General features: G+C 31.9%; 7 protein-coding genes across 10 annotated transcripts; 6 read left to right on the top strand and 1 right to left on the bottom strand.

Moving 5' to 3' along the window:
• The first annotated feature begins 14,114 nt into the window (after nucleotides 1–14,114).
• LOC121131860 (uncharacterized) lies at nucleotides 14,115–15,375 on the top strand. The gene is made up of 2 exons (XM_040727251.2): nucleotides 14,115–14,268; nucleotides 14,337–15,375. Exons 1-2 carry the CDS (start codon nucleotides 14,254–14,256, stop codon nucleotides 14,982–14,984), a joined length of 663 nt encoding a protein of 220 aa, XP_040583185.1. The 5' UTR covers nucleotides 14,115–14,253; the 3' UTR covers nucleotides 14,985–15,375.
• A 36-nt stretch (nucleotides 15,376–15,411) lies between these two features.
• Nucleotides 15,412–63,039, bottom strand: LOC121131861 (mpv17-like protein). The gene is made up of 4 exons (XM_040727252.2): nucleotides 62,753–63,039; nucleotides 62,598–62,686; nucleotides 62,358–62,541; nucleotides 15,412–16,009 (listed from the first exon to the last, which is right to left on the bottom strand). Exons 1-4 carry the CDS (start codon nucleotides 62,870–62,872, stop codon nucleotides 15,878–15,880), a joined length of 525 nt encoding a protein of 174 aa, XP_040583186.1. The 5' UTR covers nucleotides 62,873–63,039; the 3' UTR covers nucleotides 15,412–15,877.
• LOC121131862 (neo-calmodulin) lies at nucleotides 57,772–62,361 on the top strand. Of its 3 annotated transcripts, none has more exons than XM_040727253.2 (4): nucleotides 57,772–57,985; nucleotides 60,498–60,764; nucleotides 61,571–61,750; nucleotides 62,046–62,361. In XM_040727253.2, exons 2-4 carry the CDS (start codon nucleotides 60,606–60,608, stop codon nucleotides 62,172–62,174), a joined length of 468 nt encoding a protein of 155 aa, XP_040583187.1. In that variant the 5' UTR covers nucleotides 57,772–57,985; nucleotides 60,498–60,605; the 3' UTR covers nucleotides 62,175–62,361. The 3 variants fall into 3 exon arrangements, with proteins under 3 accessions (XP_040583187.1, XP_040583188.1, XP_040583189.1); XM_040727254.2 differs by having other exon boundaries at nucleotides 57,840–57,966; XM_040727255.2 differs by having other exon boundaries at nucleotides 57,932–58,062.
• Nucleotides 63,040–75,022: 11,983 nt separating the features above from the next.
• LOC121131858 (uncharacterized) lies at nucleotides 75,023–80,463 on the top strand. Its single transcript, XM_040727250.2, has 13 exons — nucleotides 75,023–75,352; nucleotides 75,411–75,521; nucleotides 75,717–75,794; nucleotides 77,118–77,279; nucleotides 77,335–77,535; nucleotides 77,732–77,820; nucleotides 77,897–78,017; nucleotides 78,091–78,254; nucleotides 78,309–78,458; nucleotides 78,524–78,781; nucleotides 78,851–79,036; nucleotides 79,107–79,200; nucleotides 80,248–80,463. The coding sequence occupies exons 1-13, from the start codon at nucleotides 75,121–75,123 to the stop codon at nucleotides 80,340–80,342; spliced, it is 1,941 nt and encodes a 646-aa protein (XP_040583184.1). The 5' UTR covers nucleotides 75,023–75,120; the 3' UTR covers nucleotides 80,343–80,463.
• A 12,196-nt stretch (nucleotides 80,464–92,659) lies between these two features.
• Nucleotides 92,660–95,039, top strand: LOC139907600 (neprilysin-2-like). 2 transcript variants are annotated; one of them, XM_071894050.1, is made up of 5 exons: nucleotides 92,660–92,697; nucleotides 93,338–93,590; nucleotides 94,257–94,628; nucleotides 94,687–94,922; nucleotides 94,989–95,039. In XM_071894050.1, the coding sequence occupies exons 1-4, from the start codon at nucleotides 92,669–92,671 to the stop codon at nucleotides 94,786–94,788; spliced, it is 756 nt and encodes a 251-aa protein (XP_071750151.1). In that variant the 5' UTR covers nucleotides 92,660–92,668; the 3' UTR covers nucleotides 94,789–94,922; nucleotides 94,989–95,039. The 2 variants fall into 2 exon arrangements, with proteins under 2 accessions (XP_071750151.1, XP_071750152.1); XM_071894051.1 differs by having other exon boundaries at nucleotides 92,671–92,709.
• On the top strand, nucleotides 94,788–96,410 carry LOC121118385 (neprilysin-2-like). The gene is made up of 5 exons (XM_040712992.2): nucleotides 94,788–94,922; nucleotides 94,989–95,564; nucleotides 95,624–95,843; nucleotides 95,904–96,083; nucleotides 96,145–96,410. Exons 1-5 carry the CDS (start codon nucleotides 94,788–94,790, stop codon nucleotides 96,408–96,410), a joined length of 1,377 nt encoding a protein of 458 aa, XP_040568926.1.
• Nucleotides 96,411–112,503: 16,093 nt separating this feature from the next.
• Nucleotides 112,504–116,392, top strand: LOC121131857 (neprilysin-2). The gene is made up of 8 exons (XM_040727249.2): nucleotides 112,504–112,600; nucleotides 113,276–113,528; nucleotides 114,185–114,556; nucleotides 114,615–114,850; nucleotides 114,917–115,492; nucleotides 115,553–115,772; nucleotides 115,833–116,012; nucleotides 116,074–116,392. The coding sequence occupies exons 4-8, from the start codon at nucleotides 114,716–114,718 to the stop codon at nucleotides 116,337–116,339; spliced, it is 1,377 nt and encodes a 458-aa protein (XP_040583183.1). The 5' UTR covers nucleotides 112,504–112,600; nucleotides 113,276–113,528; nucleotides 114,185–114,556; nucleotides 114,615–114,715; the 3' UTR covers nucleotides 116,340–116,392.
• The last annotated feature ends 2,249 nt before the right edge of the window (nucleotides 116,393–118,641 follow it).

Genomic DNA, 118,641 nt, shown 5'->3' with positions numbered 1-118,641 from the left:
ATGAACTATCCAAACATATCAAAGATTGAGATAATAGATTTCATGGACTCTCTTCCGTAATGGCTTGGAAGTTACATTTGATTTTCCTAAAACAAACAGCATTAAAAATCCTTGGAAAAATAATGAAATTGCTGGGCAATGGCTCAAGATTTTATACCATCTCACTTTGAGGAAACCAATATTTTGAAATTGAATGTGAAAGGTCCATCTCTTCAGAAAATTCTTGTACAATTATGTCAACAATGAGTTTTAAAGTATTATTTATATGACCATCCAAAAATGACGTTGCTATCATGTTCTATTCTCACAAAAATACCACCAAAATGTGATTTGCTAAAAATATTTGTGTAGAAAGTTATGAATAAAATTAAACTGTTTTCTAAGTCTATAATGTTGGCTCGTGGTTGTCTTCAAGTGAGATATTTTTTGAAGGCTATTGTTTAAGACAAAAGTGAGGGTTTTTTTCTGTTTGATAGGTACAAATCGTAAGCTGACGGCAACATTTTTGTTCTGTATGATTTTGTATTCAAATTCTGTTTTATAAGTACAAATCGTAAGCTGACGGCAACATTTTTGTTCTGTATGATTTTGTATTCAAATTCACATTGTTTTTCAATCAAGACGGTTACAAGTCAATGATAGGTCAAAAACAGGATCTAATCAAACGTTGGTTGTTCCAAAGTGGGAGTTTCAAAATTACTTATTTACAAAACTTTTTAACTATTCTGATTTTTTTGATATTCTCTGATTACATTAGACTTTATAAGTAAAAGTAATTTTCAGATTCAGTCAATTTTTTTTTTTTTTTTTGTGATTGCAGCATTTTCCAATTATTTTTTCACGTCGCCAGGGTGATGTAGTTTTATTTGAATCAAACAGGAATTCAAAATTATTTTCGTAGAGAGCTCAAACTATTCTCTTTCATCGGATATTAGTGGTAAAATTGAATTTGGTTTCAACATAACCCCCCTGCCCCACCCAAACGATGTCATGCCCAATTTAAAAAAAATATATCTAGATGTAGGCCACATATATTTTAGCTTTGACTATACATACCCTATTGACAAGTTGAAGAGGAATGAATTGCATATTCACCTCCAAGAAAAGGAAATGGCGTGAATCCCTAGAGTACCTTCCATATACTTGAGGGTCACTATCATTTCTTCAAAAATATGTTATTGGGTATGTTATTATTAATTCTGAAGGGCGGCTGTGTCCTTGACATTTGCAAATTGTTTAATCAAGGTGCATTTCACAGAGAAAAAAAAAAAAAAAAAAATAAGCATATTTTGATTCTATGATAGTAATTGTTTTATGCACGTTGAGATATGCGGGTTTCTAACACATAAATTTAAGTTTTGGATATTATCTATATTTAGAGTGGGGAAGGAAGCTGAAATGTTTCAAAATGTTTTTTAAAATACAGTGTGGTGAACCCTAATTGTCACTTTATTTTACACAAGCGTAGAATGGCAAACCAATAATATTGTCAGTTGGCTTTTTAGAATAATGTGGTCGAAGGGAGGGGAAAACACTTTTATTAGTTGATATTTGCTATCTATGATCCTGCTTGTGCCCAAGTGCAATCCTCAACCATCGATAAGTTGTGGGCATGAGCCAAGGAAGTGTATCCTGGACTGTGTTCTGGTATGAAACCAAAGGAAGTATTGGACGACTTCCTAAGGGTCCTCTCACGAATAAGAAGATGCCACTCGATTTAAAAGGAGGATGAAGATCCTCACTGAAGTGAATCCGACGCAATCTGTGTGGTTACTGACAGGCGGCCTATTACATGTCGGACCACTATGTCTGATAGTAGGATGGAACACCAAGCAATACAGAAGGCACAAATTTGCTTTCTAAAAACTTGGCCGAGTTCTGGGAGAGTAATATAGAAGACACAAATTTGCTTTCTAAAAACTTGACCGACTTCTGGGAGAGCAAAATGTGGGGCCCATCCTTCCCTAATCTCAATCCTCTTGACTTTGGCATCTAGGTGTCATATAAGGACGGTTGGATGGGGTTCCTAAACATCTGTAAATGTCCTAAAGTCTGCCTTGGACCTGAAGTGGGAGACCATGGCTGAGGACTTCACCAGAAGATGTTTTTGTACCTGATCTAAACTCAACTTAGTTTCGAGTTTCAATTCCATAATAGATAATTCCGATAATAAGGCATACGTATTTTTATGAAAGTATGGAATAAGTTGACAAATACAGTCTCTTTTCTTTAAAATATCTTCATTTAATATAACATCAATTTATTTTTTTCATACTAGACCTATTATACAAATCATTGGCAATGCCATTGCTACGAATTGCTTACGAATCTTTTACTTGTACTAAAATGATTCATTGTAAAAGATACAAATTCAGTCACCTTTGACTCTGTGTAATGTCGGAATTGTGTTTTTCATGATGTTGTTTATAATACACATCAGACTCCCTGTTTTCGGGTAAATATTTTTCTCTCCCTCCACAAATACGTTTTCCGGTGGTCGCAATAAAAAAAACTGACTTTGACGAAGGTGAATAGAAATACAAGGTTATACCATAACGCGTGTACGACTGATTTTTGACTTCATCCACGCTTTTAAAAATAGATGTCATTGTGTATGAGTCGTTGTGTGTTTTCTCAAAATCTGTTTTTCTTCCCCAACAGGCGGTACGATGCATTAAATTGAAAATTCTAGGAATATTGACGTTATAGACTATGCGTGGTCTTGTGTTTTGTCAAAATCTGTCTGGCATTCGGTACGATACATCAAATTGAAAATTCTAACAAACCCATATTACATGATGGTCTAACCTTGTATTTCTATGAACCTTGACTTTGACAACGTTTGAGGCCTCTTACACAATTTTTGGCGTGGTACAGGCCATTTTAGTTTCTGAAAAAATTTGTATCGTCCCAAATATTATAGGATGTATAAAAATAGTACCGTTTATATTTTTTAGTGTTATATTTATCATTTAAAAATATTGTGCACCCTATTTTTAATAACTTAAGTGTGCAGAGATGTGATAAATAACTTCCGGTTTGCCTGTTTCATCAAATACAACTTGCATTCTCCGGAGTTATTAGGTATCGACTAAAAGACGAACTTTGCTTTAATAATATAGAAGATAACTCCCTAAGAATTACTCTCCTTTTTTTCTGTGCACAATCACACGTAATTACTCAAATCTTAGATGTTCCCTCCTAAAGAATAATAATAACAACTTAGTTAGTTTTTAATAGGACAAGATGATAAATAAGTGTAGGGGGGCATTTCTAGCTTTCATCATTTGCCCAAAAAATGGTCAATTTTGACCCAAAAATACCACTTTCTCGTAATAAAAAAAATGGCCTGGCAGGCCTCCAAGCTTCAAAGTTAGTTTTTTGATTGTCCCCCTCCCCCCAGAAGAGAAGGTCTAAGGAAAAATATTCACGCATAAAAACAAGAAAATGACATTTGACTCCAATTCCTTCTCATAATTATATTTTGCCTCTGTTTGTTTACTTGTGTATCACCAGGACCACAGATAAAGTTACAGATCGATTTTGATCAAACTTGGTACGAAGATTATGTATGATCACAGTAAGAGGCCATTAAATTTTGAGAAGCCAAGGTCAAGGTAACACAAAACATAAAAATGCAGAATCGACTATAAATTTTAAACAAATTGGGATACATAATTCAAATTGATTTGGGACCGAGGTTTTGTGCTCTACCATGTGATCCCTCTACTTTTGCATGTTCCGCATAATATCCTAATTTGAATAAATTATGTCTCTTTTTAATCACATCGATTATATAGGCTCCTTGAAGCGATGAGTTGGCTCAATTTAAACTGCACGTAAAGCTTACATTTTATAAAAATATACCCTTGACGCTTAATCATAACTTTATGTAAACAAAAATATTAAGTTTACTTTACAAAACGCCGTACAAAGATGCGGATGAGTGAGACAGATGTTACAAACTTGCATCTCCTTAAAGATGATTTATTGTTCTCATCAAGGACAAAATAACAAAAAGAAATTACTTGTGCAAGAATAATAAATTTGCCTTTTGAGTGTCGCTACTTATCACAACTTTATGAGTTTAGCTCATGGAATAACATAATCTAAGGGAGCTTTAATTTGAGTTATTTTATGACGTTTCAATTTATTTTTGAAACATATGAAGATTGAATCAATATATATATATATATATTCAAGCGCTTTATAGCCGACTGAAAGAAAAATATCTTGTCGTCATTATAATTTTAAATAATGAACAATAATATAATTTAATTTTCTAACTCCAAATATTTCACGAACAATTTTAAATATCATAATGACCTCTGCAAAGAAGTTGAACGGAGGTAATGTTTTTGAATCTGTTTGTTTGTTAGACACCAGTATTACGGCAAAAGTTGCAAATCAATTTTGATCAAACTACCAAGATTATATGTGGTCACAGAGAGGCCATTAAACTTTGAGGGTTCAAAGTAACACTAAACGTAAAAATGTATAATCGACCATAACTTTGGAACAAATTAAGGTACATAACTCAGTTTACAGAGTGCCCATTCTAGTTTTTCTAAATGGTTTAATGTAGTTAAATGGACAATCTTTGCGTAAGATAAATCAATTGATAAAGAGTGGCCCATGAAACTTTTTTTTGATATCGCTATAAAAAAAAAAGATGGATTGATATTTTTCAATAACTTTGCTTTTATTGGAAAGCCTCAACATTCCGATTAATAATGGAACACCATTTTGCTCATATGGCCGCCGTCACTGGCCTTACAGTAGCCCATTCTGTTGAACCAATTTTTTAATACATTTTCGATTGTGTGAGCTTCAACAGCTGCAATGGAGACTCCAATTTCGTATTTCAAGTCGTCAATTGTCTCTGGATGGTTGGCGTAACATTTATCCTTGACGGTTCCCCACAAAAAATAGTCCCACGGAGTCAAATCGCAGCTACGAGGTCGCAAGTTGACGTTGCCGTTTCGGCTTATCATGCGATTGTCGAAGACAGTGCGCAAAAGATCCACTGTAACGTTGGCTGTGTGGTACGTAGCGCCATCTCGTTGGAACAAAATGTCGTCGATGTCTTCCTTTTCCATTTGGGGAAACAAAAAATCTTCTAACATGGCCCGATAGCACTCACCATTGACCGTAACGGCAGCTCCTTCCTCGTTTTTTCGCTTTCGGCAACAGCAGCAATGTTTTCGATTGAGCGTACTCTACGAACACGGGAACGCGTTGTTTTATCCATTAACGAACCATTTTCGCGCACACGCTTCAAAAATTTATTATGACAATAATTATTATTTGTTATCCTTGTTAAAATTTGTTTATGGAAGCTTATCTGTAGCCTATAGTGCAGAATATCATTTTTGTAAAGAAAAAATGATCTTGAGGAGAAAGTTGGAGCAATAGTTATTGTATTAAGATTATTGTTAATATGAGCTGCATGTAATATGATTTTTGAGGAAGAAAATGAATTATACCTATAAAGAGGAGAACCCTTTACAATTAAAGTAGAATTGGTACAGAAAAACGTATAGTTTAAGTTATATTTAAATTCATAAATATTTATTTTATTATCCAATTTTAAAACAATTACTCTAAACACAGGCGATAATGCATACTTCAGACGGACAAGTTAACACCCCGACAACCGATTGTATAAAACAGGAGAAAAAGCCTACGCAACAACCGATTTTCCTTTTCTAATTCTTAAAGGTTTTTTTTACAAACTACTACATAATTTTACACTCTTAACAGGCGATCTATTAAAGGTTCCAGGTAACTTCGCATCGAAAATTTTTACCACCAGTAATTTTGTCTTGAGGAGCATTTGCCACATGACGTATTCGCTGCCTTTTTATGTTTTTATATTGTCAGTTCGAACTTTATTGTTGTATTTCGGTAAGATTAATTATATGGCTTGAAGAAGTAGCAAAATGAAAAAAAAAGGTTATCAATATGATTGACTTATCATTAGACAACCATTGATGAATTATTTTTATATTCACTTCCTTTCTTCTTTGATTTTGAATTGTATACATCAAATAAAAATCAAATCAGTCTAGAATATTCAGATCTAAACTTAAGACTATTAATAACTAAAAGGAAGGTCAAAATTGAAAAAAAAACCAAAAAAATGCTGTGCGGCAAGTTATTAAATACACCCAGACTATTTGTACGTTTCAAAATACACTATTTAATTACATTATCTTTGATTTTAATTACCAATTATTATTAATTGATATTATCATATATTAAGATATATCAGAATTACTAGGTGATTATATAATTACGAGTAATATAATCATAGGCATTTATAATCGGCCACATCATACTTAACAATTAGTAATATTTATTTAAAAAGTAACAAATTACATCATTAATGCATCAGTAATATATTTTATCAAGTATACATTAATTTCTTCATTTAAACTTGTTTAGTTCTTTATTTGATTCCGACTTGTATCATTTTCTAACACAAGTTTAAACTTTAACACAGCATATATATGTTTTGTACAAGTTGTAACTTGTATAAGCAAATTGTACAAGTTTCAATTTTTTCGTTTTAAAATAAATTATTTAATTACAACATTGTTCGTTCTAATTATCAAATATAAATTGATACTCTCACTCATATTTGAATAATTTGTACTAAAATAGTCAAAAGTTATACCACTAATATGTCGATGGAATATTTTATGATTGCATTATTCTCATCCTAAGGACTGTCAATCTTTCATTTAAATGAACAATGAATTGTTTAATAATCAAATTACTCACAATCATTTTGCCTGACCATGTAAATGAAGTTAAAATGACCAAACCACTCTATTGGAAATTTAAAAGATTACCCGGGTATTTTGCACATTACCCAATCATTTTGCACATAGCCCACTCTAACGGGAATTTTTGAATTTCCCAGTCATTTTGTACATTACCTGTTCATTTAGTACCTTACTTGGGCATTTAGAACCTTACCCAGGTATTTTGCACATTGACAGGGTATTTTGGGCATTGTTCACTCTAATTGTCATTTTGACATTTCCCCCTCTAATTGTCATTTTGGCATTTCTCCATCATTTTGTACATTAACCGGTCATTTTGCACCTTACCCCGGCATTTTTAACATTTCCAAGGCATTCTGCCCATGCCCACTCTAATGGACATTTTTTTACTTTACCCGGACATTTCGTACCTTGGTATTTTGCACATTGCCAGGGTATTTTGCCCATTGCCCACTCTAACGGGCATTTTGAAAAATCCCCGATTTTCCATATTGCCCGTTACATATATATGTATAATCCTGCTTGTAAAAATTTCAAAGTCTCACGTATATATGTTGTGCGTTGACACAAAAACAATCTTGAAGAAAAATGAAGAAAAGAAGGAAATTCTATTTAGTTTTTTACTTCATACATACACATACATACCACTAGTGCTGTGAGCATTCCACATTTCTTGCAAAAAATGTTTCTGGTTTGATTAAAATACAATATGTTATGAATATTATATATCTTTACTTAATTGTAAAATTTATTATATTATATACCAGAATAATTTGAAAATTGACAAACAACCTCAATGACGTCACGAGGGATCAATTTTAACTTGGGACTGCACTGGCCAGCATTCCAAAATAAGGACTCATATAACACTACATCTTACCCAATATTTCATAGAAATATTTGAATCAATTATGGCCCTACTATTCAAATTTGTGGGATAAGTTAACATACATAAGAATTTTAACTACAGTTTAGAGCCTTTTTTTCTCGGCTTTATATGGATGCATTCTGTATGTAATTAAAAATTATTCTGCAATATTAAGAACAAAAATCACTAAAAGGGCAAAAATCACATCAAATACATCATAATAAAACATCTCAGGTAGAAAGTTTAAAACAATATTAAATTTCAAATTAAATACAATTTAAAGTACTCGAGTACAAAGTAAAAATAGGAATTATTCCATTTAAATTACTATCTTTTATAGTCCTTAGCTTATATAAAACACACGGTGATCAATTTGAGTGTTTTTACTGGTTGTCAGAAAGTCGATCCTTCCAAGTTTCTTAGCATGTCACTCTTCAGTGAGTTATAAAATACCCACCCATAATGTAGTTTGACGCATTCCCAATTGATGTGATCTGTTATTTCAGGCATTTCTTTTCAGAAAAAGCAATAATTCCTTTCCTTTTTGAAAAATTTGTCAGCAACTTCAAGTGTGCCTCTTAGTCACACAATATTTAAACCATTTTTCAGGATAAGTTAGGAATTTAATTATTATAGAATTTATACAATCTGCTAGGCTTCGCTGGGATATATTTTGTCTTTTTAAATAATTTTGAAAGGGGAGAAGAGAAGGATTATTTAGAGATAATTTGATAGATCAAGGACTTAGATGATATGACATCCCCTGGGATATCGGAGCATATGGTTATTATATTCATTTTATTTAAACTAGATTTGATTTAAAAGACTTATATGAGTCCCAATATGGCCTTTTAAGTAACATATCTAAACTTCTCATTATTTTATAGTTATGGGGAATTTTGGCAAGTTTATGTACCTTTTGCGACGCACCAAAAGGGTAAATAAGAATCATTTGTAAATATAAATTGTTAAGAATTCGTATAATTATCCAAATATAATTACCTCTCAATTTAAAGAAAATATTAAGTTGAGATTGTTTTTGTGTTGGGGGGTCACATATTTAAACTTTACCTATGGGGATATGAACATCTACCCGTTTAATAGTTAAATTTGTTGTCCATGTTCGAGAAAATTATTTCCAATGAAAGACTAAATTTTGTCAATAGATTCCTCACGGTCTTATCACACTAGCAGAAAAATATATTTTCTCCTTATTTTTGTCTGTTCAGTTTTTTGAACGTTGATTAGTTGAGTTAGAATTAGCTCCTTTTAAGTTGTGAGCAATTTCCAACAATGATAGAAAAATTCTGAAGAATTGACTAACTATCAATTTGAGTTGTGAATTTATTTCTCTATCTTTTCTTTGGAAAGTTTCGTGATGAAATAAAGGTAACGACATGTTTTTTTATTGGTGCTTAAGAAACGAATATAAAATAATTTATGCATTTCATGCAGGGAGGGGAATAATCTTACAACTCGAAGATGTCATGCATATTATTATTATCATACCTAGTTTGATCATACTTAAACAAGGTAGGGTTCTATGCATTTCTTCGTTTTGCCACACACTTTTGACGTAGGCAGAACTATGTATATATGAAAACTCTGCACATACTACTGATTCATATTTTGTGATTGATATTCCGAGGATTCAATTTTTACAAATGTTTTACAAAGAATACAAAATAAACAATTTGAATATTTGGAATAAAAATTCTTAGAGAAATCAAGTATCGTTATTAGAGGGAAGCACTAGGGGGCTATGCCTGCCCAAACCAGCGCTTGTACTCCCCCTTTAATTGAAATATAAACATGACTTTATTTTATATATATTATCTTTTCTAAATTAAAAAAAAAGAAATAAAACTTAACAAAAAATCATACTCAAATTTTGGTTAAAGGTTAATGCAAAAATATCAGGATTTTATAGGCCTGGGTACGGGACTGGAAACATCGATAGGTAACAATAAAATAGGACTAGTTTTAGGGCAAGGGGGACTTGCTCTAAGCTCTGCTCTTGACTGGAGGCACGTCACTGATTATATGTAATTTAAAAAATAGATAAAAGACAATAAATAAAAAAAATGATATATATTTTGTTATTTTTGAAAAGGATTATATGTAACTAATATAAATTATTAAAAAAAGTTCATTTTAAAAAGAGAAGAAAACTTATTTAAAAAAAAAAAAAAGTCCTTCGATAAATATGATTAAAGTTTATCAGAAAAGACCGTTTGAATGTTTGTTTCGTCTAATAAGAAAACATTAATTTTTTCCCTAGACTTCGCTATCGTTAAAAACCACTCTGTTAGGAATAGAGTTTTGGAGACATAGAAGACATTTATCCTCCAATAATACTAATATACCCTTTTTTTAAAGTCAAAAGTTAACATCTTATTTTGTTTAAAATTTATGCAATTAACACCCTCTAAATATTTTGCCTCTCCGTCTCTCCTGCAAAAGGACTAATTATATGTAATCAAACGTTCTATTTCTACAATAAAAACGGAGGAAACAAATGTTACTACATATACATTTCTAAAATAACATCAAGATCCTCATTCTTTAAATGATGAGTTAAACCAAGGAGTGATTTACACAAGGATTGGAAAATAAATATCGGTAAAAAAATACAGACGTCTCATTATTTCTTTTATTCTAAATGACCTTTTTTAGATGTCCGTCAGTGCGGCAATTAATTAACAGAGTGGAGGAGATGGTACATAAACAGTGGAACTGCAGAATCCCAAAGGGTGATCGGCTAGTGATAACGGGGTCAAGTAACCTGGAAAAGTTCAAAACAGAATAGTTGTTAGCAAAAATACTGTCATTGGTTTGATGAGAATGGAATACTGATAAAATATATATAAAGAAGAGCGGGTCTGGATTAAGTGCCCATTATGCTCCACTATAACAGGCCTTGAGTATTACTTCTACCCTATTTGATCTTACAGGAAATTGCTGATGGTGGGGGAGGGGGTTCCAAATTATTTCTTGCTCAGGGGGCCAAAAATCCCAGATCTGTTAGTTTCAAAAAACTGATTATAATGTATTTATCTTGATTTAATTTGCAACTTTTTGAATAACGAATTGATTAACTCTAAATTGATCATTAAAAACTTTATTTTTTGAATAAAATCTATTATTTAAATCGATATTATTTTAAATGTAATTAGAGTCAAGACACATAAATTCCTAGAAAATAATTTAAAAAAGCGAAGAAAAAGATGTTCCTTACACCTTTACAAAGTATTTTATGTAGTAAAAAAATGTTATCCGGGCGAACATTGTTTATGGCTCTAATATTATTATAGCCGAATTTCGTATATCCAGATGTGACCATATATATAGTTATAACATGTCGTGTAAACGTTTAACTTGTATAAGCAAATTATACAAGTTGCAACCAAAAAATGAGATGAAAGGGATTAAATGAAGGATTTACAGTACTTGGGATAAGGATGTTGCAAAAATTAAATATCCCATGTATGATCGACATTTTAATGATGTAATTTTTGACTATTTTGATTCAAATTACCCATTGGAAAGGTTTCTGTGGAACACTATAACGTTCAAATACCCAGAATCATATATATTAATTGTTAATACATATCAAATATGTAATTAAAATAGATCAAAATGAAAGGAGGGAATCAATTAATGGTTGGTAATTAAAATGAGTTATAGTGTTAATTATATAAAGTATTATGAGATGTAGAAATCGTACAATCTTCTTATACAAGTTGTAATTTGTACATATAAAAATTACAAACTCTACACCACATACTTACATATATCCATACAGTTTAAATTATAAGAAACTGTTCAATTTTTAAAATGATAAAAAATTAGAGGCATAACCTAATCTTGCAGAATTCAAAGTGCTCACCACCTACTTAAAACTTGTTGAAATATAATAATACAGCTTCCTTAACTCCTTCAATAAACGAATCAGACCTGCACTTCATAATAGTACTTTATAATCAAGTGTATACTTGCAAATACGTCAAGTGGTCTTTGACTTCCTTGTGGCGAGAATACGTATTTGGAGTTGGAATATTAATCATTTTATGGTTCTTACTAATTTAATTTCATTTTGTATACTTAAAGTATGATTATATTTATTCTTGGTTTTGAATTTTTTTATTTTTAAACATCATTCTCAATATATACTTCAAGTCAGGGATTCTCAACCTTATTTTTTTTAATGTACCTATTATAAAATATATATTTAACATTGTCCAAAAACCTTTTGGAGTCCATCATGGCTATGGGGAGGGTGCTGAGTCAAGGATTAAGGTCTGATGTCACACCCAGGGCCTGTCTCCGGCCTGTCTCCGGCCTTCATGGACCTGGTAGGATCATCCTCAACCATCTTCTTCACCTTGTCGACAAAGTCGGTGTCCCTGACCTTCCCGTCGGCGCCCTCCTCCTTGGGTGCCCTCTTTATGGTGGCATCAACATCCCAGGTGTCCTCTAGCTTCTTACGGATACGCTGAACAGTCCGTAAATTCACTCCTAAGGTTGAAGCAATCGTTGAATTTGAGATTTCACCTCCATTATTAACCAATGCCATGACTACGGCGGACCTCGAAAGCTCCTCGTTCCACTTATAGCTCTTTATCTTCTCATATGATGACGGCATGATGCTAACTGAACTACGTATCGTCAGCTGACGAGAATAGCTTTCCTATTTGGTAACCGGTTATTTATTTGATAATGTCGTCTTCAAGTTATCAAGGTTTATAGTAGGCTAAAATTTGATCCTCGCTCCCTGTATATACATATATAAAACTACAGACGTCCCTGCCAGACTTTGGTTGTTTGATTGAATTGGAAGATGCTGAAAAGGGAAGACTTTTTAAGTGGTATTTTCGGAGCTCCCTTCTAAATAAGGAAAATTTGGCACTGTCTTCTGCTGTTCACGTGACAAAGTAAATAAAATATTATTTTGTTCAAATAATTACAATTACTATTTAAAATACATATTTCAGCGGAACTTTTCGGCTTCATATATGAGTCTCGGTTGTTTAGTATCGTTTATTAGGAAGAACGTCAATGTTTGGGATTAAACCTTGATATTTTTCTCTACTTTTGTCAGCTTTCTAATCGCAATTAAACTTATGAAAGAATAATGATCAAAGATTAAATAAGAAACAAAGCATGAAAAGCACTTGCCATGTCCCTGCTATTGACTTTAGGAGTAATACATACACAAATAAACTTTATTTTTGCTTCTGATTTAAATATCCTTCATATAGGGAAAAATTAATTGCAGAAAAATTGCCATATGCGGAGGTTTGCGCTCTACAGAGTGTCCAATGCCCATTCTATTTTTATTTTTTTAAATAGAATTTCAACTGTCTTGTCGTCTTTTCATTTTTCATGACGTCACTTGTATTGCTCTCCCTTAATTCAATGCAAGTGACTTATTTTTGCCATGACTAAGTCCATGAAAACTAGGATATGAATTAGTGTGAAATGGCTACTTTGACTGCTAAATGGGTGTATCTCTTCCTTTGTCAAGGAATAAAGATCGTCATTACTGTATTGAATGTCATGAGGAACAAGTCATGATCCTTGTTTTTGTTTTTCAAAAGGTTTTTGAATTCAGAGTGTGGCAAACTTTTAACTGTTATTAAATGCAAATTAAAAATGCAGTCATGGTGCCTTCAAAATACTTTGTGGTTTTAATACAAAAGTATTTGTACTAAATGCAATAATAATAATTTATTTTGAGGCGAAAATGATTATCTAAAGTGGAAATTCGGTAGATAATTGTTCAAAAGTAGTTAAATGTGAATTTATAAATGATTTTAGCTAAGAATTGGTATGATTAATTTTAATGTATTTTTGATTGAAAAAACAAATAAATGCAAAAATGACAAATCATACGCACATTTTGCATAATTAAGGAGAATAGGAATTTGCATTCAATTTTAACATACTGTAAGCAAGACATTTGTTTTTACTAAGAACTCAAATTAGGATGTAGTGTTATGAAGCTCATGTACATAATAAGAAAAAGTAATATTATGTATGTCTATATTTAGAAGAACATCTTTTAACATTATTTAATTAGGATAATTACGTACTTCCTTATCGTTCAACTTATGCTCTGTTGTTTTTAACATACATATTTATAAATGCACCTACAAAACAGACGATAGATTAAGGATTAATTATAACCTTTTTTGAATACGATATTTGTATTATTTATATTTATAAATTACATTTGTTCATTATTTTTGATATACAAAATGATAGTCATTAATTTGAGCACAAATGCGTCAGTAATAATAATAAAAAATATTTAAAGAAGTATCAGAGTGTGTACGTCAGGGTCGCCCTCATATCTACACCACGGAATACTGTTACATCATTACATACTTACCAGTACCACAGACACACACACACACACACACACGTTCGGAGAGGGCGTCTTTCCAACGCCCATCTTTAAGCCCCTTTTCGTAAGACTTCAAGGGCGATGGAATTCGAAATGGAAAATCATTTTGGATAGTCAAATCAGTTCACCATCGTTCTCCAAATATTAAAGAACTCTCAGCTAAATATATATACCTATCATCAAGTATGGCCCTCATCATTGTAAGTACAATATAGAGAGGATTCGTCACCGAATCAAAACCTAATAATGAATCTTCTTATTATTTTAGTCTTTACTTTTCGTCGCCGGTGCTGCTATTGCTAGCCACCCCCCTGCACCTTATCATGCTCCATCTTACGGACATCACTATTGCGATCCCAAGGCTCCTCCAGCATGTGCTAACTCTACTGGACTTGCCTATTGTCTTGAAGATTCCTATTATCCTGAATACGAACTCAAATCTGCCATCGCTGCTGACTACTTGTTTGCTAAGAAATACAGCGATATTGTTGATCAATCTGCCAACGATCTTGTTGATTTGATTGCCAAAGAGCAAGAAGAAGGATTCAACTATGAATACTATTCCGGAGCCTCTAAAGGACCAAGTCCTTATGATGCCAGTCACTGGATTGGACCTGAGGGTTATTTGTGCCCCTCTGATGTCAAGTATGCTATGCCCAGAAGAGCTCGTAATGTCAACGGAGAATGGAGAGTCATTGTCAACCACGTTCACTACTACACTCAAACTACCAGATTCGAAACTTGCTTGCACGCTGACTCTGCCTGCAGATTGTTGGCTCCTTGCTACAAGTCCAAATGTACCCAAAAATACGTTTACCAACGCATGGTCTCCTACGATCCCTGTGATCCCTACAAGGGTCTCTTCATTGACATCTACAAGTTCCCTTCTGCTTGCTCTTGTCACATCCCTCAATAAGTGCAAATAGATTATGATTTAACCCCAAAACAACCTCTTGTACTCAACATTCAAACAGCTTTGATTTCTTCATGTGATGCTTGAAAAAAAAAAAGAATTTAAATGATCAAAAAGTATCAAAACGAAGAAGAGAAAACGATTTAAAAATGGAACTGCAAACTTTGGATTACTTTAAGCTCCTAATTTTGATACATTAATATGAAGAGTCAAACAGTTGATCAAAGTCGTTGTTTTGTGCTATCCCTTAATATGTATGTAGTCATACATTTCTCCTTTTCTATACCTATTTATTCATTTCTCTATCTTATAATGTATATGTTTTGCCATTTTTGTGGTGCCAGTTTAGCTGAGAGTTCTTTATAAAGTTAAAATATAATTTGGTGAATTCAATCTCTAACGTTTTATTATTTTCTCAAAATGAGACTCATTTGATGAATGGAAGTTTATTCGTTTCTAATAACACTTAATTGGTTTGACATAATATGTATATACATTCAGCATATAAGCAATAATGGTGATAAGAATCTTCCAAAATGTTATAGTGTCGTCTACTATTTCTTTGCTAGCTCAAGGTAATGCCACTAAAATAATAATTATTATAATTAAGAGCAAACACATATAACATAATTACAAGGTCTCCAAATGGAGGAGGCTTCCTTAATCCAATGACGAAGCATTTACATATAAAGGCCTTAATTTTCATAAACAACAATACATAATCATAATATGCACATTCTATAATAAAAGAACCACACAAGCCCAGTTAGGGTGTGGCTAATCCTACAACAAAACTACTACTACACACTATATCAATATCATCCATAGTCATCTTATTATAATTTTGTGCAACATGAGTTCTCTCCACTTCCTGTTACATTTCAAACACTTCTTCATTATTCTCTTTTGATCAAACATAGAATATTAATCCATGCAAGTGAGCAGGTGGCTACCCATGCCACACGGAAAGACGATGGAATCAGGGCAAAGTTGATGGCTTGTGCGGGAAGCCAAAACATGCAGCTTTTCTGAAATGCAAAGAAAATGATAGATATATAAATATGTGAGTATACTTCAAATGACATAGTCGTACATTCAAGCATAAGCGTAGGAAAGAGGGCAATTGACCCCAATTCTGTGGAAACTATCAATATTCATGCAATACACAGGGTGGGATTTTAAATACGGAACATTTAAGGATAATGTACATATATTACAATTTATTTCCCAAAACTATTTCATTAATTAACAAATCTTTTGCTCCAACATATAGAATATAGAATATCTATAGTGAAGTCAATCACTGAAACCAAGCCCCTCCAGCACCAACCACGGACTCCAAACTTGATCATGCCTTGATGAAGAAGAACTCCTTATCCATGTTGATCACTGCTTCGAGAAAGGAAGTACACAATGAGTCAATACAGTTATGTGTTTCTCTTTTCAAGAAACTTCACACGTAGTAGTAGCAGGGGTTCAGATCTGGCGAGTTAGGGGGCTGCATTTTCATTGCTTTTAGGAAGTCTGGAGTGTGTTTTTTTGCTTTAGAACAACCATGAGTCTCCCTTGCAGATATTCTTGACCCATCAGGCTCCTTCAAAGCCTTGGCAATATTGCAAGCAGTTGATTTGGGGAGCTTCGTAAACTCAATCATCTCCTTGTGCTTGCGTTCTGAACGGAGGCACATCATAACGGAGATCTAAGCTTTTTCAAATCCTTACTCTGTACTTCCCAACGTCTATGCATTCAATCATTAATTAATTAATAGATACATGTGTATGTCCCTATAAGGGACAAATGGAATCATTTTATTTATTTATTGAAGGACATAAATTATTCAGAATTCATTAAAGATAATCTAATCAAATAGAAATATCAATTCATTCATTGACAATTATTAATAATAATATTTTCTGCAATTTGATGTCAAAACAATTAAATATGCAAAGAAAATACTTTATTTTGTAGTGTATACCCATTAAAGTGACATTGAATATAACCTTCCCAATCCCACAAAAGGGAAATCTGTGCACTCTATGGGGGTCTAAAAAGAACTTATTTACATACATTATATGACGCATGATATCCTTGAAAACTTTCTAACAAAATATATAATATGCACAATATACAAAGATATAATATTAACAAACGTCTTCAATAAATATTAATTTATAATTACTTGAGGCAACACAACCGGTGGTTGGAGCCCTAAGTAGATATTATGTATCCTTCGAAAATATATGGAGACAATAAAATATATGGACCCCCATAACCTTCATTGATTAAATTGTGGAAGAAAGAAAGGTCGTTAAAGTAGTGGATCCTAACCTTTTAAATATAGCAACACATTTTAAAATAAGCAATGAACCCCAAATCTTAAAATTACTTTCAATTACATTAAGTTTTATAAACAAGAAACTGCCATATATTGCGATTATGAATTATAGATTATTCATCGGAGAAGACAATCACACGGTGGCTGTGATTTTTGAGGTCATAAGGTAGACTCCTGCAATGCTCCGTATAGAATAGTTAACTCTTTTGAGTCAAGAGTGGTCTTATACAATTTTACATTTTTTTTATTTTTAAGGAAAACATATTAAGACAGTTATATAAATTTATATTATAAAACTAATCGTAACAGTTACCTAAGTCACTCAATACAAGATCTGAGCCATTATTGAACATGTTTGGCTTCTGATTTGCAAGTTTTATAATATAAATTTATATAACTGTCTTAATATGTTTTCCTTGGGTTTTATACAATGTACATTGTACATGGTGGGTTAGATATCAATGAATCACCCCATTCGGGTCGAGGCCCACATGTTTGGAATCCCTACTTTAATGGTTGATGTATGTAGACATGTGTAATGAGACATGGTGGATCAGTGGAAGCGTAATTCAATAGTAAGCAGTGTTTCTCATTTCCTGGGTAATTGTTTTTGAGCAGGATATAGGAAAAAACATTTATAAATTGTGATATTTCGGGAAAATACAAATATTCCTTTAATTTTTTTTGTACTGATTAAGTATAAGTATATTTGAGTAGTTTGTAATGAAAAAAAAGTACATGATGAAGGTGGGGTGAGACATATGGTACTCCCTAGTTAATATCAGCTGGCTGTTATATGATTATGACTTTTTTTTTGTGGGATGGGGGGGCGAGAAAATGAATTACTGCTATAAAGAGGAGAATCTTCTACATTAAAAATAGCAAAAGTGCATGGAATATATATTTTAATTATATTTAAATTCATATATATTATTATGCTACATAGCATTAAAATAATTTATATGTGTGCGTCTGATGTACTTTCCTCTTAGAAAATCAATGATAAAAACGCATTTATTTCAAAAACGGACTGATACAGACTTTAGACATTAAATTAAAGTCTTTCAGAATTTTGAGTTACGTACACAAAGCTATGTTTGATTCTGATTAGACTAGATTTCTGGGCTCTGGAGGACAATTTAGATTTTTTGCAAATAAGTTGATTATTTTCATAAAACCAGATCGATTCTCCGTGTCTACAAGTTTTTTTAAGGTATGGCTTGTCAATTTGAAAATGTACCAAAAAGATTTAAAAAACGAATTATCGTACTAACAGAAAAGGGAATGGAATATTCATTAAATACGAATTAAAAAAGTGGATTAGGAAGAAGATGAGCGAGTTAATCTTAGTATATGATTAAATCTACATTATGGTCGAAGACATGGCAAGGTAACAATGATAATAACAATAAATAAATCACAAGGTCAATCATTTGAAAAATTGCTTTAAATTTACCAAAATCAGTATTTTCACATAATGAAATAAGTTGGATTTTCAAGAGCGTCATAAGGGGGCGCAGGTTTGATTATATTTACATCATATGTATATACCGAAGACAACAAAAAATGTTGAATTCAAGGAGGTTTTAACTCTTTAAATTTAACTATTATATAATTGTAGTTTATAGTAAATCGTTTTAATTTAAAATTTATATTGTTTTATAAATATTTTTTTTATTATAGAAACTATAAAATGAAATTTACTTTATGTATACGGTCTATGTATATTTCAAAGATAGTTTCTCGGTCTGATGGAGTAATTGTAAGACTATTATGTCTACTTATACTTAATTGGTGTAACCCATCTGACCAATTGAATGAAGGATTGAAAAAAAATGGTATGCATATGTAGATAAATATAATTTTAAAGGTGTAAAAATCCGATAAAAATTCGCCCTTTTATTGTTTCTATAAATAAATTTGGGCTATCATATACAAATGTACGCTTTTAAAAAAATATTAATGAGAAATATATATAAATTATAGTAGAGTATCGAATCAAAAACTATATGTAAGATTTTAATATTGCGAAATATATTTATGTAATTCATTTTAAAAATGGTCAAAAAAATAAATATGACAAATACAGGACGAGAATACTTAAGAAATAAATAGCTTTGTTGTGATCGACATATTTGGATAGCTACCAGTTGATTTTGGTCTTTTTTTCTCTGTTTATTTATGAATGAAAGGTTGCGTCATACAATATAGGTACACATGCTTTTAAAAGTGAAAAATATGTTTGAAAATGAGCACACACATACTTGTGGTTACAATCAAATGAATATTATTTTAGATATCATAAATTACATATCTGTGAATTACCGGGTGGTCCATTGAAATCTAAACACTTACTAATTTAATAATTAATGAAGGTTGAGTGATTGAAATTAATTCATATCTATTAAAGCAAAATAAATAAATATTTACAAAACAAAACAAACCTGAGCTCTTTAGCTTCGTACAAGTTGAGAAAATAACACTTGAACGTGATCAACAATTTCCATTTACGCACTCCAAGCAGGACAACTGTTTAGGCCGTCAGAAAGTTCAAGACGGTGGAGAAGAAGGAGGGCTCTGTCAAAAATACTAAACTAAACCAGGAGGAGGTAAAGAAAACAGCCCAGGCCAATCTCCTCAAGTCTATGAGTGGCCACGCAAGAGATCTGAGGGTTTCACCCCAAAATATCCAAATATCTATCAAAAAAGTGGGTGGAAGGAGGCTTGTGGTGGTGGAGCGGCCACTTTTAAAGCCACTGCCAGCCAGCACTGGGACGCCATGGAAGAGGCTGTATCTGCAGCCACTTCTTCTGTCGACACCTGGAAGCGATCATTGCCACTAAGGATGGCTACATTAATGATTAAGAGAGCTAGTACCAACATCTACTTATAGCGTTAATTTTGTTGAAAGTATATTGTTAATTAATAAGTTATTTTTTGTTGAAGTTCAAAATTCAAAGTGTTCAGATTTCAATAGGCCACAAGGTATAATAATCATTTTGGATATTATTCACTCATGACCAATCATGTATAACATATATATGTAAATCAATTCTTACTTAAAGGATCGTAGGTTTTGAATATAATATATAATTATTAACTATATGAAGGACAGCAAAGGCTCTTAAAAAAGTAACACTCTTCAATCCCCCTGGACATTCAAGGTACACTTACTATTTATGCAATCATTGCAAATGTAAAGTCATGACTTTACTTCGTGAGTTTAGGTATTTTTTGAAGTTCGCTTTTTATTGCTTGCTTCTCTCTTTCATGTGTGGCGTAACCATACTGAATACGAGTATTCAGTCCGTGTGAGTACAATTATATAGTACATAATATTATAATTTCGTTTCCACTATTCCATTTTAGGAGTTAGCACTTATATGGACGGATTTACATAGTTGCATAATTTGTTTGATATTTGCTTATGTTCTCTTAATTCCACCCTTTTTGGAAATTAGACATAGGATATCATAATGTACATACATGGTATTAATATCAAATCGGCACCTTTTCCAAAATCTTTTAATTTCGCTGAGGCCACATTTTTCGATCTATTTACTTTCAAATTGCCTTGAATTGTACATAATATGAATGTTGAGAACGAGTTCATTTGATGTATCCGCCTTCAGCATCAATCACATCCTAGATATAGGACCGACATTGGAAGAGCAGGCGTTGACAAAGTAGTTCCTTTGCATGATGTTCCTTGTCTCCTATATGGAGTTAATACCAGATAATCTTTGATGGAAACAGATGTTCGATTAGTTTTAGATTAAACGTAACTCCGGACAAGAGAATCCTTTGGGATAAGATCAGAATTGCATGGGGACATATTTATTTCCCTAGATAGTTATAGCAGTGATCACGCACCTACTTCAGCAACGGAAATCTGGGATATTCAGTCTCCTGACGAGCCTTACAAATCTTTTGCATGGTCCAGATTGGAACACACGTCACATTGGAGACCTCTCGATTGGAAATCTTCATGTTTTTGTGGTCAAAAATTATAATCAGGTCGTTCCTCCTTTGTAAATTTAATCTTCTTTATATTTTTGTGTTAGTGAGGTACTGTCGTGATATATCTCTCACACAGTCTTATTCCATAAATAGAAAAAAACTCTATCAGCCGTCGATTTTCTACTGAATTTTCCAATTAATTGTTAAATGAAAAATAGTTCAACAATTAGAAGAAGAATTTGTTTCGTAAAAGTTAATTTCGAAAAGTTTGAGAAATACAAAAAATCAGATCGTGCATCATTATTGTTTTTTAGTACGCTCAACTCTGACGTCATTAGCAAATAAACAATGACGTATATCGAAGGATAAATAATATTTAAGGATAATATTTTCTTTCAAAATGAAGGAGAAAAATGGTTCAAAATTATTTGGCATTATCAAATTAAGTCAAGGGGCGTCCATTGGGTAAAGTATGGAGGTGCCATACTTTGACCTTCTGTCAACATTTTAATAAATGAAATTGATATGAAATTTATTTTTATATTTCAGTTACGTCCCTGGAATTTGATATATCCTAAATTGGCTGAATTGACGCCACTTATTTCACCACTTTCCTATCCCACAACTATTTGACTTAAAGTGTTAGTTGGACTATTTTTAATGAGTATTTCCACTGACGTCATAATTTACACCATAATTGAAAAAGACACATAAAGAATCAAAAACAAATATTTTTACAACATAAAATGAACAGATTTCCAATACATCTTCGATCATAAAACTTCATCAAATGACTTTTAGAATAAATAAGACTTAAAAACTGCTTTGAATACTACTTCATGCCACTGACAAACCGTCATAGTAAACAAAGTAATAGGTTTTGAAATACAATAGTTTACTATTTTCCTTCATATGAATGAAAAAATGTCTTCATTGTTATAAAATTTGAATGTCTAAGCCCTTAAAATAGCCATCAACAACAACAATACCAACCACACATTAAAACGCACTTTAGTTAAATTTACAACAATTTAAATACAACTATTATGAGCGCAGTTATTATTCTGGGAGGAAGACCATTGTTTGCGTTTAATGTATAAATCTTGCAACATAGAGCTCTGGTGAAAACAATATAAAGATTGCTTAACGGATCAGTTTTTATAAATGAAGAAATTTGTAGCCGCTAATAAATAATTGGACTATTTTTTATCCTCAAATTGTCGTCGACGTTTTGGGCCAAAAATGGCCCTTCTAATTAATAAAGAACTTTTTCTTTAAACGTAAGGAAGCTAGAACATTTTTCTATTCGTTTGTGAAAGAAATATAAAAATTGATAGACGGAATCAGTTTTTATGAGATGAAGAAGTTTGAAGGCGCTAATAAATTGTGAGAGCAGTGGCAAGTTTGTGCTATCCTCAAACTTTTCATGTAGCTGAACGGGTACAATTCACATCTAGGAAGTTTTATTTTCCGTGATTGATCAACGATCATCCTAAATGAAGAGAGCCATAATTTGAGTGTAATGATAAATATCAAACTTCGCGCGTCATATTTAATATCCCAGTCTTAAGAAACCAGTTCTTATTACATGCAATCCAAGGAGAAGACGTACTTAATTTCTGACCACGAATCTCCGGATATATTAGTGAATAGTCCATAAATATTAATAATTGAGATATTTATGGGAAGAGACACTCCATACACAACATTAGACCCAATTTTCAAATTCATATTTCGATTTTTTTCAGACTTTGTAACATACCTATATACTAAAGTGTGCGGAAACGAATCATGTAGTAGGATTTAAACTTGTTTAGAGGTCTTACCCCTTATTTTAAACTATTTTAAGTTACATTAACTAATTCAATAATTTAATTAGAACATTTATTTCTTTAAATAACATTCATATTAAGATCGAGGGCGACAATGAAGGCTCGCAGAAAAAGGATATCTGACTTGCCCATCTCAAGGTCGTAGAAATTGTCAGAATAATTGGCTTAGATAAAAATATGATATAGAGCAGGGATCACTTTATACAGTGCGCCCTCTATACATTTTCGATTTTATATTCACATGTCTGCAATAGTTTATTAATATGACTACATTGTTATTTCTAATACCAAAATATGTTTAGAATATACATCAGAGTCCACTATATACAGTAATCCTCGATCCACGTTCGATAATATGTGTAAACACCTGCAATAATCCATTAATACTAGTTCATTCGTACTTCTTAGATCAAAATATGTTTGGGATATACATCAGGGTGCACTATATACAGTGTTTCCCGTGACTATTATTCATTTATACAGATAAACTTTGTAATATTACTCTAGATAGGCATTACCATGCTTGAAACCGTACTATGTATGTATTGATATATTCCATGACATCTAAATATTTCATATCCCATTGCTTCACTTTATTTAATATGTTTTTTTATAAAAAATTAATTAAATTTATATATAATTGTATCATAATCAAAAGTTGTAATAGCCTTGAAGATCTTTCCTATTTATACATACAATTTATGTATACTGGTATATCACGTCGTGATTTTGATTGTATCATGCAACCTTTCCTACAAAAAGAAACAGAAAAAAGGCCTAAAATCATCTGGTAGTTAACCAAATTAGTCAATCATACCAACTGTCATTTATCTCAGATTATTTCTTCACCATTTTTAAAAATAAATTACTTATTATTAAAATATAGATAGAACTTTATTCGATATTGTATTATAATATTGCTTAGTACTATTTTACTACAAGAGTTATTAAATCATTTAAATGAAAAAATAGCCAAAATTTCTTTGAAAAAATGATAAAATGGCCACTATATATATTATGTATTAACGACGAGGGATCAACAAGTAATTGTATTTCTGTTCTTTTGGAAACGGAGCATATGTATAGAATAACTTATTACTTTGTGTATACATGAAAAAGAACAAATTATGAAATAGCCATGACGTATCAAGGGAGAAGAGGGAATCGACAGTTGACAAGAAAATGTATAGGGTATATTTGTGTTAGCGAGCTAATGCCGTAAATTGTAACAAACTTTAATATTTCCCTGTGAATGAAATCATTATATTAATATTTTCTAGACAGTTTAGAGTCTTCTCTAAATGAAAGCAAACGACTGTGTTGACAACGAAGGCCTTTAAATCCATCTAAATTTGAATACATTTATTCATGATAATGCAAATACAGACACACAAATTTCTTCCCAAAAAAAAAAAAAAAAAAAAAAAAAATTGTGGTTGTCTCGAATTGAATATTTCTTCTTTATACATTGAATTTTACAAAAGGAGCACATCCATAACCTCCTAGAAAAATGATCCTTCAACCTATTTTACCACCAGAGTAAATTGCTTTAGTTCTAATTTACTTTTGACCTTGACCTCCTAGCGTTTTAAGACTCACTCTTCTTCCGCATCAATGTTCATAACGGAAGCAAAATAATGAATATAGAAATAAAATAATCTACAAACACATTTTAAAATAGTACTTGTATCATGTCTAATATTTATATAAAAAGGCTTTTATCGTTATATCAATAATAAAGATGAATAAACCACAAAACCTCGATCCATTATAAAAAAATACTATCTACAAAACAAGCCATAAAATGGCTCTTTTTTTAATGTTCTAGTGTTGATGGAGTTGGTGTATCTCTTAAGGGATGCAAGGTTATACCATAACACGTGTACGACTGATGTATGCTTTTAATATTGATGTCATGGTAGATAAGTGTTTGCGTGTTTTGTAAAAAAATGTTTTTCTTGCCGATTTTTTTGTCGCCCGCCTAATGTTATATTGTATAATTATATTAACAAGAGTATTCCTCTTATATTTATTTATTTTTCTTATTCCTCAAATACCATTTTGAATTTGAATTGACAAATACGATTTACATGTTTAGTACACGTTTTTGACACTTGTATAAACAAATAGTACAAGTTGCAAGCGAGAGATGAATGGTTTTAAATGAAGGTTAATGTACGATACATTAAATTGAAAATTCTAGCAATAATGACGTCATAGACTATGAGGGGTTGCGTGTTTTGTCACAATCTCCCTGTTTAGCCTAGCAGTCGTTACAATACATCAGATTGAAAATTCTAGCAAGCCCGATTACATTATGGTCTAGCTTGTATTTCTATTAACCTTGAAGGGATGGAGAGAAGAGAACGCATATAATGGCTTTTGACCTCTTACATGAATATTTAAGCTATAAGGAGATATTTATAGTATCATTCAATCATTTCTATTTTTTTTTTTAAAAGTACCAGAATAGATTATACCTAGCAAATAGGGCATACTAGAAAATATATATTATTCGAAATTTGTTGTGATAGTATTCAATTTACTTATTAATAAATAAGTAAGGAATCACCCTCTTGACATTCACCATTATAAAATATAAGTTAGACAGAGTCTAAACGTCCCTCATAAACTAGAAACACATATCTCGAGATTCTTATCCTTTATCCGATCAACCAACTCCGCTTGAGAATATATATGTAGAATGATAGTTTATCAATTCCTAGGACTAATTTAATATCTCATCCACGGATTGATCCTCGCTCTGGACTCCAACTCCAGTCAAGGATCGTATAAAGTCCCTTTCGTCAACTTTTCTAGGAAGTAATAATTATAGCGGTGGTTGTCAAGCTAGAATTAAGTGATCAAAGCTCATACCATATTGGCTATTATAATTCTTGGATTTGTATTTTTTTTTTTGCTGTCAGAGCCACTCTCTGAGACCTAAACTAATATAAGTAAACAAAACTCATACCCTATAATGTCATATACTGCCTAAGAATTGCTTTGAAATTGCCAAGACCCCCAACCCCCTCCACACAAATACAATCCTGCAGTCGGCGCTGTATTATAAATACCAATGTCTATTACAACTTTGTTTCAATAAAAAAGAAGATGATGTATGCCAGCTATTGATCTTTGGAATAAGTGTCCTTATATGTGTCTTTATCCTTGATTTTTTAACTCAAATTATAATTTACTTAAGATGTGAAGATAACACAATGGGGCATGAGCAAACTAAAAAATATAAATTATCCCCAAGTTGGTGAGAGAGTCGGTAGTTTGAGAGTGTAATATAATTATATTAAAAAGAGTATTTCTCTTATTTTTATTATGCCTCAAATACTATTTTGAATTTGAATTGACAAATACAATGTATGTTGTGTACAAGTTTTTGTAACTTGTATAAACAAATTGTACAAGTTACAACCAAGAGAGGAATAATTTTATATGAAAGATGAGAATAATGCAATCATTGAATTTTCCATCGACATATTAGTAGTATAACTTTTGACTATTTTAATACAAATTATTTAAATATGAGTGAGAGTATCAATTTATAGTTGATAATTAGAACGAACAATGTTGTAATTAAATAATTTATTGTAAAACGAAAAAATGGAAACTTGGACAATTTGATTATACAAGTTACAACTTGTACAAAACATTTATATGCTGTGTTAAAGTTTAAACTTGTGTTAGAAAATGATGCAAGTCGGAATCAAATAATGAGATGAACAAGTTTAAATGAAGAATTTAATGTATACTTGATTAAACATATTACTGATGCATTAATGATGTAATTTGTTACTTTCTAAATTAAAAAAATAATTTTGTAGAACGGTCTAGAGGAGACAGTGGTGTAGTAATTAATGATTAATATTAATAAATGAAACCAAAGAATGTAAAAGGCTATAACATCAACATCATTTATCGGAATATAAATGATAACTCTTGATTATTGAAGTAAATGAAGGATTTAGGGTTAGAGATAATTCCTCTTCATAATTGATCCAACATATTATCAGGATGATAATTAATATACATTTTGATATGGATGGGTCTCAATTAAATATGTATAGGATCGTATTGGAAATGAGGATTTAACTTTCTGGAGCTAACGATGGGAGCAAACAAGACACGAGAATTATAGATCATCTTTGCAACGTTGATTATTCAGGTTTCATGAGTTGAAGTGACTTGGACTCCATAGATACTTTGATAGAGCTTGAATCCGAGTAGAGATTTAACAGTGAATTGGATATTGGAGGTATCCATAGAATACATGGTATCATATCACAGAAATGGGCCCATTATATTCTTCCCTGAGACGAAGTTGGAAACACAGACACGATCCTTTATAAATTGTATTAATTAATTTATATAACAAAAAGAGTGATGATTCTTCTTTTTCTTTTCATAATTTATGTACCGTGTGTCTGTTCCTCCCTCTATTCGTTCACATAAAATAATATGAGATCCTTCATCTCAAGGATTGCCAAATAATCACGGATTCCCCTGCGTACAAGAGTAGGTACGTTGTATTTTGAATTTTATCCATGGAAGAGTTCAATATTCAAACAGCATTTGCACTCCTATGTATATTTATCTAATATATTTTTGCTATTTCATGGTGTATGAAATTAAGAAACATGATTCGAATAACGTCCGAAATTAAATTTTTGATTTGAAACTTGTCCAAATTTATGAATTTTGGACATTGTTTGATAGTGTTTTTAAATCTTTAATAACCTCTTTATTTGATATTGTAATGAAAATATTTTGATACAAAACTCCTTATCCTTATTTATCAATGTGTTTATTTAAAAAAATCTCAAATATAACGCACGACATCTATTTAAAGTATATGAACTTAAACACCTCTTTGATGTATCCGACGATGCGTAACTTAAAGTTTGTAATGAAAAAATGGAGGAGAAGACGAGGGTGAGACATATGGTATCACTGAATGAAGAACATTATTAATATCAGCTGTTATATGATTACATTTTGAGGAAGGGGGGGGGGGAGAAAGGAATTATTGCCGTAAAAAGGAGAGCATTCTACATTCAAAGTAGCATTAATCCAGGGAAATATTTTAATTATTTTTTTAAAATTCATATATATTAATTTTATTATGCATTTTTAAAATAATTTACAACAATAATAGGTAAGAATGCTTACCTCGAATAGAGGCAAGTTGACACCACGACTACCTATTTAATAATAATAATCAAAAAATGAAGAAAGAGACAAGCTTAAGGCTATTAAAAATATGTCGACTCTCATTTTAATTTCTTACTTCGCTAATTTATGAAAAAGAATAAATTATGAAATAGCAAGGGTGGATCAATTGAGACAAAGGAATTGACAGCTGAAAACAAAATACATTGTGTATTTTATGTTAGCAAGGTAATACCGAGTAAAATAACCAAGTTTCCGAGATAATATACCGAAGAAGAATTTTAAAGAGTAAAATACAATATTAAACCACTGACAAACTGTTATTAAAAAGTTATTAATATGAATGATAATTGTTTAAATTTTTTTATAAACAAATTATATACACATTCAATCAATTTAATCGTGCGGTATTTTAACTTTAAATCAAATTTTGATATCTTTAATATAATCAACTTCAGTTGGTGAGGCATGTTCTTAATCAGCTAATGCATTTCTTATTTTTGTTATTCCCGCAGCGTGAATACGTCATCCGGAAAATTCCCATTAAAATCTTTTGAACCTGTTGAATTTCCCTCCGGTGAATTCCCACCAATATTAATAAACCGATTTCAAATAACAAAAATATACAAAATAAAGTAAGTCGTTTTTTTTGCATATCCATTTTCTATTAACATTATATTTTGTAAATTAACAGCCAATATAAACATGAGATAATTAAAAAAAACATGAAGATATGTTAATTTTAAAAGAAATAAATATTGAAAATGCAATATTATGATCAATAACTTGTAAATACTCAAAGTTTTTACGATTCTCATAATCATTAAAATAGTCACAATACGTTGGATACGATTGTGACATCGTGTTCTTTGAAAAGACGGAAGATGACCTGCAATTTGTTGACTGATCTCTATGCGGATCAAATGTTCTTCATCCTTTAAAAGTTTGAGAAACTTCTAGAGAACTGGATGGCATGAAACAACTTTCGAGAAAAACCAACGGTGCCATCCTTCCACATGATTGGTTGTGCATTTTCCACAATTTGATGGAAAATCTAGGACCACCACTATACACCTATGTCTACAAGAAGGATTTGACTACTGGTTTGAATGTATATTGTGGCGAAAAGTTTACCAATGTAAGGAAACAATCAAGATGAACGAAAATGATTAATTTATTGAATAAATTAACCATCATACACACGCTTCATAGGAAACAGAGGCACAAGTGACTACTATGTATTATGACAGCCAATATTAAGAGAAAGGCTCAAGTAACAATGGATACTTCACAGCAAATTATATCTACAGAATTAAGAAACGTAAATGATGATGTTGCTGCTAATCTTCCTACAATTGAAACGATGAGAAGAAATATCCAAAAAGTTAGGGAAAGAAATGACCTACCCCCAAAACCACTGAATAGACAAGAATTAACATTTGAAATTAGTTTAATAATATAGGTGGGAATTCATTGGAGAAGAATTCTCCAGGGGGGAATTTTCCGGGAATCGATGAATACATAATATATACTCTTCTTTAAAAATAACTTTCACGCCATGACGTCTCAGTATCTTTTATGATCAGTGTTACCAAATAACCGATTTTTATCAGGTTCAGTTAACCTTAAAAACCTAAGGACTTTATCAGTTTTTTTGAATTAATATAAATTATAGTAGTCATATCAACGGATACGTTTATAATACTGTCGCCATATTGAGAAAAAGTATCCCAGCTTGTTTTTATGTTATCGCCAAACATATGCAATAATATATATAAAGATATTTAATAAGTTAGAAACCTACAGGATTCCCAGTTTTTATAACCAATTTATTTTTTCGACTGCTACTACTACATTATAAGGTATGTTTTCAAATGGTAGGTATGACTATATAATATAACCATAAATGTCTTTAAATTATAATAATGTGAAAAACAATCATTATAACCCACAATGCATCGACTATCTTCAAGAATAGTCCTTGAACTTGAGTTCATTCACGGATTGATGTGTATAATGGCTCTACATATAAGAAGCAATTACAGGACGAATCAAAAATTATAGTGTATCTTTTATCTATTTATATCCATGTTTTTCTTATCATAATAATCATGTATAATATCTGTAAGCAAATGAAATGGAAGTTGAGTGATTTTGATGAAGTATGACGTGATTGCGATACTTATAAGTTACGAGTCTCCTTAAATTTCATTTGTAAGTTTAATCAGGGAATAATACTATAGTACTCTCTAGATTAATATAGTAGGTTCATATAAGAAAATGGCTTGAATCATGTTGATCTCAAAGCCTACATATTTATTAATATTCATTGAAAAATACACCACGAAAATGAAAATCATTATCTTCATAGACCCCTATAAATAAGAAATAAACATTTAGAATCGTGACAAAGAAACAAGTATTTTTCGAACATAAATGTCTTTTGATGTTAAAGATATGAGCATAAGTGTATAATCCTCATTAACTGAATTAGTAATTGAGATAAAGAACACGCTTCAACTTCATTAAATCAATAACTCCAAAAAGGATTTGATATCTTATGTTCTAAATGGTAATCATGATATATATTAATATTAAAAACCATTTTCAAAATATTATATACTTCAACTCATAGAAATAAGTTTCGAAATTAGGAAAAAGGTGGATTCATATAAAACGTCTTTACCTTTGTTGTATCTCACAACATTTCCTCAGAATAGAAATACGAAAAAATAAAAAAAGGTCCAAAATATGTTCCACGTTGGTAATAGTTAGTCAATTCTTCCCAACTAAAAAAATATATTGTGTCTGGAAGGTGGTGCAACAGTCTATAGCTTATTGTTTAAAAAATAGCGTATGCTCAAAATAATTTTTAAAGTCACGTAATAAACACACGTACATCCTATATTTTATTTAATAATATTAACATTTAGGGAGTTGTATTATTTTGCCACTCTCCCTCGCTATGTTTAGGAACGAATATAAGTAAACAACGCTTATGCCCCTTGTTGAACGTAATCAAGGTTTTTCCAAATATATCGGGCCGTGCAAAATTATTTACCGATGATGTAAATATACTTTTTAAGAGGTTTTGTGGCAACCAATCTGATTGTTTCGTATTTTTACTGTTAAAATGAACAAAAATCCTTCCTGTGAGAGCGTAACAACTTCCACACGCGAGACCATGTCCAATCAGGGAACAAAGAGGATCGAAATTGCAGCCCTCCTCCGAGCGGGAGTGCCTCATAACAACATTAAGGAACAGGTTGGGGCCTCGTTGAAGACAATTTACAACGTTTCCAAGCGCTTGGAGGCTGGGGGTGATCTCAAGCATTCCCCTGGGGCTGGCAGGAAGCCCACTGTCTCAACAAGGCAAGTAAAGGCAGTGTTCAAGAGGACTCCCAACAAGTCCATTGCCGACATGGCCAAAAAGATAGGAACGTCGACATCAACTGTTTCAAGGGCATTGAAAATGGCTGGAGGAAAGTCCCTGAGGCGTACTGAACGCCCTTTGCTAACTGAACGTCAGCGAGAAGTCAGACTTGAGCGTGCCAAGAAAATCTTGAATGATATCAAGAGCTCATCTTGACGCATCATCATTTTTTCAGATGAGAAAACTTTTACGGTCGATCCTGTTTTCAACAGGCAAAATGACCGTGTTGTGAGCTTTGGAGATGTTTGGAGATCCAAAGGGAAGGCCATGAACCCGGTATGGTTCCTCACTGGCTCAGATTAACAGCGGAGGATTATGTGGAGATTCTGGCGTCCAAGGTCCTTCCGTGGATCAAATCCATAGTCGGCAACTCTTCTTGGGTTTTTCATCAAGATGGAGCACCCGCCCACGCTTCCAAGAAAGCTCAGGAGTGGCTCAAGCACAACATGAACTTTTGGCCAAGGACTACTGGCCCCCTCAGAGACCAGATCTGAACCCACTAGACTTATCTATCTAGGCGCACGTGGAGACCAAGGCCTGCAAAAAACGACACAAGAACATAAATGCATTAAAGGCTACTGTCAACAAGGCCTGGGCCTCCATGGATGCCGATTACATCCAGCAAGTCTGTGGCAGCTTCAAACGTCGCCTGACCAGTGTCATTGAGTCAAATGGTGGCTACATTGATTAAATTTGATCACAAACTATTTTATTATTCTAAAAATGTATGAATAAATTGTTTCTCAAGTCATTCGAAATGTTATTATTGTCCGCAATATGTTCTGAACAAAAATCGGTAAATAATTCTGCACGGCCCTGTATTTGGCTATGCGACAACTATTGTCCACCAGGGGTGTTGGGTTGCCAGTAATACATAGATAAATATAGATTGTTTGAGGGTGGTCTTAATAACTACCTATAGTAACTAATAAATAATAGTTATGTTCGATGTACAAGAATATCCACTAGAGCATTCTCTATCCAGTCAAACCATGACAGGATGTCAAATTTTAACCACTAAGATAAGTGCCAACTTCTGTGGAAGAAATCAAATTACTCCGTGGCATAAATTTTACATTGAAAATTTATCTTTTTCACATTTTATAATGTTTTCAGTCATAATGATTGTTTAAAATTCTATTGAGTTTTGCAGCAATAGTAGCCCCGTACATCTTCAGAACAATATTGATGAGGTGGGTAATAGGTAAATTTGTATAAAACACATTCCTTTAAGGACAATTCGTATAAAACATTTTCGTATAAGGACATTTTGTACAATAACAATTTCGTACAAAACCATTTGTATAAATCTATGACGAAACGAGGCATAGACTTTATGAATTGTCATTTTGTACCCCCAAGGGGTTGGGGTGTTTTTTGGTCCCCAATTGGGACCTGGAAGCACCCCCAATAATATTGGTACAATAGTGGGGGTGGGGAGAGAGTTGTGAAGGGCTCTTAGGAATTTGTTCATGGATCAGCGGTCGGTTGCATCCTCTTTTTCGGGGTACAAAAAGACAATTAATAAAGTCCATACATCGTTCCCTCATAAATTTATACAAAATGTTCTTATCCGAAATTGTTGTTAAACAAAATGTCCGTATATGAAATTTTTTTATAAGTAATATCCTTGTATGAAGTTACCGTAGACTATGGGTGTTAAGCAATCCCTATTATATCATATAAAATTACTTTTGAACTTATTCAGTGAATAAAAATATTGACTAATCTGAGTAATAGACTATCTATTATAATTTGCATTTTACTGATAATAATACAAAAATTTCATTACTTATAGAGTTGAATAATTTCAATAATCTTTTTTTTAAGTAGTATCTTTAATGTAAGATGATATTATTCCATTCTTGGATTGAAAATTACAAAATATCAAGTATAAATAGATATGAATATAACTATAATTATCATCATGATGTATCACTCTTAGTTTAGTATAAAGATGAGAGGTTTTGTAGCATACACTCTATTAATTGTTACGGCATTTTTATATACATATTCAAACAGGGAAAATATTTAATTTTCATTATATTTGTAAAACTATGACCATCCTACTTAAATTCATTTACGTGTACTTGCATTATTTTAAGCCTAAAAAATTATAAATTTGTAACCTGCATAATATAAATAAACAATTTACTTATTTTACAGGATTGATTATGGCTGTGATATTTTATATAATGTTTACAATATACATACTCCACATTTTAGATTTGTTGATGCAACATGTCTAATTTTCTGTGAGGATATATTAATAGAAATATCAAAATTTAAACTAGGTTCTAAATGGAATAATTATTATTTATAAAAGGTATACAAATAAGGAAAAACCAACGGCACCTACTCTTCATATTCCATAACAGTTCAATTTGTGTTAATGAATTATAAAATCTAAAACAACTTTATCGGTTTAACTTTGAAACTATTCTGGGAGCACTGCATATTATTATGATTAATTAAACTTGTAACATTTATTAGTTCAATGTTTTAGTAAAACCTTTGATTGTACTCTAAAAAGATTATCATCCATAGTAGGTTATTTGACATACCAAATTATATTCAAAAATCAAATCGGATGAAAATGTTAAAAATAAGCGCAAGAACCTAGACCGATAAGCAATACATTACGGTCTGGGTTGGTGCTTGTTCGACTTTTTGAGTTCTGGAACCGCTTAAACTGTTAGAACCGCTAGGCCAATAAAGGCACAACCTTGGTTATACATAAAATATAAATACAGTAATATATATATATTATAGTTGTACACGACCAAATGTAATTTCTTATCAAGAAGCAAATTTTTCATCGTAAAGGGTGCGTGATTTAGCTGATTAAGGGTAATCATCATGGACACTGAGTACAATATAACTCTAGATGAATAAGTTGCGTTTTTGGAGTCCAAGAACTTTTACTCAAATTGACCTTGAAACCAAGGATTGTGTATAACGTCAATGCTAAACACAAGGAGAGTGAGACATGCACAAAGTCAGAGGCCTGTAAGATTAAGCAATCTAAATAGACGCTACAACTTATTTTAAGTTATTACCTTCGATATGAAACCTCAGATTTCATAGTTTAGTAAAAATTCTCGGTACTGGCGTCAACTTGAGACATAAAACGTTAAATTGATAAATTTTATTTATCGACCGACATCTGAAAAAACGACGATGGTTGGGAAAGATTTTAAAAGAATGTTAAGTATCAGAAAGATTTAAAGAGCATAAAAAGGAACCTTGTTCAAACCAAAATCTTATCAAATCAACGGATTCTAATTTAAATTTAGAATGAACCATAAGTTTATTAAAGGCCTTGAGATTAATTATTAGTCTCCATCGAGAATTATCCTTCTTAGGAACTGTAAATATTCCGGAAATGAAGGAAGGAGACGAATCAGTCTTAGTAACCGTCTGTATAGTTCTGAGAAGTCATATTTCTGCTACTTCTCTATCAATGGCTTCTTTAGCCTCCGGACATAAAGGAGGATTCCTTCCCACGAATGAATAGGAAGGCTCCTTATAGAAAAATTGTGGTGTGTAACCAAACTCAATAAAATTAAGTATGAACTAACTTTTAGTTACAATTGACCAATTATCTAAACATAAACTAGTTTTACCCGCTGTAGGTAAGTTATCAAATGGGAACTTATACCGCAGATCTGAAATAATTTGAATTGCTTTATCTAAAGTGTCAGAATCCCAAATATTCCTGAAGGAGGAATAAATCAAGGAAGTTTGTTTGAGATCACGAGCTTTTCATAATAATAATAAAAAAGGATTATTACTTCTCTTGATCCCTCTTCTTGTAGGTTTTCTGTGTACCCTCGGATTACCCATTAATTTCTTTGCAGGAGGTGTAAGAGCTGACCCCGAAGAAGGGCCCAGGTTCGAATTTATGTTGTCCGATTCAGATCCAAAGGGTCTCTTACGAAACCCTGAACCCTCCTTATTGCATAAGATAATGCTTTGTCATTCTTATCATTATCTAGCATCGGCATAATAGAAGCAATACTGAATCACAGGGGATCCGATCCCTCCCCCTCCTCTTTAAGAACCAATGCCTTCAGGGGAATCTTTCAAGGCTGAAACCATAAGTAAGATGGAAGGAAAGACCCTCACTAGTATGCTTGTCTCTTCATAGGCCCCCATAATGGGTCTGGAAGATAACCTGTAGCTCTTGTGTAAAGAACTGATGGTATATAATTGAGCTCCAGTCTCCATCAGTTTAATCTCTGGATTTGTCATAGGGATTGCCACTTGATTATTCACTGAATCTTATAGAGTATATTGTTCTTCCATGAAAGACTTATATTGATTGTGGAGAAGTTTCTCCTTATCAAAAAAAAAATCATCTCTGGGAAATAGAGGAGGGTTTCTGAAGAAAACGAAAATCATTTTTCCTTCTCCTCAGTTGACAAAAACTTCTTCATAAATGAATCAGTGATGTAAGGATCTTCTTTATTGAATTCCGATGCCCCCTTCCCAGCATTGACTTAACCTCCAAAGGTTCACAGGAATTCTTTGAGTGAGTAGACACATTCCTGGCAAACTCTTCCACGGACGACAGAAGTGAGCCACAAATGCAGCAGGGGAAAAAACTTGTCTTGCGACATCACTTCGATAGTATTCTCATTCATTATTTATAATAATTTAATTTTCCTTATAATGTATGTTCGTGTATTCTCTTAAAGTCTAGAAACAGAAAGATGATAAGGAGCAGAAATTGTACATCTTGTAGAAGTGAGGAGATTCAGGGTGACCAGATATTTATTGAAAAGTTTTGTGGTTTGTTTCTAAAAAGGCTAGGGTAGAACGGAATTACAAATATATAGATAGCTACGCTATGACATAAAAGATGTCTTTGACCCATGTGCTAGTATTAATTATGTTGCAAAAAGGTAGGGGCAAACTATAGATTCATAATTAGAGGGATATGTTATCATATCAATCATTCAGTAAAGAATGAACAAAAAAGAAAAAAAACCTAGTCCGTTTTAATTGGAATTGGTAATCTGAAGAAATAATTTTATTTTCCTCAGCACTTGTCATTATTATTTAATTCCTGAGTAAAGAACATCCTTTCCTCATTATATTCAAAACCTGATAAAACATTCGAGTGTGTTCATAAAAGACAGAGGTCAACTTTAGAATTTGTTGCAGAATTATAATTGCAAGTCCCTGTTGAAGTCAGAAAAGACTTAGGGATCGACATCGGAGTAATTATTGTAAATGACCTTGTTTATTTCTTTCTCTCCTTCCTTCCTTGTGACAGCTGATTGTAGCTGATATAATGAAACGTCATGATAATCATTCTTTCTCTCCTCCAAAACATTCTTCCAAATGTAAGGGTTACCATGTTGATTTTCGGTTCCTTTTCTTAACATACCCATTGAACACAAAATTAATCATACAGGGATTTGTATTATTTTTCCGCAAGAAGACACCACTTGCAATAGTTTTGTAAACAAACTAATATAAATAAACAACGAACATCCCTCATTGGAAGCTCATTTAATCACTACAATATTTCCATTCTAATCCCTTAAAAATTACAGAACATCTTTGATAAAACATTTCTTTTTTTGAAAGACCCAATTATAATATTTAAATCATTGGACAGTTGTTTTTGGAGCGCATTGCAATTAATGCTCAAACTCTGTAACAAAAAGGAAGGTATTTTTGTACATACATACATATAATCTAAAGATTTACCTGCTATTAAAGAACGATATTGTTAGTCATGTATTTCCAAATATTAATAATTTGGTTTTATTTTTATTATTTATGAGTAAAGCCCTCATTTTACTCCGTCATGCATTATTTCTACATTTTAAATTTGCTTATGGTTCAAAACACCTTCCCCATTGGTGGTCAACCTTTAATTATTTTATTATCAATGTGAATAACTTAGCAATACATATGTATGATTATGTCGATACAAGCTAAGAAAAGTATCATTAGAGTTCAAACATCCTTTTGAGATAAAGTATTTTTACTGTGTAAATGGTACATAGTTAAATAGTGATGCGAATAGGTAACATTTTGGGAATGTTAAAAAAAGAAAGCAAAAGTCAACATGATAAACCTGATAGTTTGAAAAAAATTTGTCCTGTGTCCAATGACGATGTTGCTAGACACAATCTCTTTAATTAGAGGAATCCAGGACGACCGAGAGATACGAAGAGAAGGAATGGAGGAATACCTAATACATGGTAATATAAGGATAGTGTATATATTAGCATTAATAAATATTATTATTGGTTACTCTGACAAGTTATAAGAAATCACAGCTATTTATACTTAAGATAGAAATAGTATCTTACAGACATCATATCAAACAATCATAATAATAATAGGAACGATAAGAACAATATGAGGGAAGATGGAAGGAAATAAGATCCTTTTAACATACACTACATTTTGAAGGAGTGAAGCTTAGCTATTATGACGTTCTATTAGATCAGCTACAATCAGCTGTGACGAGGTGAGAGGAGAAGGAAATATACAAGGACATTGACAATAATTACTTCGATGTCGATCCACAATTCATATGTGAAAAAGAAGTTCACTCATTACGATTTGAATAATAATGATAGGAGTTTAGGAAAAGAAAATTCTTTTTTCAGGTCGCCAACTAAAAAAAAAAACAGGCGAGCTAAAAAATGCAACCGATCAGCATCCCTATATAACCATAAAGCACAAATCCTTATAGATTTTGATATAATAAATATACATATTCCAATGAAAAATATGTTCATTCCTTAGTGTGACAATAGCAACTATATAGATGTATAATGGATGATAAATCCCGACAACTGACTAAAAATGAGAAAAATCCACAAAAAAACTACGAACATTTATTTTAATAGTCACTTAACCTTTTGTACGAGACGACAAAACTCGGCCGTGATGCACTCTTACGAGATCTGGATGAGGTCAAAGTTTTTTCCAATTATAGTGTGCGACCCTGTACAACAATTGAACGTTTTTCAAATGCAGAATAGACGGACGGGACAAATTTTAAGTTCCATATGAGAATAAATACAAGCCTTTCTCCAAAATAAATGGAGACACAAATTCTTTAATATATGAGCCTGCTTTTCAAAAGGAGAAAATATAGTTTAAAAATATAAGTTTGAGATACTCCCTCAACGAATTAAACTTGATTTTTGGGACAAAACTGCACTATTTTATCCTCAAAGATTTCTTTTGTAAAATACGTTCTTGAAATAAGAAATCCAATCAAAAGAAATATATATGTATTCAATAACAAATACTGAAATGTTTACTCTTCATCATTATTTAATCAAAATGAAATTAGATCTATTAACAAACAATTGCTGAGACAGTTAACATTATTATAAAAATATATTTATAGATAAGTGAAATAAAAAAAAAACATGTTTGCATAAGCATTTAGGGAGAACATAAGAAAAAGTAGTACATTTATATGGCTTTAAATTAAAATATGATACAGTCAAGTGTTCTTATTTTCTAAATATGGAACCGAAGAGAGTGTCATAGGCATAGCAGTTATGAATTGCCTTAGAAGGGTGCCCATAGAATTGTTTACCTCCCTAAAAACAATAAATATTACTCAATGACCTACATTAATTCTACACTATATTAGTGATGGAACAATTCCTAAAAAAATCCGATGCCCACTCTGATGCGATTCTGCAAAGAATTCCCGAAACCGATTCTAATTCTTTAATATTTTAAATAAAAGTCAAAAAATAAAATTTACTATCAGGAGTTTCTACAGGATTATAATATATTTTTTGGTGGGAGGATGTGTTTTTTGGACTTTTTTTGATAAGCAATCCAAAAATTCAATTTTTTTGGAAAAAAATTGAAACATACAATTCTTAGAAAAAAAAATATTCAAATATACAATTTGATATTTAATTTTTTTCGAAAATCCACAACTATTTACAAAAAATTTAAAAAATCCACAACTATTCATAACAAATTTAAAAAATCCACACCTGTTTACAAAAAATCAATTTGTTGGATAAAAATTATAAAAATACATACATAGTAATTCATTTAAAGTAAAGTTTTTGTAAAAAAACATATGTCTAATAAAATTAAATTTTTTGAAAAAAAAAGTCTAATATTAAATATTCTTGTAAAAAGCAAAAAGTCCTTCATTGGGTAATCAATAAGAATCGGAATTACAAATTAATTTTTCCCAATACCGATTCTTATTCCGAAGAAAACACACGATTTTCCAATTCCGATTAACTCCTTCTCATTTCTAAACTATATATATGTCGTGTACGAAATACGATTTTGTACAAGTTGTAACTTGTATCAGGCAGTTTTACATGTTACCAGAGGAAATTGAGATGAAATGAATTATTTTCAATCTAGAACTTTGAGTACTTGTAATGAGGATAATGCTATAATTGAATATTTCATAGTCGTCGATATGTGAATGATATAATTTTGTACTATTGAGATGAAAACCACAGGTTAATTAATACTCAATGGCATATTATAACGTTGAAATGTCCAAAGTTTTATTTCTTATACATACATAAAGACTATATAGTTTTATTAGATCAAAATTAAATGATTTGCATCAATGTAAAGTTGGTAAATAAATAATTAATGTTGTGCATTAAATAAAGCGTCATGAGACATAGAAATGGTGACTTACACAATCAGTTTATAAAAGATACAACTTGTACACAATATGCATTTTGATCCGAGTCTTTAAAACTTATTTGGCTATAGAAAAGTACTGGCCTATTCACCACTAATTAAAAGCATAGCAAGAAGAAGATCAGAGGTGTCCGAATGTGTAGACTGGAGGGGGTTCTTTCTTTATTTGAATTTAATTTCTAGTCTTAACCAATAGAATTAATTCAGTGTTTCTCAAACGGTTATAGCATTATGTATATTTTTACAAAAATAAAAACATGAAAAATATCAAAATTTATATTCAAGACAATAAAATGTTTCATTTTTACATTGTTACATCTTTTCACACTTTTTAATTCTACAAATAACATCGGTTCTAATTTTACATTTAAACCTGTCTATTAGATATATTGTAAATATATCAGTTTTTTTTAATTATGATTTTTATTTGGACTTTATATTCTAATTGGTATTATTAGAAGATAAGAACTGCCCTTCTTATCACAACCGCTGATTCTAAGCTAAACCAAATATGATTAACTACAATGAGAACCTCATAATGCGAAATATTAAAAAGTATTCGATTTGTGATGAAAGAGCTATCAAAAGCCCCACAATAGATTAAATTAATTCATGAAACAATTGTTCTTTCGAATCTAAATACACATTTGGAGAATCATTTTTGAATTAGATATCGTTTTACTTCAGTAGGCAAACATACGCACATATGTACAAACAAATAACTGTTTAATGAGACGAATGGAAGCTTTGTGTGCTATTTAACATTTGTTTGATTTTCATTTAATACGCACTATGTGTCGTGTTTGTTGATTAAATCAAAGGCTTTTGTTTCCTTTTCGACGAGGTTCTATGTCTACAAACAATTTTATTTTCATTTCTGTTTGCTTATGAAAAGCAGAGAGTACACTTCGATGATATCTATTTACAATCCAGCATGTCGTTAGATTTATTGTATCACCACACAACCTTTTATCTTTAAAGAAACATAAAAAGGGGAAATAAACTGGTAGTTAATCTAATAATTCAATCATACCAACTGCTAATTATCCCTAAAGTGCACCCAAACTATGATTGTCATATTATTTCTCCACAATTTTGAAAATGAATTACATACATACGTATATTTCATAACTTTAAACTCCTACATAGTACTCGTATTTGATTTGAAATTGTGTTATAATTTGTAATATTGCTAGTAATATTTTATTAAAAGAGTAGCTTTACTTTTGTATTTCTATATGATAGCTTAAATGCCTTCAAAGAAATGATTAGATTACCAATATGTATATAAAATTACATAAACGACGAGGGATCCACAAGAATTAATATTCCTGTTCTTTTGGAAACGGAACATAAGTATAGTATAAATTATTACTTTGTTTATTTATCTTAAATAATAAATTATGAAATAGCCATGACGTATCAAGGAAGAAGAGGGAATCAACAGCTGACAACACAATGCATAGGTTATATTTGTGTTAGCGAGGTAACGCCGTGGCAGAGATAAATTAGGTAATTATGATGACTGAATATGTGCAGAATTGTAGCTGGAGAAGAGGTGGGGGGTCATGCCCCCCCCCAAGTCAAAATGTAGCTCTGGATTTGAGATTTAGTTTGAAAATAAAATATATACTTTTCCTTAAATCAAATCATTAAATAGCAAATCCAGTAAGAAAATTGAAATTCTAAAAAAAAAGAGTGTATTGACTTGTCCGCTATCGATGTTTGAATTTCTTGGGGGAATATTTTCCGTATTAATTTTCAAAGGGACATGTACTTCTTATGAAGCTTAAGTTCCTCGTCCAATGACCAACCCATCTTAAAAATGATATCATCAGAGATGATAATTAATTCATTGACATTGAATCCTTGCAATTCAAGGTAAATATAATTTAACAACGTAGCCCAAATGACAATGGGTTCGGGAGAAATTAGAAATTTGAACTCAATCGGTGTAGGTTCGATACTCGGTCGTTCCTAGAAAAAATATACTTAATATATAGTGATATTGGCCATGTTAAAAAAAGAAACAAACTATCAACATAGTAACCCGACATTTTGAATAATGTTTTGGAGGAGAGCAGCTTAGCTGTCAAGAGAGAAGGAAATGAACAAGGACATAGGGAAGAATTACTCCAATGTCGATCCTCAATTCTAGTTTGAGTCCAACAAGGACTTACAATTATAACTCTGCAGTAATCCTCATAGTTATTCTTCACGCACGAATGTTTACTCAGGTCATGGATATAATTGAATGTAGTAGAAAATAAAGTTCAGTACTCAGGAGTTAAATATTAATGGCAACTCTTTAAGAAAAGAAAACTCATTCTTCAGATTACCAACTCCAAAAACGGTTGACCTAAAAATACACCAGATTTTCATAACTATATATGGACTTCAAAGACAAATTCCTTCATCAGATGGAGTAATTTTTATTCTACACTGTTTACCTATACTTAATCTGACCAATGAAGGAAACATTAAAATAAATAAGTATACCTTTTATCTTTTAAAATTAAATTAACATGTATAGAAATCCTAATCATGTAGTTTTTCAGCTTGAATCATCATAAAATATATTGTTTTTGTGTTCAAGCAGATTGTCCCAGAACCAAAAAATAACCCGAATGAAAGATTTTCCGTTTTAAATACCAGTAGAGTCAACTACGTTTTAAATTATTCCTGTATTTCCCCACAAGTCATGCATTAAATCATTATCTCATGTATTGAACAATGATACAATGGATTTCTGTTTTTATTTTTCAATATGTATGAAAATATGCAACTCATAGTTAAATGAATGATTTGTTCGATACTGTTGGTCGGATATTTATTACCGTTAGAAATTCCTTTGCTTCATGTTGATAGCGTCTACATATTACATTTATCTTACTAAGATACATAGATCAAGGCTGTTGGAGTATCTGTAATGGTGGTTTCATCAATGATCATGAACACAGCCAAAAGATTATAATTAAAATTATATTTATCATTATAAAATAGAAACATTAGATCTTTAATTACAGATAAGGAACGCCCTTACTTTATTTTATCAGAGTTAAAAATCTACTTATAGGAAGTGAGAATACCTAATTGTAATGAAAATCGATATTTAAATAAAATCAAAGTTTTTCATCACCTTCAAGTTACAATATGTTCCATGTTTTTTTAAATGTAAAAAAATGAGTTCATCTGTTTCAAAAAATACGTACTTACTTACAGTCTGCGACGCTAAACCGTCGATTTATTGATAATGAATGCAAATGTGTAAAATTTTGCATGAATGAAAAGGAGTTCAAGATTAATAGTTCCTCACAGACTTATTTTACTGAGGCCTTGAGGTCATCCAAAATTCTATGAGGGGTAGTACAGCTCTCTTCTCCACTACATCAAAATAGTATAGTTGAGGGCAGATCAGTGTTGGGATAATATGGAAAATGTTGACCCATTATGCCTTCAGCAAGTCAATAATTTCTGGGCTATCCTAAACTGTCTTGGCCATGGTTACTATTCAAAAAAGTTGTGGATGTCGTTGTACATAAGAGGCCTTTCCCAAGTTATTCAGATAGCCCATCACAGTCCAATAACTGATATTGAGACCCTTGGCATCAACTTGGTCAGACTTCTAGTGATTGCAGTGTTCACGTCCTCTATGATCCTGATTTTCCGGTGTATACCCCTGCTAGAGTACCTATTAAGGCTCTGACCTTAAGCACCCATGCTTTTAATATACCTAGTATGGTAGAAAAGACTCTGAGAGTATCCTTACGACCTGACATGATCTTTTCAGCACTCACTGGACGTGAAACAAATCAGACGACTTTTGCCTTTTCGCCTACATGCTGACAACTGTTGATTTTTGAATTTTTTTGTTATTCTTGTTTATCCACTGGAATACTCCCTACTTTTAATGACAGATACTAGTTTTTAAAAATATTCCTCCTAAAGTAATCTAGATTGATTTAAAGTTAAGTCCACGACGTTACCTCATAAACTATAGGTATACTATTACACTAAGTACATATCTATTAGATTGCCCTGTTTTTGGTTTTAATATTTTTATGTCTCTTGTACACAAAAATATGATGCTTAGAGTAGTACTTTTATATTTCTTAGTTTTCGGAAATTCAGTTAAAAATATTGCGTACCTTGTTTTCAATCATTTAAGGGGGTCTAGGAAGAGCTTCATGATTTGCGGTTATTAAATATAACACGAGATAAAGTTCCTCCTTTTTGTTCAACATTTATCACACTTCAACTAGGGTTAAATATTGATAAATGTTTGATACAACAGGAAAACCGCAATTGATTAAGGCCACTTTAGGTATGTATATTACTAGTACAGGGTGATTTGAAATAAATTTAATTGATTGCGTTGTTGGTGACCTGGTCAAATAAAATTGCAAATTTTTGAAATGAACTCTAAAAATAGTAATATATATTTGTTTTGTTTTTTTAATTATTTTTTGTATTTAATTAATACAGAAAGATTTTGAAATTATGTGAATATCTAATAAATCATCCTTTATACAGGGAGCGGGGATCAAATTATCGCCTACTTTAAACCTGGATAACTTGAAGACTACATTATCAAATAAAAAACCGGTTACCAAATAGGAAAGCTATTATTGTCAGCTGACGATATGGAGTTCAGTTAGCATCATGCCGTCATCATATGAGGAGATAAAGAGCTATAAGTGGAACGAGGAGCTTTTGAGGTCCGCCGTAGTCATGGCATTGGTTAATAGTGGAGTTGAAATCTCCAATTCAACGATTGCTTCAACCTTAGGAGTGAATTTACGGACTGTTCAGCGTATCCGTAAGAAGCTAGAGGACACCTGTGATGTTGATGCCACCATGAAGAGGGCACCCAAGGAGGAGGGCGCCGACAGGAAGGTCAGGGACTTTGTCGACAAGGTGAAGAAGATGGTTGAGGATGACCCTACCAGGTCCATGAAGGCCATTGCGAGGGATCTGGGCTGCCATGAGAAAACAATAAGGGACTGTGTATCTGAGGATTTAAGGTGCAGGAGCTACAAGATGCAGGTGGGCCAGATCTTGACCCAGAAGGCAAAGGACAACAGGCTGATGAAGTCAACAAAATTGCTCAACAAGCTCAAGCACCCAAAGCAGCCCGGGATGCTGTGGTTTTTCTCTGATGAAAATAATTTCTGTCAAGATCAGAAGGTTAACAAGCAGAAAAACAGATGGATAGGCACCTGCACCAGCCATGTGAGGAAAGTAATGAAGACCAAGTTCCCTGCAATGGTCATGGTGTTCGGGGTGGTCAGCAGTGAAGGTCATGTTATGCCTCCCCGCATGTTTGAAACGGGTCTAAAGGTCAATACAGAGGTCTACCTGGATGTTATGGAGAAGGTGGTTCTGCCCTGGATCCAAGGGGTGGCCGGAGACAGGCCCTGAGTGTGGCAACAGGACTCAGCACCCTGCCAAGTGTCCAAAATCTCCATGCAGTGGTTAACCGAGAACTGTTATGACGTTGTAACCAAGGATTTGTAGCCTCCTAACTCTCCCGACCTTAATCCTTTGGACTATTTTGTCTGGGGCTATGTCGAGAGACATACCAACAGACATCCCCATAGCACCAAGGTCAGCCTGATGGACTCCATCAAGGAGGTATTCGGCAACATGGACAATGAGATGGTCAGAAGAGCCTACGGCCGGTTCAGAGGCCGTATTGAGACCGTTATTGATTCCAACGGTGATTATATCGAATGAATGGCTACTTTATACCTATATGCTCGTCATAGTTTTGATTTTCAATAAAAAAGATAAAAAATGTATATTTTGTGTTGTTTTTTGTAGAAAAATATTTTAGCGACAATTTGATCCCCGCTCCCTGTACATCTGTATAACTCCAATGAGGCTGCCAGAGGCCAAAATATTGAGAAAAAAGAATTATTTCCTTAAAAAAAAACTGGGAAGATTTCAAGCAACTTTTTTCTTTAAGAATATTTGATTTGGGCAATTTTATGTCCCCTAAAGGGCCCCACAAATTTTAATTAATCATTTTTTTCCCTTCTGAATCATTTATTTATAATATTCATATTCATCAACATATAATGTTAAATATATTCATATTAGAATGAAATAGAGTTTTATTGATGTTTGAATATTTTTTTCAAATTTTCTGACCAACATCTAATTTTTTCAGATTGACATTTCATTTTTGACTTTTTCTCCCCAAAAATAATAAAAGGGCCTTTTAAATAAATATATTTTTTTTTAATTGAATAACGTTTTTTATAGGAAATCGTTTTCTATTTTTATGACCTTCTTTTGAAAAAAGTCAAGTCTTTTTTACGTCTCTTTTCCTAGACTGGGTTTATAATGAGATTAATAACGTTTTTTTATAGTAATATTTTTATCTATTTCTAAAAAGAGTTGTCCTATTTTTTTAAAGTCCAGCCGACATCCCTCCGTGGCGCCGGTCCGGGTCACTGTAATTTAAATATAGTAATCATAATTAGAAATAAAGGAGGTGTTTGTCTTAATATTCAAGCTTCAATCTTTTAACTTCGAGTCGGAGTCTATTATAAAGTTGTTGCTTAAATCAGATTAATGTGTTGACTGGAGTCCAAGCCTCGAGTTCTGTTGCTCTGATAAATATATGATGGTTGGGACTTTATTAAGTAAGACATAAACCTCAAAGTTACAACAGAACAAATCCAAGTAACAAGGCATGTTTGATAAATATTACACTTCACATATTGTATAGTTTGTCTCGTCCTTAACCTCTATTAATCTCCTTACAGTTATGAATGTAAATATTTTTTCAGTAAAACATACAATAAGTTCAATGGCAAGAGGTCTCTCCGTAATTCGTGTGAAAAGTCGTCTATTTAATCACTCGTTTAAGATCTAAAGTATAATTCCTTTCATAGAAAAAAAAAAAAAAAATAATACACACATTCCATATTTAATATCCATCAAAAAATAAAATAACTCTGATTTAACTTTATTCCGTTAAGAAAAAATGCAATGGTGACAATATATGTATTGTGTCAAGATAAAAAACAAAAACAATATTGAGCAGAAATGAAGAACGAGAAAAAAAACCAATAGATGTTTTAATTACATATAACACATGCAGAAGCGTCCGCAAGGTTTGAGTTGCCCCCACCAACTTAAGGAATCTTTGCTTTTTACTAGAAAATTTAATATTTGACATTAAAAAAAAAAGTTAGTTTTTTTGAATAGTTATGAATTTTATTTATTTTCAAAATATATAATATTTGAATTTTTTTTAACTAAATTTCTTAAATTGAATTTTTCAAAAAATATCAATTCCTCAAATTTAATTTTTCTAAAAAAATTGAATTTTTGATATAAAAAAATTATTTTGACAAAATTTAATTTTTCAAATTTTTTTCCAAATCATTTTAATTTTTGATATTTTTTTCCAAAAATCAAAAAACCAAGTCCCCCAAAAAAAAAAAAAAATATATATAAATAACCCTGCAGATGCCCCTGACATGGGCTTAAAAGTCCCGGCCCTAAAAAAGAAAACACGCTTTTTTCGTTCAAAATTGGCTTTTTTTAAATTATGATTTTTTTTTTTTCATTATTCGCTGTATGGAGCCGAGTCTCCATAGCATTATTCAAGCCATTGCCTAGCTTGATCAATATTTGTTCCAATTAAAAAGCAGTGTAAAATTAAAACACAAAATTGTTTTTTTTTCCATTGTTTTGGTAATAACAAAAGTAGGATCACACTTTGCACAATAACTGACAAATTGAATAACAGATTGTCATGATATTTCTACAGCTGTCTTTTAAAGATTGTTACTAACTCAAAGTGAGGTTAATTAAAAAAAAAAATAAAAAATATAGTTTATTATGTTTATTCCCTCTTTAATTTAAAAAAAAAAAAAAAAAAATCAGGTACATTTGACGTCCCCATGAATTTTAACTACATTAAGTGCAATTTGAGACTCACCCAAAAGGGTTTAAGGAATACATTTTTTTTTAATATAAATTGTGTATAATTCGTCGGAGAAAACAAATGTAATCCACATTCCATTTTAAGGAATATCATTCTAATTTGATTTTGTGTTGAAAAAAGAGTTCATATTACTTTTTTACGATGTATATGATATTAATTTATTACGAATATCCTATAAGACTTCCGGGTGAGGATGGAATGGCTAATTCCTATGAGAATAAAATCCTTTTTTTACCCTTTTGTGGTAGTAAAGCGCCTAATATTCATATTGATAATAATAAGCATTGTCTCAAAGGTAGATATAACTAATTACCATAGTTTCATTTCATGCTTATTTCGTAACGACTTTGTTTCATTTTCATTTTTTTACACCACCAATGCTATTTATATTGACAGGCTTGGAGATTCATTTATTTATTGAAATCAGATGTTACACGGTTTAAGGGTTATTTCAGCATGAAAATTGCTCAGTAACTCCTTAGACCTGAATATACGTTGTAATAGTCTGAGGTGTGCACTTGGACTAAAGCCTTGCTACTCTATTTTGACTTAAGTCCATATTTTGATGACTTGCGAATCGACTTTATCTCAAATTGCAAAGAAAGAGTGCAGTTCTATCAGTCCGGTCCTGATTAGTCTTGTGAGTCTGAGGACTGGTCCTTCTCGGTCTTTTATGCTAACTACAACAACTAAAGTGCGTAGTTACAAACTATGTTCAAGTTTTATTATACTCTCTTTAAAAGAGGCGATACATCTGAAGTTTAAAGTATGGAAGTGTTTGGCTAGAATGTAATAATTTACAAAAGTGATTCTAGCTATAATTCATTATTCTTTTATTTTCTTCAAAATTAGCTAGGAATAAAACAAATAAAAAGATAACTAGGACTGTAGGACCAACTAATTGGTCCTTAGGTACACCGGGACCTTTATAGATTCACACAACCAAAAAAGCAACAGTAAAAAAGGCCCGAAATCATCTGGTTGTTGGCACAACAATACTTACAGTCTAAGTTGCAATATTATTTAGTACAGTATTATATAAATGTATCATTAGTTGTTGACCTCAATGCCAAACGTATCACCAACTATGATAGTAGGTACTTTTAAGCTAAAGTGTGAAATGCAAAGCATGTACGTACGTTTACACAAAAAACGAAAATGTAATGAGATTATGTCAAAAACTTGTGAGGAATATTAAGTAATAATAATAAAACAAGATAAGTAGGTTAGTATGATGATGAAATGCAATGAAATGTCAGAATGACACTTGATGATAATGACGAGAGGTTGGCGTTACATATTATATGGGTTGATTGCTTATTGTAGGAACGGACATACATGCATAATGAGATATTAAGTCATTAGGGGTAATGATATCATGTATGTACAAGCATATACATAGAATATACATATTCCAGAGGAAGGAATAGTAATTAACACCATTTCAGTCAAGTTTATAGCTGTAATTTGTATCATATAGCTCATAAAAGAACAACACAAACTACCTTGAAATAAATAATTAAGCATTTTAGTATTATTCCTTCCCATTCCTCACCATTAGTTTATTTACCGACAGCTTCATTATTTACTTATTTTCATAATTATTGCATACATAGGTATTGAATTTCAAAAAAACAAAAAACAAATCTGCAACATAAGATACACGTTCATAGGGCTCGTCAATACAGAAGCGTTTTTTGTTGAAAGTGAGCTGGGATTACATTTGTATTTGACATTTAATTACCTTACTAAATAATTTAGATAAATCCATTGGTGAGGAAGCACCCTGTACTTAAAGATCAACAAAATTAAAAATTAACAATCACCCCTATTTTTATAATAAGAATGTACTAGATGCAATTCAAAAATGGGATGAATAATTTTAAATGAAGGATTTACAGTACATGGGATAAGGATACTGCGATAACTGAATATTCCATGAATGATCAATATATATTAATTGTGTCATTTTTGACTGTTTTAATACAAATGACTAAAATATCAGCATTATGTGTCACAGTATAAAATTCAAATCCCTAGAGTTATATTACCCATAAATATATAATAACCATGAGATTTTAATGTATCAAAAATAAATTATAGTTGTATAGAGTATAGTTGGTAATTACCAAGGTTAATAGAAATATAAGGTTAGACCATCATGTTATAGGCCTTGAATTTTCAATCTGATGTATTGTACCGACTGCCGGACAAGATAGGCAGATTTTGACAAAACACGCAACCACTCATCTATTATGACGTCAATATTAAAAGCGTGGTGGAAGTCAAACATCAATCGTATACGCGTTATGGTATAACCTTGAATTTCTATTAACCTTGATAATTAGAATCAGCCATGTCGTAATTAAATAATGGATTTTAAGACGAAGAAATTGCAACTTGTACAACGTGTTTGTATAAGTTGCAACTCGTACAGACATCATAACATATTTTCTATATTAGTAAATCAAAGTTTGTATGTTTGTTTGTCTGTCCTTTTGTTAGTATGAAAAACAGTTAGAGAGGGCTGATGTATATCAACAACATATTTTGATCCATGAAATAACTATGACGTCATATTAGACAAACGTTGTAGGTGCGTGCATATAGCATCGAACATGCATACAGGATGTACTTAGTATCTCCTCATGTAGATCTTATAAATTTAAACAAAAATGTAGTCGTATTAATGAATTATGGGCGTGTGCGTATTGCAAGAGCACTGTTTCTACTGGTTTTTGTTGTTTGTCCCTTATGTTGCTAGTATGTAAAAATGAATTTTGTTAGTGAGCGCTCTAGAGGCTAAATCATTCAATAGTCATTCCATTATATTTGTTATAGTTATTTTCTATATTATTATTGAAAAATTTGAATTATTGCCGATGCCGGGTACTACCGTTAGTATATAATAAACCAATTTACATTAGTGATTGTAAGTGTTGATCATTTTTTGACCTAAGGCCACCCCCAAATGATGAAAGCTAGCAATGCCCCTGCTCCTATCTATATGAGTCCATCCCAGAAATTATAATATGAAGCGTATAGTTGACCGGAAAAGTCCCTTAAATAAAGGGTCATTTATATTTAGAAACTAAACAATAAATTAGGAATTTCTCCTTTCCTTAATATTTGTTCAAGATTGTTTTTGGGTCGACATACCACATATATGTATAGTAAGTAGAACAATCATTTGAAATCCATTACAATTCTTTCAAAAAATAATGAATCACTCATGATAAGTAGGTGTCTCAGGGTTGCAAGATATTGCGACCTTTCTTAAATGTTGTTGTTGATAACTTCTTGTAACGATCAAGGGAAGGCCTTCTACATAATAATTACCCATTTCCTCAAGATATATACATATATCTTACAAAAAAACAAAAACAGAGGCACTAGAAGTATTAATATGTTTCAGACACTAACAACATATTCACAATTATGTTGATTCATAATTGCTCCATTAATGTATAAGGCGGACCTAAAATATTCCTCTGTTATTTTTGGTTTTTGCGTGATTGATTCCGACAAACTTTTGATTTCCGTATAGTTGCTTTAGTAGTGTTGGATTCCATTCGAAATTTTCGAATTCGATTGAGTTCGATTTTTGAGAATTTCCACATAATAATATGTAATGTATCCAGAAGTCAAAATGCATGCATTTTTGAGCGTGCGAGAATACAATTGTACTATCTAACTATAATTTTCTTGTAAAGTTAATACTTGTTAAATATTATCATCGCACGCTAAAAAAATGTGCATATATTCAATTCTCTAGTAATGTGCTTATTTCTCCTTTTAAATGCGAATCAACTCTATTTTTTAATATGAAAAGAGAGGCTGTATATAGTGTTGGATCGGTCTAAAAAACTAAAAATACTGAAGTTCTATCAGTCTGATCCTAAAAAGAAATTTGGTTCTAGGACCGGTTCTTATCGGTCTTTTATGATAACCCCAACAACTGAAATGACCAAGTGACTATCTACGACATTTCAGCGGATGAAGTTTCATCATCATCTATTTGAAATAAACAAGATACTTTAAGCTTATTGTAGGAGGTGTGTGGTTAAAGTTTGTGTTGGGTTTCGGTCAGGAAATCCTAGACCTGTATGTGACTGTTATATCTTTATTGTACCAAATTAGTTCGGTTCAACAAAAAAACTCGGTCTAGATCGATATCAAGGAAAAGTTTGGTGTAGATCGGTCCAAAGAAAAAGCTCTGTTTAGTTCGGTCCCAAAAAATCTTTCTATACCGATTTTAGAGTAAAATTGTTTATAACATGACGTCATATGTTTTTTTCAAGTTATCTGAAGCTAGAGATAGCTCGGATTAATCTTGATCCCGCCGTCTTTTGTATGTATACAGTATTTGTTCTAGAACTTATTGTGTGCTTTAGAGATTTTTTAGAAAAGAATGAACAACAGTTGATTGGAGACCGAAAAAAATTGGTCCATAAAGTGAGAAAGAAAAAAAATCGGTTCATAAAGTGAGATGGAATCAAAATCGGTCCATGGCCTGAGACCAAGTCGGTTCAATCGGTCCAAATTGATCTAGAATAAATTACTTAAGATCGAAGCGAAAAAAAAAATTCGATACTGGACCGAGTCTCAACACTAGTTAGAAAGTATAATAATCAACGTTATTATTCGTTTCAGCTATTATTCATTATTTTCTTTGTTGTTATATTCTTCAATTCTAGCTACAGAGTGGGATCAAAAACTATTAATAGCATCACTAAAAGTTATTTTTATGGAATCAAGAAAAAACAACTCAAAAACAATTCATGATATGTTTAAATATTTTGTCTAGCTATATTTTTTATTATTTGTGTACTCCATCATAACTAATAACAGCATACGCCAGTGAGCAGATTGGGACCTCTTGACGTACCACACTGTCAACACATAAGTTCGAAGTGAATCGAAATTTGGATGAGAGGAGCGGCAAACATTCTTCTCAAAGAGACCCCAAACTGCAAAGTCCAAGATTTGAGGTCAGGGCTGGGAGGAAGGCCACATGAAGGCGGACCAAAAGTCCGCATATTGTTGGCGCAGAAATTTTTCTTCTTTTTGTTTGCAAACGGATTTCAACAACATTTCCAATCCTTGATGGACATCTTAATATTGTGCGCAGCTCTCATGAAGATGTAAACATTCTCTGAAGCTGTCTCGGCACTGCTACCGGGGGGAAAGAGATTGGACATGCGTTGTAATGCCTTTTTTTTGTTGTTGTTGTTTATTGACATTTTACACTTAGATACATGGTAAAAAATCAAAACTAGGTTTTTGTTGGTTTCAGCTGTTGTTTGGTTCCATAATGACACCTCATAATTAAAAATAACAGAGTTAAAATCGTAATGGGATGTAAAAACCTAAGTCCTGGGTTACCGCTCTGTAGAAGTCAAGAAAATAAAAGGATGTCTTGCACCATGGGACTGAAGGATCAATTAGTCGGTCCGTAGGACTGTTGAATGGTAAAAATTGGACCAATAAAAACAATATCGAAAGGTGGAAGGAAGAATGATTAGTAAATCAGTCCAAACTCTGATTCAACACTAGGTGTATGTAGTTTTTTACCATCATTTTGAGCGATACTATAAATAAATTTCCCTAATGATTACTTGAATGTTTCATGTTTTGATTATAATTTGTGTTTAAGTAAGGAATATTTTGAGGGAATTAGAGGCAATTTCAAGTAAATTATCGATTTTTTACCAAATTTGAGCAACATTATATTATGATAAAGTAGGAAATTGTTCAAAAAAAGATAAATACCTACTATAGTTACGTCTAAATTAAGAATAATAGTTGCCTTTTCTCGTGTATAAAAGATACTTAAAGTTTACTGAACAAAATCAAGTGGTAGACTAAGGTAATTTACTTTAATATTATTGTAGGGGACAGAAGTTTTTGAAATTACTTAATACAAACAATTTTGATTCGTATATCTACATAATAATTACACACACTGATTTATTAGTGTACAAAGTAAGTATATATACACTTAAGTCATCATCATGCCTAGAAAACACATTTGTAAACTATAAAAGAACGACGCTCCAAGGGGGCCTCTTGCATAAATATAGGAATAAAACTCCGTTATAATTTGGCAACTTTGTACAATCATATATTTATTGCACATATAGCATACTATCCTCTCTCTTCCGACTGATAGTGTGACCCAATAGTAAGTCAACTGGCCTGAATACAAGGATCCGACTCATTCCTTATATTAAAAAGTATTGGGGATTAAGGCTGACTCATCGGAGCTTTATGTTGTATGTGTATTTTCATAAAATGAAGGATATCACTTTACACAATGGGGGATGGTACTTTTCTCTGTATTCAAATATAATCCATTACGTACGTGAGTCAACACACGAAAAAGTAGAGGAACAAAATAGGTACTTAAAGACTTTTTATGTTAAAGTTCATTACGTCATTCCATTTTTCTACTCATTCAATGTATTGTCATATACTTAACCCAAAGCTATAAAACAAATGGGTATATGCACCTGTTAGGCCTTGTCTGCGTGAAGACTTTTTCCTCAGTAATATGTCAGCTTTGAGACTGAGCATATGATTTTTCCTCATGACAGGGCAGTGGTTCTGAAATGGGGGTACACGTACCCCTTGAAGTACTTGAAGACACTCTATGGAGTAATTAAAATTTTGAAAGAATATTTGACAAGTGATATATAACTCTGGCGTCCCCAGGGGGTGGGTTGGTAGGGCTCTAGACCCCCCAAATTAAGAATTTTTTTAGTCGAAAATTTAGTATTTTTAATCTTTTTCAAGAAATTTAATTAAATTTTCTCTGAATAAATAAGGACTTTTAAATTTTTCTCAAAAAAAAAATTAATATTTGAATTTTTTTTCAAAAACATTTTTAATTGATTTTTTTGCAAACAGCCGAGGATTTTGAATTTTCACACAAAAAAATTAATTTTGAGAGTAAATATGGATTTTTTAAATTTTTTATGACTAGCTAAGGATTTTTTAAATTTTTTTGTGAATAGCTGTAGATTTGTTAATTTTTTTTCGAAAAAATTTTATATTATGGAATTTTTTTAATTTATTTATAAAAAAATCCAGAAACCAAGTGATGTTATATATAGATTGACGAAGTTTTACTTGATGTTATCGTATAATTTCATATCAGCTGATGCTAGAGAAATGTATGTTTGTTTTTTTTTTTACTTGTTTAATATTGAACATTTCCAAATGTATCAAGTATACCAGCAATAGCTGAAAGGAAATCATGTGATAACTAGTGAATGTAAAAATTGTACATTTAAAAAACAAAGAATTTATTGGTAACCTGTAGAGTATTAGTGATCTTGTTAATTATTTCTCCATATTTTGAAAATTCAAACGTATTAGCATGCATGGATCACTAAAGTTTGTCTAATGTATAGTGATATCATCCATATAATATGAACTACCCATATGTTGCAAAAAAAGAAATCGAAAATTGACTTGGTTATCCTGACAATTTGAAGAATGTATTAGAGGAGAGGAGCTTAGCTGTCATTACGTTTTAAAAAGTTTAGGTTCAAGAGGAAGGAAATAAACACAAACCCATCATCAAATATAGCTATGATATAGGCAGAAATTACAACGATATAGATCCTCAATTATACTTCAAGTCCAACAAGTACTTACACAAATAACTACTCATTAAATCCATATTGTTACCATTCCACTTTCGTGCAGTAGTGATCACTTTATATTTAGATATTCTCTCTCCAAAGAATAAATAAATAATGATAACAGCATTGTAAAATAAAAAAGCCCTCTGTTGGTTGCAATTACAAAGGTAGCTTAATCTTCCTTTGTCATATACACGTCTATTAAACTTCCCAACATATACTGTTTTATTTAGACTCACGAGGCTGTAGACGTTTTTCACATACCCAGTGATAATAGCACCCTAAAGCAATTTCTAAGCAAATCTATGGATTCCTGGCACCCCGACCTCCCTGGCGGACAAAAAGTTATCGAATAGCCAACTATCATTGGACTAACATTGATTACGTATAGTAATTGAGCATGAGCGTTGTTAACTTATATTTTTTTGTAAACAAAGCGACATAGATTGGCGCCGTTTTCCTGCAAAATAATACATCCAGCTGAATTATGCCATTATTTAATATCGGTGTAAATAAATCACATAGAAGGCACTTCAAAATTCCTCTCAGCATGCACCATTTTTTTTAAACAACAAGCTAGAGACAGTCACTTCATCTTTTGGATAATAAGTTTATTACGTTTGCTAATGTCCGATTAGGCTAAAAGCCTTCACTAAACCCAATTTAATTTAATTTGGTAGATAGATGTTACCCATAAGTAGAGATGTTTTTTTTTATTAAAGTGCGATGAGAAGGCGGGAGCGCGACTTATGGTAATACTGAATTAAAAGCTTTGTTAATATCACCTGCCTCATATATTATTTTAGACGAAGAAAATGTTTTCTTCGTCTAAAAGAGGAGACCCATCTACATATAAAATAGTATTACTACAGGAAAGAATATTCAATTTATTTTATTATGTATTTTTAAATGAATTTACACCAAAGAGAGGAGGGAATTCTTATTTTGGGGGAGTGGTTCTTAAACTTTGGGGAATTCTCTCAATAGTATTTCCAATGTTTGTATGAATCAGCGACGTTCTCAAAAATGAAGCCATCATCAACCTCAACTGGCTGCTGGACAAGTTTCAGAAGAACCACACATGGAGGCATTCGTTAAGGTAAACCGAAGGCAAAAGTATCTTTAACCTGTATATATCCAGTGTTGAATTTTTTTGTATATTTTAAATTAAAAAAAAAAAAGAAAAATGCAAAAATATAACCAGTATAATCAGATTTGAAGTTTTTTCATATTTATTTTATTTCCATGTGATACCTGCTAGTAAAAAATATACAAAGCAAAGCCTGTATTTACGTACTATACACGGCATGAGTTGAAATGGAATTTGTCAAAGAGCGATGCTGTGGTGAGAAATGGAGAGTTGGCTCACTATTAAGTGGGGAACTGGTTAAAAGAAAGATTAAGAATCCCTATTTTAGATGAACATGTTAACACCACAACCCCCTATTAAATAATGAACAGAAAAGCACACCCATACTTGTCTAATCGCTATCCTTAGTTTTATCTTTACACAAATCCTATCTATACTCATAAGTAACGCAGTAGTATGATCTGTAAAGTAATTAAAATTCCCTCCACAGGAGTCATTAATTTAAACTTTTAACCACCTTTTTAAATATAAATAAGTATGTTTGTATGCATATAGCAATGAATTTTTTTTAACACACAAAGACTCAAAACATATTAATTGAAGTCTGTTTATGTATGTTAATAGTCATAGTAGTATTATAGTGAGGAGTTGTAAATAATATAGACAGTTACAACATAGACGCGGTCCTTAGAGAGCGTGCACGAATGTACTTTTGCTTATGCCTACTACAATTTGTACTACCCGTAAGATTCAAAATGTGATTTACGGAGTTAGTTATTCCGTAGCAAGTCTAGAGTGATCACCAATAATACCTTTCATTTCCCTGGTTAAAGTGCCTCTTTTAAGCAAAATACTTCCAAGTAAGAACGCTACAATAAGGTAGGGAAGGAAGGATAGTCCTTTAGCCTCTTCATCATCCATTCTGTGTTTTCCCACGCCCTCTATCCATAAATGATGTAGTTAAAATATGAATCCTATGTTATTATTATGTACATACAAATGTCGTGTAGTATGGAAATTTATTTTGAATATTAATTATAATTAAGCAGGAACTTGGCGTGAAATATGATTTTAAGTCAAGGACTCTTTGGTGTATGAAATTAGGATTAGTAGTTTTTGTAGAAGTGGAAATATATTTCCCCCTAGAGGGTCGTAAATATTTAAAATCAATTATGTATTTATATATGGTAAAGTGGTATGTTTTTTTTTGTTGTTGTAAAGATTAGATATACTATTCATGCTTTTGATGATGAATCTAATAATGTCTGCGTGAGTTCTTGTATGACGCTTAACTGCTCTTTTTTTTTGTGACTTCCATTTTGTTCCGGACTCATCTTTTTCTCATTTGGTTTTTTTGAATGACGATCCCCTTTTGAATTTGATGTTTTTTATTTGTTGTTCATTCAATATGGATTTTTTTTAATCTATTTTTTTTTTTCAAATATGAGAGCAGAACCTGTTACAGGGAGAGAAATAACCTTAAGGAACGAACCCACAATTGATTTAATGAAAGAATTTCTCCTGTTAATAGTGCTGTGTCGGTCCTTATATATTCAATCAAGTTCAGTTCAGTCTTAGGACTGGTTTTATCGTTCTTTGGGACCGGTCCTTCGGATTGTCAGTACTATAACGGAAATCCATAGCTTTTTATAAAAAATTAAATTTTTTGAGAAAACAATTTTAAAATTAAATATTAAATTTTTTGGAAAAATGAAATTTATTTTTAAGAATAGAAATCCTTCCCAATAAATTTGTATCCCTATTTTTGCATAAAATTTTTCCATCCTGACCATAAAAAAATAAATAGTAAAGAGCAAAAACTCCATAATTGGGGAGGGGGGAGGTACATGCCCTCCAGCCACCCCTGCAGCCTGTATGTAAGACTGAGCTGGACCTAACCTAACTGAACTAAAGGGGACTGTAGTCTTCAGTCCGAAATAAGGATTGACGCAACCCCTACCTTTCAATTCATGTTAGATAGAATTACTACATTAGTATGTATTAGTGTTGGATCCAAGTATTATTCGAAGTAAAAAAATAAAAACTCGACTCTTCTAAAGCCGACAATTTTCTGAAAGAAACTAAAAGAATTTCCCCCAAATATTTATAGAAAAGTTTGACATGACTTCAACTTGAATATACAAAACTCAAAGCATTCGAGTAGTGATTATCCAAATTTATAGCATCACTACTGAAGAGGTAAAAACAAAAAATGCTCTTTTATTCAGCTCTAAGAAGAGTTGATATACTAAAAAGGAGAAACCCCATTGGCGGCCACATTATATATGTCAAAGTTCTCGAAATTTTTGACTCGAATCCAACACTACTATATATAACTAATTCAAACTATATTTAAATGTGTATCTATCTATATTAAATTATTATACGACAAGTTGACAAATAATGGATGCATGTGATTGATAATGTAGTGTTGGTCCTTACTTAAGACTGAATTCTAATCTTGTTCCACTTTTCGTTCCTTGAAGAAGGTAAAATTGATCTTTTTTGACGTCATTGAGGGGGTTTTCCCCTTCTTTTTAATTAATCCTTTAAATAGCAGAATAAGTTATATAACAAAGTAAAAATACAAAATATGTTCGTTTTCTAATACATTACAATGTAAACATGAATAATTCTTGCAAGATGTGAGCGATGCTCTGACAGTTAAGGACCAATAGCACCAGGACTCAATAACATAGGACCAATAGAATCCCTTTATTCATAAACAATTTGTTTAATGCGAATTTAATCGATCAAAAACTAAATAAATCTTTTAAACACATAAATTCCAGTTTTGAAAAGTTTTCAAAACTAAAAAATTTCAAACACTTTAAGGACCCATTGTTTAAAGTTCCAACAGTTAAACTTTGATATTATTTTAAGTTATGATCTAATTAAGCAATCGGATAAATCAGGCTGGGATTTTTAGACCAAGAAATTAAATTTGACCCGTACTTTTATAATACATATACTTTTAGTATTTAAGATGATTGTATCATATAATAAAACCTATATTGAGTTTATCCACGAGAGGATTTTGATCTTATTGTTTAAAAGGGTAACAGTAATGATGTCAAGGAACATGATTCCCAAACAATTTAATTTTATAGACACAATAAACATTCAGGATTGGGTATACTTATTTAATATACTTACATATGTTATTTTAAGCTAATCTAAACAGTTTATATTTTGAAGCTTTTACCCAATTGAGTCAATAAACAATGTTACTCATGTAATCTCCTTTCCACTCCCCCCCTTTCTCTAAACAAAACAAAGACTAAACAAGTACTTGTTCATATTGCGTAAATGCGTAAAATCAATAGTTGCTTAACATTTAAAGAATGTTTGTTACTAAGCTACAAGATTATATTTGTTTTCTTTCCATTAGGTGACTCGCTCTTCAAGCTACTTGCAACAAAGTTTACTGGACCCCAACGATTTGTTTATCAATCATAATATTACATAATTGCATCAAGAAGTATATCAGCCACAAAAAATGTCCCACAAGAGCCGAAAATTATCCATGAAGCTGGATACGGAGGTTATTGAAGCCTTTACACTATTTGACAAAGATAAAGATGGAAGAATAAGCAAGGAAGAGATCTCAAACTTGATTTCGAATTTCGGAGGGGATCTTCAATGTCCACATGTACAAGTAAATAGAGTCTTCTATTAATATTTCTATTACTAAACTAATAGGATAATCAATTTGATTAGGTAGTAAGGGTGTACTTTAATTAATATGTAGCTGAATACATAATCTATTTTCCCCTTACGACAATACGCAGAATAAATCACTTTGTCCTATAATTGACCTCTTTCTTTTGAACAACTTGTCCGAGAAGTTCATCATCAACTCCTGTAAGGCTTTCCTCCGTCATGTAGAGGCTGTGATTCCGACTGAGGGCGGTCATATTGAATGAACATGTTCACAAAGGTCGTGTCTCAAAGTTTTGCAAAAAAAAAAGTCAAAATTATTTATCAAAAATAAAATTATTGACATTTTTCTAAAATCAGTCATATCAGGTTTTTTTCTCTAAAAAATGTAGCTATACATTTATATATATATATGTGTATGAGCCAAAATTTCGTCATATAAATAATAAAATGGCCGATCTAAATATTATGTTTACGACAAAAGATCAACAAGAAATTGTATTCTTGTCTTTTGGTAGCGGGCATAACTATAGAATGATATCAAGGGATACGAGGGAATTAACAGTTGTCAACAAAATACATAAGGTATTTTTGTGTTAGCGAGGTAACACCGTCATATATTTCAATCTGCATTCTTACCCTAACACTTTTATTACTCTTATCGTAACACAACCTCTCAATTTCTTATTAAATCTCAAGGTATCTCAAAAGAAAATGAAAGACTTAAATAGTTTATAGATATGTAATGTTCAGGCATACTAAGAAAATATTATGATTATTATCGAATCTTTCATCTCTTTTAAGGAACTTTTGTCTGGAGCTCAGAACCTTGGTCCTGTGGATGTGGGCCAATTTATGAATTTATGGAAACGATTTAAAACATCAGTTAACGAGACAGAGGGAACTGAAGAGGAGATCAAATCTGCTTTTAAGGACTATGATATTGATGGGGATGGATACATCACTCAATCAGAAATGATGCAGGTAATATCTCTCATTCTCTCGCAGAAAAATATTTTATCTTGCTTCTATCCTTCTCTTGTATAATCAATGGTTTAATCCTTTGATATATACATAACTTTTTTAAGTAAAATAAATCAACCTCTCTTGTATAAAATACTAATATTTTTAAAGTTGTTGCATACAAAAAAACAACAACAGTTCTTTTTGGATATAACCTTTTCAAAAGAATGATTGAACTAATAGAGTAATTGAATTGATGGAGTCTTAATATTGATTCTTCCAAAGAGACTGTCTAATCTGATTTTAATCCTTATAGGCTTTGGGAAAAATGGGTTTTGTATCCAATAAGGAGGAAGAAGCACATCGTTGTTTGAAGGACATGGATCTTGACGGGGATGGTCGAGTGTCCTTTTCGGAGTTCATGATTAAATGGAGAGTCTCTTAAGGCTTCATTTGTAAAAAAAAAAAAAAAATCCTTAGAAATCCAACTTGTAATTTGGTACTTAACTAGACTGCAGCTGACTCTTTGAGTCAACTCATTAATTATAATCTATTATTTATTTATACATTATCCTAAATATATTTTATAATCTTTCGATAAAAAAAAAAAAATAAAGAAATAACTTACCTGATATGATGGCCACATTTTTTCCTTACATTCCTCAAAAATGTCCTTTTTACCTTCCATAATGCTCATACCGATGAAAAATGTAGCAAGCATGTAAGGAGAACTTACTAACTGGTCCACTATGACTTTTGGAACAACCACCTTCATCGCTGTTCCGACCATTTTCTTATCCAAGAATCGAAACCTAATAGCAAATAGAGTTAGTTAGTGAGCATGAGTTCTTTCAATATGTCTACTAACCAATAATAGAGGGACACTGGAAAAACAGTAGAGCCTAGTACGAAATAGCGGCCAATAAGAGGAAAATCATAGGGGCTTGATTTTTCAGTCTAACAAAGTAGTTAAAAGAAATAAGAACTAAGATACTCTTGATTGCAGATGCAAAACTTATTTACCCTTATTTTTCGAAGAATGGTTTGTTGAGAGAACTCTGCTCCCGAATAAAATGTTCCGTAGATAAGACAATTTGTTAGAAGAGGACGAGTTGTAAGGAATCCTTTGAATCTCGTATACATCTTGTCTTATTTGGAGAGACTAAAACGACGAAGGGGGATAATACATGTTCCTTTATCTAATTTTATATTTTTTTTATGAAAATGAAAACTTGTTTATTCATCTATTCAAGAAGGAATCAATTGAGGATGAGTCGTACGCTTAACATGAAGAAGTTTATGAACAGACTACAAAAGTGTAGAGCTTAAATCTCATTTTACTAGTCCTTAAGGAATACAAAATAGAAACAAAAATTGACAATGTCTATAAAAGTAGCTTTTCATTTTTTGAATATTGTTAGATTATTGATAAAAGATCCAAATTCAAATATAGCCTGTTCCTCATTTTTTTTTTCGATATGGAAAAATCCTAAATGCATACTATATAAGAATCAACAAGTCTATCTTGTGGTTGCATTTGAGACGATTACTATTTATACAATTAGGTATTTCAAGCTGCTACAGCTCATGATGCAAATTACTATTATTATTATTTTTTTTTTACAAAATATTAAAGTTTTAAAATGTTTCTTTTGGTTCAAAAATACCAAATTTAAACAGTTTTGGAAAAAAATTTAGAGTTAGCTTAACTCTTTAATAATCTACACCTCTAGAATGAAAAAAATGGATATTTGTTTTAATATTACCAACGTACTAGCCACTATAGCTTTTTTATTAAAAAATGCAAACTTAGTCAAATAAAATTGCTATAAAAAATATTATATATTTTCTAATGAACATTTAGTATTCACCTGTTTTATGGCCATGATTGTTATTAACTTATATTAGTTTGTAAACAAAGCAACAGAGAGTGGCGCCGTCATGCAACAAAACAATAAACTACTCATATTTGCTAAAATTTGTCAATTTCTCATCAATATTATAAATTCCTGTAGTTCAGTTTTCTTTTGTCAGTCACAGTTATAAACACGTACGTAAAATTTACCAAATTTTCGGAGAAAAGTAACCTAAATTTGAGATCCCACACTGGGAGTTATGGTCAAAAAGCCAACACGATTTTTGGCACAGTGATACTCCTACATATTGCCAAAGTTTGATATTCATAAGAGTTGGGCATTTTTTTTTATCTTGATCAAGTACTTGCTAGTGTATTTCATATATTTAAAAAAAAAATCAAAATTGAGGTTATAAGAAATTCAAATTTTCTACTTATGACTTCATTTTTGGAATCCTCACAAGTAAGTAATATCTTTTGGATTAAAAATAAAAAAGAAAAAGGAGTGTCTGGTAATGAAACATTAACATTAGAACGACCGATGTTTACGACTCCCATTGAATGACGGTGGATATAAAAAATGATTCCTATTTATCTCTAAATATTTGTAAGTGTTAGTGGTTGCTAAAATTGAAAGTTCTGAGCGAGCCTCAACTATTCTAAATTTTAGAATGTAGTCAATTATATAAATATGGTTCAAGAGTTCAAAAGTGGATAATATTTTATCTGTAATTATGTTCCGTTTTGAAAATTATGCATGGACTTCTTTCAAAATGTTTTCTTGTCTAAAAAGGGCTGAATTCTTTCCATTTTCATTTTTTTTGTACAAGATTGTGTTGACTTTACCGACATAAATTGACTCTCCTAATAATTTGGTTGATTTTAGTTTCTTAAAATGTGGGAATTGAGTCACTTGACTGCATCTTGGCATTTTTTGAAATGTTAAATGTACTAATTAGTTGCAAATATATACATATATCATCTATTGCACCAATTAAGTAAATATTATGGTATTACAATTACTCCTCCTAACCTCGGAATGTTGTGTGAAGTGAGATTCAAAGACACTGGAGCATCAATTTTTTCTGAGGAAATGCAAAATACAGGGCATACCGTGGATTTGTGCAGCCAGGCATGTCACAAACACGCATTGAACCTCGAGGTGATGCAATTTTTGCTTAACAAATCCAAATTAGTGCACTTCATTCAAATGAAATTATCTGAACTGCCGCAACAGTGACGTCACTACGTTAGCTGTATCAGCTAATGCTAACCAGATTGCCTTAGAAGATCCTTGTTACCTTGAGATAACTTAAGTCAAAGACCAACAGGTCATCATACCACAAATAAGTTCCTGATCGACTCCATCGTCCTGGGATGCAATAAATTGTGTTGGGCTCTAGTTTTAGTGTTAGTAGATAAAATATGTATACAAATATTGTTGTATCAGTCGTTATTTATTTGGTCCAATCTAGTCATAGGACTGCTCCAGTTTATTCATGAAACTGGTCCTATCAGTGATAGGGCTGATATGCAGAACTGAACTGGACCAGACCAAGACTGAACTGGACGGGACTGCATTCTTCAGTGCAGTCCCGAAATACATTTATTTTCCTAATAAGTCGGTAGATTTATGTTTTTTAGATGGCGGGAATCGAGTCATTTGATTGCATCTTCCCATTTTTTGAACTGTAAAAAATACTAATTATTTGTAAATAGCATCTACAAAAACTTTGAATTATTGTATAAAGTCCCCAGATTCGGCAATTGTTAAAGTGGTTGATAAGGTAGAAAGCGCCGTTTTTAATAAGAAGCATGTCATAATCGTTTTCTATGACATCGAGGGAGCCTTCGACAACCTCCGTACGGTGTCATGGAAAAATCTTTGGAAAATAATGGTACCCATGTACAATTAAATGGTAAAAATATTACTTGCTAAACAGAGAAATCACTAAATGGTAGTTTCCTTCAATATAAGAAAAGATGTCCTCAAGGTAGAATTTTATCGCCATTCATATGGAACTGTGCCATTCAGCACATTATTTAACGTAGGCTGGACCATTACTTACTATTGGGTTTACAGTTGACATAGCCTTGGTCATAACTGGGATTTATCTGACTTCAATGGCTGATATAATTCAAAAGCGAATAAGCGAGATGAACTTTTGTATATCTCAAACGGATCTCAAGTTTTGTGGGTCAAAGTCTAAGGGGATGTTATGCATCTGGGCACTTAAAATGAGTTTTCCTGACATCAAAATATATAATACAGCGATAGAGTGAGTGAATCAATATAATGTTGATCATATCGTCAATAAAACTAAAAAGGTATTGTTTGCTAAAAGAAACTTAATTGGTTAACAGTCAAATGAATTCGAGATTTTTATGGGGAAGAAAAACAAGGGAACATAACTCAGTTTCGAAGGGACAATACACTAGCCCGTCTCTTGATGTGTAGAGCTATGCCATCAACACTAACAAGTGTAGTGGCGATTTTTTAAAGTATGGAACCTTTAAACCTTAGCATTAAAAGACATGCAATGATAACCAGATTAAGAATAATGGATGATGTTCCTATCACATGGATTGCACAGTCAAGAAGAAAAGGAGGACAAACCCTTCTCCAACAAGATTAAGATAAAATACTCCATAAATATGAGGCACCCTTAGAAAAAATTAATCATAAACCTTATAAATGCCCTTCTTTTGTGATTATGAAGGAGGGGACATCTGCAAATCCTCGATGTGTAAATGTGTTCACTGGTAGATCAAAAATTGAAGATAAGGTTGGGTATTGCTCGTGTATTTCGTGTGGGGACAAATCTATTCTTGAGTGCTATGGAAATTTAAACCGGTATAGCACAAGCTGAGTTGGAAGGAATTTTTCAAGCATTGCGAGCTTTTGTTGGGATGGAAAACCATTCAGGTTGACCGGTGGTTTGTCAACCTGATAGTATGGCTGCCATAGATTGTTTGTCAAAAAAAAAAAGATTAAGAACCTTTACTAGACAGCAAGAAAGGATATTGGCTGAGATAGGCAGATTGAAAGGTTTTGTAAACATGTAAAGGGCCATTATAATAATATGGGCAATGAATTTGTGTATGCACTAGCTAAAATGGGATGTAAAATGACTGAAAAATCTACATTGGAAGTCCCACTGGTAACAGTCAAAACTGAAATAAGAAAAAAAAATAATGATGTCTGGTTGAACGAGTGGCGTGGTGATCCGAGTTGTCGAAAAACAAAGTACATTTTTCCTCGTTCTTGTGAGGTATGGGAAATATATAAAGAGAGAAGATCATCAATTAAAAAGGTTTTAAGTCTTGTGACTGGTCATATTCCCTTGAAGATACATCTAAAGAGGATGAGCTTGGTGGAGGATGACTCATGCAGATTGTGAGGAGATGAACCAGAATCTTCTGTATATATTATAACGAGATTTGATGCCTTAGAAAGTTTCAGGAGAAATATATGGGGTCTTAGTCGAGATCTGCAATGGAACAAGAAAGACATTTTATTTTTTATTGACAGAATTATTGCAGCTGGTAGTTTTGGATATGTTTTTATAGAAGTTTGTGATTTTGACAGTCATCGCAAACTTTCGTGAAATGACATTATGTGTGTTGATTTTTACTTTAAAAGATGATCTTATTTTGATTGTGATGTGTTTATGTTTAATTTATTTTTAGCTTATGTTTAGGTTCGGAAGTGGTGTTTGTTTTAAGTCTTTTAAATAAATGTTCCCTTTGGGTTTTTATTTTATTTCTAGCAATGTGATGATTGCATTTTGATATGAAATATACATCAACTTCTGATGTATATGCTTTACGCACGGATTGCTGCATTAAATTGGAGTTTCCGTGACCTTGGGGTGGCTTTTTTATAGCATATGCTCCAGGGGTAACAATAGAAACAAATAATCCAAATAATTATTTAAGTTAAAATAGGTGTGTCAAGAAATTTTTATTTGTCTTTTGGTGTGCCTTGGGCACAAAAAGTTTGGAAACCATTGTCTTAGGGGATATGTAATTATGAAGCTTCGTGCACTATTATCCAATGAAGCCTGATAATTAGTTGGAGATTGAAGACATAGTTGAAGAGTTTTTGAACTAATGCTTGCTCCCGCTCGAAAATTTTGAGCAGTGCTTACTAATGCTTTGCAAATTGGTATGTGAACAGGTTCTTTCAACACCATTATATCAAATTATGCAGCAAATGATGTAACCCCTCAAATTTCTGAGTAAGAGAAATACTCAAAACACAAACCAAGAATGTAAATACTCTTTTATATTTAACTCCTTCAAATTTCTAAGTTGGTCCCCTCCCGCTGCCCAAACAAGGAGCCTGTAGACGACGCTATAATTGCATGTAAATTGCCCTTAACGACATTTGTTCTATATATATTTTCGAAGGAGTATTGAAGTACCGATACTAACTGTGGTACAGAAATATTCATTATATTATATATTGCTCTATTCTAGATAAAGAGGTTTTTGCCATAATCATACAAATTTAAAACTCTCTCCATAATTAATCATTCATAGGCTATATTATTTTCTTTTGACAAGCTAAGTTTCCATACCTATAACAAATATTTCATACAAGCTTGAGAATAAAAACTGAGTACCTTATTTTCTTTATAAGATTATAAATTTATTTTCTAAGTAAAACAAAATTCGAAATTAAATTAAAATTGCACAATGTACATTTAATCTTTGTGCTAGGCCCTGTTCCCTGTAAAATCAGCCTGTTCTCATAACACACCTATATTAGTAAATTATACACGATATATATATTTTTGGAGTTGAATTTATTTTTTGATTTGGTCCAAAAATAACAAATTCAATTTATTTTTATGTGGGAGTTTCTTACTTTTTATTTAGAATAATATAACCAGGATATTTTAGAATATCCTGAACAAAACATTTTTTTTAAAAGTTTCTTTGTATAAAATAAACCTGTACATAAAAATAGATTGTTAGGGTTCTTATTATAAATACATGCATTTAAAAAAAAAATACAACAATTAGTAAAAAAATCTCTAAATAGGTTATAAATCACCTGTTCTTTTTATTCTATTTTTATCATTTTTATAACTTTTTTGGACTTTGTAGTTTGTACCGGGTGGAAATTGAATCTCCACAATTGGAAAGAAGAACGACAATAAATAGCCTACCATTCTTTCATTATACATTTAAAAAAAATCTTTTTTCTGATGTATAGAAAATGTCAAATTCTCCAAAAAGAAAAGTCATCCAGATTGTATGTTGGCCACATTTTCTGGCCACAGAAAGTGATGTTGTTGAGTGTGAGTGGGGCCCCATCATCTTGAAAGACAACATTGTCGTCGGGAAAACTTTCCTTCAACCAGGGGAGCAAGTTGGTATTGAATATGTCGATGTACATGGCTGTTGTGAGCCTGTAACCCTTGTTTGAGTAATTTTTGATGGCGTCTTTGAGGACATCTGCATCTTGTGGTATAGCGTTTTCTTAACGTTGTAGATGTTCTTACAAGACATTCCCGTCGTCAGTCGGACCATCTCTATTGCGGTGTGATCTGTAAAGAAGAAGAGTTGATGTCCTAAGCCTTGAATATCGCTTCGATGACATTTTTCGTCTGGTTTAAAAAAAAAAGCAGTAGGTGTTGAGATACATGGCTACCATACATATCAGACAGTCCTAATTTCATCACACAGAACCTCTCAAATCAATATAATACTTGTGTGTAAGTTTTAAGTTTTCACACAGTATGTAATAAGATTTCTCATTTCCCTGGAAACAAAAAATGAGAAATATATGTACAGTGTGCATGGACAAAAGACGACATTACTCCATCTGCTGATGTCTGATCCGTCTGTTTTTGGTGTTACAATTTTTCCCGGGTCATAGGCTTCAGTTATTGTCCACCACTTGTAGCGATAGTATCATTTTAAGTGCCCAAGAAAAGTCATTATGCTCAATGAGAGGTGCGCTGCTATTCAGATTATGCTTAGTGATCACATGAAATTAAGCAATGCTGACATCTTTGGCCTTATGTCAATGCCAGTTAGAACGGTCAGAAGTCTCTGGAAGCAGCTGAGGAGTCATCGGACCCGATGGACGTTGTTGACAGGAAGAAGAAGGAGGAGAAGAGCACCAGGATTGTCCGGCCACTGTCATGGTCTTTGAGGTCGTGTCAAGTGAGGTCATGTCATGAAGGACGTTGTGTGGTCGTGGATCAAGTCTGTTGTCAGCAACAGGCCGTGGATGTGGCATCAGGACTCGGCTCCGGCCCACAAAACTAAACGAACGCAAGAATGGCTGAAAAGCAATGCTTTTTCGTTCGTACCCTTCTCCTCTTGGCCTCCCTCATCCCCGAATTTGAAACCGTTGGACTACTTTGTCTGGTCCTACGTGGAGAACATGACCAACCGCTCCTCCCATAACACCAACCAGTCTCTCATCATCTGCATCAAGGATAAATTCAGTGAGATAGAAGCAGCGCAGATCCAAAATGCCTGTTCTCGGGTTCGTAGCTGCATTGAGCGGGGTTTGGCCTCAAACGGTGGCTACATTGAATAGATAGCTGCTCTATATCCTAATAAAGATATTCCTTTTTATTTTATCAATAAATATTATAAAATAAGCTTGTAGTTGTTGTTGTTTTGAAGCGGCAGATTTTGTCCACGCACCCTGTATATATTTATATTTATTCATATAATGTAGATATACACAATACATAAAAAATTATTTAATATGGATTGTAAGGAGGATTTTTGTTATTTTAACATAAATAAACATTTTAGCTTAAAATTAAACCTCCTAGCTAAGATCTTTCACTAAAATTAGACAAACATTTCATTATTTTGGCTGACAAACACGGTTCTCCTTGAAGATTTTGACAATGTGCTTCAGAGCTCTTAGAAACTGGAATGATCTGTTTGGCCAGTAGAGCACAAGATGGACCGCTGTATCAAATCCGTCGATTTTGGGGATCCCGATGTTAAACGCGGCATACAGTAAATATCACTCTTATGTCTCCTCTCTGGGATGTCCACAGGGGGTGGGCTGGAGGGGCTGTATATTCTTTCCACTCAAGGCGTTTCTGTCTCAGAGAAAATGATCGATTTGGATAAAAAAATTTATGAGAAAAAATGGGTAATTTTTTTCTTTTGAACGATGTAAAAATTTCGGTTTTTGAATTTTTTTCAGAAAAAGCAAGCTCCCCTCCCAATGTATATGATCCTACTCTGTAAATCTCTTTGCAATAAAAACCTTTGTATTAAACACAGCAAAGTTCAATGCTCTTAATTGCCAGACGCAATCTTATTGGAATCTGCTGATCCAAACAGAATTATCACTATGATGATATTTTATTTTAAGCTTGTCTTACCCGTATATTATCTATTCTCATGTTTTTTATTTTCAGTAATAATGCACGGGTGGTTTTTTTTTAAAAGAGCATACCAATAGGGAAATAAAAGTTATAACTTTATTTGTTGTTTTATCAAGAAAATCGTGCCCAGAAAGTTGAGGAATACATTTTGATTTATTAAGTCTCAAAGCTCTCATTGTGAAAAAATGAGAGCAATAATTATATCTGCACCTGCGATATATGCTGCTTTTTCTCTAAAAGTCGCAAACTTGGTAGTTTGCTCCTGGGACTATACCCTTAATGTGATTCGGTATCGTATATCTGATTACACTAGTCAGTTGAGGTCAATGTTTAACGTCGTTGTTAATATCTGTAGCTAGAGGAGGTCTGGTAGGATAAACCCCACCGGCACTGCAATGTATTTGGGAATAAAGTGTTGGGAACAATATAATCAATGGGGACGTCATCCGGCTCATATGTAGGGGCTCATGGATGAGACTATCATGATTCTTTGGGAAGGGGCAGTGAGTGGTTTTTTTGTTGTTGTTTTTTGACAACTTTGACAGAATGTATTTACTTTTATCATATTCAAATTCCACAAAAGGTTTTCCTTTATAAATAACGAATTTGTCAATTAACAATTTTTTTAGAAGAAAGGTATATTCTTCAAAAGAGGAGGGCACACAATGGCCCCTATGTTTCCAGTGCCACTGGGAAGTAACTCAAAAATGAATTGCTTCCCTCCTCCAAAAAAAACTTTCATACCTACTAAATTCCTTATTGAAGTTTTTTTTAGTTTATCAAGATTTTTTATTCCGCTTCTAGATACTTCATTTTTTTAATACTCATTTTTTGTTGTTATGTTTTTATAATATATTTGTTTAAAAATAAACAATAAATTTATAAAACAAAGGAAACATTATTATCATGTTCTGGTTTTAAAAAAGCAAACAAAAAAACATACAAAAACAAAGAAGAAACGACACGTGCATATTTAATTAAAAGACTCTAGACAAAGAGTGGACCCTCGAGGCAAGGAAGGTAGGGTTTAGTAGTTCTCCATTCTGATCGATTTAAAATTAGAAGCTGCTATATGTTCCTCTAGGAGGAAGTGAAGGAGTGAGTATCCCCCTAGTGAAAAGAGAAGAATAAGGGTGACTACGTTAGGAACATATTCTTCCCTGTCTTTGGGATTGAATGGTGTATTTTTCCCATGACGCCGCTCTTTCCCTAGAGCCCTTTAGGCCGAATAAAAGAGGATAAAAACAAAAATGAAAAACTGACAAATCCAGAGATCTGATTGGTACAACTTACTATGAAAAGAAGATCTAGAGCTAGTTCGGACTAAAGTTTTAAACCAAATAACAAAACACTACCATTACCCTAAAGAAATAGTATGGTCAGTATTTTTCATACTTTTTCGGAAGATGTAGTAGCTTTTCCTACGACGTCATTCATTTATTTATACCAGAAAAGGATAACAAGTGTTTATTTATATTCTTGTCTTTATAAATATTTATCCGGTAAAGTTAAGTTGATTGTTTTACTTTTAAGTTAGAAATTAATTATGTCAGATGTTTATATTAATCTGTAGGAGTCTTTTGATAATGGGTTGTTGAGTCTGTCAGCTCTACATCTGTCCTTTAAGGTACCTTGGCGAGCTTTTTGATCACGCTAAGACTAATTTGGAATGTAATAGTTTGCAACCTAATTGTAATACTGATCTGGCGACTGTCGGATACCTAGTTGAAGAACAATCTCGTTTTCATATTTAGGAGGAGTATGACTCCTATGAGGAGATCCCTGAGGAAGATGAATACTATTAAGTTGAGGAAGGAAGGGTGTTAGTAGTCTCCTTTCTTTCGAAGTCATTCTTTGTACTACCAAAAAGAAGTGTGGGAAACTTTCCACCAGCTAAGCTAAGAAGAAAATACCTTCACATCAGGTCCATAAATCTATCGATTCTATTGGAGCAAAGGAAGCAGTTGTCTCCTTTTTGGAGGAATCCCTTTGTTTTATAAGAAAATAAATTTTCTCTGATGAAAATTATCTTCGTCCGGGCTTGGCATATCTTTTTCGGATGAAATGTTCGAGCAAGGAGAATCGTCTCCACAAATATATTTTTGTTTAAAAGTAATTGAAGATTTAAAACCTTAAAAAAATATTTGGAATGAAATAACAACATCGAAAACCCTGGATCTACTACTCATTGAGAAGTTCAATTGAAGATTTTATATAATAAAAAAATCTATAATTTATTTCCCCAAACCTTAAATGTTTGGCATTATGATAAATTTACACTCACAAAAAAGTTTATCTTAATTTCAATTTGTGGCACCCGCAAAGAGTTAATTAGTATAATTGTTGAATAGAAAAAGACTATAATTTGTTGAAGAATACAAACGTAATCCACAATCAATACTCAAGCAAATCATTCTAACTTGCTTTTGAGTTGATATAACACATGTTTAAAGTTTTATTCATGACAGATTTGGATCTATTTTTTAATATTTCTTACTAATGAAGTTCATTTTTTACGATAATCGTGAATACAAATTGACGTAAAAGTGATTGTTATTTCCCTTATGCATGTCACCTATGAATTGTTAATTTTTTTTTACTAAAAATGGACATGTAATGATACTATTTTAACTTGATTTTCATTCTAAACATACTTTTTACTGTGAAAATTACTAAATAAACTCAAAAGTGAAATTTTAGTAGGAAATAGATTATGTTCTTTATGCTCAAATTACTTTGACAAAGCCGAATTCTAAATTTTGTTAAATTTGATGATTTTATGTTCCTTTCAAATATGACAAAAAGTTTGAATGCAAATTTCATTTACTTACTTCTATTCAACGTATTACTTTTATTTTTCACTTCATCCAATGGATGGAATAGGGACAAAAAATGTACAAATAAATAATTTTAATTCATGACACAAATTTAAAGATAAGCTACAAGTGTAAATTATAATTAATAATACTATTAAGCATCAGTTTCATAATCTTCATCTACATTATCCTCAACGCCTTCTAAAATGTCAGTGGCATCAAATATGAATTTCTTGGATCCTTTTCTTTGGATTTCCTTTGTAAACTCCTCAATCACACGATCCGCAGCATCATTTCGTTGAATTGATTTTCCAGCTTTAAGGAGAGAACGAGTCTCCTTTCCAGGTGTTTCCAGCGTTTCTGAGTAACTTGTGCCCTTGCTCACAAACTTTGCACTCGTAGCTTTATGGATTTGGGATTTGGCGGTGAAAAGAGTGCTGATAAAGTTATTGATGGCATCGGCAAAAATAGCTTTTGAAATTGTGATCGTATTCTCTTGATCCTTTGCTACTTCTTCATCAACTTCTCTTCCAACTTTCTCTTTTTCCTCTATACCAATGTCTTTACGTTTAACAGTGACAAATTTATCGTTGTGGAAATCCACAATGACTTGGTCATAAATGTAGGAATCCTCTTTTTCAATGTCTATGACACCAGGATTGGTATCAATGGTCTCCACCTCTATTTCAGGAATCTCAACATCCACAGGTTTTTCTACAGGAGCTGCAGTTGTTTGAGGATCTTTGACTTCCTCAACTCCAGTTTCAATGGAAGGGTTAATTTTTGAAGCACCAGCATTGAGAACAGAGGAGAGGGACTCTTTAAAGGATGTAAGGCCTCCGCTAAAGGAAGTAGTCGATCCCTTTTTTAAAAAGGGTTTGGACTGGATGGAAGCAATGAGAAGGGATGCAAACACAACGAAGAAAGATCTCATTTTCTTGGGAGTAAATACCAACTAACTGATGCTCATTGGACATGGGTCTCTCATTTATATATCCTTCAGCTACATTTGAAAAGAAAAAGAAGGAAAGAGTCATATGCTGACCCGCCTTTCACCCCCTCCCCTTTTGTTCTCTTTGCTACAGAGTCACTCGGCTACCTTTGCTTATTGAAAATCTATAAATAGAGACGTAGATATTTAACAATAAATAAAATTATGGAGGTAAATATGTATATATCTACCTATTTTACAATTTGAAGCTCCCTTATCAGGAGTTATGGTTTTTGACGTATTAGATAAATAATTAATTAATCAACCGTATGATAAATATAGAGGCGTTTGTAGTTTTGCTTTAATCAAGAGATTGCTGTTTGATACATATATTTAACTCATTCAAAGTATTTATGATGGAGAGACCACTACTTTTACTCCTGTTCCTCTATTTCCTTCAAAACTCATCAGCTCAGAATGACTTTCCTCCAACACCTCCAGATTCATACACTGCAGAAATACAATATACTTTTGAAGGAGAGTTTTTCAAAAAGAAAACAAGTTCAAAAGTAGAAGGATTTTCCTTGTATGTTGTAGAAAATGCGGATAGCATAAAAAATCGCTCTGAGATCCATTGGTCAAGGGGTAAGTGTAAAATCATCAATGTTTAGTTCTTTCCTACATATTATTCTCGATGTTTCAGAGATCATGCATATAGAAGGAGGGAAACGTTTGATATGGTATCCAGAATTGAGTGTAGCAGACAATTACTTAGTTATTGAGAGAGTTGGTATTCCAAATTCAGAAGAATCGAGTAATTTCAATTCCTTTGAAGCAGTTATTCCCAATCTTTTCTTCACTTCAGAGCTTTATGGCATTTTTGTATATTGAAACACTTTTTTTTATCAAAAGTGTTTCATTTTTTATTCACATAATCTCTTGTGGAGCCACGGTTGGGAAGTACTGCTTTTAAAGATACAAATATGTTTCTATCTAAACTCTCCTTTAGAAATTGATTGCAAATCTGATCCAAAATTGGACACTCCCTACGAAATGATTATCCTGGGATTTACAGACCTAAAAAAAAGTAAGAGAACCATATACATTTATATATTTAACTTTGAGCTTTGAACTAATGTGAAAAGTAAAATCAGGGTAGCAAAATATTTTAAGTACATTCTAAATAATATTAAATTTATAGATGATTAATGGCGTTGCATCCTGTCGATGATTTTTATCCATAAGAGAATGAAAATTTCAAATCCGGAGGTCTCAAATGTGACTGGCTCTCCTGTTTTATGTTGGTCCTTATTTATTCAGTCTATTCCACTCTTATTACTGGTCCTGTCGGTCCTTGCATTTTTTCCTACAAATGTTGATGGTTTATTAAGCATATAAACATATTATAGTTTTACTTAGTTATATAATTTTTTCTATTATAAAACGGAATAATTGAAAAAAGGAAAACCCCTTCTCAATAATGTCACGAGAGATCAATTTACCTTCTTTAAGGACCGACAAGTGTGGCTTGACTTACCCAAAATTAGTGCCGACACAACACTATTGATCTCCCAATCCGGAGTGAGAAACGATTAGTAAGGCTCTTATGGAGACTGATGATTCCAGATCCGTCATGGACCGTAAAAAGTCGATCAGAAAAGTCAGGACAAGTCTGAAGGTCAAACAAGATATATATCTGAAGGCGATTGAGACAATTGTGCTGCCTCGGAATCTGGAAATCGGTGGTGATTGGCCTTGGGTCAGGCTACAAGACTTAGCACTTTGTTATGTCTGGGACAGGTCGCTGATGTGGCTATGTGATTACTTCTATGACTTCATTGGGAAGGAAATATAGCCTCCCAGCAGTCTAGATCTTAATCTGATTTGATTATTTTGTCTGGGGGTCCATTGAATCTTAAACAAATCGAACATCTCATCCCATACAGGAGTCTCTGATTGCCTCCATCAGAGAAAATAATGACTAACTCGCAAAGGGCGTAATTGATGATTGAAGCTGATACATCAAAGGAGCTCTTTTTTAACCCTCATATGTACAATTCAAGCTAATTTACGAGCAAGTGGGCCAAAAAATATGGCCTCAGATTTTTGAAAAAAAAAAGTCTGTTTGATTTTAACACCATGTTTTATATATCAAAAGTATGTATTTATTTAATGCTCGTGCATTGTATGAAATTAAGATGATATGACCTTTCATTTCATGAAATTCCTATTCCAAAGAAATTAAACCTAGATGAATAATTATATACAAGAATTTACTTAACATTCTAAAAAGGAGACTTTTTTCTAAACTCCAAATCGCTCAAATTATCTTTGTGCCTTTTACGTTCAAAATGATTAAATATACTATTTTAAATAAAAGCAAAAATGACGTAAACTTTTTTGCTTTTAGCAAAGCCGAGTATTAATAGTTGGCTGTATTTTGGTAAGGGTGAGTTTTTAGAACTTGGAAGTGAAGTTGTAAATGGCATTCCTTGTAAAAAATACACTAAAGTACTCAAGGAAAATTTTGGAGATTATCATGTAGACTCAAACCTGACAGTCTATTGGTCAGGTGAGCTAATTGAAAGATAACAATTTTATTTTTAAGTGAGGCTTCTTATCTTTAGAACCAGAAAAATGGCATGGAAGTGCTGGTAGAGATCGTTCTGTTCCAGTATTAGCTACTATTTTGGGAAAGATTGATGATAAAAAGGCAAATATCTATATGACTTACATAGACTACTATGAAGCAACGCATGATCGGATCTTTGAGCCTATTCCGGATCTATGGTGTGAAAACATGAAAGGAGAAACACAGCCCGCTCCAAGTTGGTCTTGATACTATTTTAGTTTTTGACAAAATGATCTAGAGTAAGGACCCACAACTTGCAGTAGCATGACGTAATTACAAAAAAATGTGATTTTATGGAATCGACTAATGAGTAATGCTCCTGCAAATTTTGGGTGCCCAATCACTACATATATCACTATTAATGCATTATAAGTTCAAAATTATTTTCTTAGTTCACGATGATCGCTTTACTTACAATGGAGAATTTATTTTTCACAAGAGAGTAAACTATTCAGAGAGGAAATTTATAATTCCAACAACAGTTAGTCACATTTGAATATAGTTTTGTAGACATGCATAAAATATACTTATAATTGCGCTTCTAATCCTTGATCTAGGAATACTACGACTTTATTGATCATGTCAGTGTTCATGAATATAAGATGGCGGATTTTTCAAGTAAAAATCCTTTTCAACAAGGTGGTCAATCTGTTCGAGATGTTTTGGATTTTGAGTCAGGTAAGATAAATCGTATACAATACATACAATCCGGGTTTTCTCACAAAAAACTTTTTGCATGTATTGACTTTAGAACTGTTATTCAAAACCAATTTGGACATTGGAAATTGTAGTGTGTCTGATATCAATTTGAATGAATATTTTGATGACGTTGAGTCTGATGAACATGGTCACATTCAAATGATGACACCAGGTGAATTCTGGGGGGCTGATAAGCCCCATTCTGTTATTTATTGGGTAAAGTTTTACTTTCCTCTAAGTTTTTCTCTATATGGTGAATCTTGTCTTTAGCAAAAGGAAAGAGGCCTGGATATCTTTGCATATCTTATGCTTAAGAAGAATGGTAAAAATGAAAATGGTGGACAAGTTGTTTCCACCTATTTTGATGTAACAGCTAAAGGTCGTCCAACTCCTATTCGAATACTCACATATCCAAAATATGTATATAATTTGATTTTAAATAAAAAACTATCTTAGAATCTAACCTAAAGCATCAATGTTCTTAGAGTCATTCTAGCGGATATCATAATAGATTGAAACGGAGAGAACTCAATATATTTGGATATCAATCCAACCCAAAGTTTGACTTTCCCACGGATATCACTCAATGCTTCCCCCCAGAGAAAGTTACACATCGAATTCTCGCCACCCATTGGACACATAGTATGCATATTTACAATGAAATGCATTTTGTGAAAGAAACTGTGAGACGCTCCTTGGCTCAAGCCGCTCAAATATCACCGATTCGTGTTCAAAATATCCAAGTAGCTATAATAAAAGGAACATAATATGAATTTATACTGAAAAATATATATATTTCCCCCCCCGATCAGATCCTCCGTTTGGATGAAGAAAATGAGGCGCTTCATTTTATATTTACTCTCCTGGATGTTCACAATGCCTTGAATACATCAAAAAGTGTTTCTCCTGGAGCAAAACTTCCACTTAACAAAGCTCTTGTGAATTTAGAAAATGCTTTACAAACAGGACTAAAGTTTCATTTCCTTGCCGAAGGGGGAGTACGTATTAGTTGTATCCTTGGATATAAAAATATAATGTCTGAATAAAATGTTGTTTTTCCTTTTGCAGAAGTACGTGGAATCCTGCGCCATTTATAATTCCTTCCAAGAGACAACTCGGGATTTGTCTCATCATCCTCAATATAGTACAAAATATTCTCCAGGTATGTAATTATCATCTATTCTTTAGGCAAATTACAACATTTATCATGCGTGTACAATGTACATTAGAGAGGTTTGTTTGATTTTCAACTTTTTTCGAATTTCGATTACTCGTACTGGGGAAAAATTCTACTATGTTATCAAAAAATAACTCATGCAAAACGTAGTCATATTTAGGAGGCACATTTCAATCAAAACATGACAAAAAGGCCAAACACTCTAAACTTAGTTTATATATATGTATATATACTCAAAGGACATTTTTAGTTGTTTTGCATTAAATAATTATGATAGACATTTTTTAAAACTATAAATAGTGTTAACAAAGTTTTTTTCTAAAACTGGCCAATGGAAATTTGGATGATCTCCCTATGGCGCGCATTCCATTTTTCAACATTTTCAGAAAGGAATTTTTTTTCTATGTGTTATTCTATTCTATGCTCCATAGGGTAGCTTTAGAAAAATACTTTTAAATTTTTTTTATAGGTTGGAATAACGTCTATCATATTTAATGTACACATCTTTAATTTCTAGGAATTTTCCATTTTTTTCTTTTTTCTTTAATTTTCTTTTTTCATACCTCATCTTTCCTTCCTTTCAAAATAAAGATTTTTAGGGATTTAAATTTATTTTGCTTCTAAAAGTGAAATACCCTGATAAATTAAATTTGGAAGTATAAAAATGACTAAAATTGGCATAAACTTTAAACCCTTTAAATCATAGAGCCTCTGTCTTTTGACAGTGTAAAGTGTTGAGGTTTGAAGATTATGAAATGCAAAGTTTTTGCGTTCCAACATTATACACTTATATACGCATGATATATGTGGTAACCCATCTTTAGACATATAGAGCGTTTTTACAATTCTGGCATCAATATATAGAGCAATAATTCACTATTTTCCTTAATATTAATGAAAAAAAAGTATTCATTGTGTTAAAAAAATGGTTGTAAAGGCCCCCAAAATGTCTGAAATCAACAAATCTGGTGTCTCATGAAAACGCTCTAAATATATATATAATAACTATTATATTAAACATACTTCTTACAGGATCAATGGCTGCTCTTGGGATTTTTATGGTGTTATTTGGGATTTTTGGAGGGGCTGTTACTTATCATTACTACTTGAAGAAACCCTTCTTTTAATTCTCACCTCCCTCTAATTAGTTCAGATTGAATATTAATCTCCTTCTCTGCTATTTGTATGATTATTTATCCAATAAACAAACTTATATTTATACAGAATAAAGAGATTATGTGATTTTAATGAGTCTTGTTTGGAAGATTATTAAATTTTGGAAGCACAAAAATTACTACGCCGGATTTTCTCACTCCCAAACTGGAAACACATTAAATCCGAGTTTCACAAACTTTTTTCAGTAAGGGCATCTTTCAAAAGTGTATGAAATGTCAAGGCACCCAGTGACACTAAATGTAAATGTCCTTTTTTTTAAAGACAAGACAGTAATGAACAAAGCATAATACGAACTTTAAATAATTATGATAATAATTATTTAAGGTTTAAAAACACAGATTTACAAAGGGCTTTACAAACTTGCTTGACCGCCCAAGAAAAATAAAACAAAAACCCAACCATGAGAGCTCAAATGAAGTATCTGAGGTTTTATTTCACAGTCAATCATGTCCAGTTCTAGTGGAGTTTCCCTTATGATCCATGATGATGTTACTTGTTCCTTGCTCATTGTGTAATCTAGTGTCTTTTTGCGGTTAAATGATAAAACAATGTGATCCCCAATGCAGTCACGCTGACAAGTTATTGATTAGGGGTTTAGGAAAGATTTTTACGGTTAATTTCATATATTTATTTATGTAATATGAATTTAAAATTTTATCCATTCATACGTAAAAAGAATGTTTATATGTATGTAGCGGGCCGTCAGAAAGACTTGGAACATAATGAACGTTGAACAATTTATTACACCTTGTGGATTTAAATGAAATTCTATATAATTTTTTTTTCATTGGAAATTGTTTATTACTTTTTAGAGAATATCATTTATGAATTGGAGCACCTTTGCCCTCAATCACACACTCCATGCGATCCCAGAACACGTTGACAACGTAGTGAGTTGACATTGATCGCCACTCTTTCCTCAACCAATTGGACTAATATTATTATTATTGTTTTCAATTTGCCATCAGATGCTAAACTCAAGGGGATTCAGGTCAAGGCTATGCAGTGGCCAGAAGCCCTTCGACAAGAAATTCATTTTTTTGCCGTATGTGCCGGTGAGTCGTCATGTTGAAAGCAATAATCAGTTTTCTTTTATTGCTTTGTAATCTTGTAAACATACATAGGGAAGCACTTTTGTTTACAAAATCATCAAGTAATCCCTGCAAATCAGTCTGCATCTAACCAAAATCCTCCAGAGATGTTCGTAAGGAAACTTGCGAAAGGAAAGAGTTTCTGAAACAACTATTGGAAGCAAGTAAGGTCCAGTACACCAGTATGGACTTGGAAATAGAGACTGATAATAAAGGGCTTTTGTAAATTTGTAGCGGGATCACTGAGTACCAACAAGAGTCTTTGACCAAGAGGCAAAACACACAGATTCACGTTTACAAATTTGAAAAAGGATTCCAGTGTGAGGAAGCAAATGAGCTTTTGCTTTTGGAGCGCAAATGCAAAATATTGTAAAAATAACTTTCTTTGACGGAAAGAGAATTGTATCCGTACAAAATCAAGTGCAAGTTACTAAACTCAAAGAAGTTTAAACAAAATTTAATATGGACCACCCTAGAAAAGAGCTACTCCAAAATAGAAGAAATAAGAACGACGTCATTAAATTTTCCTTCATCTTTTTTAATAAAAAAACACATGTGTAGAATTTCCTTGCTGACTCACCTTTATATATAGTCTACCTTGAGTTATATCCAGACAAAATAGTCCATTGGATTCAGATTAGGGAGTGAGGAGGCCAAACGTAATTATTGAGACTTCAACATTGATAAGATCCAGATCATTGTTCACTAAAATCAACACAACAACGCACCTACGTTCTGCCTCTGAAAATGTAATTGGGTTGAAAGCTTCTGTTGTTGACTCCATGGCGGTGTTTTGCCAACTAAGTGAAACGTTTATATATATATTTTAGCACAAATAAATATTCAAAATTCATATATGTCAGAAAAATCCAGAAATCTGAAGCATCAGATTTTTATTTGTTCGAATGCATGAAGTAGTTCTTATAATTACAATCTGAAGAGTTCATTTTTGAAATTACTCATACTCAAATGGAGTCCCTCTGTCCAGTAGCCCCAGAACTGGTTGATATAGTTTTAAATAGTAAACACCAAATATTGTTGACACCATAATGAAATAACTTTTTATTGTTATTGCTTTCTAAAAAGTGAGAGTCAATGCCCCCCACGATATACCTAAAAACAATTTGACAATAATACTATTGAATTAGGAAGAAACATCCCATGAAATACCCCATTTAATATCCTGTAATACTCACCAGCCCACAAGTTGTACAGGTAAACTGCTGGTCCTGAAGGTATGTCAAATTCTAACGCTGTCGCTTCTTTGACCCTCAAGTACCCCTTATAATATCCCAAATACATTCTGGCCCACGGATTGTCCAGATGAACTGCCTGTCTTTGATGCCAAATCCCTTTTATATCTTCATCCTTGGAACCATTTCCACCTAATTAACTCTAATGCTGATAATGTAATCGGCCCTCAGGGAATCAATGGAGTAAAATGTGCACATTGTGTCTGAGAATAATCCCTTCATTTATTACCTTTTGTTTCCTTAATAAATATATCTAAATTGCATTAACGCCGGTAGAAATTACAATTTCAACTAATATAAAAACCCGTGGCTGAGCCTTATTTTGAGCAGGGTGCCTTGATGCTGGGGATTTTTTCTATAATTCAATAGTTTGATTGCCAGAATATAACATAATTGCAATGAAATTGCACACGATAATGTTAACTAGGATTAAAGTTATATTGCTTACAATGATGTTGCTTCACGATGATATTACCCCCAATTTTTTTTTGTCTCACAATGATAATAATGTACGCCACGAATTTAAATCGCAACCATATTAACCTATATTAGCCAATTGTCCCCAGTTCAACCATTGCCGGAAATTATTCACATTTTAACACGAATTGATAGAAAAGAAGCATATAAATGAACAGCTTACAACAAAATACAATGTAACCTTGTATGTTAGGGAGATAAGGCCGCCCCTAATGTGGCATATATGATTTTTATAGCTATTTCTGAACCTAATCACAGTTGCTTTATAATTAAAAAAATGATAAATACTTAGTTATTTAATATATTTTCAAATCATAAAAAAACTTACAAAAGGTTGCGTGGTATTATCGCAACTTTTATACTAAAATACCCAATAATTTATTGAAATTTTATATTTCATGAGTTATTCTAACGATTAATACTTAATTTGTCGTCAGTAGTATTTCTTAAAAATCGTATAATATATAATTGTAATAAGTTATTAATTATTTCACTTAGACTTTTAGTTAGTTATGTCTCGATTTTTTATACATTTAAATAAAAATATCTCTTAAAAAATGATTTGAAGAAACTTGTAAGTGAAATATTTATGTTTTTTACTTTTAAATAAGCAAATATTAGAACTATTTGACTCAGAAATAATACAAAAATAAAAGCATTAACAGGAAAGTGTTAATTTTCAGGTCTTTTGTTCTTTTTTCAACCATTTTCTTGAGTTTAAACTAAAGTACGAAAAAATTACGAAGGAACTTAACTCATCCATATAAATATGTACTGGTTAATTTTTTTAAAGATAACAAAATTTGAACTATAATGTTCATTAAGATTTTTTATTTTTAACAAAATTCTTTGGAATGATTTGTGTTTATTCAGTCTAATTGCAACTATGTGAATGTAATTATAGTTAATTTTCATTGTTATATTTGTTGAGTATAAATAAATTTAATTGATGTAAAAACTATCGTCACAATGTTTAAAGGATTTTTTTGGCAAAATGTCTTCAGGCCACAGGATTTTTTGCGGATTGTTCAAGAAGCATAGCAAATACACCTCCATGTTATCTCCACATCATCCCCAGATCATATATATATTTTTTATCAACTATAAATTTGTCTAATGTTACTCATTATTAATTTGATGTGCATGGATTTGTTGAACTCAAATTAAGTCTTGTAAACACATTCACATCAGAATTAAGAATGCTCCAAAAATCATGGATAATTACGTTTCAATTTTATATGATATTTATTGGAGGAATTATTTTGCATTATAATGAAAATTACTATATGTATATAGTAGTAAAACAAAAAACGGGAAATTAAAATGGTAAGCCTGGCAATTTGAAGATTTGAAAGCAGCCATGACGTTTTATAAGATTAGCTGAGAGCGGCTGTGTGATGAATGAAATACGCACACACATAGGTAGAAATTACTACGAATTTAATCCTCAATTCTACTCCAAGTCTAACAAAAAGCTACACTTATAACTTCCCATCAGGGTTATTTTACGTCCTTCATGAGAAGCCCCATACAATGTTAGAGAAAGTTAAAATGGTATCTCCTCAAGAAGAATAAAAACAAGGACTAGGGCTTTATAAAATAAAGTACACACTTTAGATTGCAATCTATATTTGAAACTAGTATGCAAGAATATACTTAAAATCTACAAATCTATAGGTGTGTATTGCGCTTGTAAATAAGATATGCAAATCAGTATAACTTTTTATTTCATTTTATCATAATTTTCTATGACGTTTTCTATGTTTTTCCCCACTTTTAATGTTCCAAAGCTGTAATAACGTGCTTCAAAACTGGATTGCCAAAACTAATTTAAGGTATTTTGACGTCACTGTTAATGTTTTAATTATCTTCTGATGAAGTTTCATGAGGCCGACATTAGCCGTCGAAATACTTTAATTTTCTATATTTCTTATACATTGAGCAGGGATGGGCAACGACCATGATAAGGAGGGCTAATATTTTTTAGTACTATCATCGGGGTTTCTCTCTTTGAGTTGTATGTACTGCACTGAGTGAGGTCAAGGGCCATGTGGAGCCCCAGTTTCTCATTCCTGACACAGATAATAGTTAGAGTGGTTAGGCAGAAGATACCCTCAGTCAGCTGTCGTAGTAGTAAAAATGATTTTTACGTGACGTCACAATTTTGATGTTGTCCCATTTGGGGTACAATTCTCAAAACACCAAGTTTATAAAATTGAAAATCTTTTTCATTAATATTAAGGAAATCGTAAACTATGTACTAGTTGTCAAAATAGGGTTAACAAAAAGAAGGAGTTAAATTTTATTATCTATAAAAAATGTATTCCTCTATTGCCTTGTTTTATTATTTATATAGACCTAAAATGTATAAAAATATTTTACTACATCCTTATACATTTATAAACACCTCCAACTTTTTTCTTTCTGCAACGAGTATGGGATCCTTACACCTTATATTATATCTAATTTAACAATTTTTTGGGATTTTCAATACATATTACTTTGATTTAATTCAAATATCAGTGTTTATTATTGGCATTGTTATGTACTGCAATGCAATGACTATTACACATGGGCTTAAACCAAAATGTAACCAGTACATTTGGGGGGGGACACTTATAAACCTACGTATTAGTATAAATACGTGCAAATATCACTAATTTTTTCTACAAATGAATATAATGAAATTTAAATTAGTTACAGGACAAATTGTCCATCTTTGGACCACAAGCTACGAACTTAAATTCACCATTTATCAAGAAATGATAAATAATACAATCAATTATCATTAAATAAATATATATTTCAAAACCAAATTATTATCATAGAGCTCATCTCTTCTCAAAATTAAACTTCTTTACTTTATCCAAAATTCTCCAACCCATGAATAATTTTTTTTGCAAAAAGCATTTATTTCTTCAAAATTAAACGGTGCTATGCTTTCACTATTCGGATCTTTTTTTTTTAGCCATGTATTTGAAAATTTAACGTTGAATAAATGTCACCAGCGCCTTGTTTGGAATTCAGGATAACCATTGTTTGCATAAAATTCAAGGCCATAAATGGTACTTTCATGGAACATGGCACCTGCTAGCTGGACGTTTGTTTTTTGAGTACTTTACAGGTTTTGTTTGCTAGATATTTTATTAATTTGTTACATAGATAAATTCAGCAATAATTTCTTCCCCATCAAACTTTTTCCCCAAGAAGGCGTTCTATTTGCATTGAATCAAATAACAGAAATAACTTTGTCACACTATCAATATATGGGTATCCAATGTGCTGTTGCATAGCCCTTGAGTGTAGAATTTTCTGTTTGCTGAATATCCATTCATCAGTGATGCAACTGGCTCAAAACCAACAGGTGTTATTGCTTCTACAACTTGGTAGAATGATTTTCCAAAAAATTATTTCCTAATTTTGTCAAAGGTACCATTCCTATAGTGTCTTCATATTTGTTAATTAAGCTCTTGACACAAAGCAATGTCTTGGTTAGTGTATCTCTTCCATGTTCCATACTTTAAAATTTCCCTCCTTTACATATACTCACAAACTGTTCTTTAAAATGAAAAATATAGCTTACAGCTTACCAGTAGGTATACTTTATCCATAATAATGGTCGCAACTCTTTCTCTATCGTTGAGATTCTTTAGTCTTTGTTCCGTTAGTGACTCTGAAGCAGGTTGAGAGCCTTGTTAGCCACTGAATAGTTGGTCATTTCAGTTTTCATTCGCTAAAAATAAGTTTGTACAAAGACGTCGATGGCCTTTTCCAAATAAGAACCATTGTTCAAAATTAAAATCGTTACTTTTTATTATTATATTCAATTATCAACTACATATTATTTCCGCGAGGAGCGCATTAAAAAAAAGAGAATTCAAAATACCACTGAGCACTGAGGAAGCAGTTTCTTTCCTATTATCCCCTCCGATGTACACTTTCCTTTCCAGTAAAAACTAGTTTAAGCCCATGTATATATTTTAGTTATTGATCAATGATACGTAAGTACTCAAATCGATGAAAGAGTTTTCTTATAATAGAAGACCAAATAGAATAGACAGGTTTGAATACATAGGTAGTTTCAGTGATCGATAAATAGTGATGTAAATTGTGAGTTTTTTTTGTTTTTTTTTTTTGCTGGCCCGTTTTTTGTGTAATTGGTCATCTGAAGTATGAATTTTCTTTTACTTAGCAGTTGTCAGTATATAATGATTCCATGCACGATCTAGAGCGACGGGTGAGTATTTAAACGGATAAATAATGAAGTAACAGATTTGGACGTTAAATGACATCTGAATTATACATCCATTAAATGAAACGGCATCCACAGAGTAAGGCACAAGAACCTTTTCTAAAGAGATGAGATCCCTGAACATTATGGATATACCAATTTCATAAACAGTTATGAATTATAAATGAAAATATGAGTAGACTCAAATCCATTAATCCGAATGTTCCGTGAAAAAGATCCATCCAAACCATGTTTGTGTTCTTAAAAGTAATTAATTTGATGACTAATGTTTATCACACGAACTGTTTTCACAAAAAAAGTGCAAAATTATTTTAGTTATTCCTCCTTCACCCCCTTGTATTAGTTTCAATCTAGGAGTTTCTCTCGCTTAGATATTATTTTTTTATGTAAAATGACTACCAGTAGTTGTTTTTTTAAAATAGGTAAGCATTGAGTTTATGAAGAATAATAATGATTGCTACTAATACTTTAATCCCTTCTATCAATAGTGTATCTATATTATTTGTTGTCATTAAAAATTACTTCATATAACGAAACAAAGGAACCATATAGGAATTGCAAGCCTGCTCACTTCATTTGAAAGGGAAGGGCTACAACCCTGTCCCCAGAATAGGTTTTGTTTGAACCTTAGAAATATGATGGCAATATTTTGTTTGTCTTCCAAAAAATCTTATATATACAAAAAGAAACCTATCTCCCCCCTCTGTTTTTGCTGCCTAGCAACAGTTTTTGTTTTCTTATAACTCTATCTACTATTAAAAATAAGAAGTGAAGGGAAGATTGTATTAGCCAGTTAATTTGTCTTGGATTGTTGCAATTCAAATGACACTTATTACAGCAATTCAAATGAACATTCTATTGAAGCATTGGATATTACTAAGGGTGATAATTTTGGTAAGAATAGAAAAGCGTGCGAGGAGAAGAGAAGAAATACTTATGGCATCATTGATTAAATAATATACATCTTCTTCTATCAATCATGAACGTTATCATTCCCGCCTTTATTATTCAATATTAATATAATAATATTAGATGGGGATAGTCGATAGAGAACTGAATAAAATGCAAAAAATAACGTCGCCATCTGTCTGGATATCTGAAAATGGAGGCCTAGGAATTTGGAAAATACTTACCGGATGAAAAACAGATGGTGTGTCGGATTTGTCGATATAAATGTGCCTTTAGTCCCCTGTCTAGAATTACACACCACTCAATATCCTCATCTCATAACAAGATTCATCTATAAAATCAAGTTAATGATGAATACATCAAGTCAGACTTTAACTTTGATATCACAAAGATGCTTATTACATGTAATATACCCTTATCCATTGCTAATCATCTACGTTCAAAAAATTTATGGAGAAATACACGGGCAAACCTATCCCTTCCGGAGGAACCATCATGAAATTAATGGAGGATATATTGCGGTTTTGGTTCGACTTTGTCGGTTCTGGTTCTAGCAGTTCAAGAACCAGAATATTATATATAATAATAATATTACTTATAATTATTTTTTACGGGGCATGCATCTTGAAATTGACATTGAAATCATAAACAATATTATGATCATGGTACCCATTTGCTAGTACATTCTTATAAGGAATGGGATCACTTAAAAAATACAAAATCGAATATAAATTGTTGGAGATCCATATTTTTTTATAAATTAAATTTTTTTATTTTTATAATATAAGCTTTAATATTCCTTATAATTATGAATGATGAATATTTATAAGGGTCTAAAGAAGAGTGTCCTTTTTCAGCCTAAAAATAGTCCCAATATACTATAATCCCAGATATTTCAGAATTCAGACAACTGAAAGAAAAACTGAGATCAGTGTGGATTCTTCAAGCACCAAGCACTAATCAAAATAAATACAGTGTACGTTCGATATAAATAATCTCTTTTTTATAACTAGAATCAAGTATAAAGCAATATTATAGGGTTTTAAATATAAGGAAAAATCTCTTGAATCTTTTTTAGGAGCTGCAAAAGTTCAAATACCCCTAGCCTTTTTCGGGTTTTGGATCTTTTCGGATAATACAAGTAAACTTATATCGTATATGGGTGATTCGGATCCTGATCCTAAACCCCTCCTATCTTTACGCCACACCATTCCTATATTATATTAGAAACATAAGAGGAAGAAGATGTGTTATGGGGCTGGCAAGGTTAATAGAAATACATGGTTATACCATAACGCATGTACCACATAAGTTTGACTTCCACCACACTTTTAATATTGACGTCATAGTAGATGAGTGGTTGTGTGTTTTGTCAAAATCTGGGTTTCCTGTCCAGTAGCGGGTACGATACATTAAATTGAAAATTCTAGCAATAGTGACGTCATAGACTATAAGTGGTTGCGTGGTTTTTTCTTCAAAATCTGCCTGTCTTGTCCAGCAGTCGGTACAATACATCAGTTTGAAAATTCTAGCAAGCCCGATTACATGACGGTATAAACTTATATTTCTATTAAGCTGGGGCTTTAAGTAAAGGACTCAAAGGTCCTTGAGTAATAAGTACTTAGTTTTGAGCCAGAAGACCACTCTATTAATTGGCGTAGGGAGCGGGGAGGGGAGAAAAGAAAGGAAAAATTGTAAATCTACATTTCATCATGAAATATCCATTATTGGCTGCGGGTGATCAGGCAACATGGCTGAGCTTTGCTATCTGGGCTGCAGATAATTTGGTTCGCTCAGTAGTCAACTTGTGCCTGTAGTGATTGTACGTCATTTTTAGTTTTCTTTTAATCTTACAGTCCCTTTTCATAATAACTATGTCGAGCAAAGAAATAAAATTGTCTGACGAATATGTACAATATGGATTCACCTGTATAAAGGAACGTGTGCGAGTCAGCGTGCTCAATACATTATTTGCACTGCCTATGAGCAATTCTAGTCTAGCATCGGCGCAACTCAAGGAAGACTTGATAAATCTGCATGGAGATGGGAAATACAAAAACACAACCCTTGCTGAGTTCAAGGAGAAGAAAGCCAGATTTGTTGAAGGCTTTGTACCCATCGACAAACCAATCAGTTCAAATGACACTATCAGAAGTAAAATAGACGACATGAGCAATTACATTTTTGCTCAATTAGTTGTAGATCTAATTTCAAGCCCTGCTAAATTCATCATCCAACACGATGATGTCACTGACATTTTTAATCTATGAAATAAGACGTGATAAAAGAAGATTTTTTACTTTGTAAGCCTCTTACAACAACAACTAAGGCAGTCAATGTAAAGAAACTCTTGTATGACTTCTTCAGAGACGACCATCTTTTATGGAATATGGTTTTTGCAGTTTCTACAAACGGAGCTCCAACCATACTTGGACGACACTTTGACTTTGGAGAAATAATAAAATATAATGCACCACATTTTATGGTGGACGAACTGTATTTTGCACAGGCAAGTGTCGGGAACAAAAATCTTGCCTCAAAAACTGGCATATGTATGAAAAATTATTAGTGGATACAGTGGTAGTCGCAGACAAAAATCGTGAAATAAAGACTGTTGTTCAAGCTCTCATGAATCCAAGTCCAGACGGAACAAATAGAAGGATAGCAAAGCATTCATCTACCAACTGCCTTAATTTTTTTTTACTTAGGACAATTACCTAAAAACAATATGCGAAACACTTAGAAATGGCAAAATCTAAAAAGTTTCACAGTAGTGCATCAATTATTAGGAGACGCTGTAGTATATTGGGGATCTTAGGCTTTAATGGGGATCCAAAAAGAGTATGGGAGAACCTTTTACTTCTTATGAACAAAAGTGGTTCCGATATCGAATGGTTACATCCTCACTCAACACTAATAAATCAGCAGTGCAGAGTAAATACTGCCCTTTCTGTCGCTTTAGGGTTAGAAAAAAAGGCAACCTCATTCGTAAGTATCTGGATGCACCCTTCAAAGTTGGGAGTAGACCCCTCCACCCCCCAGTCACTAAGTAGGTACGGAAGGAGGATATTCAGTCTTTTATGAGGTCAAATCACGATCATCGGCAAGCTCGACAAATCCATCAATAACATCTGTAATCGGCAAAAATGCTAACGCGGTGAAACATTTAATATTTAAATAAAAATCGGTCTTGTTGGAATATCTCAATTTTAAACCTAAGTTTTAAGTTTAAGTTTTTTTTTAAACCTCTTTGACTTTTAATTAAATAAACCATTTTTACAGTTTAGATATAGATTGTAAATACAAAGTAAGGAATATAGAGAGTTTCTGTAGTGTTTAAATATATATTTACATTTATTGAAACAAATTGTTCAATTAATGGAATTAAACATTAACAAAGGAATGTACATTAATATTGGTTATCCATACATACACATGAATAAATTGGGAGCCAGATTCACATTCTTAATTGGAATAAATGAATATATAAAGTTGTATTATACAAATTGTTTTATAAATATCACTAAAGTTCATTACTAAAAATAAAGTTAGATATTCAAGTATCATTATATCAAATTATGAACATACTCCTAAAAATTTGTTGAAGGAGTATATATATCACTTGTTAAGGTCTCATAACTTGACTTGAGATCCATTTGAGGTATGAATCGCAGGTTCTAGATATATACCTCTAGTTATTCAAGTCCCATGAGTGACGACGTTGTACAGCCTGCTTCCTCCTCTTCAAATAAGAAAGAAAATTAATGAAGAGACGAAGTATATCGTTCCCATCTCTCTGGATTTCATACAAATTCAAATTTTCTCAGTGCTAGTAATCCTAGTACAAACTATCCCTGTACAAATTTTCAGTATGCGAGCTCTCCTGACAACAAAATTTTTTAATTCAATGTTAAAGATTTTTTTTTTGTATTGAAAATATCAAAATTGGCCAATAACAAAAATTGTTATCTATTCTAAATTTGAATCACAAGTGTATACTTTTCAACACACACTAGCCATTAGAGTACTTTTAAGTACTTTTGCCCTTACTTTCAAGACGCTAAAAGGACGTCATAAAACTTATCTACGTCACAAAAATTATATAATAGAAATGGTAACATTGAGAACAATGAATTCATATTTTTTTTGTAAAATATAAACACATGTTGTGACTCAACATGTGTTTCAAAATACGAGTTTCAATTTTAAATTGTACTACTTATAATTTAGTCTGAAAAAGTCCTTTTACCCGACTCCCAGCAAACAAATCCAAACAGCTTTAACAAGCTTTTTGAATGGTTCTTCTTGTTAAAAAACTGTCAAGGTAATGTATTAGGTAAGTTTGTATCGGTCCTAAATATGAAACATAAAATTTGTCTTATTCAGTCCAGTCCCGTCCAAAGATAACCCAAAGAAAGAATTTTTTTAGGAATATTATAGTAAAATATCTTAGTTTACTAAAACTTTGAATAATAATATTCTTCTTGTAGGATAATAATTAACTTATGGCTTAATTAAAGTATATTTATTCTCATAAAATATTGGTGAGATTAATTGATGATCCCCTCAATAGCTGACATAAAGATGATGACGTCCTTAAGTAACAGTTGTTTTATGAGGCGGCCCATGCTTTTGTTTACGATGTGTACGAAACATTGAGGACGAGACTGGAGGGCAAGTCAACATTTTAGACCGATACATCCCTAATATTTGCCATATAGAAGTTTAGTATCATCCCATCATCATTATATTTCGTATACGTAGTTTCGCCTTGATATCGTCAATAAAATAAAATATTTTTTGATTTTTCATTTTCACTTTGTTCCCGTAATCGTCATAAAAAAAAAAAAAAAAAAAACATTTCTTGTCGAATACATTTCGTTTAGTCATGGCTGACAAAATTAAAACTATATAGTTTACAATTACCCTAATTGCTCACTACCTTTCAAATCATAATGCTCTAGAATGAATATTTATCTAAGACTCATCATTGTTCTTACAACAATCAAAGACTTCATAAATGCAAATAAAGTTTGCAATTCTATTGGTTGTCAACAAACAGCTAAAACTATCTTAGAAAATATGGACAGTACCGTAAACCCATGTGATGATTTTTATGCATTTTCTTGTGGAGGGTTCATCAACAAAACCATTGTTCCGAATGGCGAAGAAAAAGTCAACGTCTTGACCAAAACCAAGGATGGATTAATTAGTGATGTAAGTAATTTAATAATGAAAAATGTGATTTTGTAGACTATAAGCAAATTCAAAAACCAATTTACAAACATGTGAACAAAATTTATTTTTTCTTTTGAATTTCATTTTTAATTCTAGTAGCACTTGCCCGCTCATCAAAAATCTGTAATTTTGTTTTGTACCAAGGCGTTCTTTTATTAAAAAACAAAAAAAAACAAAAATAAAAAAAAAACACTTAAAATATGGTGACTTCTTAACGTTAAAATTGTGTTTTCTCAGAATGGAATGATCACATATAAAATATAAGCTAACATTTGATATAAATTTAAAATTTTCCAAAGAATAAATACAATTATTTGCAAGTTAAATTAGTTTTTTTTTTTTTTTTTTTCATTTTTAAAAGTTGTTTCAAAACTATAAGAATGTTAAAATACTGGGGGGAAAAATCAAAATGTATTAAAAACAGGATTGTATGTATAAAAAACTAACCAGAGCTTATGGACTAGTGCATCCAATATTAATAAAACAGAATATTGAAATCAAAAGATTTAAAATAAACAAAGAAATACGCTTGTTATTGGATGTTTCATTGTAGGTAGTGGCCATTTGAAATATATTAATTTAAATAAAAACTTTGATTTGTCCATTATGTTAATATATATAGCATTTTTTTTGTTTTTGTTTTAGATCAATGATTTAATGAATGAAGAACTCAATTCATCAGAACTACAGATATTTAAGGATATGAAAACCTTTTACAAGACATGCATTGATGAAAATAAAATAGAAGAATTAGGTGTAACTCCAATGAAGGATATCTTAAAGCAAATGGGAGGATGGCCCGTTATTGAATGTGACTCTTGGTCTATACCACGTCAAACCTATCGATGGTACAATGAAACCCTCAAACTAAGAAAATTGGGGTTTTCCGCAAAGTATTTTCTTAATTTTTTGGTCGAAACGGATATCAAAAACCCTAACAAGAGAATTATAACGTTGGATCAGCCATATGTAGGATTTTCCAAGTTTTTACTCCAATTTGGAAATGATAGTATTATAGTAAGTTAATTGATAAAATATGTACAAAAATTTATAAAACAAGTTTTATATGGAATAGGAATATATTCAATATATGGTAAATATGGCAGTCTTACTGGGAGCAACGGAAGAAAAAGCCAGAAAAGAGATGCTTCAAGTCTTTGAATTTCAAAAAGCTTGATGAATATATCTATTAAGGATCCAAATTTAACGGATCAATATGAATTGATGAAAGTTAAAGATTTAAGGAAATTAGACGGATGCATTGATTGGCAAAGCTATATTAACGGCATGATTTCAAACTCTAGTATTTTTGTCAGTTAATTTGAAATTTAACCATTCAAAATTTTTTATCAATACTTAAATTATGTAATTTATTAGGTGGAAAAGGAGGAAGAAGTTGTGGTATATGGACGTTCGTACATTGAAAAATTGAAAAATTTAATTTTAAAGACCCCAATTAGAGTCCAAGCAAATTATATGCTTTGGAGAGTTGTAGAAGACTCCTTATTATACCTAAATAAGGAAGCACAAGATATTGCAAATAACTTTGTAACTCCTGTCTTTGGCTACGCACCAGAGACGGATCGTACTCAAGTTTGTTACAAAATAGTCGAAGAGTCCATTGGAATAGGAATGAGTTCGATGTATATTCGAAGATACTTGGCTAAAATACCAAAGGATCTATCTGTAATGCTTGATACGTATTTGAAAAATGAATATTTAAAGAGTTTAAGTGAGGTTAGTTGGATGGACGATGAGACCAAGAAGCGAGCTGAGGTAAAAATGAGGAAAATGAAGATTCTTATAGGATACCCACCTGAACTATTAAGTGATGTGGAAATGAAGAAATACCATCAGGGGCTTCAATCTTTGGAAAAAGACAAACACTTTACAAATATGCTGTCATTAATGCATTACTCAAAAACAAAGGACTATTCATTACTTCGAGTTCCGGTATTTTAAACATTATGTTATTAATTTTTATTTGTGAAAAAAACTTTTTCATTTTTCAGGTCACCAAAAACCACTGGACAAAGAGTGGAACGATTGCAATTGGTAATGGAGCTTATAGATCATTGGTAAATGCTTATGAAATTTACGCCGGTATAATTCGAGGAATAATATATGCAGAAGATCGTCCAAAATATATTAACTTTGCACTCCTCGCTTTCATCGCTGGCCATGAAATCACACATGCATTCGATGTTCATGGACGAACAATTAACGAAAAAGGTATTTTTAGTACGTAGAATACTAATTTTCCCTATTAACCAATATATTATGCCTTTGAAGGAGAAGAAGAGAATTGGTGGAGCAATGCCACACTCACAATGTTTGAGGACAAGAAGCAATGTCTGATTAATCAGTATAATAATTATGAACATTCCGATGATACACCTTTAAACGGAGAATTTATGTTTAGTGAGAACATGGCAGATAATGTTGGAAGTAATGTCGCACATAAAGCATATCGTAATATTCTGTTTTCTCTTGTTTTACATAAAATTCAATCATTATTTATCATCTCTTCTAGTCTCAGCCATCAAGAATGATGTACATGATGAAGATCTTCTTCCAGGGCTAAATTATACCCAGGAACAACTCTATTGGATAAGTAGTGCAAATCTTTGGTGTTCTGTATATAATCCAGAATACATTTTCAACGAAATATTTGATGATCATTCTCCGAACAAGTATCGTGTTATTGGACCTTTGTCTAATAGACCCGAATTTTCAAAGGCTTTTCATTGTGCTGCAAATACACCCATGAATAGAACTGAAAAATGTCAAATGATATAATTATAGTTTTAAGAATTTATACTTATCTTTTGAAATATAAGATAATTTGGCTAACAAAACTATTTCATTCAATATTATTAAATTGGGGTTTCACACTCATAATGAGTTTTGTAATAAATTTACGTCGTGTCAATATGTAAAAGATTTCGTAGGAAATAAAGAAATATGCGACTTATAATTGTATTCGTTTGAACCATTTGTTTTACATTATTATATCTGTCATTCCATGGAAAATTTAAACTTGATTTTTTAAAATCCGATTTGAATAACCCTTTGGAATGTTAAATTACCTATTATCAGAAAACTCAAAAATGAAATTTTAGATCTATAACACAATCTAACTCTGAGCTCCAAGGTTCTTCTTATGATGACATTGGCTAAAAATCGTTTTGAAGACCTTTGAGTATGGTATCAAAGTTCATGAACCAGTTAAATAATGGATACCTGGATCATATTTTTGATATAAAACATTTTGAACATAATATCGTCTTATTTTCATTAATGGGGTTGGGCAAAAAGAGAGGTTTAATAGGTAGCTATATTAATAACATAAATAATAATTTAATAAAATTTGACATTTAATGGTTTATGGATGTGTAGTGCTTATAAAGTTCAGCAAATATTGTGACTTTAAACCATTTCCCCTGCAGTATTCATACATATAAATATTTATTATTAAAAATTATTTCTTACCCAAAACAAATGGTTCAACCAAACCATAAATATGTTTTTAAAGCACTGTCAATCTTCATATATATATAGCTGGATAAATTGATTAGTTATTAAGATACGACAACTACGTGATCCATTTCTGTTCAAATAAAGTTGGTCATAGACTTTTTTCAATGCAATAAGCAACTTTAAGAAGCATTTTTATAATATGGTTAGTGATACTTTAGTTGTAATATAAATTTGTATATTGTTTTTTTGGTTTAATCACGGTAACCATCGGAGTTGACCATCCACCTTTTTAATGGTTCCATGGTTCAAAGCTCTTCCATCACATGTTGAGCAGGAGCCAAACGTACATGCCCCTACATATATAACGAAGACGAGCACCGTCGTTAATATGAACGATATCCGTCGCATGAGAGACAACTACTCACGAGTGTTTTCAAATATTTTACATAAGTTTTCCTTAAGCTCTTCAAGACCAGTGGATGGGCTACAATCGTGAGTTGATTGACATCGGATACTACTAAGGAAAGATTTGCCTTAGAGGACCCCCTAATAATAGCAGGAAGGCCAATCGATCCTCTATATACAGTAACAGGGGATGATTACTTTTTCATATTTATTATTATAATAATAAAATAGAAGCTTTCATTTATATTAAAGAAATCTACATCTAATATTTAATAATTTTAATAGAAAAGTGTTACTCCGCGTTGCTCGGGCCAGGGAGAGCGGGAAATCACATGGACAATGGTCAGTATTATTTCTTCTTTAAAATAACATACCAACATGTATAACCAGGGCGCAAACCTACGCACATTGAGTTCAAGAGAATAATTTCTCCAAATCAAGTTGTCAATTGAGCTACGTCGTTGATAACCATATTCAAATGTGTTTATGACTTTTGGCTCTTACGAACACCCCTATTTTTTCAATTCCTAATATTGGAGGTTGGTTGATAAGTCATTTTAAGGGTTTCACTTATGTCGGTACGAAATCAATCATAAAAATACGATGTAAAAAAGAATCTATGACTTTATTTTTACGTCAGCAACGATATTTTAATTAATTAATCGATATTGAAATAAAGAAAAAAAATTAAATTCACTATTTATTCTTTTAAATATTTCAATTTTTTTTTTTTTTCAAAAGAAGCCCTCAAACTTGAAGACTCATATGAGGTTTATAAAGAATAGATTTTTACTATCAATTTGGAATCTTGTATTTTCATTTCATACAGTTTGATCAATTTGGAACTTAATGCTTCCACAACTCTTCGTTTGCTCACTTTCTCTCTGAATAATCTGTCTTTAAACCTTGGATCAAGGAGACTTGAAATAGCCAAAACATTCATCTCTTCAATATTGCTAAATCTTTCATATATGTACTTGTTAACAGATTTTTCCTGACAATTGTCTGTCTATACTATAAAGAGGAACAAATACTTTAGTGCTAGCATAGTATTTTAGTAACTAATTTGTCGAAGGTATTACTTTTTAGACAGTAGCAAACAACTCTCCAGAAAGTTGTGTTTTTGCCTCATACAGAAGCTTCAAGACGTTGACAGTATGCTTAATGATAAAATAATGTTCAGCGCTAATGTTTCCCAAATCCAATTCTGACTGCGACAATAGAAAAGAAATTGGTTCTTTCAGCTCTTGTAAGCGTTCAAGCATAAGATAGAATCCGTTCCATATAGTTTGCATTTCTTGTAGCAGCTTTTGACTTGTTTGAACCTAACCTTTTTTGTTATTCCTCTAGTTTCTCTCCTAATCTTTGACTTTTCTTAGTAAGATTAACTATCTTGGATACTTGGGCCCTCATTCTTGTGAGAGTTTAATTAGATTTAATAGATTCCTTCACCACAACGTTGATACTATTTGTATAACATGAGATATGGGGAATATTCATATCATTTATTGCCTTCATTATGTTTGCTCCATTGTCAGTTATTCGTTCAATAATCTTGTCCCATACTTCAAACTCATAAAAAATAATACCTAGTTATTTATAATTAGCTTTGCTATATAACTTCCACGAATTCTTTTGCAATCGATAACATATGATTGCTATGTAGTATCTGTATTTGTCCAAAAGTGATAAGTCAGTGCAATAAAGCCTACATGTTTTATGATAATAATTATTTAAGGTTTAAAAACACAGATTTACAAAGGGCTTTACAAACTTGCTTGACTGCCCAAGAAAAATAAAACAAAACCCCAACCATGAGAGCTCAAATGAAGTATCTGAGGTTTTATTTCACAGTCAATCATGTCCAGTTCTAGTGGAGTTTCCCTTATGATCCATGATGATGTTACTTGTTCCTTGCTCATTGTGTAATCTAGTGTCTTTTTGCGGTTAAAGGATAAAACAATGTGATCCCCAATGCAGTCACGCTGACAAGTTATTGATTAGGGGTTTAGGAAAGATTTTTACGGTTAATTTCATATATTTATTTATATAATATGAATTTAAAATTTTATCCATTCATACGTAAAAAGAATGTTTATATGTATGTAGCGGGCCGTCAGAAAGACTTGGAACATAATGAACGTTGAACAATTTATTACACCCTGTGGATTTAAATGAAATTCTATATAATTTTTTTCATTGGAAATTGTTCATTACTTATTAGAGAATATCATTTATGAATTTGAGCCCCTTTGTCCTCAATCACACACTCCATGCGATCCCGGAACACGTTGGCAACGTAGTGAGTTGACATTGATCGCCACTCTTTCTTCAAACAATTGGACTAATATTATTATTATTGTTTTCAATTTGCCATCAGATACTAAACTCAGGGGGATTCAGGTCAAGGCTATGCAGTGGCCAGAAGCCCTTCGACAAGAAATTCATTTTTTTGCCGTATGTGCAGGTGCCCCGTCATGTTGAAAGCAATAATCAGTTTTCTTTTATTGCTTTGTAATCTTGTGAACATAGGGAAGCACTTTTGTTTGAAAAATCATCAAGTAATCCCTGCAAATCAGTCTGCAACTAACCAAAATCCTCCAGAGATGTTCGTAAGGAAACTTGCGAAAGAAAAGAGTTTGTGAAACAACTATTGGAAGCAAGTAAGGTCCAGTAAACCAGTATGGACTTGGAAATAGAGACTGATAATAAAGGGCTTTTGTAAATTTGTAGCGGGATCACTGAGTACCAACAAGAGTCTTTCACCAAGAGGCAAAGCACTCAGATTCATGTTTACAAATTTGAAAAAGAAGTCCAGTGTGAGGAAGCAAATGGGCTTTTACTTTGGGAGCGCAAATGCAAAATATTGTAAAAATATCTTTCTTTGACAGAAAGAGAATTGTATCCGTACAAAACCAAGTGCAAGTTACTAAACTCAAAGAAGTTTAAACAAAATTTAATATGGACCACCCTAGAAAAGAGCTACTCCAAAATCGAAGAAATAAGAACGACGTCCTTAAATGTTCCTTCATCTTTTTTTAATAAAAAACATAAGTGTAGAATTTCCTTGCTGCCTCACCTTTATATATAGTCACCTTGAGTTATATCCAGACAAAATAGTCCATTGGATTCAGATTAGGGGAGTGAGGAGGCCAAACGTAATTATTGAGACTTCAACATTTATAAGATCCAGATCATTGTTCACTAAAATCAACACAACAACGCACCTACGTTCTGCAACTGAAAATGTAATTGGGTTGAAAGCTTCTGTTGTTGACTCCATGGCGGTGTTTTGCCAACTAAGTGAAACGTTTATATATATATTTTAGCACAAATAAATATTCAAAATTCATATATGTCAGAAAAATCCAGAAATCTGAAGCATCAGATTTTTATTTGTTCGAATGCATGAAGTAGTTCTTATAATTACAATCTGAAGAGTTCATTTTTGAAATTACTCATACTCAAATGGAGTCCCTCTGTCCAGTAGCCCCAGAACAGGTTGATATAGTTTTAAATAGTAAACACCAAATATTGTTGACACCATAATGAAATAACTTTTTATTGTTATTGCTTTCTAAAAAGTGAGAGTCAATGCCCCCCACGATATATCTAAAAACAATTTGACAATAATACTATTGAATTAGGAAGAAACATCCCATGAAATACCCCATTTAATATCCTGTAATACTCACCAGCCCACAAGTTGTACAGGTAAACTGCTGGTCCTGAAAGTATGTCAAATTCTAACGCTGTCGCTTCTTTGACCCTCAAGTACCCCTTATAATATCCCAAATACATTCTGGCCCACGGATTGTCCAGATGAACTGCCTGTCTTTGATGCCAAATCCCTTTTATATCTTCATCCTTGGAACCATTTCCACCTAATTAACTCTAATGCTGATAATGTAATCGGCCCTCAGGGAATCAATGGAGTAAAATGTGCACATTGTGTCTGAGAATAATCCCTTCATTTATTACCTTTTGTTTCCTTAATAAATATATCTAAATTGCATTAACGCCGGTAGAAATTACAATTTCAACTAATATAAAAACCCGTGGCTGAGCCTTATTTTGAGCAGGGTGCCTTGATGCTGGGGATTTTTTCTATAATTCAATAGTTTGATTGCCAGAATATAACATAATTGCAATGAAATTGCACACGATAATGTTAACTAGCATTAAAGTTATATTGCTTACAATGATGTTGCTTCACGATGATATTACCCCCAATTTTTTTTTGTCTCACAATGATAATAATGTACGCCACGAATTTAAATCGCAATCATATTAACCTATATTAGCCAATTGTCCCCAGTTCAACCATTGCCGGAAATTATTCACATTTTAACACGAATTGATAGAAAAGAAGCATATAAATGAACAGCTTACAACAAAATACAATGTAAACTTGTATGTTAGTGAGATAAGGCCGTCCCTAATGTGGCATATATGATTTTTATAGCTATTTCTGAACCTAATCACAGTTGCTTTATAATTAAAAAAATGATAAATACTTAGTTATTTAATATATTTTCAAATCATAAAAAAACTTACAAAAGGTTGCGTGGTATTATCGCAACTTTTATACTAAAATACCCAATAATTTATTGAAATTTTATATTTCATGAGTTATTCTAACGATTAATACTTAAGAAACTTGTAAGTGAAATATTTATGTTTTTTTACTTTTAAATAAGCAAATATTAGAACTATTTGACTCAGAAATAATACAAAAATAAAAGCATTAATAGGAAAGTGTTAATTTTCAGGTCTTTTGTTCTTTTTTCAACCATTTTCTTGAGTTTAAACTAAAGTACGAAAAAATTACGAAGGAACTTAACTCATCCATATAAATATGTACTGGTTAATTTTTTTACAGGTAACAAAATTTGAACTATAATGTTTCTTAAGATTTTTTATTTTTAACAAAATTCTTTGGAATGATTTGTGTTTATTTAGTCTAAATGCAACTATGTGAATGTAATTATAGTTAAGTTTCATTGTTATATTTGTTGAGTATAAATAAATTTAATTGATGTAAAAACTATCGTCACAATGTACAATTCTCAAAACACCAAGATTATAAAATTGAAAATCTTTTTCATTAATATTAAGGAAATCGTAAATTATGTACTAGTTGTCACAATAGGATTAACAAAAAGAAGGAGTTAAATTTTATTGTCTATAAAAAATGTATTCCTCTATTGCCTTGTTTTATTATTTATATAGACCTAAAATGTATACAAATATTTTACTACATCCTTATACATTTATAAACACCTCAAACTTTTTTTCTTTCTGCAACGAGTATGGGATCCTTACACCTTATATTATATCTAATTTAACAATTTTTTGGGATTTTCAATACATATTACTTTGATTTAATTCAAATATCAGTGTTTATTATTGGCATTGTTATGTACTGCAATGCAATGACTATTACACATGGGCTTAAACCAAAATGTAACCAGTACATTTGGGGGACACTTATAAACCTACGTATTAGTATAAATACGTGCAAATATCACTAATTTTTTCTACAAATGAATATAATGAAATTTAAATTAGTTACAGGACAAATTGTCCATCTTTGGACCACAAGCTACGAACTTAAATTCACCATTTATCAAGAAATGATAAATAATACAATCAATTATCATTAAATAAATATATATTTCAAAACCAAATTATTATCATAGAGCTCATCTCTTCTCAAAATTAAACTTCTTTACTTTATCCAAAATTCTCCAACCCATGAATAATTTTTTTTGCAAAAAGCATTTATTTCTTCAAAATTAAACGGTGCTATGCTTTCACTATTCGGATCTTTCTTTTTTAGCCATGTATTTGAAAATTTAACGTTGAATAAATGTCATCAGCGCCTTGTTTGGAACTCAGGATAACCATTGTTTGCATAAAATTCAAGGCCATAAATGGTACTTTCATGGAACATGGCACCTGCTAGCTGGACGTTTGTTTTTTGAGTACTTTACAGGTTTTGTTTGCTAGATATTTTATTAATTTGTTACATAGATAAATTCAGCAATAATTTCTTCCCCATCAAACTTTTTCTCCAAGAAGGCGTTCTATTTGCATTGAATCAAATAACAGAAATAACTTTGTCCCACTATCAATATATGGGTATCCAATGTGCTGTTGCATAGCCCTTGAGTGTAGAATTTTCTGTTTGCTGAATATCCATTCATCAGTGATGCAACTGGCTCAAAACCAACAGGTGTTATTGCTTCTACAACTTGGTAGAATGATTTTCCAAAAAAATTATTTCCTAATTTTGTCAAAGGTACCATTCCTATAGTGTCTTCATATTTGTTAATTAAGCTCTTGACACAAAGCAATGTCTTGGTTAGTGTATCTCTTCCATGTTCCATACTTTAAAATTTCCCTCCTTTACATATACTCACAAACTGTTCTTTAAAATGAAAAATATAGCTTACAGCTTACCAGTAGGTATACTTTATCCATAATAATGGTCGCAACTCTTTCTCTATCGTTGAGATTCTTTAGTCTTTGTTCCGTTAGTGACTCTGAAGCAGGTTGAGAGCCTTGTTAGCCACTGAATAGTTGGTCATTTCAGTTTTCATTGGCTAAAAATAAGTTTGTACAAAGACGTCGATGGCTTTTTCCAAATAAGAACCATTGTTCATAATTAAAATCGTTACTTTTTATTATTATATTCAATTATCAACTACATATTATTTCCGCGAAGAGCGTACTAAAAAAAAAAGTAAAATTCAAAATACTAATGAGTACTGAGGAAGCAGTTTCTTTCCTATTGTCCCTCTCATGTACACTTTCCTTTCCTTTAAAAACTAGTTTAAGCCCCTGTATATATTTTAGTTATTGATCAATGATTTACTCTCGCACACAGTGTCTCAAGTCTCTTGAAAAACGACAAAAAACTTACCCAAACTTTGATGCACGGGGAATCCTTAAAATTTTTTTGAGGAACTATATATATTTTTTTATCTTTTTTACATGACTTTTTACGCGTAAGATTTGGCTCTTTCTCTATGTCTGGAGCGTCAATAATATCATAGGACCGGCACTAGGATGTATTTGCATGTGGGTCGGCAAGGTTATATAATTATGACGTCATCAGGAGTGCCGTATGATTTTTAAGGTTGCCCGTGACTAGAATTTTCCTTGGGGTATCGAGTAGTCTAATTTAAATATTTCCTGTTTTACGAATGAATCAAATTTCCAACTAAAATTTTTAAAAAATATTCTTTTTTCTTCTATGATTTAAGTTTAAAGTCTATACCCTTTATGAGATATTCATTTTTTATACAGTTGGATTGACCCAAAAAAAAGTATCAATTTTTATTATTCCCCTTCTGATACGTACAAGACTTCAGTGAGGATTCCTTAATATGACATACATATATGTATAAAACAGTTGTATCAGTCAAAATTTGGCTATATTGTATATATGTATTTAATAGATGATACTAAGGAATATATTATCAGAGTGGAACAAATGTACAAGAATGAACAGCTGAAACAACATCAACCCATTTGTTCGTTTGGATTACTTCTATTATTTGTTGTTCCTTATCCAGTGGCTTCAAATAGATTGAATTCCTTAGCAACATTAAATTCCATCTCCTCATGCTTTTGGATCGTTCTGTTTCCGAACATATTTGTGTACTGGTAGTTGAAGAGGGCCGTATAGGGTCTTCTTCAACTTCTTCTCCGACTTTAATTCAATGTGTTATTTTGTCTGGCGATACGTTGAGTCAAAGGTAGACAGATGTCTTCACACAACCAAGAAGTCCCTGATAGACTCCATCGTCCTGGAATACATGAATTTGGATTGGGCTATAGTTTATAGAGCCTGCACGCAAATCAGAACCCAAGCTGAGCCCGTTATTGAGGCCAACGGAGGCTATATTGAGTGAGATATACTCTCAATGATTGTATCTGCAATTTTATGTTAATTTAAAGGAAATGCATTGATCAAAAGCACCGGATTATGTTGTTATTCCGTGTAAATGAAATAGTTCACTTTTAATGTATTGGAATATTCGGAGAAAAATAATTTTACGGGAATCTTTCTCAAAGTAAAAATAACCGAAAAGAACTCAGAAAACAGTCCCTACTAAAGAGTGCTTTTTTCTGTTCCCTAAAATATTCTTAGAAAGAGAATTAGCTTACTCTATATTAAATAGTCTTTCTCATATGTCATTTGTCTATTTGAACCTATATCTAGATAAACAAAACAAAATGACGACAAAATTGGCGCCCCTATATTTTATTTCACTTTTTATTCTTTTATGCGCTTGACAGAAAAGAACAATTATATTAATTATTTACCTATTTTTGAAAAAAACCGTACCCAAAATATCAAAATGATGCAAATTGTGGAAAAATACAGTTTTATTAGGATAATTTAAAGCATCTAACATATCTATCATAATTGAATAAAATTTTTTTGCTATATTATATGGATAAATCAAGATTTAAGACATTTTTTTGGGTGTTGTCGGAATCTGGCTCCCTCAGATATCCGATCCTGTTATCATATACCTGATTCCATCATATACATTGTTTTACCTCCAAAAAGAGTGTCTTAATTTTTCTTTACAAAAATGGCATCCTTAGTTTTATGTAGCCATTGCACGTAGTTATACAATTAATTAGTTTGAAGTCAGTATACCTAACTAAGGCAAAAATGGAGAATACTACAACCAAAATACAACATGTGTAACAACTTATACTAATCAACATGGTAAGCCTGCCAAATTGAAGAATGTTTTGGAGGAGAGAAGCTTAGTTGTTATGACGTTGCAGTAGATCAGCTACCAGCGTTTGGGATGAAGGGGTAGGAGGAAATGGTGTCGATTTATTTTCTTCTTCCTATTAATACATAATTTTAGGCTTGTGAACGGAACGCAAAATTGAACGGTGTTCCATGGAACGTGCTTTCTATGAACGGAACGCTGAACATAACGGATTTTTTTTTTGGAATGCTGAACCCTAAAAATGGGGTTTTAGTGTTCCGTTCCAATAGATAATAGTAATTTCGGAAGAAGTGTAGGTGTCCACGAGATGAATATCCTAGAAACTATGCAATTTTCAGGAGCAATTTTTGAAATTGGGGAGGTATCTAAAGCCTCCACCCCTGGAGACGCCCCTGATATTAATATTCGTGTAAATGTGAAATAACCACTCTAAAAAGTATATAATTATTATTTATGTCCCTTCTATGCAAGTAATAATCTAATTTCTTTTTTTTACTCAATGAAACGAATTCTCACCCTCTTAGTTTTTTATTTTTTGTTGTAATTTTTCGTGGGGATTTAAAGTACTTCACATTGAGTGGATATTTGAGTTAGATATGATGCTTAACGTTACTATCTACAATCAAGGTAATAGTATTTCTATTAATCTTGGCTGCAATGTATTTTTTCAATGTCGCCTACATGTTTAAAAAAAACTATTTATTTCTATCAAAAATACACGAATCATATATACAAGGGTTCAATCATTTATATCCATAAAATGACAGGCAATATTTCAAAGAGTTATTAGGGGCATTGAATTTCAATTTCCGAGATAAATTGAAATACCCAAGATTGTGAATCATAGTTTAAAAAATCTGTTTTCTCTACTTGACTTAATTTGGACCAATATTGTCTTAGAAATTATTAATTTCCTAATTCTATAAATATAGGAGTGAATTTTGGTTACTTTAAATACAATTAACGGTACCTGAAAAGGATCAGAATCCTTTGTTCGTTGAAATGAACTATAATTTGTTGGAAAATTTATTTCATATTCAATTTTGAGAAAAAAATTTCGAACTTCCTTTTGGGTTGACGTGCTACAAATATACAATATTATTAAAATGACTCAGCACTATTAAGAGTTGGTCATAAGTTATATATATAATATATTTTAATAATTAATTATGACTTAATTCATCTATATTTACATACATGATTAAGAGGAGATCGATATGAATCAAAACGGACATAGCTATTCTACTTCTGTGAAAATAAAAGATTGTTATTTTTTGTTGGCTATTAGTCTTTTGAACGTTAGTTTGATTATTATTTTTTTTATAATTCTCATTTTTCTGACAAAAAACAAAGCTTTGGCACTCCAAACATATATTAAATCGTTCTCGTTTTTCTACATTCAATTTAATTTGGAATATCCGACTTTTTCATCCATCAAAAACTTATTTAAAATTATTTTAGTTATTCCTCCTTCACCCCCTTGTATTAGTTTCAATCTAGGAGTTTCTCTCTCTTAGATATTATTTTTTTATGTAAAATGACTACCAGTAGTTGTTTTTTTAAAATAGGTAAGCATTGAGTTTATGAAGAATAATAATGATTGCTACTAATACTTTAATCCCTTCTATCAATAGTGTATCTATATTATTTGTTGTCATTAAAAATTACTTCATATAACGAAACAAAGGAACCATATAGGAATTGCAAGCCTGCTCACTTCATTTGAAAGGGAAGGGCTACAACCCTGTCCCCAGAATAGGTTTTGTTTGAACCTTAGAAATATGATGGCAATATTTTGTTTGTCTTCCAAAAAATCTTATATATACAAAAAGAAACCTATCTCCCCCCCCCCTCTGTTTTTGCTGCCTAGCAACAGTTTTTGTTTTCTTATAACTCTATCTACTATAAAAAAATAAGAAGTGAAGGGAAGATTGTATTAGCCAGTTAATTTGTCTTGGATTGTTGCAATTCAAATGAACATTCTATTGAAGCATTGGATATTACTAAGGGTGATAATTTTGGTAAGAATAGAAAAGCGTGCGAGGAGAAGAGAAGAAATACTTATGGCATCATTGATTAAATAATATACATCTTCTTCTATCAATCATGAACGTTATCATTCCCGCCTTTATTATTCAATATTAATATAATAATATTAGATGGGGATAGTCGATAGAGAACTGAATAAAATGCAAAAAATAACGTCGCCATCTGTCTGGATATCTGAAAATGGAGGCCTAGGAATTTGGAAAATACTTACCGGATGAAAAACAGATGGTGTGTCGGATTTGTCGATATAAATGTGCCTTTAGTCCCCTGTCTAGAATTACACACCACTCAATATCCTCATCTCATAACAAGATTCATCTATAAAATCAAGTTAATGATGAATACATCAAGTCAGACTTTAACTTTGATATCACAAAGATGCTTATTACATGTAATATACCCTTATCCATTGCTAATCATCTACGTTCAAAAAATTTATGGAGAAATACACGGGCAAACCTATCCCTTCCGGAGGAACCATCATGAAATTAATGGAGGATATATTGCGGTTTTGGTTCGACTTTGTCGGTTCTGGTTCTAGCAGTTCAAGAACCAGAATATTATATATAATAATAATATTACTTATAATTATTTTTTACGGGGCATGCATCTTGAAATTGACATTGAAATCATAAACAATATTATGATCATGGTACCCATTTGCTAGTACATTCTTATAAGGAATGGGATCACTTAAAAAATACAAAATCGAATATAAATTGTTGGAGATCCATATTTTTTTATAAATTAAATTTTTTTTTATTTTTATAATATAAGCTTTAATATTCCTTATAATTATGAATGATGAATATTTATAAGGGTCTAAAGAAGAGTGTCCTTTTTCAGCCTAAAAATAGTCCCAATATACTATAATCCCAGATATTTCAGAATTCAGACAACTGAAAGAAAAACTGAGATCAGTGTGGATTCTTCAAGCACCAAGCACTAATCAAAATAAATACAGTGTACGTTCGATATAAATAATCTCTTTTTATAACTAGAATCAAGTATAAAGCAATATTATAGGGTTTTAAATATAAGGAAAAATCTCTTGAATCTTTTTTAGGAGCTGCAAAAGTTCAAATACCCCTAGCCTTTTTCGGGTTTTGGATCTTTTCGGATAATACAAGTAAACTTATATCGTATATGGGTGATTCGGATCCTGATCCTAAACCCTCCTATCTTTACGCCACACCATTCCTATATTATATTAGAAACATAAGAGGAAGAAGATGTGTTATGGGGCTGGCAAGGTTAATAAAAATACATGGTTATACCATAACGCATGTACGACATAAGTTTGACTTCCACCACACTTTTAATATTGACGTCATAGTAGATGAGTGGTTGTGTGTTTTGTCAAAATCTGGGTTTCCTGTCCAGTAGCGGGTACGATACATTAAATTGAAAATTCTAGCAATAGTGACGTCATAGAATATAAGTGGTTGCGTGTTTTTTCTTCAAAATCTGCCTGTCTGTCCAGCAGTTGGTACAATACATCAGATTGAAAATTCTAGCAAGCCCGATTACATGACAGTATAAACTTATATTTCTATTAAGCTGGGGCTTTAAGTAAAGGACTCAAAGGTCCTTGAGTAATAAGTACTTAGTTTTGAGCCAGAAGACCACTCTATTAATTGGCGTAGGGAGCGGGGAGGGGAGAAAAGAAAGGAAAAATTGTAAATCTACATTTCATCATGAAATATCCATTATTGGCTGCGGGTGATCAGGCAACATGGCTGAGCTTTGCTATCTGGGCTGCAGATAATTTGGTTCGCTCAGTAGTCAACTTGTGCCTGTAGTGATTGTACGTCATTTTTAGTTTTCTTTTAATCTTACAGTCCCTTTTCATAATAACTATGTCGAGCAAAGAAATAAAATTGTCTGACGAATATGTACAATATGGATTCACCTGTATAAAGGAACGTGTGCGAGTCAGCGTGCTCAATACATTATTTGCACTGCCTATGAGCAATTCTAGTCTAGCATCGGCGCAACTCAAGGAAGACTTGATAAATCTGCATGGAGATGGGAAATACAAAAACACAACCCTTGCTGAGTTCAAGGAGAAGAAAGCCAGATTTGTTGAAGGCTTTGTACCCATCGACAAACCAATCAGTTCAAATGACACTATCAGAAGTAAAATAGACGACATGAGCAATTACATTTTTGCTCAATTAGTTGTAGATCTAATTTCAAGCCCTGCTAAATTCATCATCCAACACGATGATGTCACTGACATTTTTAATCTATGAAATAAGACGTGATAAAAGAAGATTTTTTACTTTGTAAGCCTCTTACAACAACAACTAAGGCAGTCAATGTAAAGAAACTCTTGTATGACTTCTTCAGAGACGACCATCTTTTATGGAATATGGTTTTTGCAGTTTTTACAAACGGAGCTCCAACCATACTGGGACGACACTTTGACTTTGGAGAAATAATAAAATATAATGCACCACATTTTATGGTGGACGAACTGTATTTTGCACAGGCAAGTGTCGGGAACAAAAATCTTGCCTCAAAAACTGGCATATGTATGAAAAATTATTAGTGGATACAGTGGTAGTCGCAGACAAAAATCGTGAAATAAAGACTGTTGTTCAAGCTCTCATGAATCCAAGTCCAGACGGAACAAATAGAAGGATAGCAAAGCATTCATCTACCAACTGCCTTAATTCTTTTTTTTACTTAGGACAATTACCTAAAAACAATATGCGAAACACTTAGAAATGGCAAAATCTAAAAAGTTTCACAGTAGTGCATCAATTATTAGGAGACGCTGTAGTATATTGGGGATCTTAGGCTTTAATGGGGATCCAAAAAGAGTATGGGAGAACCTTTTACTTCTTATGAACAAAAGTGGTTCCGATATCGAATGGTTACATCCTCACTCAACACTAATAAATCAGCAGTGCAGAGTAAATACTGCCCTTTCTGTCGCTTTAGGGTTAGAAAAAAAGGCAACCTCATTCGTAAGTATCTGGATGCACCCTTCAAAGTTGGGAGTAGACCCCTCCACCCCCCAGTCACTAAGTAGGTACGGAAGGAGGATATTCAGTCTTTTATGAGGTCAAATCACGATCAAAGCTCGACAAATCCATCAATAACATCTGTAATCGGCAAAAATGCTAACGCGGTGAAACATTTAATATTTAAATAAAAATCGGTCTTGTTGGAATATCTCATTTTAAACCTAAGTTTTAAGTTTAAGTTTTTTTTAAAAATCTTTGACAATTAAATAAACCATTTTTACAGTTTAGATATAGATTGTAAATACAAAGTAAGGAATTAATAGTGTTTAAAAATATTTACATTTATTGAAACAAATTGTTCAATTAATGGAATTAAACATTAACAAAGGAATGTACATTAATATTGGTTATCCATACATACACATGAATAAATTGGGAGCCGGATTCACATTCTTAATTGGAATAAATGAATATATAAAGTTGTATTATACAAATTGTTTTATAAATATCACTAAAGTTCATTACTAAAAATAAAGTTAGATATTCAAGTATCATTATATCAAATTATGAACATACTCCTAAAAATTTGTTGAAGGAGTATATATATCACTTGTTAAGGTCTCATAACTTGACTTGAGATCCATTTGAGGTATGAATCGCAGGTTCTAGATATATACCTCTAGTTATTCAAGTCCCATGAGTGACGACGTTGTACAGCCTGCTTCCTCCTCTTCAAATAAGAAAGAAAATTAATGAAGAGACAAAGTACATCGTTCACATCTCTCTGGATTTCATACAAATTCAAATTTTCTCAGTGCTAGTAATCCTAGTACAAACTATCCCTGTACAAATTTTCAGTATGCGAGCTCTCCTGACAACAAAATTTTTTTAATTCAATGTTAAAGATTTTTTTTTTTGTATTGAAAATATCAAAATTGGCCAATAACAAAAATTGTTATCTATTCTAAATTTGAATCACAAGTGTATACTTTTCAACACACACTAGCCATTAGAGTACTTTTAAGTACTTTTGCCCTTACTTTCAAGACGCTAAAAGGACGTCATAAAACTTATCTACGTCACAAAAATTATATAATAGAAATGGTAACATTGAGAACAATGAATTCATTTTTTTTTTGTAAAATATAAACACATGTTGTGACTCAACATGTGTTTCAAAATACGAGTTTCAATTTTAAATTGTACTACTTATAATTTAGTCTGAAAAAGTCCTTTTACCCGACTCCCAGCAAACAAATCCAAACAGCTTTAACAAGCTTTTTTGAATGGTTCTTCTTGTTAAAAAACTGTCAAGGTAATGTATTAGGTAAGTTTGTATCGGTCCTAAATATGAAACATAAAATTTGTCTTATTCAGTCCAGTCCCGTCCAAAGATAACCCAAAGAAAGAATTTTTTTAGGAATATTATAGTAAAATATCTTAGTTTACTAAAACTTTGAATAATAATATTCTTCTTGTAGGATAATAATTAACTTATGGCTTAATTAAAGTATATTTATTCTCATAAAATATTGGTGAGATTAATTGATGATCCCCTCAATAGCTGACATAAAGATGATGACGTCCTTAAGTAACAGTTGTTTTATGAGGCGGCCCATGCTTTTGTTTACGATGTGTACGAAACATTGAGGACGAGACTGGAGGGCAAGTCAACATTTTAGACCGATACATCCCTAATATTTGCCATATAGAAGTTTAGTATCAGTATTAATTTTGTCACACTTATTTCAATTACATTTCATCCCATCATCATTATATTTCGTATACGTAGTTTCGCCTTGATATCGTCAATAAAATAAAATATTTTTTGATTTTTCATTTTCACTTTGTTCCCGTAATCGTCATAAAAAAAAAAAAAAAAAACATTTCTTGTCGAATACATTTCGTTTAGTCATGGCTGACAAAATTAACACTATATAGTTTACAATTACCCTAATTGCTCACTACCTTTCAAATCATAATGCTCTAGAATGAATATTTATCTAAGACTCATCATTGTTCTTACAACAATCAAAGACTTCATAAATGCAAATAAAGTTTGCAATTCTATTGGTTGTCAACAAACAGCTAAAACTATTTTAGAAAATATGGACAGTACCGTAAACCCATGTGATGATTTTTATGCATTTTCTTGTGGAGGGTTCATCAACAAAACCATTGTTCCGAATGGCGAAGAAAAAGTCAACGTCTTGACCAAAACCAAGGATGGATTAATTAGTGATGTAAGTAATTTAATAATGAAAAATGTGATTTTGTAGACTATAAGCAAATTCAAAAACCAATTTACAAACATGTGAACAAAATTTATTTTTTCTTTTGAATTTCATTTTTAATTCTAGTAGCACTTGCCCGCTCATCAAAAATCTGTAATTTTGTTTTGTACCAAGGCGTTCTTTTATTTAAAAAAAAACAAAATAAAAACAAAAACACTTAAAATATGGTGACTTCTTAACGTTAAAATTGTGTTTTCTCAGAATGGAATGATCACATATAAAATATAAGCTAACATTTGATATAAATTTAAAATTTTCCAAAGAATAAATACAATTATTTTCAATTGAAATTAGTTTTTTTTTTTTTTTTCATTTTTAAAAGTTGTTTCAAAACTATAAGAATGTTAAAATACTGGGGGAAAAATCAAAATGTATTAAAAACAGGATTAGATGTATAAAAAACTAACCAGAGCTTATGGACTAGTGCATCCAATATTAATAAAACAGAATATTGAAATCAAAAGATTTAAAATAAACAAAGAAATACGCTTGTTATTGGATGTTTCATTGTAGGTAGTGGCCATTTGAAATATATTAATTTAAATAAAAACTTTGATTTGTCCATTATGTTAATATATATAGCATTTTTTTTGTTTTTGTTTTAGATCAATGATTTAATGAATGAAGAACTCAATTCATCAGAACTACAGATATTTAAGGATATGAAAACCTTTTACAAGACATGCATTGATGAAAATAAAATAGAAGAATTAGGTGTAACTCCAATGAAGGATATCTTAAAGCAAATGGGAGGATGGCCCGTTATTGAATGTGACTCTTGGTCTATACCACGTCAAACCTATCGATGGTACAATGAAACCCTCAAACTAAGAAAATTGGGGTTTTCCGCAAAGTATTTTCTTAATTTTTTGGTCGAAACGGATATCAAAAACCCTAACAAGAGAATTATAACGTTGGATCAGCCATATGTAGGATTTTCCAAGTTTTTACTCCAATTTGGAAATGATAGTATTATAGTAAGTTAATTGATAAAATATGTACAAAAATTTATAAAACAAGTTTTATATGGAATAGGAATATATTCAATATATGGTAAATATGGCAGTCTTACTGGGAGCAACGGAAGAAAAAGCCAGAAAAGAGATGCTTCAAGTCTTTGAATTTCAAAAAGCTTGATGAATATATCTATTAAGGATCCAAATTTAACGGATCAATATGAATTGATGAAAGTTAAAGATTTAAGGAAATTAGACGGATGCATTGATTGGCAAAGCTATATTAACGGCATGATTTCAAACTCTAGTATTTTTGTCAGTTAATTTGAAATTTAACCATTCAAAATTTTTTATCAATACTTAAATTATGTAATTTATTAGGTGGAAAAGGAGGAAGAAGTTGTGGTATATGGACGTTCGTACATTGAAAAATTGAAAAATTTAATTTTAAAGACCCCAATTAGAGTCCAAGCAAATTATATGCTTTGGAGAGTTGTAGAAGACTCCTTATTATACCTAAATAAGGAAGCACAAGATATTGCAAATAACTTTGTAACTCCTGTCTTTGGCTACGCACCAGAGACGGATCGTACTAAAGTTTGTTACAAAATAGTCGAAGAGTCCATTGGAATAGGAATGAGTTCGATGTATATTCGAAGATACTTGGCTAAAATACCAAAGGATCTATCTGTAATGCTTGATACGTATTTGAAAAATGAATATTTAAAGAGTTTAAGTGAGGTTAGTTGGATGGACGATGAGACCAAGAAGCGAGCTGAGGTAAAAATGAGGAAAATGAAGATTCTTATAGGATACCCACCTGAACTATTAAGTGATGTGGAAATGAAGAAATACTATCAGGGGCTTCAATCTTTGGAAAAAGACAAACACTTTACAAATATGCTGTCATTAATGCATTACTCAAAAACAAAGGACTATTCATTACTTCGAGTTCCGGTATTTTTAAACATTATGTTATTAATTTTTATTTGTGAAAAAAACTTTTTCATTTTTCAGGTCACCAAAAACCACTGGACAAAGAGTGGAACGATTGCAATTGGTAATGGAGCTTATAGATCATTGGTAAATGCTTATGAAATTTACGCCGGTATAATTCGAGGAATAATATATGCAGAAGATCGTCCAAAATATATTAACTTTGCACTCCTCGCTTTCATCGCTGGCCATGAAATCACACATGCATTCGATGTTCATGGACGAACAATTAACGAAAAAGGTATTTTTAGTACGTCGAATACTAATTTTCCCTATTAACCAATATATTATGCCTTTGAAGGAGAAGAAGAGAATTGGTGGAGCAATGCCACACTCACAATGTTTGAGGACAAGAAGCAATGTCTGATTAATCAGTATAATAATTATGAACATTCTGATGATACACCCTTAGACGGAGAATTTATGTTTAGTGAGAACATGGCAGATAATGTTGGAATTAATGTCGCACATAAAGCATATCGTAATATTCTGTTTTCTCTTGTTTTACATAAAATTCAATCATTATTTATCATCTCTTCTAGTCTCAGCCATCAAGAATGATGTACATGATGAAGATCTTCTTCCAGGGCTAAATTATACCCAGGAACAACTCTATTGGATAAGTAGTGCAAATCTTTGGTGTTCTGTATATAATCCAGAATACATTTTCAACGAAATATTTGATGATCATTCTCCGAACAAGTATCGTGTTATTGGACCTTTGTCTAATAGACCCGAATTTTCAAAGGCTTTTCATTGTGCTGCAAATACACCCATGAATAGAACTGAAAAATGTCAAATGATATAATTATAGTTTTAAGAATTTATACTTATCTTTTGAAATATAAGATAATTTGGCTAACAAAACTATTTCATTCAATATTATTAAATTGGGGTTTCACACTCATAATGAGTTTTGTAATAAATTTACGTCGTGTCAATATGTAAAAGATTTCGTAGGAAATAAAGAAATATGCGACTTATAATTGTATTCGTTTGAACCATTTGTTTTACATTATTATATCTGTCATTCCATGGAAAATTTAAACTTGATTTTTTTAAATCCGATTTGAATAACCCTTTGGAATGTTAAATTACCTATTATCAGAAAACTCAAAAATGAAATTTTAGATCTATAACACAATCTAACTCTGAGCTCCAAGGTTCTTCTTATGATGACATTGGCTAAAAATCGTTTTGAAGACCTTTGAGTATGGTATCAAAGTTCATGAACCAGTTAAATAATGGATACCTGGATCATATTTTTGATATAAAACATTTTGAACATAATATCGTCTTATTTTCATTAATGGGGTTGGGCAAAAAGAGACGTTTAATTAATAACATAAATAATAATTTAATAAAATTTGACATTCAATGGTTTATGGATGTGTAGTGCTTATAAAGTTCAGCAAATATTGTGACTTTAAACCATTTCCCCTGCAGTATTCATACATATAAATATTTATTATTAAAAATTATTTCTTACCCAAAACAAATGGTTCAACCAAACCATAAATATGTTTTTAAAGCACTGTCAATCTTCATATATATATAGCTGGATAAATTGATTAGTTATTAAGATACGATAACTACGTGATCCATTTATGTTCAAATAAAGTTGGTCATAGACTTTTTTTTCAATGCAATAAGCAACTTTAAGAAGCATTTTTATAATATGGTTAGTGATACTTTAGTTGTAATATAAATTTGTATATTGTTTTTTTGGTTTAATCACGGTAACCATCGGAGTTGACCATCCACCTTTTTAATGGTTCCATGGTTCAAAGCTCTTCCATCACATGTTGAGCAGGAGCCAAACGTACATGCCCCTACATATATAACAAAGACGAGCACCGTCGTTAATATGAACGATATCCGTCGCATGAGAGACAACTACTCACGAGTGTTTTCAAATATTTTACATAAGTTTTCCTTAAGCTCTTCAAGACCAGTGGATGGGCTACAATCGTTAGTTGATTGACATCGGATACTACTAAGGAAAGATTTGCCTTAGAGGACCCCCTAATAATAGCAGGAAGGCCAATCGATCCTCTATATACAGTAACAGGGGATGATTACTTTTTCATATTTATTATTATAATAATAAAATAGAAGCTTTCATTTATATTAAAGAAATCTACATCTAATATTTAATAATTTTAATAGAAAAGTGTTACTCTGCGTTGCTCGGGCCAGGGAGAGCGGGAAATCACATGGACAATGGTCAGTATTATTTCTTCTTTAAAATAACATACCAACATGTATAACCGGGGCCCAAACCTACGCACATTGAGTTCAAGAGAATAATTTCTCCAAATCAAGTTGTCAATTGAGCTACGTCGTTGATAACCATATTCAAATGTGTTTATGACTTTTGGCTCTTACGAACACCCCTATTTTTCATATGAGGTTTATAAAGAATAGATTTTTACTATCAATTTGGAATCTTGTATTTTCATTTCATACAGTTTGATCAATTTTGAACTTAATGCTTCCACAACTCTTCGTTTGCTCACTTTCTCTCTGAATAATCATTCTTTAAACCTTGGATCAAGGAGACTTGAAATAGCCAAAACATTCATCTCTTCAATATTGCTAAATCTTTCATATATGTACTTGTTAACAGATTTTTCCTGACAATTGTCTGTCTATACTACAAAGAGGAGCAAATACTTTAGTGCTAGCATAGTATTTTAGTAACTAATTTGTCGAAGGTATTACTTTTTAGACAGTAGCAAACAATTCTCCAGAAAGTTGTGTTTTTGCCTCATACAGAAGCTTCAAGACATTGACAGTATGCTTAATGATAAAATAATGTTCAGCGCTAATGTTTCCCAAATCCAATTCTGGCTGCGACAATAGAAAAGAAATTGGTTCTTTCAGCTCTTGTAAGCGTTCAAGCATAAGATAGAATCCGTTCCATATAGTTTGCATTTCTTGTAGCAGCTTTTTGACTTGTTTGAACCTAACCTTTTTTGTTATTCCTCTAGTTTCTCTCCTAATCTTTGACTTTTCTTAGTAAGATTAACTATCTCATTCTTGTGAGAGTTTAATTAGATTTAATAGATTCCTTCACCACAACGTTGAGACTATTTGTATAACATGAG

The sequence above is a fragment of the Lepeophtheirus salmonis genome, chromosome 1 (genome assembly GCF_016086655.4).
Source record: "Lepeophtheirus salmonis chromosome 1, UVic_Lsal_1.4, whole genome shotgun sequence".
Lineage (NCBI taxonomy): Eukaryota > Metazoa > Arthropoda > Copepoda > Siphonostomatoida > Caligidae > Lepeophtheirus > Lepeophtheirus salmonis.
This window is presented reverse-complemented; position numbering and strand designations above follow the sequence as displayed.

Coding starts and splice junctions, on each gene's coding strand:
- LOC121131862 (XM_040727253.2), top strand. CDS start 60,606: ATGTCCCACAAGAGCCGAAAATTATCCATGAAGCTGGATACGGAGGTT. Junction 60,765..61,570: donor TTCAATGTCCACATGTACAA/GTAAATAGAGTC, acceptor ATCTCTTTTAAG/GAACTTTTGTCTGGAGCTCA. Junction 61,751..62,045: donor CTCAATCAGAAATGATGCAG/GTAATATCTCTC, acceptor TAATCCTTATAG/GCTTTGGGAAAAATGGGTTT.
- LOC121131861 (XM_040727252.2), bottom strand. CDS start 62,872: ATGTATACGAGATTCAAAGGATTCCTTACAACTCGTCCTCTTCTAACA. Junction 62,542..62,597: donor CCAGTGTCCCTCTATTATTG/GTTAGTAGACAT, acceptor ATTTGCTATTAG/GTTTCGATTCTTGGATAAGA. Junction 16,010..62,357: donor AAATGTGGCCATCATATCAG/GTAAGTTATTTC, acceptor TTTGCATTTCAG/AAAAGCTGCATGTTTTGGCT.
- LOC121131858 (XM_040727250.2), top strand. CDS start 75,121: ATGATGGAGAGACCACTACTTTTACTCCTGTTCCTCTATTTCCTTCAA. Junction 77,821..77,896: donor AATTTATAATTCCAACAACA/GTTAGTCACATT, acceptor TCCTTGATCTAG/GAATACTACGACTTTATTGA. Junction 78,782..78,850: donor TTCGTGTTCAAAATATCCAA/GTAGCTATAATA, acceptor CCCCCCGATCAG/ATCCTCCGTTTGGATGAAGA.
- LOC139907600 (XM_071894050.1), top strand. CDS start 92,669: ATGGTTCTTCTTGTTAAAAAACTGTCAAG. Junction 92,698..93,337: donor CTTGTTAAAAAACTGTCAAG/GTAATGTATTAG, acceptor ATAATGCTCTAG/AATGAATATTTATCTAAGAC. Junction 94,629..94,686: donor TTGGAAATGATAGTATTATA/GTAAGTTAATTG, acceptor TATATGGAATAG/GAATATATTCAATATATGGT.
- LOC121118385 (XM_040712992.2), top strand. CDS start 94,788: ATGAATATATCTATTAAGGATCCAAATTTAACGGATCAATATGAATTG. Junction 95,844..95,903: donor ACGAACAATTAACGAAAAAG/GTATTTTTAGTA, acceptor ATGCCTTTGAAG/GAGAAGAAGAGAATTGGTGG. Junction 96,084..96,144: donor TGTCGCACATAAAGCATATC/GTAATATTCTGT, acceptor CATCTCTTCTAG/TCTCAGCCATCAAGAATGAT.
- LOC121131857 (XM_040727249.2), top strand. CDS start 114,716: ATGAATATATCTATTAAGGATCCAAATTTAACGGATCAATATGAATTG. Junction 115,773..115,832: donor ACGAACAATTAACGAAAAAG/GTATTTTTAGTA, acceptor ATGCCTTTGAAG/GAGAAGAAGAGAATTGGTGG. Junction 116,013..116,073: donor TGTCGCACATAAAGCATATC/GTAATATTCTGT, acceptor CATCTCTTCTAG/TCTCAGCCATCAAGAATGAT.